This window comes from Narcine bancroftii, chromosome 4 (genome assembly GCF_036971445.1).
Source record: "Narcine bancroftii isolate sNarBan1 chromosome 4, sNarBan1.hap1, whole genome shotgun sequence".
Lineage (NCBI taxonomy): Eukaryota > Metazoa > Chordata > Chondrichthyes > Torpediniformes > Narcinidae > Narcine > Narcine bancroftii.
The window spans coordinates 2,931,960-3,053,855 of record NC_091472.1 but is presented as its reverse complement, the minus strand read 5'-3'; the positions used below and the strand labels follow the sequence as shown (position 1 = coordinate 3,053,855).

At 47.4% G+C, this 121,896-nt stretch overlaps 3 protein-coding genes across 8 annotated transcripts in view; 1 reads left to right on the top strand and 2 right to left on the bottom strand.

Annotated features, from left to right (window-relative positions):
• Nucleotides 1-2,772: 2,772 nt before the first annotated feature.
• LOC138760289 (sulfotransferase 1C4-like) lies at nt 2,773-36,081 on the bottom strand. Of its 2 annotated transcripts, XM_069930659.1 has the most exons (8): nt 35,994-36,081; nt 15,232-15,383; nt 9,818-9,946; nt 9,315-9,412; nt 5,815-5,941; nt 4,438-4,532; nt 3,834-4,014; nt 2,773-3,246 (listed from the first exon to the last, which is right to left on the bottom strand). In XM_069930659.1, the coding sequence occupies exons 2-8, from the start codon at nt 15,380-15,382 to the stop codon at nt 3,134-3,136; spliced, it is 894 nt and encodes a 297-aa protein (XP_069786760.1). In that variant the 5' UTR covers nt 15,383; nt 35,994-36,081; the 3' UTR covers nt 2,773-3,133. The 2 variants fall into 2 exon arrangements, with proteins under 2 accessions (XP_069786760.1, XP_069786761.1); XM_069930660.1 differs by lacking the exon at nt 15,232-15,383 and having other exon boundaries at nt 35,994-36,045.
• An 11,262-nt stretch (nt 36,082-47,343) lies between these two features.
• Nucleotides 47,344-81,111, top strand: LOC138759764 (uncharacterized). 3 transcript variants are annotated; one of them, XM_069930357.1, is made up of 6 exons: nt 47,344-47,410; nt 50,973-51,130; nt 52,728-52,797; nt 54,275-54,332; nt 68,695-69,182; nt 80,511-81,111. In XM_069930357.1, the coding sequence occupies exons 2-6, from the start codon at nt 50,994-50,996 to the stop codon at nt 80,694-80,696; spliced, it is 939 nt and encodes a 312-aa protein (XP_069786458.1). In that variant the 5' UTR covers nt 47,344-47,410; nt 50,973-50,993; the 3' UTR covers nt 80,697-81,111. The 3 variants fall into 3 exon arrangements, with proteins under 3 accessions (XP_069786458.1, XP_069786457.1, XP_069786459.1); XM_069930356.1 differs by lacking the exon at nt 47,344-47,410 and adding an exon at nt 47,421-47,636; XM_069930358.1 differs by lacking the exons at nt 47,344-47,410; nt 80,511-81,111 and adding exons at nt 47,421-47,636; nt 78,155-78,238.
• Nucleotides 81,112-87,914: 6,803 nt separating this feature from the next.
• The window catches only part of LOC138760287 (uncharacterized), a 104,319-nt gene continuing 70,337 nt past the window's right edge, over nt 87,915-121,896 (bottom strand). For 2 of the 3 annotated variants that reach the window (XM_069930658.1, XM_069930655.1), the window contains 4 exons: nt 111,565-111,709; nt 107,519-107,562; nt 100,440-100,483; nt 87,915-91,891 (listed from right to left, as the gene is read on the bottom strand). In XM_069930658.1, the coding sequence (XP_069786759.1) occupies nt 91,775-91,891; nt 100,440-100,483; nt 107,519-107,562; nt 111,565-111,709 (350 nt within the window). In that variant the 3' untranslated portion in view covers nt 87,915-91,774. Of the gene's footprint in view, nt 91,892-100,439; nt 100,484-107,518; nt 107,563-111,564; nt 111,710-114,692; nt 114,896-121,896 lie in introns of those variants that run through there. The other variant, XM_069930657.1, reaches the window with a different exon arrangement.

Below are 121,896 nucleotides of genomic sequence, written 5' to 3'. Positions count from 1 at the left end.
CTGGTATCTGAGACATCTAATCAATATCGCTCTCGGGGGTTGACCTAGAAAATGTTTCTTTCTTAAAGCACAATGTGCTCTATTCAGTTCCAAACCTTCCGGAAAATATTCAGTCCCCAATATATCTGGAATCCAATCTTGTAGGATTCGCTCCTTCAATGCCCTCTGGATAACCCATTTTAATATTATTCCGACGACTCTGATTCTCTCTAATGAATTTCCACTTGCCGTCCAATAATTGACTCTTCAATTCGATCAACTCTATCTTCGACATTCTCTCTCCCTTGAACCACATCAATGGCTGTCGGGCACTTATTAACATCCAGTTTCATTGAAGCAATTTCTCCTGACGTGTCAGATATTCTGACTTTAATATCAACAAACTGTTCATCAAAACTCTGTAAACTCCACCATGTAATCATTTTGTTTTGTTAATTCTTCAAACATTGTTACCACATTGGGGCCTGGCAAAGGACTCATTAAAATTGTAAGGTGAAGGTGCCTTTAATGTTCTGGGCCTACCTTGAATCACATTGACAGCAGCTATTAACAGTTCCTGATCTTCTTCATCCAAATAATCAACCTCTTCTTCTTCAAGTATCAATACCTCTTCTCTGGCTGCCTGGCTGTGGGTCTGGACTCCTCTTCACGCCGGGCCCACCTCATTAGGTGAATGGGCCCGTCCCGCAGCCCGAACCCGCTCCAGAACTTTTCACATGCGCATATTCGCTTGCTTGCCGACAGCGCCACCTGCACAGAAGCAGGCCTCTAAAGACAGTGTGTCATTGCGCACCAGCATGCCCAAGGATGCACTGATGCGCTTGGGCTCGCATCCCTCGGCCCCCCATGCTCAGCCACGCTACTGGCTGCGCATGTTACGGCCCCCCCCCCCCCCCCTTGGACGTCTTGGAGCGATGACAGCGAGGTTATGCTGGTGTCATCTTGCATCACTCCACGCACGGAGGATACTGATGCTCCTCCCATCCCTGCCAAAGAGATGCACTGTGACTTCGGATCCATCGAAAATTGATCTCGAGGCTTCAATTGTCCGGTAGCCCCAGATTCTTCCATTTTTTTCCAATGCTTTAAAATTCAGTTTTTTAGATGGTTGTACTTTTCCTTTTTTCGGCTCTTTCATCCTCAGAAGTTAAAAATTTTTTATCCAATTGTTCACTATGTTAATCAGTGAAATAATCTCTGGTTTTAAACAGTCCACTTAGGGAGAGGTGATTTCCCACGTCTTCGTCCTACACCATCTTGCCATGGCCCCCCCCCCCCTCTGCAGAGTTGTATTTCTTTGGAAAAAAATACATACAATCTGAGAAATTAATATTCTATGTTCTTAGCAAATTTGGCACCTGTACTCCCAAATAATGGGATTAAATCTGAAATGATATCCTTCCTATGCATCTAGACCTGTGAGATTCTCCTCCAAGTGGTTATGAAGAATCTGGAGTTTTGTGCCACACGACGCCTCCCTATGAATCCAAGAAATGTTTTCTTTCTTTCTTTTTATATACTTATGGAGTGATAGTATATTTTTGAGGAGAGGTTGGGTGGGAAGGGGTTTTGGGATGGAGGTGAAAACCATCATGTATGTCACGTTATTTTGGTTCTTTTGGAATTTGTATCATATTAATTATGATCACTATATGTATAGAAAATTTAAAATAAAATATTCAAAAAAAAGAATTCTCCGGTTTCTGCTAGCCCACTCTCTGATCTCCCTTCCTTCCCCACCTCCATTCACAGAACCATCCCCCTCCCCATTTGCTTCTGAGCTGTCCCTCTCTTCACCACCTATTACCCCCAGTCCGTGGGATGGTGCTGCTCCCCCTGCCCCTCTACGCCACCATTTTGTTCAAGCACCTGCCTACATTTTGCTCATGATGAAAGGTTCACTCAGAACATTGGTTCTGTATCTTTATATTTCTCTATAAAGGCCACTGTCTGACCTGCTAAGTTTCTCCAGAGTCGTGTTTTTGCTTCAATCATGGTGTCTGCAGACTTTCATGTTTTACTACTATAATCTTGTCGCCCTCTATCAAGTCTCCTCTCATCCTTCTACACTCCAAAGAGAAAAGCTCCAGCTCTACTGACCTTCAATGAGGTGACCAGGTGAAATATCCTCAGGAAAGGAGCATCTACTGCCCGTCAAGATGAATTCACAACCCTCAGTTAAGACAATTTAAGTGTCTCTCCATTCCTCTCTCTCTCAGGGGGATATCAGTTCTCTGACTGGGGTCTCTCCGTCCCCTTTTCTCTCAGGGGTATATCAGTCCACTGACCAGTGTCTCTCCATCCCTTCCTCCCTCGAAGGGGGGGGGGGGTGTATCTGTACACTGACCGGTGTCTCTCCATCCCTCTCTCTCAGGGGGTGTATCTGTCCACTGACCAGTGTCTCTCAGTCCCTCTCTCTTGGACGGATATACATTGCAGTGACAATTCCACACATTGGGTGTAAATATTCTTTATTTGTAAAGTTTTCTCCACTGTTCCCTCTAAGTTGTGCACGCTCACACGATTTGCAAGCCGTACATGAAGGAAATTAATGGGCGCACAAAACGTTAGTAGGAATTAATTCTTATTGAAAAGAATCTGTTCACTAACTGTTTCTGTTAACTAGTTTGTCGGTTTTTCAAACACCACATTTGCACATCACTAAAGTACGTCACCACCTTCCCTGTCCCGGTTTGTACAGTGGCTGCCCGGCTGCAGCCATATTTGGTGGACAGTGTCCATATCGGAAAGTTCACAAAGATCTGTTTCACATTCTGAAGGTAATTACTGATTCTTTATTGAAAAAAATATCGATTCACTTTGTCGAATTCCAAAGAGGTGAAGCGCAAAAGAACTGTTCGTTTGATGTTTGATTTAATGTAACAACAAGCTGAACCAAGTCGTTCGAACGAAACATGTAATTTGATAGAAGGCAATCATACTTATAATAAAACATGCCAGTTTGGTCAGCCATGAGAGATGGGCTGGGCCAAAATGATCTAGAAGCAATTTCATATTTGCATTTGCACCAATATTCAAGTGCACATAACTCTGTCACAGGGAAACAATTTGCACAATTTTGTGCAACAGTAAAAATTCAAGGGAACTTTAGTCTTGTTAATTTCTCTATGAATCACAGGACCTCGCGGAACCGAAGGTCAGTCCCTGATAGCTTTCTTGTGTTGAATTCATCAAAAGCTTCATTCTGTGCCACGGTGAATAGGTTCTTCCAGTCACCAACTTCACCTGTGGGGGTGGGGGGAGGGAGGGAGAAATGAGGATGGTGAGAAGGGGAGGGAGGGAGAAAGGTGGGGAGAAGTGGAAAGGTGAGGGAGAGGGGAAGGAGGGGAACCGAGAGGGAGAAATTCAGGTTTGGGGGAGAGGGAAATGCGTGAGAGGAGAGATGGTGAGGTAGGAGAGAGAGAGCAGGGGGGAGAGGAGAGAGGACGGAGAGAGTGAGGGTGGGGAGAGGGGTGTATGAGAGGAGAGGAGAGTTGGTGGAGGGAGGATGTGACAGAGGCCAGGAGGTAAGTGAGTGGAAGGAGAAGGGAGATGGAGCGAATGTAAGAAAAGCAGAGGGGAGTTGGCAGGAGGAGAGAGTTGGGAGTGAGCAGATGAAGGAAAGAGGAGAGTGCACGCAAAGGGGGAGGGAGGGGAGAGGTAGACAAGGTGTTAGCATGAGCTACAAGTCCAGGGTCTGGAGAGCAGATCCGCCACAAGTTGCTGATCAAGGATATGCTGAGCTGATCCCTCACGGGATGAGGTGGGGACCCTTTCCCCTGGCCACTGGAGTTGACCAGGTCAGCTGACACCCTGCCAACCCCTGACCCTACCTTTCCTCATGAACTTGGAGATGGCCTGGTTGAAAATGGTGGAGGGCAGTGTGGAGTAATTGGCCATGGGGTTGTCCTTCATCACAGCGAACTGGGAGTGATGTACCACCTTCTCCACAGCGATCTCATCCAGAACCTTGCCCAGGAAACTGGCCACCTTTAGGATCTCCCGCCGAGGGTCCTGGGGAACAGGGAAGAGGCAGGTCAAAGGCTGAGAGATGAGGGGTGTCCTGGGGAACAGAGGAGGGGAGGTCGGGGCAGGGATGAGAGCAGGAAGGATGGGGATGAGGATTATCTGGACCTCCACACCTCCCCCTCTCTTGCTACCCCTCTCTCTCCCTCTTCCCCTCTTTCTTTTCTCTCTCTCTCTCTTCTCCCCTCTTTCCTCCTCACCTCCTCACCTCCTCACTCTCCCCTCTCTCGCTCCCCTCTTTCACCCATTCTCCCCCTCTCTCTCCCCCTTCTCTCTCCTTTCTCTCCCCCTCTCTTCCCCTCCCTCTCCCTCTCTCTGCCCATCTCTCTAACCCCTCTTTCTCCCTCTTCTCACTTTCCCCCCCCTTTCTCTCTCAGTCTTTCTTCCTCCCTCTCCCCCCTCAGTTTCTACCTCCTTGATGTCCTCGTAGAAGATGAAGAGAATTTGATGGAGTTTCCTTGCCTCCCACCATCCCAGAGCATGTTCGTAAGAGCAGCCCCAACTCACTGAAAGAGAGCACAGTCAGAAGGCAGGCCTTCATACACCCGATCCCCCGGAATGTAGGAGGTGTGTATGCCAGGGTGATGAGGTGCAGGTGTGTAATGGGGACAGAGTGGGGTGGAATGTGTGTGGGGAGGTATGGGGAGTGGGGGGGGGAGGGACAGAGTGGGGTGGAATGTTTGGGGGGAATGGGGGTGGAGTGTGTGTGGAGAGGTATGGGGAGTGGGTGGAAAGCAGGGGGAGTGGGGGCAGTGTGGAAGAGTGCGTGAGGAGGTATGGAGAGTAAGGGGGGAATGGGTGGAGTGAGGGGAGGAGTGCGGAGGGGGTGTGGGGGGATTGTGGAGGAAGTGCAGGGGAGTGGGGGATCAGTGAGGGGGAGTGAGGGGTGGAGTGTGAGGGGTATTGCGGAGGGGGTGTTGGGGTATTGTGGAAGAGGTGAGGGGGAGTTCTGGGGAGAGTGAAGGGGTAGTGAGTGAGGAGTATGAGGGGGAATGCGAGGGGAAAGAGGGATCAGTGAGGGGGAGTGGTGTGGAGTGGGAGAGTGCGGGGAGGTGTGAGGGGGGAATGAGGGATGAGCGAGGGGAGGAGTGTGGAGGGTGCCGGGGGAGTGGCGGAGTGCGGGAGGAGTGGGGAGGTGTGAGGGGGGAGTGAGGGATGAGGGTGTGGGAGTGTGGGAGGAGTGAGGGTGAGTGAGGGGTGAGTGAGTGGGGAGTGGGGGAGTGCAGGGGGAGTGGGGAGGTGTGAAGGAGTGAGGGGTGAGTGAGTGGGGAGTGGGAGAGTGGGGAGGAGTGAGGGTGAGTGAGGGGGGAGTGATGGGTGAGTGAGTGGGGAGTGGGAGAGTGCAGGGGGAGTGGGGGAGTGCGGGGTAAGTGGGGAGTGGGGAGTGCAGGGGAGTGGGGAGGTGTGAGGAGGGAGTGAAGGGTGAATGAGTGGGGAGTGGGAGTGCGGGGGAGTGGGGAGGATTGAAGGTGGAGTGAGGGTGAGTGAGGGGTGAGTGAATGGGGAGTGGGGGAACTGGAGGGAGTGGGGAGGGGAGAGTGCGAGAGTGGATTGCGAGGGGGAGTATGGGGAAATGGATAGGGAATGGGGGAGTGAGGGTAGGTGTGTGAGGGGTAGTGTGGGGGGAGTAAGGGGGATGTGTGGGGGAGTAGTGAGGGGAGAGTGAGGGGGTATGGGGGAGTGAATGGAGAGTGGGGAGGTGGGGGTGTGTGAGTGGAGTTTGACAGGTGTTTGTGCGGGGGTGGTGTGGGACCACCCACCCCGGTGAGGGTTATGGACAGGTCAGACCTTGCCCGTTGACGAATGTCTGCAGGAACTGGTCCCAAGGTCCAGGTTCGGGCATCGCCTGGTTCATCCGGTGGAAGTGGAAGTAGGAAACGGCCACATCCTTAGGATTTCGAGCAACAACGATGGCCTGAGGAGAAGAACATGTCACTGAACCTCCACGTCACCTCTGACCCTCTACGTCACCTCTGACCCTCCACGTCCCATCAGACCCTCCATGTCCCTTTCAACCCCTTTAATTGGGGAAGAACGAATGATGAAGGGATAAGGCGAGAATATTTTGGAAACAGATGATGCCTACATTAGACATTCATAAATCAAGATTAAAGTGGGAAAAAGATTTAGGAATAATAACAGATTAAGATGATTGGAGAACTATTTGTAAGGATAGTATGTCTCAGATTGTGAATGGTAGATATAGGTTAGTCCATTATAATTGTTATAGATAGAGAATTTAGGTTAAAATGGCTTAAGTTAAAATGTGATGATTAATCATAAAAAGGGAAGCCAGAACGGACAGGGAGCTTACTAGCAGCCAAGGACAAAAGGTTCAGCTGGATATGTTTTTTTAAACCTATCTTTTCATGGTCATAGTGAGAGACATGCAGGAGACAAAAGATTGATAAGAAGGGTGAGAAACAGAATTTAGTGTATGTAGAGTTCGCAGCGTACGTAACGAACGTGATAATTAAAAATGCAGTTGTACTTAGAATGCTTTTGCAATACTAACCAATTAAAACAGTATTAATAAGTAGGGGAAGGGCAAACAAAAAGTGTATAAAAATCAATGCACTGTATGTATCGGGGCTTAACTGGTGAGAAGCCAGTTGAGTCCAACTCTGCAGACTTGTTAATAGGGTTAGGACTGGAGAACAGAAAATGTAGTTCCCCTTGTTTAAAAAAGGTAAAAGGGAGCATTCTGGGATCTAGAAACATTTGGAGAGGTCCAGTCTACTCAAGGATAGTCAGCAGGGCTAACCCTAACCCTAACCCTTAACCCTAACCCTTAACCCTAACCCTAACCCTTAACCCTAACCCTTAACCCTAACCCTAACCCTAACCTTAACCCTAACCCTAACCCTAACCCTTAACCCTAACCCTAACCCTAACCCTTAACCCTAACCCTAACCCTAACCCTAACCCTAACCCTTAACCCTTAACCCTAACCCTAACCTTAACCCTAACCCTAACCCTAACCCTTAACCCTTAACCCTAACCCTAACCCTTAACCCTAACCCTAACCCTTAACCCTAACCCTAACCCTAACCCTTAACCCTAACCCTAACCCTTAACCCTAACCCTAACCTTAACCCTAACCCTAACCCTAACCCTAACCCTAACCCTAACCCAGCAAGGGAAGGTCGTGCCTCACAAGCCTAATTGTGTTTTTTGATGAGGTAACAAAAGAAATTGATGAGGGTTGGGTGATAGATGTGGACTATGTTGAAGAGTCAGGATAATGTGAACTATTTTGTAACTGCATAAGAATACACCCTGCTCCTGTAGTAACTGTAATCCACCACTGTGGGGCATACTTTGATGTAGTTGTGAGTGTGGACAGTTTCCTGAGATGGTGGAAGGCATCAGTAAGTCAAATCTCTTCTGTTATTTGAATCTTGCATCTTTGAGTTATTTAAGAAGCCTCCCATGTAGCTCAAGATACATAACAGTCAATAGTAAGACATTTGACAAGGTCACCAATTAGAGACTCGTTTGGAAACTCATGAGGCTCAGAATCAGTGGAACCTTGATTGTGTGGATAAAAAATTAGGATGTAGGAAGAAAGCAGAGAGTAGTCATGGAAGGAAAGTTTTCTGCCTGGAGGTCGGTGACTAGTGGAGGGGCCACAGGGATCTGTTCTGGGACCCCTGCTCTTTGTGATATTTATAAATGACCTGGATGAAGAGGCGGAAGGATGGGTCAGTGAGTTTATAGATGACACAAAGGTTAGAGGAGTTGTGGATTGAACTGAAGGTTGTTGAAGGTTACAAGAGGATAGAGACAGGATGCAGAGTTGGGCAGATGGAGTTCATTCTGGATAAGTGGGAGGTGATGCATTTTGCAAGGATAAACCAGAAGGCTGAGTCCAGGGTTAATGGTCGGTTACTTAAGAGTGTGGATGAACAGAGGGACCTTGGGGTTCAAATCCATACATCCGTCAAGGTCACTGCAAAGGTTGATAGGATAGTTAAGAAGGCCTATGGGATGCTGGGATTCATTAATAGGGGGATTGAATTCAGGAGTTGAGAGGTCATGCTGCAATTCTACAAATCTCTGGTGAGACCACACTGAGAGTATTGTGTTCAGTTCTGGTCACCTCATTATAGGAAGGATGTGGAAGCTGTGGAGAGGGGGCAGAGGAGATTTACAAGATTGTTGCCTGGATTGGGAAACAAGTCTATGAGGCAAGGTTAACAGAGCTGGGACTTTTCTCTTCGGAGTGTAGAAGGATGAGAGGAGACTTGATAGAGGTTGACAAGATTCTGAAAGGCATAGATAGGGTGGACGGTCAGCACCTGTTTCCCAGGGCAGGATCAGCAAACACCAGAGGACGTGTGTACAAAGTGAGGCGAGGGACATTTAGGGGAAACATCAGGGGTAAGTGTTTTATGCAGAGAGTTGTGTGGACCTGGAATGCCTTGCCGGGGTGGTGGTGGAGGCTGGAACATTTAAGGGACTCTTAGACAGACACATAGATGAAGAAAAATAGATGGTTATGGATTAGGGAGTGTTTAGTATTATTTTTTAAGGAATACATGGGTTGGCACCACATTGAGATGGAAGGGCCTTTTCTCTGACCCTTCACTTCCACTCTAACCTTCCCTATTACCTCCAATGGTCCGGTCCCCTCAGACTTTTCCCTTCCACAATGACGCTCCGTTATCCACTTCGACCCCTTTACCACTGTGCCAGTAGTGAGGTTCTGCAGAGGCAAGATGCTTCGCTGCCCCCTACCCCATCCTATAAGTGTGAGGTGATGCATTTTGCAAGGACAAACCAGAAGGCTGAACCCCTTGCTCTCTTCACCTCTCCTCCTTCACTCTCCCTCTCTCCTCCTCTCCCTTTCACCACCCTCACCCCCTCTTTCTGCATTTCCCCCACTCTCCCCCCTCTCTCTGCCCCCTCTTTCCCTCACTCTCCCCCTCTCACCCCCTTTCTCTCCTCTATCTCTCTCTTCCCATCTCCCTTCCCTCTTTCTCTCTCCCCTCACTCTCCAACACTCCCTCACACCTCTCTCCTCCCCTCTCACCCTCCCCTCGCCCCCTCTCTCCAACACTCTCTCCCACCTCTCTCCAACACTCTCCCTCCCCTCACCCCCTCTCTCCCGCTCTCTCCAACACTCTCTCCCACCTCTCTCTCCTCCCCTCTCTCCCTCCCCTCACCCCGTCTCTTGTCTTCCCTCTGTGTTCCTCCTCATCCCTTCCTTCTCTCCCCTCCTGTTCTCTGCCCACCCTATCCCTCCTCTCTCCCCACCCACCCCCCACTCCCCCACATGGACAAACCTTGCAGTTTAGCTCCCAGAATGATTTGGGCATCAGTTGGAAGGGGAGGTGGGTTTTGATGATCCTGGGAGATTCCATCTTCATGATCGTTTCCACTCCTGGAGACAAACACAGGTCAGTCCCCACCAGCCTGCCATCTCTTGCCCCAGGGCTCTGACCTCCTCTCCTTCCTCCTCCTTTGCCCTCACACCCTCCCCCACCCCTGCCTAGCCCTCACACCCTCCCCCACCCCCTCCCCGGCCCTCACACCCTCCCCAAACCCTTCCTCATTTCCTCCCCTAACCATCACCCAGTCTCACCCTCTAACCATTTCCACACTCTCCAACTTGCTCCGCCTCCCCTTTTCCTTCCATTCTACTCTCCTCTCTCTCCCTTTTTCCCATTCCTCTACCCTCCTCTCTCTACTCCCTCTTCCCTTCCCATCTCTCTCTCCCCTCTATTTTTCCCATCTCTATCTCTCCTCTCTATCTCCCCTCCACTCCGTCTCTCCACTGGTCACTTACCACTGGGGATATCTCCGTGGGCGAACATTTCTAGGAAGGGAATCCTCAGATAAACAGGCGCTCGTTTACTCTTGTCTGCATCCCCATCCATCAGGATCAGGTCCACAATCTCCTGCATCCAGGTGGTTCCTGCAGGGAGAGGGAAGGGGACAAAGGGATAGACCGAAGGAGGTGTGAGGGAGGGAGAGAGTGAGAGAGGGAAGTGATGGAGGGTGTGTGAGAGAGGAGGGAGAGAAGTGGAGAGGAAGAGGGGAAGAAAGAGGAGGGAGAAAGAGAAGAGGAAAGAGATGGTGGAGATAGAGATGTGGAGTGTGAGCAGGGAGGAGGGAGAGACAGAGAGAGGGGAGAGAGGGGAAAGAGAAGAGGGAAGATGGAGGAGAGGGAGTGGGCATGAGGTGTTGAAGGAGAGGGGAGAAAGAATGTGGGGGAAAGAAGGGGAAGAAAATTGGTGTGGATTGGATACAGATTGAGGGCTGGGAGCATCTGCCAAATCTGTACAAAGGAACCGCCCCCCCCTGAAATGTCCCACCCCTTCACCCCCTTCCCCACACAGGATGTTTTGGATTCCAGAGCCCCTGACTTTGGTCCTGACCCAACCCATGGGCAAACCTTACCCTCGCACCCACAGGTGAGACCTAACCGTAGCACCTTCGAGTGGAATTTACTGTTGCATCCATGGGAGGTGTTAGAAATTAAAGTACCTTTAAAGAAATTGCTCGAGACAAAAATTGAGAACAAAGAACATTTATTACTACAACAATGCAAAGTTGGGTGCTTCCCCTTACCCTGGGAATACACACACACACTGGGGCTCACCCAACTTTTATACAGTTGATTTCAGTGTAGGAATACCCTCCCCCTTACATTCTTCTGCCTCCTGCTGGAGAGGTTTGGCATTAGGCAATCCTGCCTGCCTACGTGCAATTTCAGTATACTTGGAGAACCAGGGGGGGTATCCTGTCGGTGTCCCTTCATGTCATTGTCCTTATTCACACCTTCCTGATTCTCGGGGCTACAGTCTCTTGATATGCAGAGTTGACTCATTCTATCTAGGGTTGGCTAATTTCATATGTATAAATCTGTGTATGGTTAGCTAATTAGAAATGTATGACTTGGTACTTCTGTCCAGGGCTAGGAGACCCTTATCTGATCCAGACTACCTCAACTTCCTACATTCTATTGTACCTTACCATTCCTTATCTTAGTCCTATGGTCTTGTCACAAAGACTAGAAGATTCTTATGTTAATCGTGCTGACTCTGCTTTCCTGCATCCTAAGCCCCAAGCTTATCCTGTTTGAACTGGTTACAGCCATTTTACTGATGAACTTTAGTTTCTTCCATGTTCATAATTTTAGATCAATTTTCCCATCTCTCACAGAGGGACTTCCACCTGCAGGTGGGCCTCAAACCTTACACCCTCGGGCGTGCCATACTCAAGCACCCTTGGGCGGGCCTCTCCACTGAATCCTTGAGGGGGCCTCACTCCCTCCACAGATGGGTGGGCCTCAATCCCTCCACCCTTGAGTGGGCCTGTTATATAGAGGAAACTTGGGATTATTTTATGCTGGAGCATGAACACTGCAAGACTGTAAGAGCCACATCACATTGAGTGGTGAGCATGTTCAGTGCGACATTTTATTCATACCTGACCAGCAGCCTGAGATGTGAGTAAAGATTTGTGCTTCTAAACTTACAAGCTTCTCTGAGCGTTTATTAAAACCTCCGATGGTACAACCGAGGACATAACATGGTGGCAGCGGTGGGATTGACAGAAACCCACATCAGATAAAGGAAAAATCCCTATGAACTAAAATAAACACGAAGAGAAGGAACAAAGTAAAAAAGCAGCATTACCTGACGACCAGAGCTGGAGAAGAAGATGGCCACCACCGCCACATTACACCCAGTCATGGACAGGGAAGCTGACGACGTCATAGAGGCTTTTAAAAAGTTCAAGGGAATTACACCAGAGGAAAATGTTAGTTACATCCTTCTTTGGACGGGGGAGCGAGGACTAGATCTGTTTAATAGCTGGGAACTGGCTGAAGGGGAAGAAAATAACCCAGAAAGGATATTAGAAAAAATGTCCTCTCATCTGGAACAGAAATCCAACCATAGAATAAAGTGATGAGTTCCAGGGATTAAAACAAGAGCTAGATAATTTCCTCACAAGGCTAAAGAACATGGCAGCAAAATGCAAGTTCAAAGAAATCGAGGAGAGAACAGTCGACCAACTAATCTGAGGAAGGGCTCATCCTGAAGGGCAGAAAGCTTGAAACTAGCAGAGGCTGTAGACTCAGCTCGGGCCTTCAAGGCCACTAGGAGGCAACTGCAATCCCTCTCCATGCAGGCCAACATGCAGCACAGAGAGAGAAGGGTCGATGCCATAAAGCGCATGCAGAGAAAGACGCAGACATCCGAGAACTGCAGGAGGTGCGGCAGATGACTCCAAGTTCACGAGGAAAGGTAGGGTCAGGGGTTGGCAGGGTGTCAGCTGACCTAGTCAACTCCAGTGGCCAGGGGGAAGGGTCCCCACCTCATCCCGTGAGGGATCAGCTCAGCATATCCTTGGTCAGCAACTTGTGGCGGATCTGCTCTCCAGACCCTGGACTTGTAGCTCATGCTAACACCTTGTCTACCTCTCCCCTCCCTCCCCCTTCACCTGCACTCTCCTCTTTCCTTCATCTGCTCACTCCCAACTCTCTCCTCCTGCCAACTCCCCTTCGATGACTGCAAGAAATGCCCCGCATATAATTCGACGTGCAGGACCTGTGGGAAGGTCAGTCATTGGGAAAAGATGTGTAGGTCTGACATGAAAAGTAAAAGAAACCAAGAATACAGAAGGAAAATACACCACGTCGAGGGAAGTGACAGCAGTGACTCCGACTCACTGACGCTCGGCATCGAAACAATACTCCTTCATGAGAAGTCCAAGAAAGGGAAGGGAGAAAAAATGAATTGCACAGCACGATCCAAGTAAAAAGAAAGATCAGAAACAAACCAACAACATTCAACTTGAAAATAAAGTTGGATACTGGATCACAAAGCAACATCTTCCTGCTTAGACTGTACCGCCAAATAAAGAATGGGTACCCGGATGAAGGTACACTAGAAGCTGCAAATGTCATGCTCACAGCCTATGGTGGCCTGTGATTAAACAACTAGGAAAAGTTCAAATAAAAGGCAGGCACAAAGGAAAGAGCATTAGATGCACATTCTACAGACCAGCAATCCTAAGCCTGAATAATTATCAGGAACTATAGCTAATCTCTGTAAACAATGAGATCAGGGAAAATAAAATGTCCACCTTGCTTGAGCAACACCATCCGATCACAAACAAGGCCGAGCTCATGGACATGTACCCTGAATGCTTTGATGACACATTCGGGTACTTTGGGGACTTTGAATACCACATAGACCCAAAATACAAACCAATAACCCATGGTCCACGGAAGATGCCAATAGAGCTGAAACAAAACCTAAAGCAGGAACTAGAAGAAATGAAAGAAAAACGAGTAATAACAAAGGTAGTGGAGCCAACTGAGTGGGTAAATTCTATAAAAGAAAAACCGAATGGCCGCCTAAGAATATATCTGGACCCCAAAGACCTAAACCAAGCAATCAAAAGAGGGCACTATCCAATACCAATGCTGGAGGACATCATTTCTGAACTAGCGGGATCCAAAATCTAGATGCCAAGAATGGGTATTGGAATGTGAAGCTGGATGAAGAATCGACACTGCTTACAACTTTCAACACTCCATTCGGCCGGTACAAGTTCCTGAATCTACCTTTTGGCCTAAAGGTGAGCCAAGACGTCTTCCAGCAAAAGGTAGATGAGACCTACATGGGATGCAAGGGCGGTGTCGGCATCACAGATGACATCCAGATCTTTGGCAGATACAAGTAGACCCACGATCTCCACCAACATGAGGCCATGGAGAGAACAAGAGGGGCCGGCATCAAACTCAATGCAGACAAATGCATCATTAAGGTGGAGGAGTGCCAGTTCTTCGGAATGATGTACACACCTGAAGGGGTCAGGTCAAGTCCAGAGAAGGTAACCCATTGCTGAAGTGGAACACCCAAAGGACATAAAGGAACTAAGAAATTTCCTCGGCCTGGTCCAATATACGAGTTCCTTCACCCCACACATGTCAGACCACACAGCCAACCTCAGAGAGTTTCTGAAGGAGGATGTGGAGTTTCAGTGGTCACCATTGCATCAGCGAGATTTCGACAAGCTAAAGGAAGTGGTCTGCAGAAAAGTAGAACTGAGCTACTATGACAGAAAATAAACAGTCACATTAAAAGTAGACGCTTCCACCAGAGGCCTCGGGGCAGCATTGGTGCAGGAAGGAAAACCGATAGCCTTGGCTTCAAAACCCCTGACAACAGCAGAGACCCAATATGCCAATATTGAAAGGGAGCTGTTGGCAGTCGTATATGGACGTGAAAAATTCCACCAATTCCTCTATGGGAGACAGTTTATGGTCGAGAGTGATCATCGCCCGCTGGAACACATCCAGAAAAAGAATCTAAACAAGGCACCAGCCAGACTACAGAGGCTACTCCTCTGGCTCCGATGTTATGATTTTACCTTGAAGTAGAGGCCAGGGAAGGGAATGGTGCTTGCCGATCCTTTGTCACATCTTCCCCCAAATGAAAAATACGAAATGAAAGACGTGGAGATCAAGGTACATCACCTCGTCAGGGTAACTAATAACAAACTAAACCAGATTAAAGAAGAAACTGTAAAGGATGAAGAGCTACAGCTGCTTCTCCCAACAGGTGATACAGGGATGGCCAGAAAGGATAAAACAGGTACAGCCTACAATAGGTCAGTATTGGTCTATCAGGGACGACATATCCCTGGAGAATGGTGTACTGCTGGCAGGGTCTCGGCTGATAATACCAGAGACAATGAAAAAAGAAATTCTCCAGAAAATACATCAAGGACACATGGGAATGGAGAAATGCAAACTTAGAGCCAAGTCAGCAGTTTACTGGATAGGCATGTACAAGGACATCGAAAACATGGAGGCTACATGCCTGGCATGCCAGAAATACACTACAAAAAGAGATGGTACCTGTGGAAATACCCGCCAGGCCATGGCTCACAGTGGGAGCAGACCTGTTCACAGAAAACCAAGAATGGTATCTGTTTGTGTCCTGCTACTACTTGCATGAACCCTGCAAGAGCCACATCACACTTGAGTGGTGAGCATGCTCAGTGTGACGGTGTATTCATACCTGACCGGCAGCCTGACATGTGGAGTAAAAGTTTGTGCTGTAAACTTACCAGCTTCTCTGAGTGTTTATGACCTCCAATGGTACAACCGAGGACATAACAGGGCCTCACCTCCTGCACCCTAGGGCGGGGCTCTCCACCTGCCCGACCCCCTGTCCTCACCTGCTTTGGGATAGGTGGCGATGAGGACATCGTCAGGGTTTGCCTGAATATCCTGGATCTGCCCCCAGGTCTTCAGTATCCAATCCACCATCGACACCCCCTCCACTGACACCAAGCCTGGCCGGGACGCGGAACTTTCTGGAGTCTGCATCCTGCAACGGAGCAAGAGTCTTCGTTACTCCCCTAGTGGCACTGACCCCAGAGGATCTCCTCCCCAAACCTTCGCTTCTCCCTCCATAGAACCATAGAACATTACAGCACAGATACAGGCCCATTCGGCCTTTCTAGTCTGTGCTGAACCATTTTCATGCCTAGTCCCAGTGACCTGCACCCAGCCCATCGCCCTCCATCCCTCTCCCATCCATGTACCTGTCCAAATGTTAAAATTGAGCCCACATTCACCACCTCAGCTGGCAGCTCGTTCCACGCCCCCACCACTCTCTGTGTGAAGACGTTCCCTCTCATGTTCCCCTAAACCTTTCCCATTTCACCCTTAACCTGGTTTGTATCTCACCCACCCTCACTGGAACAAGCCGACCTACATTTACTCTGTCTGTCCCCCTCATAATTTTAAATACCTTGATCAAATCTCCCCTCATTTTTCAACACTCCAGGGAATAAAGACCATACCCGTTTAATTTTTCCCTGTAGCTCAGTTCCTGAAGTCTGGGCAACATCCTAGTAAATCTTCTCCGCCCTCTTTCTATCTTATTGATACCTTTCCTGGAGTTGGTGACCAAAACTGCACACAATTCTCCAAATTTGGCTTCACCAATGTCTAATACAACTTTACCATCACATCCCAACTCCTGGACTCAATACTTTGATTTATGAAGGCCAAGATGCCAAAAGCTCTCTTCACAACCCTGTCCACCCATGACACCACTTTCAGGGAATTCTGTATCTGAATTCCCAGATCCCTCTGTTCTACCCCACTCCTCAGTGCCCAAACATTTACTGTGTACATCCTTTCTTGGTTTGTCCTTCCAAAATGCAATACCTCCCACTTGTCTGCATTAAATTCCATCGCCCATTTTTCCAGCTGGTCCAGATCCCTCTGCAAGTTTTGAAAACCTTCCACACTATCCACAACGTCTCCGATCTTAGTGTCATCTGCAAACTTGCTGATCCAATTTACCACATTATCATCCCGATCATTGATATAGACAACAAACAACAATGGTCCCAACACCAATCCCTGTGGTCCACCACGAGTCACAGGTCTCCACTCTGAGAAGCATCATCCACCACTACTCTCTGGTGTCTCCCATCCAGCCATTGACAAATCCAATTCACTACTTCACCATGAAGACAGAGCGTCTGAACCTTCCTGACTAACCTCCCATGTGGGACCTTGTCCAAGGCCTTACTAAAGTCCATGTGGACAACATCCACTGGCTTTCCTTCATCAACTTTCCTGGTAACCTCCGAAAAGCTCAGATTGATTAAACACGACCTTCCACACATAAAACCATATTAATTCCGATTTCAGGTTGTCAGAGGCAGAATTACACAGCGTAAACATGTAAAGAAATAAAGAACTGTAAAAAGATAACAAATGTAAACAAACTGACTGCACAATACAGAGAGAATTTTAAAATCACGAGTACAAGTCCTTAAGTGAGTCCCTGGTTGAGTTTGTTGTTGAGGAGTCTGATGGTGGAGGGGTAGCAGCTGATCCTGAACCTGGTGGTCTGAGTCTTGTGGAACCAAAACCTCTTTCCTGATGGCAGCAGCGAGAACAGAATGTGTGCTGGGTGGTGTGGATCCTTGATGAGAGAGTGGGGAGAGAGAGAATGTAGTGGAGAAAGAGGGGGGGAGGGAGAGGGGGGGAGAGAGAGTTGGGGAGGAGAGGGGTGGGAGAAAGAGTGGGGAGAGAGAGAGGGTGAGAGAGAGAGGGGGAGAGAGAGGGGAGAGAGAGGGGTGGAAAGAGAGAGGGGGAGAGAGAGGAGAGAGAGTAGGGGAGAGGAGAGGGGGGTAGAGAGTGGGGGATAGAGTGGAGGAGAGAGAGTGGGGGAGGAGAGGGGGGAGAGAGAGTGGGGGATAGAGTGGAGGAGAGAGAGTGGGTGGGAGGAGAGGGGGGAGAGAGAGTGGGGGAGAGGAGAGTAGGGGAGAGAGAGAGGGGGAGAGAGGGGGATGAGAGAGGGGGATGAGAGAGTGGGGGAGGGAGAGGAGGAGAGAGAGTTGGGAAGAGAGAGGGGAGAGAGAGTAGGGGGAGAGAGAGGGGGAGGGAGAGTGGGGGAGAGAGAGAGAGGAGAGAGAGCGGGGAGAGAGAGTAGGGGAGAGGAGAGGGGGTAGAGAGAGGGGGAAAGTGGGGGGGGGAGAGAGAGTAGGGGGGAGAGAGAGCGGGGAGAGAGAGTAGGGGAGAGGAGAGGGGAGAGAGAGGTGGGGGAGAGAGAGTGGGGGAGAGAGAGTAGGGGAGAGAGAGGGGGGAGAGAGAGTGGTGGAGAGAGAGTAGGGGAGAGAGAGGGGAGAGAGAGAGAGGAGAGAGAGCGGGGAGAGAGAGTAGGGAGAGGAGAGGGGGTAGAGAGAGGGGGAGACAGAGTGGGGGAGGAGAGGGGGGAGAGAGTGTGGGGGAGGAGAGGGGGGAGATGAGAGTGGGGAGAGAGAGTAGGGGAGAGAGAGTGGGAGAGAGAGTAGGGAGAGAGGGGGAGAGAGAGTGAGAGGGAGGGAGAGAGAGGGGAAGAGAGAGTGGGGGAGAGAGAGTGGGGGAGAGAGAGAGGGGGAGAGAGAGTGGGGAGAGAGAGTAGGGGGAGAGAGAGTAGGGGGAGAGAGAGAGGGGGAGAGAGAGGGGGAGAGGGAGAGAGAGAGGGGGAGAGAGTGTGGGGGAGGAGATGGGGAGAGAGAGTGGGGGAGAGAGAGTGGGGGGGAGAGAGAGTAGGGGGAGAGAGAGGGGGGATGTGAGGGGGAATGGGAGAGAGAGAGGGGGAGAGAGAGTGGGGAGAGAGAGGGGGAGAGGGGGGAGAGAGGGGGAGAGAGAGTGGGGGAGAGAGAGTGGGGAAGAGAAAGGGGGAGAGTGGTGAGAGAGAGGGAAGAGAGAGGGGGAGAGAGATGGGGAGAGAGAGGGTGAAAGAGAGAGGGGGAGAGAGAGTGGGGGAGTGTAGGGGAGAGAGTGGGGAGGAGGAGAGGGGGAGAGAGAGTGGGGAGAGAGGGGGAGAGAGAGGGGGGAGAGAGAGTAGGGGGAGAGAGGGGTAGGGTGAGTGAGAGGGTGGAGAGAGAGGGGGAGAGAGGGGAGAGAGGGTGAGAGAGGGAGAGAGAGGGGGGAGAGGGAGGGGGAGAGAGGGGGAGAGGGGGAGAGAGGGGGGGAGAGGGGGAGAGAGGGGGAGAGAGAGGGGGGAGAGAGAGTGGGGGAGAGAGAGTGGGATGAGAAAGTAGGGGAGAGAAAGTGGGGGAGAGAGAGTGGGGGAGAGAGAGGGGGGAGCGAGAGTAGGGGGAGAGGGGGAGAGAGAGGGGGAAAGAGAGAGGGGGAGATAGAGTAAGGGGTAGAGAAAGTGGGGGGAGAGAGAGTGGGGGAGGAGAGGGGGGGAGAGAGAGTGGGGAGAAAGTGGGGGGAGAGAGAGTGGGGGAGAGAGAGCGGGAGAGAGAGGGGGGAGAGAGAGTGGGGAGAGAGAGTAGGGGAGAGAGAGAGGGGGAAAGAGAGAGGGGGAGAGAGAGAGGGGGAGAGAGCGTGGGGGAGAGTGGGGGAGAAAGTTTTGTAAGTTCCGATTGTAGTTTTGGAGGGTTTATGTACTTCTGTGTTGCTGGGCCTTGACTTGCTGTGTCACTTTAAAAGTGTGACCATGGATAACTCAGACCCACTCCTCCCCAATCACAGTGCAAAAACGGAAGATCTCAAAAGCCTGTTTCTACATGTTTCTCTCCCTCTCTGTGCTGAATATCGAACCACTCCTCCCCCTTGTTTCAGAACTCAACCCCCAAGGCTAAGCTAGTTGCCACAAAGAGCAGGCGATACAGTGGTGGGGACCGAGAATTTATTTGAGCCAAAACGCTGCAGCTGCTTGTGAGAGATACTAGAATATAGGAAGTAAAACTTTTCTTTTTTCTTTGGCTTGGCTTCGCGGACGAAGATTTATGGAGGGGGTAAAAAGTCCACGTCAGCTGCAGACTCGTTTGTGGCTGACAAGTCCGATGCGGGACAGGCAGACACGATTGCAGCGGTTTGCAGGGGAAAATTGGTTGGTTGGGGATGGGTGTTGGGTTTTTCCTCCTTTGCCTTTTGTCAGTGAGGTAGGCTCTGCGGTCTTCTTCAAAGGAGGCTGCTGCCCGCCAAACTGTGAGGCGCCAAGATGCACGGTTTGAGGCGTTATCAGCCACTGGCGGTGGTCAATGTGGCAGGCACCAAGAGATTTCTTTAGGCAGTCCTTGTACCTTTTCTTTGGTGCACCTCTGTCACGGTGGCCAGTGGAGAGCTCGCCATATAACACGATCTTGGGAAGGCGATGGTCCTCCATTCTGGAGACGTGACCCATCCAGCGCAGCTGGATCTTCAGCAGCGTGGACTCGATGCTGTCGACCTCTGCCATCTCGAGTACTTCGACGTTAGGGGTGTAAGCGCTCCAATGGATGTTGAGGATGGAGCGGAGACAACGCTGGTGGAAGCGTTCTAGGAGCCGTAGGTGGTGCGGTAGAGGACCCATGATTCGGAGCCGAACAGGAGTGTGGGTATGACAACGGCTCTGTATACGCTTATCTTTGTGAGGTTTTTCAGTTGGTTGTTTTTCCAGACTCTTTTGTGTAGTCTTCCAAAGGCGCTATTTGCCTTGGCGAGTCTGTTGTCTATCTCATTGTCGATCCTTGCATCTGATGAAATGGTGCAGCCGAGATAGGTAAACTGGTTGACCGTTTTGAGTTTTGTGTGCCCGATGGAGATGTGGGGGGGCTGGTAATCATGGTGGGGAGCTGGCTGATGGAGGACCTCAGTTTTCTTCAGGCTGACTTCCAGGCCAAACATTTGGCAGTTTCCGCAAAGCAGGACGTCAAGCGCTGAAGAGCTGGCTCTGAATGGGCAACTAAAGCGGCATCATCTGCAAAGAGTAGTTCACGGACAAGTTTCTCTTGTGTCTTGGTGTGAGCTTGCAGGCGCCTCAGATTGAAGAGACTGCCATCCGTGCGGTACCGGATGTAAACAGCGTCTTCATTGTTGGGGTCTTTCATGGCTTGGTTCAGCATCATGCTGAAGAAGATTGAAAAGAGGGTTGGTGCGAGAACACAGCCTTGCTTCACGCCATTGTTAATGGAGAAGGGTTCAGAGAGCTCATTGCTGTATCTGACCCGACCTTGTTGGTTTTCGTGCAGTTGGATAATCATGTTGAGGAACTTTGGGGGACATCCGATGCGCTCTAGTAAACTAGTGAATGAAATAAGGAATACTGGACTAGATTAGAGGAAGTTAAGTAAGTGCTGAGTAGGGATGAATTCCGATAAGAGTGTGAGGAAGGGTTACGCAAGTATAATAGAATAAGGGCTAATTAGCAAGTTCTGGTATAGAATTAGTAAGTCCTGGGGGTTGAGATGTGTGAATAAGGACAAAGGCAGATTCATGAATGAGGACAATGACACGATGGGACCCAGACAGGATACCCCATGGTCTAGTGGAGGAACCTACCAGGGGGAAGTCGATTCTGGACTGGGTGCTGTGCAGCGACGCAGACTTAATAAGTGACCTTGATGTAGGAGAGCCATTAGGGAATAGTGACCATGGTATGGTTACTTTTAAGCTGCAATTAGAAAGGGAAATGGAAAGGAAGTCGGAAGCATCTGTACTTTAGTTAAATAAAGGGAATTTTGCAGCTATGAGGGAGGAGCTAGCCAAAATAAAATGGAAAGATACACTAGCTGGGAGGACAACTGGGGAAAAAATGGCAGGTTTTTATGGACATTTTTCACAGGATTCAGGACAAATTTATTCCAAAGTGGAGGAAAGCTCTAGAGATGCAAATGGCAGCCGTGGCTAACTAAGGAAATCAAGTGCATTATCAAGTCGAAAGGGAGTAATTATAAGATAGCGAAGCGGAGTGGGAAGTTAGAGGATTGGGAAACCTTCAAAGAACATCAGAGGGTAACTAAGAAAGCCATAAGAGACGGGAAAAATGAAGTACGAGAGGAAAATAGCAGATAATATTGCGGAGGATAGCAAAAGCTTTTTTAATATGTGAAGAGGAAGAAATTGGTTCGGTCCAAAATTGGCCCTTTGAAAATGGGCAAGGGTGGAAATTATTACCGAAACAAGGAGATGGCAGAGGAATTTAACAAATACTTTGCAACTGTCTTCACCATGGAGGATATAGTTATGGTCAGTTAGGGGGTAGTGGTCATGCGGTACCAAGAGACTTGGGGAACTTTCCTGGGGAAGTAGGGGATCTAATGGATATCCGGATGCAGAGCAGGAGGTTGTGAGTAAATTGTTGGGACTGAGGGCTGATAAATACCAGGGCCTGATGGGCTGCATCCCAGGGTGCTTAAAGAGGTGGCTATGGAAATTGTGGAGGCACTGGTCGACATTTTCCAAAGTTCCATAGATTCGGGGGAGGTCCCTGAGGATTGGAGAATGGCTGATGTGGTGCCGATTTTTAAGAAGGGAGGGAGGGAGAAAACGGGAAATTATAGACCGGTCAGCCTGATGTCAGTGGTGGGGAAGATACTGGAATCTATCATCAAAGGAGTAATAGCAGAACACTTAGGCAGAAATAATAGTATATAGGGCTAGTCAGCATGGATTCCTTAAGGGTAAGTCATGCTTGACTCACCTTCTGGAATTTTTCGAGGATGTGACAAAGAGGGTGGACTTGGGAGAGCCAGTGGATGTGGTGTATTTGGACTTCCAGAAGGCCTTTGATAAGGTACCGCATGGGAGACTAGTGGGCAAGATCAGGGAGCATGGTATTGGAGGTAAGGTGCTGACATGGATAGGAAATTGGTTAAGAAATAGGAAACAAAGGGTTGGAGTGAATGGGTCTTTTTCAGAATGGCAGGATGTGACGAGTGGAGTGCCGCAGGGATCGGTATTGGGTCCTCAGTTGTTTGTAATTTATGTAAATGATTTGGATGAGGGGATTATTAATAACATGAGGAAATTTGCAGATGACACTAAACTGCGTGGCGGTGTGGGGTGTGAGGAGGATGTCAGGAAAATGCAGAGGGACTTGGACAGGTTGGGGGTGTGGGCTGCTGCATGGAAGATGACGTTCAATGTGAGCAAATGTGAGGTTATCCATTTTGGGGGCAATAATAGGAATGCTGAGTATTATTTAAATGGAGACAGGCTAGGGAGTGGGGAAGTGCAAATGGATCTGGGTGTACTTGTTCACCGGTCACTGAAGGCTAGCATGCAGGTTCAGAAAGCTGTGAAGAAGGCAAATGGCATGTTGGCTTTCATAAAGAGGGGATTGAGTATAGGAACAGAGACGCCCTTCTGCAGTTGTACAGGGCCCTGGTGAGACCCCACCTGGAGTATTGCATCCAGTACTGGTCTCCAATTTTGAGGAAGGACATACTAGCTATAGAGGGTGTGCAGCGCAGATTTACAAGGTTAGTTCCAGGGATGGCGGGGTTGACATATGCTGAAAGGCTAGAAAAACTGGACTTGTATGCGATGGAGTTTAGAAAAAGAAAGTAGGGGTGGTATGATGACCCGTTCACAGAGTACAAGATTACCGCCTCAATTGACACGAGAGGGAGGAGACTTTGATTATGAGGGTCATTTAGAACAGTGTGAGACCCTTTGGGAGGGAAGGCAAAACCCTTTGATTTGTCTCCGGAGGGCAGGAACCTAAACATCATAGAGGAGGGGATAAGCCAGAAATTAACTGGATGAGACCGTTACGAGAGGTTCCCTTGGGAGGGGATGTGGGGGGTCTCAGGTTCATAAATGTGCCTCTTACCAGTACGGAGGTGCGCAAATTTAAGAAGGAAATGACCTCGCTGATAGAAGACCCTCAGGGATGTGCAGAACAATTAGCTCAATTTTTGGTACCGAATATATGTACCTGGGATTAATTAATATCAATTTTTAAGGCTCTATTCGCTTTGGATGAGCGTGGAATGATTCGCCAGGCAGTGAAATCAACTATAAAAGTTGGGTGAGCCCCAGTGTATGTGTGTATTCCCAGGGTAAGGGGAAGCACCCAACTTTGCACTGTTGTACAATAAATGTTCTTTGTTCTCAATTTTTGTCTCGAGCGAAATCTGTGAAGGTACTTCTGTTTCTCACAGGCTTAAAGAGGAAATCATTGAACCGAGCAACTTCCCGTGGAGAGCCCAGGTTGTCGTCTTGAGAGGGGAAACAAGCCCAGGCTACTGATTGACTATTAATCGCTTCACCCTACTGGACGCATAATCCCCTCCCCCAAATCTCGCACATGTTTGTACAGACGATAACCACACCAGCAGTGCGAGTAGAAGACAGCTTTAATAAACTAATATGGACACTAAGAGGTCTTGTCTCTCTGCAAGACGAACCTGGAAGGCTAGACTGTAGCTCTGGACTGCTTTCTAGACAAGGTCACCTGAATGACCCCTGGTGACCTAGTGGTGTAATTACAGATCACCACAATGGTGAATAAAATTGCGCAGTACTGGGTCTATTTGACCATTGACCTGAAACCTGCATATCACCAGATACCTATTTGTTCCAAGGACCATTCCTACACCGCATTCAAGGCAGATGGATGGCTTTATCAGTTCCTAAGAGTCCCTTTTAGTATTATGAATGGGGTCTCAATCTTCAAGAGGCCGATGGATGAAATGGTAGACAAGTTCGTGCTAAGGGCCACCTTCCCTTATCTCAACAACGTCACCATTTGCGGCCACGACCTGGAGGACCATGACGCCAATCTGCATAAGTTTTTCCACACAGTCAAATCCCTGAATCTCATGGACAATGTAAATAAGTGCATGTTCCGGACTAAACGTCTAGCTATCCTGGGTAATGTGCTGGAGAATGGCATAATTGGCCCAGACCCCAAGCGTATGCGTCCCCTCTTAGACCTCCCAATCCTAAGGACCATGAGAGCTTTAAGGAGGTGCCTGGGTTTCTTCTCATACTGCACCCAGTGGATACCTTTGACAAGGTCCGTCCCCTCTTAAAATCCACTTCCTTCCCATTGTCGGCCGAAGCCCAGGCGGCTTTCAGCTTCGTTAGGAACTGTATCGCTAAGGCCACCATGCATGCGGTGGATGAAAATGCACCATTCGAGGTGGAGAGCAATGCCTCCGACATAGCTCTAGCCACGACCCTTAATCAGGTGGGCAGGCTGGTAGCTTTCTTTTTCCACACCCTTCAAGGCCACGAGCTCCGAAACCCTTCAGAGGAGAAAGAAGCTCAAGCTATTGTGGAGGCCATCAGGCACTGGAGGCACTACCTGGCTGGCAGAAAATTTACTCTGTTCACTGATCAGCGATCTGTAGCATTCATGTTCAATAATACGAACAGGGGTAAAATAAAGAATGACAAGATTGCAAGGTGGAGGATCGAACTCTCTACCTATAACTAGGAGATAGTGTCGAGCCCAGGTGCACTCAATGAGCCTCTCGATGCCCTGTCCCGAGGAAGTTGTACTGCTACAGACACCAGCCAGTTGCGGTCACTTCACGACGAGCTCTGCCACCCGGGCATCACCCGCATGGCCCACTTCGTCAAGGCATACAACCTGGCCTTCTCTATCGAGGATGTCAGGGAGATGACCAGGAACTTTCTTAATGTCATCAATAAGTACTCGCATTTTCCGTTCGCCATCTCCTGACCAGACACCTCCACCACCACAGTCATTAAAGCTCTTCACTCCATTTTCATCACGTTCAGTATCCCAGCTCCGTTCATAGTGATTTGGGCTCATCGTTTGTGAGCATAGAGTTACACTGATACCTGCTCGCAAGAGGCATCACCTGTGGTGACTTCCCCTTCTTAAAATTGTCCTGGGGGGGGGTGCGTGTTGATGCTGGGTGGTATTTACAAATTTAGATGGTCCAGCAGCCGTCACTGTCTCTGGGACTGTCGCAGGGTTGGCTCCTGGTCAAAGTTCGGCAAGGATGTGGTTGCTACCTGAGGGCTGGCTGGATCTGGCATGATTGGGGTGGGCGCTGGTGTGGGCAGCATGGTGTCTATCTGTACATCTGTCCACGGGGATGGTGGCCAGGTGGGTGTGGTCCACCAGGAGTGGGGCTCTCCGGAGGGGCAGAGGGAGGGGGTCGACCACCGGATCCTGGGTGGGCCAAGGATACACATGGTGGGGAGGTTGGGTTGGGTAGTCATGATGCTGGGGGGGGGGGGGGGGTGGGGCCCCTGCTGGTGCCAGATCCCTGGTCGAGACAGTGTCCTCACAGCTTCTGGGGTATCTTTTTTTTTTAATTTTTTATTTTTCACACCATAAATCACATTAGCCATGATACACACTTTTTCCTTTTCACACATATACAGTGAGATTTTCTCCCCCCCACCTCCCTCCGCCCAACCCACCCCCCCCTACCCCACCCCTCCCATCCATTTAAGGTATACAATCTAGGATACATTAAAACAGTCAGACAATGTTGTCACTCAACAAAAATGCACCAGAAATTCTACTGAGTCCATTCTTTTCCTTTTCCTTCCGTTAACTTAGGTAACGATTGTCCCCGGTAGGTTTTCGCTATTTTGTTTCATGCATGGCTCCCATATTTGTTCGAATATTTCAATATTATTTCTTAAACTATATGTTATTTTTTCTAATGGAATACATTTATTCATTTCTATATACCATTGTTGTATTTTCAAATTATCTTCCAATTTCCAGGTTGACATAATACATTTTTTTGCTACGGCTAGAGCTATCTTAACAAATCTTTTTTGTGCATCCTCCTAATCAATTCGAAATTCTTTATTTTTTATGTTACTTAGGAGGAAGATCTCTGGATTCTTTGGGATATTGTTTTCTGTTATTTTATTTAATATCTGGTTTAGATCTTCCCAAAATTTTTCTACTTTCTCACATGTCCAGATTGCATGAATTGTTGTTCCCATTTCTTTTTTACATTGAAAACATCTATCAGATACTGTTGGGTCCCATTTATTTAACTTTTGAGGTGTAATGTATAGCCTGTGTATCCAGTTATATTGTATCATACGTAACCTCGTATTTATTGTATTTCTCATCGTTCCTGAGCATAACTTCTCCCATGTTTCCATTTTTATCTTTATATTTAAATCTTGTTCCCATTTTTGTTTAGTTTTACCATTTGTTTCCTCATTCTCCTTTTCTTGCAGTTTAATATACATATTTGTTATAAATCTTTTGATTTTCATTGTATCTGTAATCACATATTCAAGGTTACTTGCCTCTGGCAAACTCAAACTGCTTCCTAATTTATCCTTCAAGTAGGATCTCAATTGGTAATATGCCAGCGCTGTATCTTGCAGACGATGCTGCTTTAGTTGCCCATTCAGAGCCAGCTCTTCAGCGCTTGACATCCTGCTTTGCGGAAACTGCCAAAATGTTTGGCCTGGAAGTCAGCCTGAAGAAAACTGAGGTCCTCCATCAGCCAGCTCCCCACCATGACTACCAGCCCCCCCACATCTCCATCGGGCACACAAAACTCAAAACGGTCAACCAGTTTACCTATCTCGGCTGCACCATTTCATCAGATGCAAGGATCGACAATGAGATAGACAACAGACTCGCCAAGGCAAATAGGGCCTTTGGAAGACTACACAAAAGAGTCTGGAAAAACAACCAACTGAAAAACCTCACAAAGATAAGCGTATACAGAGCCGTTGTCATACCCACACTCCTGTTCGGCTCCGAATCATGGGTCCTCTACCGGCATCACCTACGGCTCCTAGAACGCTTCCACCAGCGTTGTCTCCGCTCCATCCTCAACATCCATCGGAGCGCTTTCATCCCTAACGTCGAAGTACTCGAGATGGCAGAGGTCGACAGCATCGAGTCCACGCTGCTGAAGATCCAGCTGTGCTGGATGGGTCACGTCTCCAGAATGGAGGACCATCGCCTTCCCAAGATCGTGTTATATGGCGAGCTCTCCACTGGCCACCGTGACAGAGGTGCACCAAAGAAAAGGTACAAGGACTGCCTAAAGAAATCTCTTGGTGCCTGCCACATTGACCACCGCCAGTGGGCTGATATCGCCTCAAACCGTGCATCTTGGCGCCTCACAGTTTGGCGGGCAGCAACCTCCTTTGAAGAAGACCGCAGAGCCCACCTCACTGACAAAAGGCAAAGGAGGAAAAACCCAACACCCAACCCCAACCAACCAATTTTCCCCTGCAGCCGCTGCAACCGTGTCTGCCTGTCCCGCATCGGACTTGTCAGCCACAAACGAGCCTGCAGCTGACGTGGACTTTTACCCCCTCCATAAATCTTCGTCCGTGAAGCCAAGCCAAAGAAAGAATCTTGAGTTATATTGTACTTATCTTTCATTTGTTCAAAGGATAAGAATCTATTTCCTGAAAAACAATTTTCTATTCTTTTAATCCCTTTTTTTTCCCATTCTCTAAAGGAAAGGTTATCTATTGTAAAAGGGAGTAACTTGTTTTGCGTCAGTATTAGTTTTGGTAATTGATAATTTGTTTTATTTCTTTCTACATGAATCTTCTTCCAAATATTGAGGAGATGATGTAATACTGGAGTACTTCTATGTTGTACCAATTTTTCATCCCATTTATATAATATGTGTTCAGGTATCTTTTCCCCTATTTTATCTAATTCTAATCTCCTCCAGTCTGGTTTTTCCCTTGTTTGATAAAAATCTGAAAGGTATCTTAATTGTGCAGCTCTATAATAATTTTTAAAGTTTGGCAGTTGTAAGTCTCCTTGTTTATACCATTCTGTTAATTTATCTAGTGCTATCCTCGGTTTTCCCCCTCTCCATAAAAATGTCCTTATTATTTTCTTCAACTCCTTGAAGAATTTTTCTGTCAGTTGTATTGGCAATGCCTGAAATAAGTATAATATCCTTGGAAAAATTTTCATTTTAATACAGTTTATCCTTCCTATTAGTGTTAGTGGCAAATCTTTCCAATGCTCTAAATCGTCCTGTAATTTTTTCATTAGTGGATAATAATTGAGTTTATATAGTTGGCCGAGATTTTTGTTTATTTGTACACCTAGGTATCTTATTGCCTGCATTTGCCATCTAAATGGAGATTCCTTCTTAAATTTTGAGAAATCCGCATTATTCATAGGCATTGCTTCACTTTTATTTACGTTTATCTTGTAACCCGACACTTCTCCATATTCCTTCAATTTCTTATATAATTCTTTTATTGATAGTTCTGGTTCTGTTAAGTATACTATAACATCATCCGCAAATAGACTGATTTTATATTCCTTGTCTTTTATTTTTATTCCTTTTATATTATTATCTATTCTTATCAATTCTGCTAGTGTTTCTATAGCTAACGCAAACAATAAAGGTGATAGTGGGCATCCCTGCCGTGTTGACCTGCTTAAGTTAAATTGCTTTGATACATGTCCAGTTACTGTCACTTTCGCTAACGGTCCCTTATATAATGCTTTAATCCAATTAATATACTTCTCCGGTAAACTGAATTTTTGCAATGCTTTGAACAAATAATTCCATTCTACTCTGTCAAAGGCCTTCTCTGCGTCTAAAGCAACTGCTACTGTTGGCGCTCTACTTCCTTCTACTGCATGAATTAAGTTAATAAATTTACAAATATTGTCTGTTGTGCGTCTTTTTTTGATAAATCCAGTTTGGTCTAAATTTACCATTTTCGGTACCTGTTCTGCTAATCTGTTCGCTAATAGTTTAGCTATTATCTTATAATCTGTGTTAAGTAAAGATATTGGTCTATATGACGCTGGTGAGAGTGGATCTTTCCCTTGTTTTAGTATTACTGTAATTATTGCTGTTTTACATGAATCTGGTAAGCTTTGTGTCTCATCAATCTGGTTGATTACATCCAGGAGGGGCAGAATTAATAAGTCTTTAAATGTTTTGTAGAATTCTATTGGGTGTCCATCCTCTCCTGGTGTCTTATTATTTGGTAATTTTTTTATTATCTCTTGTATTTCTACTATTCCAAATGGTTCTGTTAATTTATTTTGTTCCTCTATTTGTAGTTTTGATAGTTGAATTTTAGTCAGAAATTCATCTATTTTCCCTTCTTTCCCTTCGTTTTCAGTTTGGTATAATTGTTCATAGAATTCTCTAAAGTTTTCCTTAATTTCTTTTGGATTATATGTGATTTGTTTGTCTTTTTTCCTTGATGCCAATACCATTTTCTTAGCTTGTTCTGTCTTAAGCTGCCATGCTAGGATTTTGTGCGTTTTTTCCCCTAGTTCATAATATTTCTGTTTTGTCTTCATTATGTTCTTCTCCACCTTATATGTTTGTAATGTTTCATATTTTATTTTTTTATCCGCCAATTCTCTTCTTTTGGTTGTATCTTCCTTTATTGCTAATTTTTTTTCTATGTTTATTATTTCCCTTTCCAACTGCTCTGTTTCCTGATTATAGTCCTTCTTCATCTTGGTTACATAACTTATTATTTGCCCTCTAATGAACGCTTTCATTGCATCCCATAGTATAAACTTATCTTTCACTGATTCCGTATTTATTTCAAAATACATTTTAATTTGTCTTTCAATAAATTCTCTAAAATCCTGCCTTTTAAGTAACATGGGGTTTAATCTCCATCTATACATTCTTGGAGGGATGTCCTCTAGCTTTACTGTCAATATTAAGGGTGAATGGTCCGATAGTATTCTAGCTTTATATTCTGTTTTTCTTACTCTATCTAGCATACGGGCTGATAACAAAAATAGGTCTATTCTTGAATATGTTTTATGTCTAGCCGAGTAATATGAATATTCCTTTTCCTTTGGGTGTTGTTTCCTCCATATATCCAAAAGTTGCATTTCTTCCATTGATTTAATTATAAATTTGGTTACTTTGTTCTTTCTGTTAATTTTTTTTCCCAGTTTTATCCATATTTGAATCCAAATTCAGGTTGAAATCCCCTCCTATTAATATGTTCCCTTGCGTATTTGCTACCTTCAAAAAGATATCTTGCATAAACTTTTGATCTTCTTCGTTAGGTGAATATACATTGAGTAGATTCCAAAACTCCGAATATATCTGACATTTTATCATTACATATCTCCCTGCTGGATCTATTATTTCCTCTTCTATTTTAAATGGCACATTTTTACTAATTAATATAGCCACTCCTCTTGCTTTTGAATTATACGATGCTGCTGTTACGTGTCCTACCCAATCTCTCTTTAATTTCTTGTGCTCCAATTCAGTTAAGTGTGTTTCTTGCACAAATGCTATATCAATTTTTTCTTTTTTCAGTAAATTTAGCAGTTTCTTCCTTTTAATTTGGTTATGTATTCCATTAATATTTAAAGTCATATAGTTCAACGTAGCCATTTTATACTTTGTTTATCTTCCCTTTCCGTTTCTCCATCATTACCTTTCCTTCTTATCCATTTCTGTTTTCTTGTTTTGAACCCTTTATAAGACAACATTCCTAAAACATCAAACATTTTCCTTATTCTCCTATTTAAAACTTCTTTAGCCCCAATCTCCCCTTCCCCTCCTAAGTTGTCCTTTATCCCATGTCGGACAACCACATCTCCCCTCTCCATTTGGATTTGCGAATTCACTCGCAAGCGTCAGCTGATTTTGCAGTGACCGTAACTCCTCCCCACCCAGCCCCCCCCAGAAAAGATTTCACTTTTCATATGTAACAAAGGTCACTCTTTTAGATCTCTCCTTATTCCCTCTATTCCATTTCCTTCCCGTTATTAATTCTTGTCTATACTATCTATATTTTCCTCTAAATACGGATACATTCACTTATGCACATTATACATCTACACACTTATACTTCTTTACCCACATACATATAAATCGTGATCATTTTTACTCTCATTACCCGTCTTCATCCCTCAGTCTATTTTGTAATTGTTCTGCAAATTTTCGTGCTTTTTCTGGATCCGAGAATAGTCTGTTTTGTTGTCCTGGAATAAATATTTTCAATACCTCTAGATGCTTTAGTATAAATTTATACCCTTTCTTCCATAAAATCGCCTTTGCTGTATTGAACTCCTTTCTCTTCTTTAGGAGTTCAAAACTTATATCTGGATAAATGAAGATTTTTTGCCCTTTATACTCCAGTGGCTTGTTGCCCTCTCTTACTTTTTCCATTGTCTTCTCCAGTACCTTTTCTCTTGTATTATATCTTAGGAATTTTACTACAATAGATCTTGGTTTTTGTTGTGGTTGTGGTTTAGAGGCCAATACTCTATGTGCCCTTTCTACTTCCATTTCTTGCTGTAGTTCTGGACATCCTAGGGTCTTAGGGATCCACTCTTTTATAAACTCCCTCATATTCTTGCCTTCTTCATCTTCCTTAAGGCCCACTATCTTTATGTTATTTCTTCTGTTATAATTTTCCATTATATCTATTTTCTGAGCTAACAGTTCTTGTGTCTCTATAACTTTTTTATTAGATTCCTCTAATTTCTTTTTTAAATCCTCTACCTCCATTTCTACTGCTACTTCCCGCTCTTCCATCTTGTCCATTCTCTTTCCCATTTCTGTTAAGGTCATATCTATTTTATTCATTTTCTCTTCTGTGTTGTTTATTCTTCTTCTTAAATCATTAAATTCTTGCGCTTGCCATTCTTTAAATGACTCCATGTATCCTTTAATAAGAGAAAGTATATCCTTTATCTTGCCTTTCTCTTCTTCTTCTATTTCACTGTCCTCTTCCTCTTCTTCTTCCTCTGGGTTGGCCATCTGTTGTTTCTTTGTTGCCCTTCTCTTCTCTTCTTTCTTGTTTCCGTTGTCTTCTGTGGTCTCTTCTTGCTGCAGGTGTTCTGCAGCTGTGGTTGCCGGCTGTGGAGATCGACTCCCCAGCTGGTCCCCCCTCCCGTCGGTGTGTTTTTTTGCATGCGCATCGCGCATGCGCGATTGCGCACTTTTACTCGGCTCAGCGAGCCATTTTTGTAGGCCACTTTCTACCGACCTGAGGGAGCGGGTTTCTCTCTCCACCGCGGGCCTCTTCGAACAGGTAAGGCCTTCTCCTTCTTCCTCCGTTGTCTTCTCTTCCTCTCTTCTTATCGTTGATTTCGATTTTTCTTTTTTTGTCGCCATCTTCTTTCCACCTTTATACTCACTTTTCTTTAACTTTTATTTCTGTGCCTTTGTGTTTTCCTTTCTTTTTTTTGACTTTTCTGGAGAGGGCTGGAGTTCACCGTCCGGCCACTACTCCATCACGTGACTCCCTCAGCTTCTGGGGTACCTGATGTAGACCTAGTTGTGGTTGGTGTAGAGGAGGACCATCTGCTCGACCAATGGGTCAGACTTGTGGGCCCGCATGTGTTTGTGTAGGAGCACCAGACCCAGAGATGTGAGCCAAGCTGGGAGAGAGGCTCCTGTCGCCGATTTCCTGGTGAATGAGAAAAGGCGCTAATGATGGGTCTGATTGGTAGCCATTTTTGCTTTGTGTTGATCACCTCAGCCTGAGGCGTCAGGAGGATCACCTCAATCACTTCCCTCCAGATCTCGAAGCATGTCTGGGCTTCTAGGTGTTGAGGGTCAATCGACAGGAACTTCTCCATGGTCGTTCTTTAAAATTTTGCTGGAATAAATTGGGGCGCGGGCGGAAGTGACGAGGTGAGTGATGGCATTGCCCAGTCCTCGCACATGGCAGCTCCCAGCTGGTCGCGGAGGGCCACAGCATTCCCAATGGGGCTGGAAAGGCACACCTTTGCGAAGTGGCCTTTCTTCCTGCTGGGCAGCCTTTGCGGGATTGCCAGTCTGATGCACACCAGGACCCACAGTACTTACAGGAGCGAGCAGCGCTGGCGGCTGTGATCATCTCCTCCACGTGGGGCTTTCGGCAACGGCAGTTATTTGCATCTGCCAGGGGTCGGGCATTGAAGACCTCTGCATGATGAGCTGGAGCTCCATGGAGTGGACCACCTCCATTGTCCTGGTAAGTGAGGCAATGTTTTCTTCTACCACTCTACCGGGTGCTCCTTGAGCACAACCCTCACACGCAGGTGTCCCGGATCAATCGCTCCACTTCCCCTTCGGTCACCCTGGTCGCAGCCAGGCACGGGGAGGCTAGCTCATGCAGGGCCCCAGATAGGCATCTGCCATCTCTGGTGTTCAGACGTTTACTGGAATAAACTGCGGTGCGCTGAGGGAGCAGCAAGCAAGCACAAAACTCGAAAGACTGTACAACAGGCTTTATTCCAGTAAACATCTGAACACCAGTTCATGCCTTGGTGGCCCCCCATGTGACTGGCTCAGGAGGGGCCGGCTCAGGTCTACATTCAGGTCGGCTAATTGACAGCCGGCCAGGTGGAGTCAACCCCTTAGGCGGTCTTCCTGCAGGTACAGAGGTCGCCGCTGCTGTCGGCCGGTGGTCGTATCACCACATCGCCTCAAGCAGGATGACCAGCTACAACCCCCTGGGGAATGGACAAGTTGAAAAAGAGAATGCAACTGTTTGGAAATCTGTGAAATTGGCCCTCCAGTCTAAAGGCGTTCCAGACTCATGCTGACAGGACGTTCTCCCCACCACCCTCCACTCCATAAAGTCGCTTCTCTGCAATGTGACTCCTCGCAAACTAATGTTTGCATTCCCGATGAAATCCATGTCGGAAATGCAAACATTCACTCTTCCAGCATGGCTAACGATACCAAGAGTGGTCCTGGTGAAAAAGCACGAGGCGAGGCGAAACAGACCTGCTGGTCGAGAAAGTACACCTACTGCATACAAATCCCATGTGTGCCTATACGGAATACCCAGATAGCAAGGAGGACACCGTCTCGATCAGAGACCTGGCACCTTCAGGAACTGAGGTCCCAACGGCTACAATAGGCCTGGAACCCACGCAGGGTTCTGGACAGCATGGTTCCAACCACAATACCATCCGATCCTGGACCCCCGAGTCCCCCTTTGAATCCCACTGTCCAAGACCCACAAGAGGCACAGGAAGTTCTGGAAGAGCAAAGTCCACCAGTACTAAGGCACTCGACCAGAATAACCAGGTTCCCCAGACAGACTCCACGTGTAAATAATTGCAAAAATCTCATGTTGCTGAACGTGGTTTCTGTAATCACCCACAGGTTCTCTTCTGAAGAAAGGGATGAATGAAGTGAACTCGAATTCACCGTCTGTGTGTATAGATTGAACGACCTGATCCTCTCTTGGCTCCGCTCCCATCGGTCCCGATATAAAACCTGTTTTCCCGTCTTACCTTCAATTTACCTGAAGACCATTATAGATACCGGCCATACATTGTAAGCTAATAAAAGTATATTTGTGCTCCACACAAATCTTCAAGTACCACATTACACAGCAGGAGAGATTGTGCAGGAGAGTGTTTGTTAGAGAGAGTTTGGGAAAATGTTAGAGAGAGAGAGAGTGGGTGAGAGAGAGTGGGGGAGAGAGAGAGTGGGGGAGAGAGAGAGAGTGTGGGAGAGAGAGAGAGTGGGGGAGAGTGTGTGGGAGAGTGTATGGGAGAGTGCTAGAGAGAGGGAGAGTTTGGGAGAGTGTTTGTTAGAGAGAGAGTTTGGGAAAGTGTTAGAGAGAGAGTTTGGGAGAGAAAGTGTGGGAGAGGCTGCGTGGGAGAGTGTTTGTTAGAGAGAGTTTGGGAGAGTGTTTGTTAGAGAGTTTGGGAAAGTGTTAGAGAGAGAGTTTGGGAAAGAGAGTGTGGGAGACTGTTAGAGAGAGGGAGAGTTTGGGAGAGTGTTTGTTAGAGAGAGAGTTTGGGAAAGTGTTAGAGAGAGAGTTTGGGAGAGAAAGTGTGGGAGAGGCTGCGTGGGAGAGTGTTTGTTAGAGAGAGTTTGGGAGAGTGTTTGTTAGAGAGTTTGGGAAAGTGTTAGAGAGAGAGTTTGGGAAAGAGAGTGTGGGAGACTGTTAGAGAGAGGGAGAGTTTGGGAGAGTGTTTGTTAGAGAGAGAGTTTGGGAAAGTGTTAGAGAGAGAGTTTTGGAGAGAGAGTGTGGGAGAGGCTGCGTGGGAGAGTGTTAGAGAGAGTTTGGGAGAGAGAGAGAGTTGGAGAGGCTGCGTGGGAGAGTGTTTGTTAGAGAGAGAGTTTGGGAGAGTGTTAGAGAGAGAGTTTGGGAGAGTGTTTGTTAGAGAGAGAGTTTGGAAAAGTGTTAGAGAGAGAGTTTTGGAGAGAGAGTGTGGGAGAGGCTGCGTGGGAGAGTGTTAGAGAGAGAGAGTTTGCGAGAGTGCTTGTTAGAGAGAGAGTTTGGGAAAGAGAGTGTGGGAGACTGTTAGAGAGAGGGAGAGTTTGGGAGAGAGAGTTTGGGAGAGTGTTAGAGAGAGAGTTTGGGAGTGTTAGAGAGAGAGTTTTGGAGAGAGAGTGTGGGAGAGGCTGCGTGGGAGAGTGTTAGAAAGAGGGAGAGTTTGGGAGAGTGTTTGTTAGAGAGAGAGTGGGGGAGAGAGAGTGTGGGAGAGTGTTTGTTAGAGAGAGAGTTTGGAAGAGAGAGTGTGGGAGATAGAGAGAGTGTGGGAGAGAGAGAGAGTGTGGGAGAGAGAGAGTGTGGGAGAGAGAGAGAGTATGGAAAAGTGTTTGTTAGAGAGAGAGAGAGTTTGGGAGAGAGATCCCTGCACTGTGCGGAAGTGTTTGTGGGAAAGAATGGACGGAGAGGGGAAGGAGAGGGAGTGAAGTTACTGAGAATCGAGAGAGGGGGAGGGAGAGGCAGAAAGAGGGAAAGGTTATTGGGGAGGCAGAGAGGGGGGAGGCGAAGTGAGAATGGGGATGGAGCGTCGAATTACCTTTTCTATCAAATCTCCTGTCTCTCTCAGCTTTGCCTGACCTTTGTATTCATGAATTCTTGAGAAATTCACGTGACTAAAGGGGCTGGAGAACAATTCTGGTCCAGCCCCTTTCAGTGGGGTAAACACACAGGGATCTTGTGAAGCAGGACAGGAGTGTGGGAATGGTGGGGGGAGAGAGGGCAGCTGAAGGCTTCCCCACTCAATCCCACTCCACAACTGGGGACTGCTCAACCCTGTCCTCCCCCCTACTTCTCTCCGGACTGTCCCCCTCTACCCCACTCCCCCCTTCCCCTCTCTACACTTCCCTCTCTCTCTCCAACCCTCTCTTCCCCCTCTCTTTCTCCCTCTCTTCCCCCTCTATCTTCCATTCTCTTCCCCCCTCGCTCCTTCTCCCTTCACCCCTTCTACCCCTTCCCCCTCTCCCCCTCTCTTCCCCATGTCTTCCCCTCTCTCTTCCGTCTTCCCCCTCTCCTTTTCTGCTCTCCCCCTCTCTCTCTTCCCTACTCCTTTTTCTCTCTCCCTCACTTCCCCTTTCTCTCTCCCTTCTCTTGTCCTCTCCTCTCCCCTCCCTCTTTCTTGCCCTCTCTCCCCTTTTTCTCTCTCCACCTCACTCCCTCCACCCTTCCCAATCCTGGCTGTGGTGATGCTGGACATCATCGAACATTACAGCAGAGAAACAGGCCATTTGGCCCTTCTAGTCTTAGCCGAACTATTTCTCTGGTACGCCCCACTGACCCGCACCCAGGACCATATCCTTCCATACCCCAAACTCGAATCCATCAGAAACAAAAAAATGCTGATAATGTTCAGGAAGAAAAGCTAACCTTTCAAGTTGCAGACCCTTCATCAGAACGGAGATGGGGGCAGGAGGCCTCTGACGAGGGTTGAGATGGCCATATCTCTGTTGATGATGTGTAAGACACAAACCAGAGGACATGGGTTAAGGGTGAAAGGGGGAACTTCTTCACACAGAGAAGGGTGAGGGTGGGGAACGAGCTGCCGGCTGAAATGGTGAGTGTGGGCTCGATTTTAACATTGCAGAAGAATTTGGACAGGTCCATGGATGGGAGAGGAATGGAGGGATAGGGACTGGGAGCAGGTCAGTGGGATGAGGCAGAAAAATGGTTCAGCACAGAGGGGCTGAAGGGGGCCTATGAGGTAAAACTGGGATGACCATGGGGATAAACTGGAAGGAAGTTACTTGGTCAGTGAGTGAATGGGTGCAGTTGGGGAGGGAGGACGGGAATTGGGGGGGATAAAGAATGTGGAGGTTGTGCTAGGAAGGTCCGCATGGACATTTAATTCACTCCTAGAGTTGAAGAGAGAAAAGGGAGATAAAAACCTGTGACGGGCCCAGACGACCCCAAAAACCAGCAGGAATAGAATTCACCAAGACAATGCTTACTTTAATAAAAGATGGTTTTAATGATCTTTAAATCTAGAAACGGGATCAAACTTTAACTGATTACTATTAACTTAACCCCTTTCTAATTCTAAGCGCACATGTTTGTAATGTGTATATGTTCAGGAACGTTCTTTTGTTCACTGTCCAATCATTCACTTTTCACCTCCAAGTTCACTGGTATCAGGCAATTCTTATACTGTGCACAGAATTAAACATTTATGAATCTTCACCAGGCTGTGGTGCTTACAGGTAAATGGTTACCACTCAGGAAGGTTCTCGTTGGTTTTCAGAGAGAGATTTGTTGCTCGTTGGACACCCACAAACTGATTTCCTCCATCAGCAACTTCAATGTCTTGCCAAAGAAACTTGCCCCATCATGGGTTTTCCAGACGATAACCTCTTCATCACTGAGTTCCTCTCGTTTCCCTTATTTCAGGAGAAACACTCTAGCCAGCCAGTTCCTCTTGTAAGGACTACAAGGGTTTTTCGATAAACTGAACTCAGGACCCTCAACCCATCTTCAAAATGGGGTTTTCAACAAGCTGCCAGCTTGCCATGTTGCACCCTCCAAAAGCTACTGCAGAACTCAGTTCTATCACTCTCTAAGAGAAGAATTCTGTTTCCTTTCCTCTCTCTCTCTGCTTGTAAAAACCAGAACCCCTCCCAAGACTCTAAATCCAATCCTTGAAAGATCTTTATCAGCTCTTGAGCCCGGACTTTTCCATTTTCACCTGCTTCTGAAGTTCCTTCCAAAGCAGTTCCATAGTCTCTGCAAAGTCACGGAGCCTAAATGCTTGGCTTCAGTGAAGCTCTTGAGAAGTGTAAGTATCTGTTTGTGAAATGACCCAAACGAAACCCTACAATCTATCCCTTTTAGAAACATATTGATATATATTATAAAATATAATATAATCCGTAACAAACCAAATAAAGCTTGTTCCTTAAGCTAATGTTGGTCCTCAATGATACAGAACAGGAGATAAGACCATAAGGCATAGGAAAGGAAATAGGCCATTCAGCCCATCGAGCCTACCCCACTATTTTAATCATGGGCCAATCCATTTTCCCACTCAGTCTCACTGCCTGCCCTTCTTCCCATAATCTTTGATACCCTGGTTAATCAAGAACCTGTCAATCTCTGCCTTAAATACTCCCAATGACCCAACCTCCACAACTGCCTGTGGTAACAAATTCCACAGATTCACCACCATCTAGCTGAAGAAATTCCTCTGCATCTCTGATCTAAATGGACGCCCTTCAATCTTGAAGTTGTTTCCTCTTGTCCTAGACTCTCCCACCGTGGGGAACAACCTTTCTACATCGACTCTGTCCATGCCTTTCAACATTCAGATTGTTACAATGAGATCCCCCCTCATTCTCCTAAATTCCAATGAATACTGGCTAAGAGCATCAAACGCTTCTTGTATGATAACCCTTTCATTCCCAGAACCATCCTCGTGAATCTCCTCTGATCCCTCTCCAGCATCCTTTTTTAAATGAGGAGCCCAAAACTGCTCACAATCTCTATGTGAGGCCTCACCAGGGCCTTATAAACCTCAACATCACATCCCTGCTCTTAGATTCTATTCCTCTTGAAATGAATTCCAACATTGTATTTGCCTTTTGTTTCATCCTGTGTTCGTGTGTGTGAGTTCTTAGACAAAACATGGAAGAAGGAAAAGGTTCTTTACTTTAAACTCGTTGTAAGCAGCCACCATGAGCCTTGTCGACCTCCACAACGGATCTCTCATACTGCAGTCTCTGCATCTGTGTGAGCTCCCCTGATGGCAGCCAAGTCTAATCCATTAGGAACTATGATCCTTAAGACATTGCTAGTTTCCATGCAAACATGATCACTACCATTACATCTCCCTTTCTTAAAATAAAAGTAGCTTACTTTTAACTGACATGTTTTCTTTGTACAACTCTGCAATTTTAACTTTAACATCAGGAACTTACATTTCCATAATTTTCAACATCGTTAACATTTTTTAAACTTGTTTTGTGTGTTCACATTTACATACACTAAAACTTGAAGAGTGAATAAGAGAGCACCACTTCATTCTGGAACAGGAGTCTTTAAATTTGCTCAATGAGGCTCTTAGGAGGATTCACATGTCTTGACGATCTCCTGGTTGATTGTCCTTGAATCTGAGTTGTTGCCTCAGACGATGTCTTCTCAGCTGTGTATTCAGGTTGTTCAACAGTATCTGTCTTTCCATCTACTATGTCTGGTCCCATTTAAAGGTCTCGCAGAACAACACCTTCATCTGTCTGAATGGTGTATGATCTTGGTTGGACTTCACTAAGGACAGTTCCCTTCTGAGTCCATAAGTTTGTTTTGTCTTTGAGCCTGACTTGGTCACCAGTGTGGAGTTCCAGTAGGATTTTTGTTCCTCTGTCAAAGTAATACTTCGGCTTTTCTTTCTGTTGTTCTTTGAACTTCCTCACTTTCTCCCCCTCTTTTGTCTTAGGAGGTTCTCCTGAATGGGTAGGTTTGATCTTAGCCAACGTTCCATAAGGAGTTGTGCTGGTGACCTACCACACTCGAGCGGCACTGAGCGGTACTCTAGCCTGCTCTGGTAGAAGTTTGTTCCACTGTATTTGGCCTTGTTCATCAGTCTTTTCACTGTCCGTACTGACTTTTCCACTAGACCACTGGACTGTGGAAAATGAAGACATGACGCGGTGTGTACAAGTCTCACTCTTTGGCAAACTGTCAGAACTTTGAATTGCAAAACTAGGGTCCATTGTCAGTCAAGACTTCGGTTGCCATGCTATGTCTGGAGAATATAGCTTTCCTACCTGTTATTACAGCATCTACAGGGGTGGTGTTCAGTCTTCACACCTCTGGATACAGGGAGTAATTGCCTGTGACTACAAGATAGTCCTTCCCTTGACATTTGAATAGGTCAGCACCTACCTTCTGGTACGGTCTGAATGGTGCTGGGTGTGGCTTTAATCATTCTGCAGGATGGCTTGCTTGATATTTCTGGCATATTGTACAGTTTGACACTTCATTTGTTATATCATTGTTGATTCTTGGCCAGCACATCACCTCTCGTGCTCTTTTCTTACACTTTTCGATTCGGAGATGTCCTCCATGGATCCTTTTAGCATCTCTTTTCTCTGACTCTTTGGGATAAGGATTTGGCTTCCTTTGTAGATGATGTTTTCAACCACTGATGGTTCCGTCGTGCAGTTCCAATACTCAGAAACGTCAGGTGACCAGTCCTGCTTCATGTTGGCCCATCCATCCAAGATGTTTTTTCTCAGTTATCTCAGTGTTTCATCTTTGTTTGTCTCTGATTTTATGAGCTTCATTTTTGCATCTGATATGGGCCGTGCACTTGTGATCAAGTCCACGAAAGCATTCACGTCTTCATCCATTTTTGTGTTTGCGGGACCTCTCGTGTCAACAGCTCTAGACAAAGTGTCTGCTGTGTACATGAGCTTACCCGGAGTCAACACCTCTTTCAGTGTATAGTGTTACAGCCTAATTGTCACTCTTTGTATTCGAAGTGGACATTCATTTAATGGCTTTTGGAACAATGCAATCGAGGGCTTATGGTCATTCTCTACAGCGATTGGTTGTCCTGACACAAACTGATGAAATCTTTCACGGGCGTATGTGACGCTGAGCAGCTCCTTCTCAATTTGAGCCAATCGTGTCTCCGCGTCTGTCATTGACCGTGATGCATAGGCAGTGGGTTGCCAGTCAGCATATTTTTTGCAGAAGAGCTGCACCGAGCCCACTATGTGATACATCTGATGATATCTTGATGGGTCTCACTGGATCGTAAAACCTCAGAACTGGTCCCTCCATGAGCAGTTTCTTTAGTTCCCTCCATGACTTTTCATGTTCATGATTCCCCTCCCATTCAATGTTCTTTTCTGTTCATCTTCTCGATGGAGCCATCTTTTCTGAGAGGTTGGATATGAATTTACCCCTATAGTTGACCATTCCATTAAACCTCTCTACGTTCTTTTTGCATTGTGGCCTTGGCATGTTCCCAATGGCCGACACCTTTCTGGGATCTGGTTTGATGCCCTCCCTGCCAATAATATCTCCTACAAATGTTAGTTCTGTCACCCCGAGCTGGCATTTCCCTCTATTCAGCTTCAGGTTTGCTTTCCTTGTTGCTTCCAACACTTTCCTTAGTCTCTCGTCGTGCTCCATTTTCATGGTTCCCCAGACTGTGATGTCATCCATTGAGGTGTCAACTCCGTCCAGGTGCTCATAGACCATGTGGATAGTTTTGTGATCCACTTCAGGGGCTGAGGCGATTCCGAATGGTCACCTGAAGAATCTGGATCTGCCAAATGGATTATTGAATGTACTACATTAATTGAGTGTAAATTGGTCAGGATAGACTTGTGGGCCAAAAGGGCCTATTACCGCCTATGTCTAAATGTTTAAAAATTATAAATTTAAATTTCTTAGTCGTACCTAGATAGTTAAATTCATTTTTAACAATTTTAAAAGAAACAGTGGAATCTAAGGAGAAGTTCAAAACGGGCATCTCACTTTTCCACAAATTTAATTTATAACCTGAAGATTGACCAAAGTGTTAAAGAAGGGATAAAACAAATGGAATTGATGGGTCAGGAATGTATATATTACAGCAAAAGAGCATCTAATGAAAGAGGCCCCTTACATACTTTTCCAACTCCAGTGATTCTGGAAAGGCCATCGTTGAAAGAAAAATTATAATCTGAAATGTAAACTTTTCTCCCTTCACATTGCACAGATGTCCTCTGCTGTTTGCTAGCCCACCCTGGCCTTCTACCTTATCTATGCCTCTCAGAATCTTGATGCCCTACAGAAAGATGAGACACTGCGTGGGTCAGGAACTGTTCCACCCAACACTGCAGGAAAACACAGAGAGGTGAACACAACTCAGCCCATCACACAGATCAGGCTCCTCTCCATTGACCCTGTCAACAGCTCCTGCAGGCTCGGGAGAGCTGCCGACATATTGAAGAACTCATCCTGCCCTGATCAAACATTCTTCTACTTTCCCCCGCCCCATCCCTTCTGTAGGGCAGAAGATGCACGTACAGTATAGAACGGGCTTCTCGGCCCAACTTGTCCCTGTCGACCAAGTTGGTGATCTGGGCTAGTCTGCATTTATCTATATTTGGTCTATATAGAACATAGAACCCTATAGCCCAGTACAGGACCTTCGGCCCTTGGTGTTGTGCCGATCAAATATTCCTTTACAAAAAGTACTAAACCCTCCCGACCCCGTAACCCTCTATTTTTCTTCCATCCATGTTACTGTCTAAGAATCTCTTAAATGCCCCCAATGTTCCAGCCTCCACGACCATCCCTGACAAGGCATTCCAGGCCCCCACAACTCTCTGTATAAAAACACTTTCCTCCCTTCACTTTGTACACACGTCCAACTTGCCAAGGTATTCCAGGCCCCCAAACACTCGGGGTAAAAATACTTCCCCCTGACGTTTCCCCTAAACCTCCCCCCCTTCACTTTGTACACATGTCCTCTGGTGTTTGCTGACTCCACCCTGGGAAACAGGTGCTGGATGTCCACCCTATCTCTGCCTCTCAGAATCTTGTTGACCTCAAAGTCTCCTCACATCCTTCTACATTCCAAAGAGAAAAGTCCCAGCTCTGCTAACCTTGCCTCATAAGACTTTTTTCCAATCCAGGCAACATCCTGGTGAATCTCCTCTGCCCCTCTCCATAGCTTCCACATCCTTCCTTAATGAGGTGACCAGAACTGAACACAATACTCTAATTGTGGGCTCACCAGAGATTTGAGGAGTTACCAATCTCTCTACCCTTGAATTCAATCCCCCTATTAATGAAGCCCAGCATCCCATAGGCTTTCTTAACTATCCTATCAACCTGTGCGGCGACCTTGAGGGATGTATGGATTTGGACCCCAAGGTCCCTCTGTTCATCCACACTCTTAAGTAAGATATCCTTCTAAGTGAAGGGAGGGAAATTTAGGGAGACACTGGGGTAAGTTTTTTTACACATCTAGTACCCCATAAATCTGACATCTGCCCCTTCCCTTTGGGCTTGACCACATGGAGCACTGGACATTTCCTTTCCTGTTATCGGTCTATGGACTGGATCTCACACTGGCAACATCTGATGTCCACAGTGCCAAAACTATGCTTTTCCCTATATCCTTCAGGATGATTTCTCCATTCCCTGCACTGCCTCACTCGAGTTACACCACCCACTACACTGCTGTGGAGGTCTGTATATAACTGCCAACAGTGCCTTTTAACCCTTGCCATTTCTTAACTCGACCTACAATGATTTTCTATCTTCTGATCCAATGTCACCTTGCTAACGATTCAATGTCGTTCCTCACCAACAGAGCCACTCCACCACCTCTGCATGGGTTTTCCCTGGGGGCTCCAATATCCTACCACCATTCGAAACGTACCAGGGGTTGTAGGTCAATTGGGCATCATGGACTCTTAGGTCGAAAGGGCCTGTTACCCTGCTGTATGTATGTCTAAACTTAATTTAAATTGAAACCTTTCTGTTCCACCTCCCCCAGTTTTGCAATACTGCAATGGTTGACCTCACCCACTGAGGAGTAGATGCAAATCTAGCTCCACACGTATCTTAATTTGCACTTCTGATACTGAACTCAGCAGAATCCCAGCAGAGCGTGGGCAGTGCTGACAAGAGTTCGTTTCCACCCTTTCTGCTCTGTCAACCAACCCTAGTCAGTGGGCAATCTTCCCAGTCCCGAGCTCAGAGAGTTTCACAGCACAGAAACAGGCCTTTCCACCTAACCACACTGCCAACCTGAGCCCTTGTGTTTCCCCCATCATCCTCTCAACCTTTCCAAGTGTCGTTTAAACAACATGTCAGCATGACTTGTGAGAGGAAGGTCATGCCTCACGAGTCTAATTAGGTTTTTTTAAGGAGGTAACAAAAAAAATTGATATAGATACATAATTCCCTGAACGTGGTGTCACAGGTGGACAAGGTTGTAAAGAGAGCTTTTGGCATCTTGGCCTTCATAAATCAAAGTACTGAGTACAGGAGTTGGGATGTTATGGTAAAATTGTGTAAGACATTGGTGAGGCCAAATTTGGAGAACTGCGTGCAGTTTTAGTCACCAAACTAGAGGAAAGATATCAATAAGATAGAAAGAGGGCAGAGAAGACATTGCCCAGACTTCAGGAACTGAGTTACAAGGAAATGTTGAACAGGTTAGGACTTTATTCCCTGGAGTGTAGAAGAATGAAGGGAGATTTGATCAAGGTATTTAAAATTATGAGGGGACAGACAGAGTAAATGTAAGTCAGCTTTTTCCACTGAGGGTGGGTGTGATACAAACCAGAGGACGTGGGTTAATGGTGAAAGGGGCAAGATGAAGGGGAACTTCTACACAGAGAGTGGTGGGGTTGTGGAACGAGCTGCCAGCTGAAGTGGTGAATGTGGGCTCAATTTTAACATTAAAGAGGAATTTGGTCAGGTACATGGATGGTCCTCCCACAGCCCAGGAACACCCCATTTGTCCTCTCACACCCCCATCCCCCCCATTGTCAAGGAGGGAGCTCAGCACAGCCTGATAACCCTGGGTGCACCAGGCCCTTCCCCGCCACTAATTCCTGTGGTGCTGTGTGAGGAATTTACTGGATGGACAGGGGAACAATTTAAAGCCTCCTTGGGGAAATGCATCCTCCCCCCTGCCTCCTGGCCACCTCTGACCCACAGCCAGGGACAGCATCAAGGATCCAATGGGACTCCACGAGGGAAGGTTCGGTCAAGATGGGGGGGGGGGTGGGGTGCACTCAGGGTTAGGGGAGCTCACAAATGACTCTCCATTCCCCTCTCCCACCACTTCCCCTGTCCATGGGGAGGTCCCACATCTGTCTCCTCCTCCCTCTGGGCCCTACAGGACCGGTGTGGAAGACACTCTTCCCAATGCTGAGGAATCCCCAGAGAAGATTGTCAGTTCTCAGGGAGTCTGTGGTGATGCACCTTCTCTCACCCCACCCCAGCACTTGCTCAAGACCAGGGCTGGCAAGAAGAATTCTGCCTGGAGGTCAATGACTAGTGGAGGGGCCGCAAGGATCTGTTCTGGGACCCCTGCTCTTTGTGATGTTTATAAATGATATGGATGAAGAGGCGGACGGATGTGTCAGTAAGTTTACAGATGATGCGAAGGTTGGAGGAGTTGTGGATGGAGCTGAAGATTATCGAAGGTTACAAGAGGATAGAGACAGGATGCAGAGTTGGGCGGAGAAGTGGCGGATGGATTTTAATCCGGATAAGTGTAAGGTGATGCATTTTGGAAGGACAAACCAGAAGGCTGAGTCCAGGGTTAATGGTCGGTTACTTAAGAGTGTGGATGAACAAAGGGACCTTGGGATCCAAATCCATACATCCCTCAATGTCACCACACAGATTGATAGGATAGTTAAGAAGACCTATGGGATGCTGGGTTTCATTATGGGGGAGGGGATACAGGAGTCAAGCGGTCATGTTGTAACCGTATGAATCTCTGGGAAGACCACACTGTTCAGTTCTGGTCACCTGATTATAGGAAGGATGTGGAAGCTGTGGAGAGGGGGCAGAGGGGATTTACCAGGATGTTGCCTGGATTGAAAAACAAGTCTTATGAGGCAAGGTTGGCAGAGCTGGGACTTTTCTCTTTGGAGCGAAGAAGGATGAGAGGAGACTTGATAGAGGTCAACAAGATTATGAGAGGCAGAGATAGGGTGGACAGACAGTGCCTGTTTCCCAGGGCAGGATCAGCAAACACCAGAGGACATGTGTACAAAGTGAAGGGAGGGAGGTTTAGGGGAAACGTCAGGGGTAAGTATTTTTACCCCGAGTGTTTGGGGGCCTCGAATACCTTGGCAAGTTGGTGGTGGAGGTTGGGGGCATTTAAGAGATTCTTAGACAAGGACAGGGATGGAAGGGAAATAGAGGGTTACGGGGTCAGGAGGGTTTAGTATATTTGTAAGGATTGTAGGGTTGAGATAACAATACGAGGATCGAAGGGCCTGTTCTGTGCTGTAGTTCTAAGTTGATATTCTTAAAATTTGAATCGATATGCTGAGATGGAAGGATGCTGTCCCTCCCTCTCACACCCAGTAGTTGGTGATGTGTTGCCATGTCTGTCTCTGGAAAAGACCAGGTGTTCCACCACTGCAACGGATCTTAACTTTCGTTCTTTTTGGGATCCCTTTGTCAATCATTTTCAAAACTTGTAGATTATTCATCTCTACTTTTCTTTCATGACCCCATAGTTATTATTATTTGTAGTGGACTCCTTAACTTGGCTGGGGCCCCTCATAAGGTACGGTTAGATTCTTAGTTTAGGATATATGTCGGGCTTCCATTTAACAACATGGGTTCATCCTTATTTGATACTTGTATATTGACATTAATTTACTTATTACAATATGTACCTATGTTAAAACCAACAAAAAGATTGAAAAAGAAATTTAAATTTATATTAAAAAAATTAAATTTACACATACAACATGGTAACAGGCCCTTTTGGCCCATGAGTCCCTGCCACCCAATTAACCCACAACCCACGCTACATTTATTTGAACGGTGGGAAGAAACCCACCGGGGGAAACCCACATAGACACGGGGAGAAGGTACAAACTCCTTACAGACAGTGCAGGATTTGAACCCCCACTCCGATCGCTGGCGCTGTAAAGGTGTTGCACTGACCGCCACACCAACCATTTCACTAACATGCAGGAGGTTATGCAGCATCCGCAGAGAGGGGATGATTCAGGTCAGCTCCGGGAGAGAGTGAAAACGGGAGGTTGGCTCGACTTCTCTCTCCACGGATGCTGTCCGACCAGCTGAGTGATTCCAGCTGGTATTTGGACAAGGGGAGAGTGGTGCTGAGCTCAGAGATCTTGGCTCTGAAAGAGTTAACACTGTCTGAGGGATGAGCTGTGGTGTGTCAGGGTCAGAGTGTCCTGCGTGGGCGGAGGACTCCGCTCCACAAGCATTCCTCTGTCTCGATGTGGGACTGCACAGGCAGGTTAACCTTTACACCAGGAGAGAGTGGGAGGGAGAGTCTCTGGTTTGCTGAAGGAAGGTTGTGTCGAGAAGTTGTAGCCGTGAGCAGCCGGTGCGAGGCTTGCCCACTTCACTGCAGGATGTGGCAATCCTGTCAGCTTCGCCCTCCCCTGCCTTCAAGCCTGGCTGCTTGCCCCTGAGGAGAGTGGGCTTGGAGGGTCATCAGCCTCTGGCGACAGTGTGTGTGAGTGCAGGCAGCATCAGGGCGGGGTGGTGTGTGTGGGTTGGGGAGGATGTGGGGAGAGGTTGGGAGGGGTCAGGGCCTGAAGGAGGCCGGTTTGAGTGGGACGGTTGAGCCTGTGGGAGAGGGAGGGGTGTGGTGGACACTTGGGATCCTTATCACTGCTCCAACAGGCCGCAGCGGACCCAGGAATAATTGGGCAGAGGCGGGTAGTGGTTGGAGAGCGGGGCCAGGCCCTGCTGACACTCTGCAGGAAGGTCTTTGGAGGGGTCAGGGGTCGTTGAGGTTCGGAGGGGTCGAGGGTCAGGACATTGAAGGTCAGAGGGGTGCTAGAGGTGGTCAGGGTATCGAAGGCTGAGTGACCAGAGAGTTCTTGGCAGTTCAAGGGACAGGGGGTTGAGGATTGGGAGGGGTCGAGGGTCAGAGTGTTAGAAGTTAGAGGTGGCTGGAGGGGCAAGGAGTCGAGGGTCGGATGTCGAATCAGGAAGTTGAGGCCTTCGGGTCTTGATGGGGGTGGGGGTGTTGAGGGCTGGGGCTGGTCAGGAGTCGGGGGTTGAGGGTCGGGGTTTGAGGGTCGGGGGTTGAGGGTTGGGGTGAGTGAGGTTCAGGGATCATGGGCCAGGAGTGGTTGAGGGACTACCTTTCTGTCCTGTACCCCCTGCACCCCTCCACCTGGTCAGTCAGTTCCCATTTCCTCATTCACCCCATTGTGTCATCCTATCCCCACTGATTCCCCCTACCCTGAGTTCCATCAATTCCCCCCAGATTCTACCGTGCCCTGCACTCGAAGACAGTCATCCACCTGACCCTGGAACCTGGATCCTCCAGAGGACTCCCCCGTGGTCACAGGGAGAACATGCAAGGGGGCAGTGGCAGTGATCGGGATCAAACTGGATCCCTTGGAGCTGCCAGCAGCTCTTCCCATTGCTCCTCTGGGCCCTGGCTACCTGCCGTCCGTGAAGGTGGAGAGGCAGAGGCATGACTAGACCTTCCCAGGCCCCCCCACTCTCCCCTCTAACCCCGTGGTTGACTTTTCCTGACATCGCGGGTATTGGTCAGAGACAGCCCTACCAATCCCAGCCCCAATCCTGGTCCATGTCCATTAGACACCTTCCCACTGTCTTACATCACCCCTGCCCTCAAGTTCCAAATCAAGCCACCCCCCTCCCTGTGGATCCCACCCTCTGAGACTGCACTCCTGGTCCAGGTGGCAAGGACCTCCCAGAGTGTCCCACTCACTGTCTGCACCCATTAAAATAGCGTGAAGACATCCCAGATTATCTCACTCACCGTCCGACCAGAATCGGTGTCTCGCTGCCTTCCAAGACAATGGTGCTCCCATAAGAACATCAGGCCATCAGGCCATTCAGCCCATTGAGTTTTCCCCACAATTTAATTATGAGATGATCCATTTCCTCTCTCAGCCCCACTGTCTGCCCTTCTCCCCATAACCTTTGCTGCCCTGGCTAATCAAGAACCTGTCAATCTCTGCCTTAAATACACACAATGACCCGGCCTCCACAACCGCCTGTGGCAACAAATTCCACAGATTCACCTCCATCTGGCTGAAGAAATTCCTCAGCATCTCTATTCTTAGTGGACGTCCTTCAATCCTGAAGTTGTGCCCCCGTCCTAGACTCTCCACCGTGAAAAACAACCTTTCTACACCTACTCTATCCACTCCTTTCAACATTCAAAATGTTTCAATGAGATCCTCCCCTCCTTCATTATCCAAATTCCAACGAGTCCAGGCCAAGAGCATCAAACACTCCTCATATGATAACCCTTTCATTCCCGGAATCATCCTTGTGAACCTCCTCTGAACCCTCTCCAACGTCAGCACATCTTTTCTTAAATGAGGAGCCCAAAACTGCTCACAATTTCCACGTGAGGCCTCACCAGGGCCTGATAAAACCCCAACATCACAAACCTGCTCTTAGATTCTATTCCTCTTGGATTTGTCCCACTCATCGCCTGTTCTCATTAGCACAAAGTGAGGACCCATCCCACAGGGCCCCACTCACCCTCTTTCCAGACCAAGTTCTCCCCTGCACTGTGGCCCTCCAGGGTTTTAATCCTGAGCTTGGCATCTTTGATATAGAAAATTTGAACCATAGAACATTAAACACTGAAACAGGCCCTTCTAGTCTGTGCTGAACCATTTTTCTGCCTAGTCCCACTGACCTGCACCCAGTTTGTACCCTCCATACCCTCCCATCCATGTACTTGTCCAAATTCTCCTTAAATGTTAAAATTGAGCCCGCATTCACCACTTCAGCTGGCAGCTCATCCAAACCCCCACCACCCTCTGTGTGAAGAAGTTCCCTCTCATGCTTCCCCTAAACTTTTCCCCTTTCACCCTTAACCCAAGTCCTCTGGTTTGTATCTCACCCACCCTCAGTGGAAAAAGCCGACCTACATTTATTATGTCTGTCCCCCTCATAATTTTAAATACCTCGATCAAGCCAACATGGCCTGTTTCCGCTCCGTAAATGGTTATATGGTTATGGTTATGGTTAAATCTCCCCTCATTCTTCTACGCTCCAGGGAATAAAGTCCTAACCTGATTAACCTTTCCCTGTATCTCATTTCCTGGTCCGGGCAACATCCAGGTTGGGTCAGTGGTGAAGAAGGCAAATCCAGTGTTGGGGTCATATCCAGAGGGATAGGGGACAAGAGCAGGGCTTTATAAGTCCCTGATGAGGCCTCAAGTGGAGGACCGGGGACAGATTTGGGCTCCTTATTTGAGAAAAGATGTATTAACATTAGAGAAGGTTCAGAGAAGATTGACTAGAATGATATCAGTACATGAGGAACGATTGTCAGCTCTTGGACTGGATGGGGTACAGGAGGATGAGGGGGAACCTCACAGAGACATTTCGAATGCTGAAAGGCCAGGACAGAGTCGATGTGGCGAGGATGTTTCCCATGGTCGTGGAATGTAGGACACGAGGGCATAAAAGGGCGTCAAAGATGTCTTTAGACAGAGGGGGGTGAGTCTATGGAATTTGTTGCCACGGGCGTCTGTGGAAGGGAGAACATTGGGTGGTTTAAGGCAGAGATTGACAGGTATTTGATTAGTCAGGGCATCAAGGGTTACGGGGAGTGGGGCTGAGTGGGAGGATCAGCTCATGATTAAAAAGCAGAGCAGACTTGACGGGCCGATTGGCCTACTCCTGCTCTTATATCTTGTGATCCTAGTAAATCTTCTCTGCACTCTTCCTGTCTTATTGACACGTTCCTGTAGTTCGGTGACCAAAACTGTACACAGTGCTCCAAATTTGGTCTCAACTGTACAATAACTCCGTGAAGTCAGTGCTCCTTGGCCTTGTCTTCCAGATGCATTAACACCAGCTCCTGATGGCCCCATGCCTGAGTGCAGGCACACACCTCTGGTCTGTGGACAGTGGGGACCCGCTCGTGCACCTGGAGCTGTTCTACACCCTGAGCCTCCTCCTCCTTGTCCTGTTGCTCATCTCCTGTGGGACCTGCATAAGGTAGACGCTGCCTGGCCCGCTACCTTTCTCCTGCACGCATGTGTCTGGTACTCAAACCCAGCCTCTGCAGGCTGTCATGTTTTAAGATGGGAAATCACTTACTGGGGTAAATCTCCCCCCTCCCCCCGCCCCCTCCAGCATCACGGAGGGTGTTCCTTCCACAGCGGTTCAAGGAGGCACTGTCCCTTCATCTGGGTGGGGATGGACACTGCGGAGAGTAGGGGAAGGTTCAAAGGTTCTTTTTATGGCCTTGCAATACAAGTTGTACCTCTTTAATCTGGCGACATTGGTTCCTGGCCATCGCCAGACCACAGAAAATGCCGGAAAACAGAAACGGACCCTAAAGGAACCCTCCTATGTAGACATATCAAAATAATGCTGTGGGGTGGCATAGTGGTTAGTGCAACGCCTTTACAGAGCCAGCGATCGGGTCCAGGATCTGAATCCCGAGCTTGTACTAACGATGGCTGATTCAAAACATGCTAGACCGTGGGAGTTTCCGTATCATAGAGCGCTGGGTAACAGGAATGCAACCTGTGTCCATTAAAAATGTGATACACATGATCTACTTCCACTTCTGCCCGTCATTAGGCAGGCAAGGAGTCGCCGTGACCATTGCCCGGTGCTCCCAACAATAGGAGAATGAGACGGAAAGGAGAGGCCCTTCAGGGACACCAAGTGCCCGCGGATATGCTTCCCGCGGCCTCCGCAGCCGCACAGACTCCTGTTCGATCCATCATCAACCCAAGCTCCAGATCCAAACCTCTGACACGGTCGGGGAGCCTCCAGTGCCCGAGGCCCCTATGGGAGCCCATCTTCCCTCAGCCCCTTCTCGAACCTTGACTCTGATGCCTGGCTCACACGAGACACGTTGCCTCTGGCAGCCCACAGCCCGTTTGTGGGTCCTTTGACCGCAGGTGGCCTGAGCCTGTCTGAGTTACACGGCCAGCAGCAGCCAAGGGCAGTCTGTGTGGGGTCCTTGGCCACTGAGCCCCTCGCTAGTCCTCTGTTGTGATCACCGTCCTATAGGATGGCCTCCTCTGCTTCTCCTTCTCAATGTGTGGGGTGGGGGGGGAGGGTGGAGAGAAGGGGGTGAGGCATTGACCCCGTTTCTGGTGACCTGCGCCGGCCTGCTGACCCCCTGGGGTCTGCAACTCCTCGTGGTTCGCTGCCCAGCACAGGCCCTACCATCTTGGGTGTAGACCTCCACTGTTGCAGGAGTTTAACAGACCAGTTATAGCCTGTTTGGAGCCGTTGGCACCACGACCGGGCAGTAGAACCCTTTGGAGCCACTCTCCCAGCTCCGGATCAGTGGCAGCTCTGCTGTGACAGCGGCTCTGGAAGCGCCACCATTATTATTTGATGAAGGCTCTGCGGCTGCAGGACCCACGAAGGGTGCCGTACTTGAAAGAGCCAAGGATCCCCTTCCGCTCCAGGTGACGGCCGCTGGGCGGTAATCCTGCAGGCAATTCCGCTTGGACGCCATGTGACTGCCCCTAAGCTGACTGGATGGCCGTGTGAGTCCGAATGTGGGATGTGGGGGGGGAGCCACAGGCGTGGGACGTCAACAATGACCACCCACTCCTCCTTCCTGCAGGGAGTCGGCTGAGTTCTCGACGGATGGCAACTGCACGGAACATCAAGCCTGCTCTCAGCTTCTCCACATGGTAGGGGGAGGGGGAAGGGAGGGGAGGGTGGGAGAAAAGGGAGGGGATGGATAGGGGAGGGGAGAGGGGAGGGGAAGGGGAGGGAGAGGGGATAGAGAGGGGAGTGGGAAGGGGAGGGGAGGGGTGTGAGAGTAGAGAGGTTGAGGGGAGTGAGAGAGGAAGGGGAGGGGAAGGCAAGGGGAGGGGAAGGAAGGGAAGGGGAGGGGAGGAGAAGGGGAGTGAAGGAGAAGGGGAGTGAGAGGGGAGGGTATGGGGAGGGGGGTGGAGGGGAAGGGGAGGGAGGGGAAGTGGAGGGAAAGGAGGGGGAGGGGAAAGGAAGGTTTAAAGGAGTGAGAGGGAGAGTAAGCGAGCGGGAGGGGAAAGGGAAGGAGGGGGTGGGAAAGGGAAGGGGGCGAAGGAGAGGGGATAGAGGGGGAGAGTAGGGGGAAAGGGGAGGGCGGATGGAGAGGGGAGGGGAAGGGGATGGGATGGAGTGGAAGGGTGATGGGAGGGGTAGGGGTAGGGAGAGGAGTTAGAGAGGAGGGGGAGGGAGAGGTGAGGGATGGGGAGGGGGAATGGGAAGGGGAGGGGAAGGGGACAAGGGAGAGGGGATAGAGAGGGGGGGTATGGAGAGGGGAAGGGAGATGGGAGGAATGGGGTTGAGGGAGAGGGGGGCAGAGGGAGGGCGAATGGGGAGGGGTAGGAGGAGGGGACGGAGAGTGGAGGGGGAGGGGGAGGAGAGGGAGGGGAAGGTGAGGGAAAGGAGGAGGGGGAGGTGATGGAGAGGGAAGGGGAAGGGGAGAGGAAGGTTTAGGGGAGTGAGAAGGGGAGGGGAGAGTAAGGGAGGGGGAAGGGGAAATGGAGGGAGGGGAAGGGAGGGAGAGGAGAGTAAGGGGGGAGGGGAAAGGGAAAGGGGTGGGGAGGGGATGGAGAAGGGAGGGGTTGGGGAAGGAAGGGGAGGGGATGGAGAGGGGAGGGGAGGTGGAGGGGAGGGGAGTGAGAGGGGAGTGGTTGAGGGGAGTGAGAGGGGAGGGGAAGGGGAGGGAGGGGAAGTGGAGGGAAAGGAGGAGGGGAGGGGATGCAGAGGGGAGGGGAAAGGGAGAGAAAGGTTTAGGGGAGTGAGAAGGAGAGGGGAGAGTAAGGGAGGGGGAAGGGGAAATGGAAGGAGGGGAAGGGAAGGGAGGAAGAGGAGAGTAAGGGGGAGGGGAAAGGGGGAGAGGAAAGTTGACGGGAGTGAGAGTGGGAGGGGATGGAAGGGGAGGGAGAGTGAAAGTTAGGGGAGAGTGATGGGGATGGATGGGGAACTGGGGAAGGGGCAGGATGAGGGGGGATGCCGCATGGGTGTAGGAAGGGAGGTTCAGCAGAAGAGTCTGAAGATGGGGGCCATTGGAAGCTGAGGTGTGTCCCATGCAGGGGGCGGAGTGAGGAGGGGGTGTGCAGGGTGAATGTGATTAGTGACACAGTTGGGCCTTATAGAGATTTCCCATTTTGTCTGCAGACACTGCTGGATGATGGCCAATACCGACAGAACATCTGCATGTCAACGTCTAAAGAAGGTACGAGATCCATTCCCAGATGTGGGCAGATGTGGGTGTTCCTGGTGAAGTCAGGGTTGACACCCTCCCTCATCACCTGGGGCAGCTGGTACTGAGCTACCTTCTTCACCCACTGCAGTGCCGGTAGCGAGGGTGAGTGGGGGGAGATATTTCCGAGACAGGGCAGAGTGTTTGACTGCGCCCCTTTCCTTGGCCCTTCAGTGGGGCAGCTGCTGGGTCTGGGAGGTTCCAGCTGAGTACATAGAACATAGAACACTACAGCACAGTACAGGCCCTTCAGCCCTCGATGTTGTGCCAACACATATATTCCTGAAAAAAAAGTACTAAACCCTCTTGATTCCGTAACCCTTGATTTTCCTTCCATCCTTGTGCTTGCCTAAGAGTCTCTTAAATGCCCCCAATGCTCCAGCCTCCACCACCACCCCTGGCATCGCATTCCAGGCCCCTACAACTCTCTGTAAAAAAACATATCCCTGACGTCTCCCCTATACTTCCCTTCCTTCACTTTGTACACTCATCCTCTGGTGTTTGCTGACCCTGCCCTGGGAAACAGGAGCTGGCTGTCCCCTTATCTCTGCCTCTCAGAATCTTGTCGACCTCTATTAAGTCTCCTCTCTTCCTTCTACGCTCCGAAGAGAAAAGTCCCAGCAATGCTAACCTTTCCTCATGATACTTGTTTCCCAATCCAGGCAACATCCTGGTAAATCTCCTCTGCCCCCTCTCCACAGCATCCACATCCTTCCTGTAATGAGGTGACCAGAACGGAACACAATACTCTAAGTCTGGGCTCTCCAGAGATTTGTAGAGTTGTAACATAACCTCTCTACTTCTGAACTCAATCCCCCTATTAATGAATCCCAGCTTCACACAGTCCTGTGCAGTGACCATGAGGGATGTATGGATTTGGACCCCAAGGTCCCTCTGTTCACCCACACTCTTAAGTAACCGACCATTAACCCTGGACTCAACCTCTGGTTTGTCTTTCCAAAATGCATCACCTCACACTTATCCCGATTCAAATCCATCTGCCTCTTTCCTGGCCCAACTCTGCATCCTGTCTATATCCTCTCGTAACTTTCGACAACCTTCAGCTCCATCCACATCTCCTCCAACCTTCGTATCATCCACAAACTTACTGACCCATCCGTCCACCTCTTCATCCAGGTCATTAATAAAAATCACAAAGAGCAGGGGTCCCAGAACAGATTCCTGCGGCCCCTCCACTAGTTTTATGGTTGGTGTAGTCTGTGCTGATGGTGAAGGGAGGGAGTGTTTGGTGGGTGAGGCATGGCTGCGTTGTCTTAGATGGTGCAGAGCTTCAAGAGAGTAGTGGGAGTCCTCAGTCAGACACCCTTACGTGCTGGGCCTTGTCCAAGGTGTCAGGAGCTGTTGATTCCGGAGAAGACCACCCCCTGACATATTGGTCCCATGATTTCTGGTGGATGGTGGACTCCTCCCAGGAGGTCAATGGTGGTGCTTTGGCGAAGGCAATTTCACTGGACATTAAGGCAGGCGGTCGGACATTTTCATGTTGCGGTGCTGACCCTTTACCGGACGTCCTGGGGCTGGGAGTGTGGACCATGGCCAGAGTTGTGTGAGTAGATGGTGAGAGGGTCATAGTCCGAGTCCAGCCCTTGGTTTAACCTCTGGAGTGTGGAGGGAACAGATGTAGTCTCCGTGAGTATGTGTATGTGGGGGGATGGGTGTAGGTGTAGTTTCCACGTGAGATGTCAAGGCTAAGTTTTTTACACAGAGAGTTGTAGTGGCCTGGAATGCAATGCCAGGGGTGATGGTGGAGGTTGGAACATTGGGGCATTTAAGAAACTCTTAGGCAAGCACAAGGAGGGTTACGGAGTCAAGAGGGGGGAAGGGGAACTCCACTGTATCATCCAGGGCTTTGGTACTGTCAGCACCACTGCTCACAGCTCTGTGTGTGTGTGTGTGTGTGTGTGTGTGTGTGTGTGTGTGTGTGTGTGTGTGTGTGTGTGTGTGTGTGTGTGTGTGTGTGTGTGTGTGTGTGTGTAGGTGTATGGATGTGTGGGTGTGTGAGAATGTGTGTGTGTGTGAATGTGTGTTGGGGGTGTGTGGGGGGGTGTGGGAGTGTGTGAGTGTGTGTGTGTAGGTGTGGGGATGTGTGGGTGTGTGTGTGTGAGAGGGGGGAAGGGGAACAGACAGATAGAGGTAAGAGAGAGGGAGGAGGAGAGAGAGGGAGAAGGAGTAGGAGTAAAGCTGGCAAGAGATGGGGAGAGAAGGGAGAGAGGGGAAGATTGAGGAAGGGAGGGGTAAGGGAGAGGGATGGGAGGCAGGGGTGAAGAGAGAGTCAGAGGGGGAGAGGGAGCAAAGAAGGGAGAGAGGGGAATGGTAAAGAAAGAGGCAATGGAGAGAAAAATGAGGAAGGGGTACTGTGTATTAAGGTGTCTCTGTGCAGGTGTGTGCATCATTGAGACTTGCCACCCTGCACAGAGAGAGGCCCTTCAGCCCATCAACTGTCCATTTCTACAATCCCAGCAGCTGGGCCTACTCTCCCTGCGTGGGTCAGGTGTTCATCAACATGTTTTATCTGTTGGGAAAGTCTCTCCCTCCACTACCCTCCCCCCGTCTCACTTTACCCCCCCCCCTCAGTCCCACATTCCCCCTCCGCCACCCCCCCCTCCCGTCCCTGATTCTGCCCTCCCCCCCCAGCCTCCTGTGTTCCTGTGAGAATATCCCCAGGTGATCCAATTTCTCTTTCAAAATCCAGCTTCCCATTCCAGGCAACATCCTGATAAGTCTCTTCTGCACCCTTGACTTTGTTACCACATCACTCCTGAACTGAACTGCATGCTCGAAATGTGATCTAATCAACTAAAATGAGTTTATTGTCATGGACATTATACACTGCTCACGGAAATTCCCACTTGCTACACCCAAGCAGGTAATTGTAAAAGATCATAAACTTAGAACCATAGAACATTACAGCACAGAAACAGGCCCCTTTGGCCCTTTTAGTCCATGCTGAACTATTAATCTGCCCAGTCCCTCTGACCTGCACCCAGTCTGTACCCTCCAAACCCCTCCCATTCATGTACCTGTCCAAATCCTTCTTAAATGTTAAAATTGAGCCCACATTCACCACTTCAGCTGGCAGCTCGTTCCCCACCCCCACCACTCTCTGTGTAGAGGTTCCCCTTCATGTTGCCCCTTTCACCCTTAACCCATGTTCTCTGGTTTGTATCTCACCCACCCTCAGTGGAAAAAGCTGACCAACATTTACTCTGTCTGTCCCCCTCATAATTTTAAATACCTCGATCAAATCTCCCCTCATTCTTCTCCGCTCCAGGGAATAAAATCCTAATCTGTTTAACCTTTCTCTCTAACTCGGTTCCTGAAGTCCAGGCAACATCCTAGTAAATCTTCTCCGCCCTCTTTCTATCTTATTGATCTCTTTCCTGTAGTTCGGTGACTAAAACTGCTCACAATTCTCCATATTTGGCCTCACCAATGTCTTATACAATTTTAAACATAACATCCCAGATCCTGTACTCAATACTTTGATTTATGAAGGCCAAGATGCCAAAAGCTCTCTTTACAACCCCGTCCACCTGTGACGCCACTTTCCGGGAATTGTGTATCTGTATTCCTAGATCCCTCTGTTCTACCGCACCCCTCAGTGCCCGACCATTTACCGTATACGTCCTTTCTTGGTTTGTCCTTCCAAAATGCAACACCTCCCACTTGTCTGCATTAAACTCCATCTGCCATTTCTCAGCCCATTTTTCCAGCTGGTCCAGATCCCTCTGCAAACTTTGAAAACTTTTCTCACTGTCCACAACGTCTCCAATCTTAGTGTCATCTGCAAACTTGCTGATCCAATTTACCACAATATCATCCAGTTCATTGACAAACAACAACTTAATCGAATAAAATACATAAGAGAGATAATAAATGTTCACAGTAATCCTGGTGTCAAAAAAATGACTAACAATAGGGGCAGACTGTCCTTCTGCACAGTTGGACCAGTCCCTGATCAATGTAACAAGGGGAAGTTCAAGAGCCTGATAACTGTTGGAAAGAAACTGTTCTTGAACCTCAAGTTGCTGGTCTTCAGGTTTCTGGACATTCTGTCTGAAGGGAGCAGTGAGAAGAGGTTGTGATCAGGGGATGGGGGTCCTTTACAATGTTGCCTGCCTTCTAGAAGAAGCACCTCACATAGATGTCTGCCATGTATAGAAGGTCGGAGCCTGTGATGGACCTGGCTGTGTTCTACAGCCTCTGTGTTCCTGGACACTTGAATTCCCTGTGAGAGTACACTTTTTACAGGGCACTTGTAAAAGTTTGACAACTTGTCAAATCTCCTCCCACTCCTTCGACCATAGAGGTGATGGTGTGCCCTCTTCACAGTTGCCTCGATGTGCCGGCTCCAGGAGAACTCTTCTGGGGCGTGGGCTCTCAGGAAGGTGAAGGTTCTGACCCTCTCCACCTCCATCCCATCTGCGAGGTCCCGCAGCCTCTCCTCCCCAACATCCACCACCAGCTCCTCAGTCGTGGTGAAGTTGAGAACCAGATTGTTGTTCTGGCTCCATCCAGATGGTTTCTCCATCTCCTTCCTCTATTCTGACTCATCATTATCAGTCAAACCACAGTGGTTTCGACAGCCAATCTGGCGGCTGTGTTGGAGTTAAACTTGGTTCTGCTGTCATGGGTGGACAGGAAATAGAGCGGGGATTGAGTTCACAGCTTGTGATGGTGGGAGGAAGTCGGAGTACCTGAAGGGACCCCACGCTGACACGAGGAGAGCGTACAATCTCCTTACAGACAGTGACGTGTTGCTAACCCACACTGATTGGGATCTGCCGATGAGGAAGGCAAAGATCCAGTTGCAGAGGGACAGACAGAGACCTTAACTTAGTCACAACAGTCACTGACTGGTGTGACGGTGTTGAACACTGAGCTGTAGCCAAATGAACAACAGGCTGATGTAGGTGTTCCTGTAGTCTAGGGATCTAATGCAGAGGTACTAACTCATTCTGGGTCAAGGGCATTTTGGGGTATATCCCCACCTTCCATCCAATAGATTATTTTGTTCTGTTCCATGTCTGGAGTACATGCTTCAGGGTGGGGTTATCCATTTTCTTTGAGAGCAACAAATTCTTTGGCTCTCTCTTTGCCTACCAAGTATAGTCTATTTTGTGCCTAGGCGGGGTGGGGGGGAGGGGGCTTCCTCAAAGGGTAAGACGACAAACCTCGCCTGAGATGCCCAGTAATACTTTTTAAAATCGGGTAATTTTAAACCCATGTTGACTTCTCCATGGAGGTTATAGCACTTTCCCGTTCCATAGAAAATTCCTGCATAGTTGTTGAGCGCTTTAAAAAAAAAACCCAAGGCAATGAAATGGGCAATGACAAGATATTGGAGCCTTGGCATCACCTTCATTTTAATGCAGTTGACCCGCCCATCAACGTATGGTCAAAGTCCTCCACCTCCACCTCCTCGGTGTTCTGGAGCAAAGGAACAGAGTTAAGTTTGTATATGTTATGTCAATCTTTATTGACTTTAATCGCCAGATATTTAATGCCTTCTTGTGGCCATTTGATTTGACTTCCTTGTCAGTACTGCCCATAATCCCTGGTCATCAAAGGCACTTTTATCAAAATTGACTTTATACCCTGTAATTCTCCAGTGCAGCCCTTGGTCTGGCTGATGAACCCACTTCTCCCCCCACCCCGGGTCCATCAAAAAGGTTGATTTGTCAGCAAACAGATTGATTTTGTGTTCCTCCTGGCCCACCTTTATGTCTGGATCCCCTGAATGGCTTCCACCAGTAGTTCAATGGCCAATATGGAGCAATGCTGGGGACAATTGGCAGCCCTGCCTACTTGATCTGCTCAGTGGAAATACTGGAGACATTTGCCTATTTGTTATAATTTTCACTTCGGGATTGTGATAAAGTGTCTTGACCCAATTAATAAATGTTTGTCCCAATCCAAATTTCTCCAGTACCTTGAACAGGAAGTCCCGCTCCAATCTGTTGAAGGCCTTTGCTGTGTCCAAAGCTACGGCCACTGATGGTGCTAGCCGATTGACTCTTTTCTACCAAACCCACTTGATCCAGGTTCATTAATCTTGGCAAATATTGGCCAGAGCTTTTGCAATAATTTTGTAGTCTGTGTTCAATACTGAGATGGACCTATATGAGGCAGGTTTCAAAGTATCCCTGCCTTTTTTAGGTTTCACCGTGATAATCACTGTTGAGAAAGACTCCGGGAGGTTCTGTGTCTCTACTGCCCGATAAGAAGGGGGCAACAAGAGGTCTTTGAACTCCTTGTAAAATTTGGTGGGGAAACCATCTTCCCCTGGGGACTTGCCCACCTGCACAGAGCTCGGAGCCCATTCCATTTCATCCTTAATAAAAGGGATACTCAGCCCCTCTCGCTACTCCTGCCCCAAATTTGGAAAGTCCAATGGATCAAGAAATCATCTATTATAAATAGGGTCTCCCCGACTCTGATTTATACAATTCTTTATAGAATCCTCTAAATGTGTCGTTTATTTCCATTGGTTCACATGAGACCTTGCCTTTCCCTGTCTGGATCGCATTAATTGTTCTTGAGGCCTTCATCAGAAGGGGCACTGAGTCAAAGTTGGGAAGTCATTTTGCAGCTGGATAAAACTTTATTTAGGCTACTTTTACTCCAATTGTGTGGAGTTCTTGCCACCACGGTACAGGAAGGACGTGGGAGCTTTGGAAAGGGTGCACTGAAGTTTTACCAGGATGTTGGGGCCTGAATTATAGGAAGAGGTTGGACACATTTGGGTTGTTTTCTCTGGAGTGCCAGAAGCTGAGGGGTGACCTGATACAGGTGAGTAAAATAACAAAAAGCATTTAATTTAGGCTTTAAAAAAATTTAGACATCTAGGCCCTTCTGGCCCACAAGCCCCTTGCCACCCAATTACACCCAATTAACCTACAACCCCGGGTACTTTTCGAACGGTGGGAGGAAACCGGAGCCTCCGGGGAAAACCCACGCAGGCACGGGGTGAACGTACAAACTCCTCACTGACAGCATGGGCTTCGAACCCAAGTCCTGGTCGCTGGCACTGTAACAGGGTTTTGTTTTGTGTATTTTAAATATATTTTTATTGAGCTTAACATAATAAATGGGCAATTACATCATGAATCAATTGTATACAAGCAAATACATTTTTGAATATTTTGTTTTTGATTTTCAAAGAGTCATAAAACTCCGAAGTTTTTCCCCTAACAATAGTATATAACATACAGAGTCTATTTTATCCCCTCCCTCCCGTCCCTAATACAACAATATCGGTAAAGTGACTTTACCAAATATTAAGTGATTTTACAAAATAGTGGTAAAGTCCTAAACCCTTCAGGGAACATGAGACGGACCCAGGGAAACCTGAACTAAAAGGATAAGGAACAAATTACAAGAGTCCGCTGCCTGCACCACGACCCACTTTGCTGATCCCTGGGGTTCCACTACTGGCACAGTTTATCCAGAGGGATATAACTACGTCATATTTCCTCCTTAAATCCATCGTGTGTTATTTAGTTGGGAGTCGGACGTCCATGTGGCCGCTGTACATTTCCTGGCTACTGCCAAGGCGACCTTCACAAACTGAACTTGGTATCTGGACAGTTTAAAACCCACGTCCATAATTTTCCCCAATTCCGGATCTGGTGGAAAACCCACCTTTGTAATTTTTGCCAGGTTCTCCCAAAAGGATCTCACCTTTGTACCCAGCTAGGTTGAATGGATAACGGTTCCAATCTCCACATCGCACCCAAAACACATTTCTGAGATGTCTGGTTTAGATTTATGTAATTTTGTGGTCTGGGATGCAGTTGTTGCAGAAGATTGGCTCTGTAATTGTGTTTTGTTAACCATGCTGCAGAAGATCCCCCTCAGCTTCCTCCACTCCAGAGAAACTTCACCCAGCAACTCCCATCTCTCCGCATAACTGAACTGTTGCATCACGCCAGCTTTTGGCTGAGTTCCCTCCACACTTCTTCAGTGCAGTCACATCCTTCCTGCAGTGTAGTTTACCAGAACTGAACACACTGCACCAGATGTGGATTATGCTCAGTGTTTTATATCATTATGTCATCACCTCACTGTTCTGGTATCCTTCCTCCTGGCCACTCTAGTCCTGCGTTGCCACATTCGGGGGAAGGGCTCAGGCCACGGAGGCTGCGTCACCTGCTGAGTTCCTCCCAGCACCTGGTGTACTGTGCCTGCACACCAAGTTCTCGCCATTCATCCGTGCCCTCGAGGGCCCCAGCATTCATTGGAAACATCTCAGCACAAAAACTCCTTCCTCAGTGCATTACCTCATGTTTCAGGACTGAAGGGTGTCCACTCAGAACAGGGATATGGAGGAATATTTGCAGCCAGAGGAGTGAACCTGTGGAAATTGTTTCCACGTGGCCGGGCTTTTCTGCCTTAAGGCAGAGATTGATAGGTTCTTGATTAGCCAGGGCATCAAAGGTTATGGGGAGAAGGCCGGGCAGTGGTGCTGAGTGGGGAAATGGATCAGCTCAAGATTAAATGGTGGGGCAAACTCGATGGGCTGAATGGCCTATTTCTGCTCCTACGTCTCCTGGTTTAAATTTCATCCTTCCAATAAATCTACCTCTGCTCCCTATACTATTCATACCCCCAATCTTGGATCATCGACCAACTTACTAATCATAGCTCAGTCAGATGTGCATCTACCATTCCAGAACTGACCTCATGGTCACAGGCTTTCAAATACAAAGACCATAAGACAGAAGTCAAACACAGAATTCTGCGGACACTGTGGTTGGAGTAAAAACACAAAACGCTGGAGAAACTCGGCAGGTCAAACCGTGTCCTTTATGTAGCAAAGGCAGAGATACAGAACCGATGTTTCAGGCTTGAGCCCTTCATCAACGTATGAGAAAATGCCGTGAGCATCCGAATAGAAGAGCATGAGGTGGGAAGGGTGGGCAGGGCAGGAGATGATAGGTGGAGAAGGGAGGGAGGGGACAGCAGAACTGGGGGAGGGGGGATGGGTGGAAGAACTGGAAGTCAAGAAGTGGGGGAGGGGGAAGAAAAGGCAGCAGGTTTAATGGGAAGCAGTGAAGTTAATATTCATGCCATGTGGCTGGAGGAGGCCCAGACAGAAAATAAGGGGTTGTTCCTCCAATCTGCAGGTGGTTAGAGAGGGACAGTACACAAGGCTGTGGACAGACATGTAAGCACGGGAGAGTGACCCAGAACTGGGAGGTCGTTGTTGTTGCGGACAAAGAGGAGGTGCTGAGCGAAGCGATCTCCCAGTCTACGGCCAGTCTCTCCAATGTAGAGAAGTCCACAAAGGGAGTACTGGATGCAGTAAATCAGTCCTCTGGATGTACGGGTGAAGTGTTGCTTCATGAGAGAGGCCTGTTTGGGGCCCCGGACCAGGGTGAGGGAAGAGGTTGGGCGCAAGTGTGGCTTCTCCTGCGGGCCCAGGGGAAGGTGCTGGAGATGTGACGGTTGGGGAGGGATGAGTGCCCGAGGGAACCGTGGAGGGATCGATCCCTGTTGAAGGCCGAGAGGGGAGGAGAGGGGAAGATGTATCTGGTGGGGGGATCCTGTAGTAAGTACCGGAAATTCTGGTGAATGATATGTTGGATGTGGAGGCTGGTTGGAGTGGTAGGGGAGGACGAGGGGGATTCTGTGTTGGTTGCATCAGGGGGAAGAGGGGGCCAGGGCAAATGAGTGGGAAATGGAGGAGATGTGGATGAGGGCTGAGTTGATGGTGGTGGAAGGGAAGCCACGTTTGTGGAAGAAGGCAGACATTTCAGAAGATCTGACTGGAAAACCTCATCTTGGGAACAGATGCGGCGGAGACAGAGAAATGATGGAACCCTTGCAGGGGGCAAGGTGTGAGGACGTGTAGTCCAGGTCGTTGTGGGAGTTGGAGGGTTTGTAATATATGTTAGTAGAAAGCTGGTCTCCTGAGATTGAGACTGAGAGATCAGGAAGGGGAAAGTGTTATTGGAGATGGACCAGGTGAGTTTGAGGTCAGGGTGGAAGTTGGCTGCAAAGTAGATGAAGTTGACAAGCTCATCACAGGTGGATGAGGCAGCCCCGATGTAGGCATCAATATTCCGGAGGAAGGGTTGAGGGGGGACTTGCCTGTGTAGGTTTTCAGCGTGGATCGCTCCACAAAGCCCACAAACAGTCAAGTGTAGCTGGGACCCATGCGGGTACCCATGGCGACTTGTTTAATTTGATGGAAGGAGGGTGAGTTGAAGGAGAAGTTATTTAGAGTGAGGACAAGTTCTCCCAGGTGGAGGAGGATGGTGGGAGAGGGTGACTGGTCAGGTCTCTGGTCCAGGAAGAAGTGAAGTGCTTTCAGACCTGTGTGAGGGGTGGAGGTATAAAGGAATTGGACATCCATCATGAAGATGAAGGGGTCTTGTCGGGGAATCTGAAGTCATTGAGGAGATGGAGGGATGTGAGGTGCTGCGGATGTAGGAGGGGAGGGATTGGACCAGGGAGAGAAGATAGAGTCAAGGTAAAGATGAAACTGGTTCAGCGGGGCCAGAGAAAATGAGGGGTCAGTCTGGATGGTTCGGTTTGTGTACCTTGGGTAGAAGGAAAAAGTGAGCAATGCATGGGTGGGAGAGAATGAAGATGGTGGCTGTGGAGGGGAGGTGACCAAAGGTGATGAGGTAGGTGATAGTGGCTTGATGTGCAGCGGTGGGGTCCTGTGGGAGGGATCGATAGGAGGACGTGTCTGAGAGCTGTCGACTGGCCACAGCAGAGGTCAGTGCTCCAGGCCACAACTGCCCCACTCTTGTTGGTGGGTTTGAGGGTGAGGTTGGGATTGTTGCAGAGAGTGGAGGGCAGAACATTCAGAGGAGATGGGGTTGGGATACGAGAGGGGGGCGGTGAAGTTGAGACTTGGTGGCAGGTGGTAATAAAAAGGTCCAGGCAGCTGACCAGGACAAGGTGTCCAGGAGGAGGAAGAAGGCTTGAATCGGGAGAAAGAAGCCTGGGAGGGGGGTGGAGAGTTGCCAGATCATGACTTCAGAGCAGAAGCAGACCATTTAGCCCATTGAGTCCACCGTGCCATTCCATCATGAGCTGATCCGTTCTCCCACTCAGCCCGTCCCTGGCTCTCTCCACTTAACCTTTGATCCCCTGACTATTCAGATACCTACCAATCTCTGCCTTAACTCCACCCAACGACCTGGCCTGTGCAGCCACCCGTGGCAGCAAATTCCAGAGATTCACTTCCCTCTGGCTGAAGAAATCCCTCCACATCTCTGTTTGAAATGGGCGCCCTTCCATCCTGAAGTTGTGCCCTCTTGTCCTCGACTCCCCTACTATGGGAACAACTTTGCCACATATACTCTGTCCAGGCCTTTCAATATGCAAAATCCTTCTATGAGGTTCCCCCCCCCCACCCCACCACCCCCCCATTCTTCTGAACTTCAAGGAGTCCAGTCCAAGGGCTGACAAATATTTCTCATATACTAACCCCTTCATTCCAAGAATCATTCTCTGAATCCTCTCCAATACTGGAACTTTCTTAAATAAGGAGCCCAAAACTTCCACCCTCCCACTCTCATCCTCTGTGTTCAATTACCAAACACTCCAACTTGCTCCAGATTCCACAGACAACCATCTACATCAGCCACAGAACATTTTGGTAGGGATTCACATGCAAAACTGTGAGCATTTTTGGTTGCCCCATTACAGGAAGGTTGTGGAAGGTTTGGAAAAGGACCAAGAGGTTTACTGGGACATTCAAAGGTTTTTTTGATTTTCACATAATAATACATTAAAGATGGCTACCATAAGAGTCGCCGTGAGCATTGCCCTGCACCCCTGAGAGACAGGGAAGCTAAGGAGGTCTCTTCAGATAGATTGAGTGTCCGTGGATTTGCTTCCAGCACTCCAGCGACCTCACAGACTCCAGTTCCATCCGTCGGCCGCCCGAGTCCAGATCCAAATCCCCGACACGATCAGGAAGCCTTCAGCGCCTGAGGCCCCTTCGGGAGCCCTTCTTGCCCTCAGCCCCCCCTCAAATCCCAGCTCCAATATCTGGTTCCCATGAACAGGTCTCCAGTGGCCCATGGCCCGTGCGGGTCCTGGTTTGGAGGGGAGAGGTTGGAGAAACTTGGGATGTTTTCTCTGGAGTGGCTGAGGGGAGACCTGATTGAGGTGTCTAAAATAATGAGAGACAGTGTTGGGGTGGACAGTCGGGATTAAAGTGTCATGAACCGAAGGGCGTGTGTTTAGGGAGGAGGAGATGTTTAAGGGAGATGTTTAGAGAGTGGTGGGTGCCTGGAACAGACTGTCGGGAAGCAGGTGCAGAAGTGGCATTAAAAGAGGCTTTTGGATAGACACATTTATATAAAGTGGATGGAGGGAAATCTGTCAGGGGAAAGCAACGGAGTTTCGGATTGATTTGGGGACCGTAGTCAGCACAGACACTTGGGCCGAAGGGTCTGCTCCCGTGCTGGCTTGGTCTGTGCATCTCACACTATTAACACTTCCAAAAAAATTTTATCAAATCCCATAAACATCTCTGCTGCCCATTCTTCGGATTAATCTCCAAGAGTAGATCATATCACAGTTTGGAATCTTCCCACACACGTGCCTGGTATTATCAGCAGGCCTACCATCGCTCCCTTCCAATCGCCTGACTCACGCCTATAACTCGTGAAGGGTTAAATCCCTCTGCCAGGGCCCTACCAACCTCCAACCTGACCACACATCACGGCGGAGGGGTCAGTCTCGGGGTCGGCTGAACATTGGTGGTGCTGTGGTCAGGCCCTGGGATTCATCCAACATCAGGCTCACTGGCATTTCATAGCATCCTACAGCCCAAGTGTGCGTGTATGCACATGGGTGTGTGTGTGAGTGAGAGAGTAAGTGTACATGTGTGTAAGTGTGAGTGTTTGTCACTGTGCGGGTGCCACTGTGTATGTGTTTTTGTGTGTGTGGTGTATATGCATACAAACACAGAACACACACATGTACGCTCACACCACACACACACATTCTCACATGCACGCACTCTCACACACACACACACACACACACACACACACACACACACACTCACACACACACACACACACTCACACACACACACACTCACACACACACACACTCACACACACACACTCACACACACACACACACTCACACACACACACACTCATACACACACACACATACACACTCACACACACACACACTCACACACACACACTCACACACACTCACACACACTCTCACACACACACACACACACACACTCACACACACACACTCACACACACACACTCACACACACACACTCTCACACACACACACACACACACTTACACACACATACACTCACACACACACACACACACACACACACACACTCACACACACACTCACACACACACACACACTCACACACACACACACACACACACACACACACACACACACTCACACACACACACACACACGAAGGATTTAGTTAGTTTGCCCTGGGACTGGGCAATGTGCTGAAGAAATTGAAACACTGCATGGCTCAGGTGGGATGGGTGGGATGGGTGGGATGGGTGGGATGGGTGGGGGGATGACTTCTGTCAGGATCACATACAGTCTCCAACGATCCAGGGAATAAAGACCCAACCAATCCAACCTCCCCACCTAATTCAGCCCTCCAGCCCTGATGTCATTTTGGTGAATCTCTCCACCCTTCCATCTTCATGACCTCCCCCGAGTGCGGTCACACCAGCCCACACACAGCCGTGAGCTAACCCCTGGCATTCACCAGTTATGGTGAAAGGTTTCTGACCTAAAATACCAAATCGATTACTCTGGGTACAGGGGCTGACCGACGGTATTCGCCTTCTTCCTGGTGAGGTGTCCAGCGCCCTAACTTTGCAGTGTGGTCAGGGGCTGACCGACCAGCCGGGTATTCGCCTTCTTCCTGGTGAGGTGTACAATGCCCTAGCTCTGCAGCAGTTCCTGTTGTTGGCTGTTGCTGGGGTTTGTGGTTCACTTAGCGGAGACCAGAGCCTAGACAGAATTGTGTTTTTATATTAAATTTCGACATACAGCACGGTAACAGGCCATTTCGGCCCACGGGCCCAAGCCAACCAGTTACAGCCTGTTAACCTACAACCCCGGTATATTTCAAACGGTGGGAGGAAACTGGAGCCCCCGGGGAAAACCCACGCAGACATGGGGAGAACGTACAAAATCCTTACAGACAGCGCAGAATTCAAACCCCAGTCCCAATCGCTGGTGCTGGAAAGCTGCTGCACCACCCGCTATGCCAACTGTGGCGCCCCATTCTTCTATCACCCTTCCCTGTTCCTTTGACTCCCACCAGGTTCCCCACATTCGCGTAAGGTCAGCTGGCAGAATGAAGGCCCCTCTTCCCACGAATCCGCCATGACACAGCCCGCCAGGGCCCTGCCGGAGATCCCCGGAAGCGCTGCCTGCGGCGAAGACTTGGAGGGGAAGGCTGACCCTGTTTTCAGCAAGCTGGCTGAGCTGTGCCAGCTGCAGGATGAAGAGGAAGACAGAGAGCAGCCTTATGCCACCTCGCGCCAACTCGGCCTGGAGACGGCCAGGGCAGAGGTCGGCGCCAGGGATGAGGCTGGAGGGGAGGAGAGCGGAAAGCCTGGCCCAGACACGCAGAAGGTGATGGTTGTGTATGCCCGGGTCAGCAAGAAGCAGAAGAGCATGTCGGGCCTGGTGCTTCTGGATCTTACCTCACCTCCCAAGGGTGAAGAGTTGCAGGAGGAACCTCCACCCATCCCGGAGAAGCGGTTTGCTGATGGGGATCTTGTGGCTACTGAGATGCCAGGACAGCAGGTGAGAATGGAGCTGGTTCAGCAGACATGGGATCAGACCCATGGGGCAGGATAGGGTGATGATTCCTCCTGCCGGGTTTGAGAACCAGGGGTCAAAGCAATATTTAAAATGTCCTCAGCCACAGGGGATGACAGTAAGCTAGGAGGGGTTGTGTGCACGGAAGAGTGGGTCAGGAAGCTCCAGTGTGATTTGGATAAATTGAGGGACTGGGCAGATACATGGCAAATGCACTACAATGTGGATAAATGTGAGGTTATCCACTTTGGTAATACAAACCGGAGGGCAGATTACTATTTGAATGGCAATAGATTAAGAGATGGGGAAGTGCAGAGAGACCTAGGGGTACTTGTACACCAGTCTCTGAAGGCGAGCATGCAGGTACAGCAGGCGGTTAAAAAGGCAAATGGTATGTTGGCCTTCATATCAAGAGGGTTTGAGTCTAGGAACAAGGATACCTAACTGCAGCTATACAGGGCCTTGGTGAGACCCCACCTGGAGTATTGTGTGCAGTTTTGGTCACCTTATCTAAGGAAGGATGTTCTTGCAATGGAGGGAGTGCAGAGGCGATTCACCAGGCTGAGACCTGGAATGGCAGGAATGACTTATGAGGAAAGATCGCGCAAATTGGGATTGTACTCGCTGGAGTTTAGAAGATTGAGAGGGGATCTCATAGAGACCTATAAAATTCTGGCAGGACTGGACAAAATGGATGCGGAAGGGATGTTTCCGATGGTGGGAGAGTCCAGAACCCGGGACCATGATTCGAGGATGATAGGCAAACCATTTAGAACCGAGATGAGGAGGAATTTGTTTACCCAGAGGGTGGTGAATCTGTGGAATTCATTGCCACAGAGGGCAGTCGAGGCAGGTTCATTAAATCTATTTAAGTGGGAATTCGATCTTTTTCTTCAGTATAAGGGTATTAAAGGTTACGGAGAGAAGGCGGGGACGGGGTACTGAACTTTAAGATCAGCCATGATCTCGTTGAATGGCGGAGCAGGCTCGAAGGGCCGAATGACCTACTCCTGCTCCTATCTTCTATGTTTCTATGGAGTGCTGGAGGGTTTCTCACGTTGTTCTGTTGTTTAAAACAGGCTCCAAAAGTATCCCTGGAGATTACAGGCCGGTGAGCCTGACGCCAGTAGTAGGTAAATTATTGGAAGATGTTCTAAGAGATCAGCTATATAATTATTTGGATAGCCAGGGACTGATTAAGTATAGTCAACATGGCTTTGTGGGTGTGTACGGATATGTTTTTCTCCACTGGTATGTAGTTCCTACCAGCTACTGTACATCAGAGGCTGGCCCGCCCACTAATGACTCATCCCCTCTTTTTCCTCCTCTTTTGTCCTGGCCATAAAGGTCGAGCTACCTCTCCCTTTCCAGCATTCCTGTACCTGGATCTGGGCCAGCCTAAGTCTTGTGTGTATTAAAGCCTATCGTTCCCTCAGTTCTCGACTCTACGGTTATTGATAGAGCCTATCAGCGTGGTAGGATGTGATTAACTAATCTTATAGTTTTTCGAGGTGGTTACCAGGAAAGTTGATGAAGGAAAGGCTGTGGATGTTGTCTATATGGACTTTAGTAAGGCCTTTGACAAGGTCCCACATGGAAGGTTAGTCAGGAAGGTTCAGACGGTCAGTATTCATGGTGAAGTAGTGAACTGGATTCGACGATGGCTGGACGGGAGAAGCCAGAGAATAATGGTGGATGATGCTTCTCAGACTGGAGGCCTCAGGGATCAGTGCTGGGACCATTGTTGTTTTTCATCTATATCAATGATCTGGATGATCATGTGGTCAATTGGATCAGCAAATTTGCAGATGACACTAAGATTGGAGACGTTGTGGACAGTGAGGAAGGTTTTCAAAACTTGCTGAGGAATCTGGACCAGCTAGAATAATGGGCTGAAAAATGGGATATGGAGTTTAATGCAGACAAGTGGGAGGTGTTGCATTTTGGAACCAAGAAAGGACATACACAGTGAGTGGTCGGGCACTGAGGAGTGGGGTAGAGCAGAGGGATCTGGGAATAAAGATACATAATTCCCTGAAAGTGGTGTCACAGGTGGACAGGGTTGTGAAGAGAGCTTTTGGCATCTTGGCCTTCATAAATCAAAGTATTGAGTACAGGAGTTGGGATGTCATGTTAACATTGTACAAGACATTGGTGAGGCTAAATTTGGAGGATTGTGTGCAGTTCTGGTCACCTAACGACCAATAAAATAGAAAGAGTGCAGAGAAGATTTACTAGGATGTTGCCCAGACTTCAGGAAGTGAGTTACAGGGAGAGGTTAAACAGGTACGGATCTTATTCCCTGGAGCGGAGAAGAATGAGGAGAGATATGATGGAGGTATTTAACATTATGAGGGGAAAAGACAGAGTAAATAGAACCGTAGAAATGCTGCAGGGCAGAAAACAGGCCATTCAGCCCTTTTAGTCCATGTCGAAAACAACATACCATGTCCCAATGACCTGCTCTCATTCCATATCCCTCCAGTCCTCTCCCATCCATGTATCTGTCCAATTTATTCTTAAAATTTAAGAATGAACCCCCATTCACCAAGTCAAATGGCAGCTCGTTCTACACTCCCACCACTCTCTGAGTAGAGAACTTTCGCCTAATGGTCCCACTAAACCTTTTCCTTTTCATGCTAAAGCCATGTCCTCTCATATTTATCTCCCCCAATCTAAGTGGAAAAAGCCTACTTGCATCTTCTCTGTCTATACCCCTCATAATCTTGTAAGCCTCCATCAAATCTCTCCTCATTCCTCTTCACTCCAAGGAACAAAGCCTTAAGCTATTTAATCTTTCCCTGTAACTCAACTCCTGAAGACCTGGAAATATCCTAGTAAATCTTCTCCGCACTCTTTCAATCTTATTGATATCTTTCCTGCTGCTGTGTGACTAGACTGCACACAATATTTTAAGTGTGGCCTCACCAATGTCTTATATAACTTCAAAATAACATCCCAACTCTTATATTCAATACTTTGATTTATGAAGGCCAAGATGCCAAAAGCTCTCTTTACAGCCCTGTCTTCCTGTGGCACCACTTTCAGGGAACAATGTACCTGTATCTCCAGGTCTCTCAGCTCCTCCACACTCCTTAGTGATCCCAGCACCAATCCCCGAGGCACATCACTCGTCACAGGCCTCCAGTCTGAGAAGCATCATCCACCATTGCTCACCACACAGCCAATTTCAAATCTAGTTTATAACCTCTCTATGGATTCCTAGTGTCTTAACCTTCTGAACTAACCTCCCATGTGGGACCTTGTCGAAGGCCTCACTAAAGTCCATGTAGACAACATCCACAGGCTTTCCTTCATCTACCTTCTTGGTAACTTCCTCCAAAAACTCTACAAGATTCATTAAACATGACCTACCGCACACAAAGCCACACTGACTGTCCTTAATCAGCCCAAATACCTAGATATCCTATCTCTCAAAACTCCTTCCAATAATTTACCTACTACTGACGTCCGGCTCTCTGGCCTTTGGTTACCTGGTTTACTCTTGAAACTTTTTTTAAACAATGGGATCTCTCCCATGACTAAGGACATTTTGAATATATCTGCTAGGGCCCCTGCAATTTCAACACTCGTCTCCCTCAAGGTCCGAGGGAATATCATGTCAGGCCCGGGGCATTTGTCTCCCTTTATTTGCTGTAAGGCAGCATCACCTCCTCCTCAATCTCCATCTGATCCATGATCCTTCTACTTGTTTCCCTTCCTTTTACACGATGCCAGTTTCCTGAGTAAATACTGATGCAAAAAAACCATTAAAGATCTCCCCCATCTCATGAAGCTCCACACAGAGACGACCAACTGATCCTCTAGGGGACCCATTTTGTCCCTTACTATCCTTTTACTCTTCACATACTTGTAAAAGCCCTTTGCGTTTACCTTCATATTATTTGCCAAAGCCCCTTCATTACTTCATTCTACCTTCCTGATTTCCTCCTTGAGTATTTTCTTGCATTTTCTGTACTCTTCTGGTACCTCATTAGCTCCGTGCTGCCTCTACCTATTCTACACCTCTCTCTTCTTAACTTAACATATATATAACATAACATAACAATTACAGCACGGAAGCAGGCCATTAGGCCCTTCTAGTCCGTACCGAACCAAACACTCCTCTCTAGTCCCAATATCTCCAATATCCCTTGATAACCAAGGTTCCCTCTGCCTGTTAACCTTGACTTTAATCCTGACAGGAACATACAAACTCTGTACTCTCAACATTTCACCTTTGAAGGTCGTCCACTGACCTCACACGTCCTTGTCTGAAAACAACTTCTCCCAATCCACGCATTCTAGATCCTTTCTCATTTCCTCAAAATTGACCTTTCTCCAATTTAGAATCTCGGACCCTGGCACCAGGGAGGCAACAGACCATCCAGGATTCTTGATCTCTCCCACAGAACCTCCTGTCTGTCCCCCTAACTATGGAATCTCCTCTTTTCCCTCCTTCCTTTCTGATCTGAGGGCCCAGTCTTGGTGCTTGAGACACAACCACTAGAACTTGCTCCTGGTTCCCATTCAACCCCCCCCAACAGTATCCAAAGCAGTATTCCTATTGTTGATGGGAATGGTCAGAGGGCTGCTCTGCTCCTTCTCCCTCTTCCCCTTCCCTCTCCTGGATAGTCACCGAGATACCTGGTCTCCTGACTTTTAGGGGTGACTGGCCTCCCTGAAACTTCTATCACTACCTCTGCTTCCCTTAAGATCCAGAGTTCATCCAGCTCCAGCTCCAGGTCCCTAACTCATAGAAACATAGAAACATAGGAGCAGGAGTAGGTTATTCAGCCCTTCGAGCCTGCTCCGCCATTCAACGAGATCATGGCCCCGTCCCCGCCTTCTCTCCGTAACCTTTAATACCCTTATACTGAATAAATAGATCTAATTCCCTCTTAAATATATTTAATGAACCTGCTCTACTGCCCTCTGTGGCAATGAATTCCACAGATTCACCACCCTCTGGGTCAAGAAATTCCTCCTCATCTTGGTCCTAAATGGTTTGCCTATTATCCTCAAACCATGGCCCCGGGTTCTGGATTTTCCCATCCTTGGAAACATCCCATCTGCATCCATTCTGTCCAGTCCTGCCAGAATTTTATATCTCTCTATGAGATCCCCTCTCAATCTTCTAAACTCCAGCGAGTACAATCCCAATTTGCGCAATCTTTCCTCCTAAGTCATTCCTGCCATTCCAGGTATAAGCCTGGTGAATCGCCTCTGCACTCCCTCCATTGCAAGAACATCCTTCCTGAGATAAGGTGACCAAAACTGCACACAATACTCCAGGTGGGGTCTCACCAAGGCCCTGTACAGCTGCAGTAAGGTATCCTTGTTCCTAGACTCAAACCCTCTTGATATGAAGGCCAACATACCATTTGCCTTTTTAACCGCCTGCTGTACCTGCATGCTCGCCTTCAGAGACTGGTGTACAAGTACCCCTTGGTCTCTCTGCACTTCCCCATCTCTTAATCTATTGGCATTCAAATAGTAATCTGCCCTCCGGTTTGTATTACCAAAGTGGATAACTTCACATTTATACACATTGTAGTGCATTTGCCATGGATCTGCCCAGTCCCTCAATTTATCCAAATCACACTGGAGCTTCCTGACCCCCTCTTCTGTGCACACAACCCCTCCTAGCTTAGTGTCATCTGTAAATTTGGAAATATTACATCCAATCCCCTCATCCAGACCATTAATGTAAATTGTGAACAGCTGGGGTCCCAGTACAGATCCCTGTGGCCCCCCCACTGGTCACCGCCTGCCACTCAGAAAACGAGCCGTTTATCCCAACTCTCTGTCTTCTACCTGCCAGCCAGTTCTCAATCCACATCAATACTTTGCCCCCAATCCCATGAGCCTTGATTTTGGAAGCCAGTCGTTTATGCGGGACCTTATGGAAGGGCTTTTGGAAGTCCAGGTACACCACATCCACTGGCTCTCCCCCATCTATTTTACCTGTCACCATCTCAAAGAATTCCAATAGATTTGTCAAGCACGATTTACCTTTTGTAAATCCATGTTGACTCCGTCCGATCCCTTCTCTGCTAGACATATGCTCCGCTATTACATCCTTAATAATGGATTCCATCATTTTGCCCACTATTGATGTAAGGCTCACCGGCCGATAATTCCCCGCTTTTTCTCTACCCCCCTTTTTAAATAGTGGGGTAACATTAGCTACCCTCCAATCCACGGGTACTGATCCTGAGTCTATCGAGTTCTGGAAAATAATTCTTAAAGCATCTGCTATCTGAATGTCCACTTCCTTAAGTACCCTAGGATGTAGATTATCAGGCCCTTGGGATTTATCTGCCTTCAATCCCATCAATTTCCCCAAGACCATGTCCTTAGAGATACTGATTTCTTTCAGTTCCTCCCTTGCATTAGTCTCTATGTTTGTCAGGAGCTACAGCTGGATGCACCTTTTGCAGTTGTCGTCATTGGGAACAAACATGCTGTCCCCTGACCTCCCAAATCCTACAACCGGAGCACTGGTCGGCCCTAACTACTGGCTCCATTACCTGCACCAAAGTTAATTAAATGACCTAACCTCACGGGGAGCAAACTCTTCCTCAGTCTCTGCTCGCCAAAGCCTCCCGAGCCAAAGACTCAAAGCTCCTCTCTTTCACTGCCACTCACCCACTCACCGCTCCTCTTCAGCTACCCCTCCTTTTATTTGTGACTACCCCTTATCAAAACATAGGTAGACGTTTTCCACTGAGGGTGGGCGAGATACAAACGAGAAGACGTGGGTTAAGGGTGAAAGGGGAACAGTTCAAGGGGAACTTCTTCACCCAGAGAGTGGAATGAGCTGCCAGCTGAAGTGGTGAATGTGGGCTTAATTTTAAGACTGAAGAAGAATTTGGGCAGAGACATGGATGGGAGGGGGTATGGAGGGGTATGGACTGCATGAAGGCCAGTGGGACTGGGCAGAATAATAGTTAATCACAGATTAGAAGGACTGAAGGGCCTGTTTCTGTGCTCTTGTTCTCAGCGTGAGATTAGAACAAACCTCTTCACTCTGTCAGAAACAGAAGCACCTTCACAGAAATTGCTCGAGACAAAAATTGAGAACAAAGAACATTTATTATACAACAATGCAAAGTTGGGTGCTTCCCATTACCCTGGGAATACACACGTACACTGGGGCTCACCCAACTTTTATACAGTTGATTTCAGTATAGAAGTACCCTCCCCCTTACATTCTTCTGCCTCCTGGATGAGTTTGGCATTAGGCAATCATGTCTGCCTACCTGCTGTTTCTGTGAACTTGGAGGACCAGGGGGTATCCTGTCGGGGTCCCATCATGTCATTGACCTTATTCACACCTTCCCGACTCTCAGGGCTGACTAACTTCTTACATGCAGAACTTGCTAATTCTATCTAGGGCTAGAAGACCCTTATCTTATTCAGACGAACTCTTCTACATTCTAATATCTATTCTTATCCTATTCATACTGGCTTTATTCAATATATAAGAGATCAGTTAACACTGATCTAAAAGAAAAGTGAGGATTGTGAGAGATGAGTACAACTGATATAAAAATATGAAGATGGGGAAACTAATATAGATACATGGGTAAATGAATAAAGCCAGTATGAACAGGATAAGAAATGGATATTAGAATGTAGGAAGCAGTCCGTCTGAGTAAGATAAGAATCTTCTAGCCTTGAGTTCACCGGATGAATGAGATAAGGACAGGAAATAGATAATAGAATGTAGGAAGTAGAGTTAGTCTGAATGAGATAAGGGTCTTCTAGCCCTAGATAGAATTAGCAGGTTTTGCATATGTAATTAGTAAGCCCTAGACAGTACAAGTTCTACATATGAAGAGGTTGTAGCCCTGAGAGTTGGGAAGGTGTAAATTAGAACAAAGACAGGTTTGTGAATAAGAACAATGAGGATAATGACATGATGGGACCCCCGACAGGATACCCCCTGGTCCTCCAAGTTCACAGAAACAGCATGTCGGCAGACAGGATTGCCTAATGCCAAACTCATCCAGGAGGCAGAAGAATGTAAGGGGGAGGGTATTTCTATACTGAAATCAACTGTATAAAAGTTGGGTGAGCCCCAGTGTATGTGTGTATTCCCAGGGTAAGGGGAAGCACCCAACTTTGCATTGTTGTATAATAAACGTTCTTTGTTCTCAATTTTTGTCTCGAGCGAAATCTGAGAAGGAACTTCTGTTTGTAACAATTACAAATATATCTATACTAGTTTCCTCATCTTTATATTTTTATATCAGTTTTACTCATCTCTCACAACTCAGTTGGAGGTGAAACCTTAGCAGGACTCCTCAACAGGCTGTAGAAGTGGTGTGTATGTCTGGGAGGTTATTGTCTCACACACACACACACACACACACACACACACACACACACACACACACACACACACACACACACACACACACACACACACACACACACACACACACACACACACACACACACACACACAGATTCACTCAAATTCCTGCTTACTGTGGCCACACAGGAACTAAAGGAACCCCACCTACAAAATTAACCATTAAATTACCACAGTATGCCCAGAGAGTAAAATGGATATTAAATGTAAGATAGATAAATATTCAAGGCTGCAGTCAGTGCAAGATATATCAGTAAAGTTTCAGTCATGCAAGGTCAAGTTTATTAGCGTTAATGTACAACCCGACGAAGGCTATGGTGAGGTCAACAAAGGTGATGTAGAGTCCTTTGTTTTGTTCTCTGCACTTTTCTTGGAGCTGTCTGAGGGCAAAGACCATGTCAGTAGTTCCTCTGTTTGCGCGAAAGCCGCACAGTGATTCTGGGAGAATATTCTCGGCGACACTAGGTATTATTCTATTTAGTAGAATCCTAGCGAAGATTTTGCCTGCAATGGAGAGCAACGTGATTCCCCTGTAGTTTGAGCAGTCTGATTTCTCGCCTTTGTTTTTGTACAGGGTGATGATGGTGGCATCACGAAGATCCTGAGGCAGTTTACCTCACCAAAGCCTTCGACACCGTGAGCAGGAAAGGGCTTTGGCAAATACTAGAACGCATCGGATGTCCCCCAAAGTTCCTCAACATGATTATCCAACTGCACGAAAACCAACAAGGTCGGGTCAGATACAGCAATGAGCTCTCTGAACCCTTCTCCATTAACAATGGCGTGAAGCAAGGCTGTGTTCTCGCACCAACCCTCTTTTCAATCTTCTTCAGCATGATGCTGAACCAAGCCATGAAAGACCCCAACAATGAAGACACTGTTTACATCCGGTACCGCACGGATGGCAGTCTCTTCAATCTGAGGCGCCTGCAAGCTCACACCAAGACACAAGAGAAACTTGTCCGTGAACTACTCTTTGCAGACGATGCCGCTTTAGTTGCCCATTCAGAGCCAGCTCTTCAGCGCTTGACGTCCTGCTTTGCGGAAACTGCCAAAATGTTTGGCCTGGAAGTCAGCCTGAAGAAAACTGAGGTCCTCCATCAGCCAGCTCCCCACCATGACTACCAGCCCCCCCACATCTCCATCGGGCACACAAAACTCAAAACGGTCCACCAGTTTACCTATCTCGGCTGCACCATTTCATCAGATGCAAGGATCGACAATGAGATAGACAACAGACTCGCCAAGGCAAATAGCACCTTTGGAAGACTACACAAAAGAGTCTGGAAAAACAACCAACTGAAAAACCTCACAAAGATAAGCGTATACAGAGCCGTTGTCATACTCACACTCCTGTTCGGCTCTGAATCATGGGTCCTCTACCGGCACCACCTACGGCTCTTAGAACGCTTCCACCAGCGTTGTCTCTGCTCCATCCTCAACATCCATTGGAGCGCTTACATCCCTAACGTCGAAGTACTCGAGATGGCAGAGGTCGACAGCATTGAGTCCACGCTGCTGAAGATCCAGCTGCGCTAGATGGGTCACGTCTCCAGAATGGAGGACCATCGCCTTCCCAAGATCGTGTTATATGGCGAGCTCTCCACTGGCCACCGTGACAGAGGTGCACCAAAGAAAAGGTACAAGGACTGCCTAAAGAAATCTCTTGGTGCCTGCCACATTGACCACCGCCAGTGGGCTGATAACGCCTCAAACCGTGCATCTTGGCGCCTCACAGTTTGGCGGGCAAAAACCTCCTTTGAAGAAGACCGCAGAGCCCACCTCACTGACAAAAGGCAAAGGAGGAAAAACCCAACACCCAACCCCAACCAACCAATTTTCCCCTGCAACCGCTGCAATCGTGTCTGCCTGTCCCGCATCGGACTTGTCAGCCACAAACGAGCCTGCAGCTGATGTGGACTTTTTACCCCCTCCATAAATCTTCGTCCGCGAAGCCAAGCCAAAGAAGAAGAAGAAAGAAAGAAAGAAGACAACCCGACGAAACAGTGATCGCTGGTCCTTGGTGCAAAACTCGCAGACACACACTCATTTTCCGGAGTTAGGGTTAGGGTAGAAAGGGGAGGTTTAAGAGTCTGAACTCTTCAATATAGAGGGGCCTGAAGGGAGCAGTGAGAAGAGGTTGTGACCACAGTGACGGGGCTCCTTGATGATGTCGACTGCCTTCTTGAGGCAGCGCCTCACATAGATGTCTGCAGTGGGTGGAAGGTCGGAGCCTGTGATGGACCTGGCTGTGTTTGTAACCTTCTGCATTCCTGGCCATTCAAATTCTCAAACCAGGCTGTGATGCAACCAGTCAGAGTACGGGGTAGAACAAATTAATGCAGGTGAGGTCCTCACTGGATTGGTCAGGCTGGCCCACCTCCAACCTGATAACTCCTCCCCATAGTTTCCCAATAAATATTGAGCGCCCTAGTCTCCTCCCTCAATTTTCCAACCTTGCAGTTATGTGCTGAAGGATTTAGAATATTAAAGCCTTTAATCACTTGCTGTGTGTCTGCTTGTAATTATTGATCGCGCAAGAGTGTACCTTCCACAGGACACCTGTAGAGGTTTGATAGAGTAACTGACAACATGCCGAATTTCCTCAGACTTTTCAAGACAGTAATATGTTAATATGCCAGTGAGATGCGATGGTATAGAGGGGGCTTCACTCTGTGTCTGTCCCCGAGAGTGTGTGATGGGACAGTGCGAGGGAGCTTCACTATGTGTCTGACCCCGGGAGTGTGTGATGGGACGGTGCGAGGAAGCTTCACTCTGTGCCTGACCCCGGGACTGTGTGATGGGACGGTGTAGAGGGAGCTTCATTTAATGCCTGACCGCATGGTGAGGGACAGGACGCTACTGGGCATCTGTGGCTGGAGTTCCCCAGTGTGAGGCTCTGCTACTCATTATATCCCTTTTGTTTCCAGAGCTTGGAGCAGACTGATGACCCCTCACCATGTGCTGAGGCTGTGGTGCGTGCAAAGCCTGAGTTGAATGGAACCAGTGGTAAATACAGGGTGCAGCCTGGTGGAGGAACATCACACCGAACTGAATCTGTGTGGGGTGAAATGAATTGTCAAAGTTTTGGGGTTGAGACTCTGCACCAAGACTGAGGGGAGAGACCCTTGTGGAGCTGGTTTTTTGCCAGGACCCTGCTCGGATCATGGAGCAGAGCGCAAGGAGTGGATGGTCCACTGTCATCTCCTGTTAGCCAATGCAGGCAGCACCCAGGGGTTCCAGTGCCACCGAGCTCCCATCCAGCCCCAACCTGAGCACTTGTCTCCCTGACACCTTGTCTCCCTGACACCCAGCAGGAGGGCAAGGTTCCTGCCAACAGAATCTTCCCACCGTTCCTGATCATTGCCAGTCCACAGTCGATGGGCAGAATGGATTGGACGTTCAGTGGCTCCGCACATGCTGTTATCCCCATGCTAGAGAGGTCAACAGCCCAGCACCCAAGTGTGACCCCAAGGAGCAGCACCTACTGCTGGGGTGAACAGGTGGAGGGTGCTGAGGAGTGAGGTGGAGTGGGGAGGGAGAGGGAGGATTATGGGAGGGAAGGGTGAGGGACGGAGTGGGTGTTGGGGAGAGAGAGGAAGGGTGATGAGGAGTGGTGAGGGAGGGGGGAGGGAATGGTGAAGGTATCCCCCATTCCTTCCCATCCCGACCCATGATCTCCTCCTGTCATCTACCCTTGTCATAATTCCCAGCCCCCTGGGGATCTCCATCACCATTCCACAATTGACAGCCGGGGCGGATGTGGGTGAGGTGGGCAGATGTGGGTGGGGTGGGCGGATGTGGGTGGGGTGGGCGGATGTGGGTGGGGTGGGCGGATGTGGGTGGGGTGGGCGGATGTGGGTTGGGTGGGCGGATGTAGGTGGGGTGGGCGGATGTGGGTGCGGTGGGCGGATATGGATGGGGTGGGCGGATGTGGGTGTGGTGGGCAGATGTGGGTGGGGTGGGTGGATGTGGGTGGGGTGGGCGGATGTGGGTGGGGTGGGCGGATGTGGGTGGGGTGGGCAGATGTGGGTGGGGTGGATGGATGTGGGTGGGGTGGGCGGATGTGGGTGGGGTGGGCGGATGTGGGTGCGGTGGGCAGTGGTGGGTGGGGTGGGCAGTGGTGGGTGTGGTGGGCAGATGTGGGTGGGGTGGGTGGATGTGGGTGGGGTGGGCGGATGTGGGTGGGGTGGGCGGATGTGGGTGGGGTGGGCAGATGTGGGTGGGGTGGATGGATGTGGGTGGGGTGGGCGGATGTGGGTGGGGTGGGCGGATGTGGGTGCGGTGGGCAGTGGTGGGTGGGGTGGGCAGTGGTGGGTGGGGTGGGCGGATGTGGGTGGGGTGGGTGGATGTGGGTGCGGTGGGCAGTGGTGGGTGGGGTGGGCGGATGTGGGTGGGGTGGGCAGATGTGGGTGGGGAGGGCGGATGTGGGTGGGGTGGGCGGATGTGGGTGGGGTGGGCGGATGTGGGTGGGGAGGGCGGATGTGGGTGGGGAGGGCGGATGTGGGTGGGGTGGGCGGATGTGGGTGGGGTGGGTGGATGTGGGTGCGGTGGGCAGTGGTGGGTGGGGTGGGCGGATGTGGGTGGGGTGGGCAGATGTGGGTGGGGAGGGCGGATGTGGGTGGGGTGGGCGGATGTGGGTGGGGTGGGCGGATGTGGGTGGGGAGGGCGGATGTGGGTGGGGAGGGCGGATGTGGGTGGGGTGGGTGGATGTGGGTGGGGAGGGCGGATGTGGGTGGGGTGGGTGGATGTGGGTGGGGTGGGTGGATGTGGATCTCTCCCTAATTGGATAAGCTGTCCTGCAGGTGAGGTGTGAGGGGGAGGGGGTGGAGTGAGGGGGAGGGGGTTGTGTGAGGAGGAGGGGGAGGTGTGAGGGGGGGGTTGGAGTGAGGGGGAGGGGGTTGTGTGAGGGGGAGGGGGTGGAGTGAGGGGGAGGGGGTTGTGTGAGGAGGAGGGGGAGGTGTGATGGGGAGGGGAGGAGTGGAGGGTTGGCGGGGTTGACTTGAACCTGGCGGTTGATTTTGTCCGTGGCTATAAATAAATGTATATATATTTGAACATGGAAAGTGTTTGATTCTGAAAAGTTAGAAATAAAATAGAAAAAACCCAGTGGGGTCATCAGAGATTATGATTTTTAAAAAATTTAGATATACAACGTGGTTACAGGTCATCTCGGCCCACGAGCTTATGACACCCTACACCCCTAGTAAATTTTTGAACGGTGGGAGGAAACTGCAACCCCTGAGGAAAACTTCTTACAGACAGCGCAGGATTTGAACCATGTCCCGATCGCTACACCAACCGTGCGGTAATGGGGAGAAGGCAGGGGAGTGGGTCTGAGCGGGAGAGTGGATCAACTCAGGATGGAACGAACTGATGGGCTGAATGGTTCACTTCTGCTCCTGCATCTCATGGTCTTATGGTCACCACTTTCATTGAGTGAACGGGGCTCTTTTCTCCTGGGAGTGACCGGGGGTGAGGGGGTGACCTGAGAGTGGTTGTACAAGATGGTGGGACGCATTGATTGTGTGCCCAGAGGCTGTTCCCTGGGGCATAAATGGCCAACATAAGGTGGTTGGAAGAAAGTAAAGGGGGGATGGAAGAGGCAGGTTTTACACACAGAGAGTGGTGGGTGCATGAAATGTGCTGCCAGCAATGGCAGGAGAGGCAGGGACAATAGGGACCGAGGGGATTTTCAGACAGGGTCATGGAACTGAGAAAAATGGGGGGTCATGCAGGAGGGAACTTCTTAGCACTTGTTCGAGTAGGTTATTGGGTCAACACAGCACTATGGGCAGAAGGGCCTGTACTGTGATGAAATATGGACGTGTTCAGTGAATGGAGAGCATTGCACAATCTGGTCTTCCCTCAACACCAAGACTCGTTAACTAACAAATGATGTACAAATCCTTGATATTTTATTATTCAAACACAGATTTTGTTGTCAAAATCAATTCTTTGCATTTTACAGTTAGGGAGAAAGTTTGCTGTATTAAAACCTCCTACATAGCACTTTGAGGACATCTCAGTCCTTGAAGTAGGGTCTAGACCAGCCTCTCAACCTTATTTATCAGCTATGGCCTCCCCAAGGGTTCTGCTGAAGAAAGTCGATGCGCTTCCCATCCCTGTGAAACAGTCAAGTTCTGCTTCCTCCTGACCGACTCCATCCAAAATATTGATGTTAGGAGAGGTGAAAAGAAATCCAGATGTTGCCTTCTGTGTGCTGGGGCTCTCTGGAGGACTGCAGTGGCCCCGTTGAGAGAGGCTGGTCTAGATCTCCTGAGTCACTTATTCTCTCTCAATCATCTCCAGGGATGCAGGGCTAATCTTTTAGGTGCAGGAGCTCACCAAATCGGCGACAAGGAGGTGCCTGGAGGAGCCCCCTGAGGTGCCAGAGAGGCGTTCCTGTGAGCTCCTGCAATGCTGAACCCCTGACCGTCTCTGACAGACGTTGATTTTCATCCCGAGCAAGAAGTGTTTGTTCTCCCCTCACGTTCTGGCAACAATATTTGGGTGAAGAATCCGACTGGAGTTCATCAATCCACAATTTCGCACCAGATCATCTCAGCGTTCCCTGAATTGATAACCACGGTCTCCAAATACATCCCAGCTGCTGATCTTCTGAGACAAATGAGTTTCTCACATCAGAACTTTTCCAACTTGACCTTCTCTTGAGGCATCTTGAAGTACCTGGATTTATTTTCCTTTCTTGATAATGTGGGAGATTATAGATATGTTTTTGGGAGATAAATTGGGGCAGGTTTTTAGTGCAGGTCATATACAAACACTTTAAAACAGATCTTAATTAAAATACTGGAGCTCTGCTCATGCTAGACAGGCTGGCGCCGTGAGCCTTTACTAAAGCTTTGGAGAGTGTCCAAGAGACTTCACTAATGGATTGTTGTTTACAAAAAGGCAACAGACGAAAGAACTTGTCAGAGCCGCAGGCTGTCTGGAGGGGAACTTGCTGTTCTCAGAAGGTCAAGTGGTTTTGAAGACAGAGAGAGAAAGACAGACTTTTTCTCTGAAAGAGAGAGTGAGAGAAAGAGAGAGGGAATTCAGATCTGCAGTTTTACAGCCAGCAGCAGCAGCTGGGACTGGAACAGGACAAGCTGACAAGCTTGTGGACAAGCCCCATTTGGAAGACGGGTTGTGAGTGGTTAGTTCAGCCTGGTCAAAACCCTTGCAGTTCACCTGGAATAAGGGAAACAAAAAGGAACTCTGTAATGACCTGTAAGAAAGAGGTTATCATCTGGAGAACCTGATGGGGCAAGTTTCTTTGGCAAGACACTGAAGTGGCTGATTAGAAGGATCATTTTGTGTCCTGGAACAAAAAATTTCTCTCTGAAAACCGACAAGAACCTCCCTGAGTGGTAACCATTTACCTTTCAAGCACCAAAACCTGGTGAACTTTATAAATATTAAATTCTGTGCACAGTCTAAGAATGGCCTGCAACCAGTGAACTTGGAAGAATGAGAAGTGAGATTGGACTGTGAACCAAATAACTTTTCTAAACTTACACACATTACACACACATGCGCTTAGAATTAGAACGGGGTGAAGTTAGGTTAGTTAAGTTAATAGTGCCTACGTGGGTTTTCCCCAGGGACTCCGGTTTCCTCCCACTCTTCAAAGTGTACCTGGGTGAAGGTTAATTGGATGTAAAACTTTATGTTCCTGTTAGGTTAAAAGGAGGGGCAAAAGGTTGGAGAGAGCCATGGTTTTCAAGGAATATTGGAAACTTGGTTCGAAGAAAAAGGGAGGCGTACATTAGATATAAGAAGCATGGAGTTAAGGAGATGTTTGAAACATACATTGAATGTAAGAGGAATCTTAAGAGAGGAATTAGGAAAGCTAAAAGAAGGTACGAGAAAACTATGGCAAGCAGGGTGAAAACTAATCCAAAAGAGTTCTACAAATATGTTAATGATAAGAGGAAAGCTAGAGACAAAATTGGTCCCTTAGAAAATCAGAGTGGAAAACTGTGTGTGGAGCCTAGAGAAATGGGGGAGATATTGAACAGTTTCTTTTCTTCGGTATTCACTAAGGAGAAGGATATTGGGAGATGTGGGATAAAAAAAGCAAATTGGGTAAATATGGGGAATATAGAGATTACAAAAGGTGTAGTTTTAAGGCTTTTGAAGAATATAAAGGTGGATAAGTCTCCGGGACCAGACGGGATCTTCCCCAGGACATTGAGAGAAGTGAAGGAGGAAATAGCAGAGGCTCTGGCGGTAATTTTTCAAATGTCATTAGATATGGGGATAGTGCCGGAGGATTGGCGCATTGCGCATGTGGTTCCGTTATTTAAAAAGGGTTCAAGGAGGAAGCCTGGCAAGTATCGGCCTGTAAGTTTGACGTCTGTGGTAGGTAAATTAATGGAGAAAATTCTTAGAGATAGTACTTATAAACATCTGGATAGACAGGGTCTGATCAGGAGCACTCAACATGGATTTGTGGGAGGAAGGTCATGTTTGACCAATCTGATTGAATTTTTTGAAGAGGTGACTAGGAATGTGGATGAGGGTAGCGCAGTGGATGTTGTCTATATGGACTTCAGTAAGGCCTTCGATAAGGTACCACATGGAAGGTTAGTTAGGAAGGTGCAGTCTTTAGGTATAAATTTTGAGATAGTCAAATGGATTGAACATTGGCTGAAAGGGAGAGGCCAGAGAGTGGTAGTGGATAATTGTCTGTCAGGTTGGAGGCCGGTGACCAGTGGTGTGCCTCAAGGATCTGTATTGGGCCCATTGTTGTTCGTTATATACATTAATGATCTAGATGATGGGGTGGTGAATTGGATTAGTAAATATGCAGACGATACTAAGATAGGTGGAATAGTGGATAATGAAGAAGGTTTTCTAGGATTGCAGAGGGATTTGGGCTGCTTAGAAAAGTGGGCTGAAAAATGGCAGATGGAATTTAATGCTGATAAGTGTGAGGTGCTTCATTTTGGTAAGAAGAATCAGAATAGGACATACGTGGTAAATGGGAGAGCATTGAGGAATACAGAAGAGCAGAAAGATTTAGGAGTGACGGTACATCGTTCCCTGAAGGTAGAAACTCATGTGAATAGGGTGGTGAAGAAGGCTTTTAGTATGCTGGCCTTTATCAATCATTGCATGGAATATAGGAGTTGGGAGGTGATGTTGAGATTGTATAAGACGTTGGTGCGGCCTAATTTGGAGTTCTGTGTGCAGTTCTGGTCGCCTAATTATAGGAAGGATATAAACAGAGTGGAGAGAGTGCAGAGAAGGTTTACCAGAATGTTGCCTGGGTTTAAGCATCTGGAGTATGGGGAGAGATTGGACAGATTGGGTCTTTATTCTTTGGAGTGTAGAAGGTTGAGAGGGGATTTGATAGAAGTATTTAGGATTATGAAAGGGATAGACAGAATGGATGTGGATAGACTATTTCCGTTAAGAGGAGGAAAGATTAAAACAAGAGGACATGAGTTAAGAATTAAGGGGCAGAGGTTTAGAGGTAACATGAGGGGGAACTTCTTTACTCAGAGAGTGGTAGCTGTGTGGAATGATCTTCCAGGAGAAATAGTGGCGGCGGAGTCAATTGTATTATTTAAGAAAAGGTTGGACAGGTATATGGATGAGAAGAAGATGGAGGGTTATGGGCATTGTGCAGGGAGGTGGGACTAGAAAGGGGTGTTTGGTTCGGTGCAGACTAGAAGGGCCTAATGGCCTGTTTCCGTGCTGTAATTGTTTTGTTATGTTATGTTAAATTGGGCTCATGGGCTGGAAGGGCCTGTTACTGTGCTGTACATCTATAAACTAAAAAGTAGAGTGGATATTGGGGACCCAATGGATGGAACCGATTGGGATTTTCATGGATGATCCTTTCTTCTATAAAGGTCGCTCCTCAAGCTGACACCTCATGGTTTTGGAGGTAATGGATCAGCATAGAGAGAGATCTAATTCACAGGTAATCGAGCTGGGGATAAAGCTGGTGGGGGGCACAGGGTATGACTGTTCCCCCGATCACATTTTTCAAAAGTGGTGCTTTATCCTCCCCCCACACCCACCGCTGAAAAATCAGTGGGGCCTCAGCATTCAACTACTGGCTCATCATCTTCTACGCTCTCCCCAACATTAGAACCTGACTATGCCCCTGTGATAAAGGGGTCATTTTGAATGGCCACCAGGCCCAGGGGTTTGTGGGAGTTGCAAGGGGAGATGAGTGAGTCCCCACTACCACGGGAAACATACTGGTGTGGGTGGAGCATTGGCTGATTGGCAGGAAGCAGAGAGTCAGAATCATATTCTGGTTAACATTTTCCGAACTAAATCAGCAACAATATAATTTACCACAGAAAATGGTATTTTCAAAACCAACAATGTTTATTATTAATTATTAATTACATAAAATGTCTCACTAAACTCTAATTTCACCACACTATGTGCAAATGCGTGTGCGCGTGGCTGGAAACACTCAAATCATTGCAGTTCAAGCTTAATTCTGAAGAGATCATTTGAAAGTTCAGTCTCAGAAAGCTTTTGTGTGGAAGCTTAAACATTTTTTCCTGCTGTTTAAAAGCAAACACAGAGTAAATGTGAGGCATCAGATTTATTTCAATTGTTGATCAAAAGCAATTGGTGAAATATTTGAAGCATCTCTTTAAATCTCAGAAATTTCTTGTAGAGTGGTGTTTGGAACAATGTTTCTTCATACGAATGATTTTACCTTTATTGCATGGAGGTTTTAGAATCTCTATTCCACACGATGTATCTGTCCTCTTTTCAAAGAGACAGTGAAGTGGCTATTTTCTTCCCCAGTGATTTCACAAGTCCAGGCAAGGTCCGACAGAGTCAAGGTGGTTACATTTCAGATGCAAGATTACTTTTTCTTTCTTAATCAAAAATGATCATTTCCATGGACATAACAAGGCTGCACTTTAAGGGAAAGATCAGTAATGATCTTCCTCCTTCAATAGCCACTTATTCTGTGTTCTCCTCTGACCAGGAATATCATGTAACAGTACCTGTTCTTGCTACTGTATCTTCAATTCTGTCTTCCCCACAGGATGGTCAACTTCTCTGGTTTCAAAATGCCTCTCGGTCAGTAATATGTTTCTCTGAAATGTCTCATCCCATGAAACATGGCATCATTTCTGTGATTGAAGTTCATAATGTCTTCTTTAAAAATATGAATCCTGATTAATCAATAAAGGGATTAATCAAGAGAGCAAAAATAAATTACGAAAGTAAGCTTGCGGCAAATATAAAAACCGACTGCAAAAGCTTTTATAGATATGTCAAGAGGAAAAGATTGGTGAAATCCAGAGTAGGTCCCTTGCAGTCGGAATCAGGGGAATATATAATGGGGAATAAGGAAATGGCAGAGCAATTAAATTCTTACTTTAGTTCTGTTTTACAAGAGAGGATACAAATAACCTCCCAAGGATCTTGGGAAACATAGAGACTAATGCAAGGGAGGAACTGAAAGAAATCAGTATCTCTAAGGACATGGTGTTGGGGAAATTGATGGGATTGAAGGCCGATAAATCCCAAGGGCCTGATAATCTACATCCTAGGGTACTCAAGGAAGTGGCCATTCAGATAGCAGATGCTTTAAGAATTATTTTCCAGAACTCGATAGACTCAGGATCAGTACCCATGGATTGGAGGGTAGCTAATGTTACCCCACTATTTAAAAAGGGGGGTAGAGAAAAAGCGGGGAATTATCGGCCGGTGAGCCTTACATCAGTAGTGGGCAAAATGATGCAATCCATTATTAAGGATGTAATAGCGGAGCATATGACTAGCAGAGAAGGGATTGGACAGAGTCAACATGGATTTACAAAAGGTAAATCGTGCTTGACAAATCTATTGGAATTCTTTGAGATGGTGACGGGTTAAATAGATGGGGGAGAGCCAGTGGATGTGGTGTACCTGGACTTCCAAAAGGCCTTCGATAAGGTCCCGCATAAACGACTGGCTTCCAAAATCAAGGCTCATGGGATTGGGGGAAAGTATTGACGTGGATTGAGAACTGGCTGGCAGGTAGAAGACAGAGAGTTGGGATAAATGGCTCGTTTTCTGAGTGGCTAGCGGTGACCAGTGGGGTACCACAGGGATCTGTACTGGGACCCAAGCTGTTCACAATTTACATTAATGATCTGGATGAGGGGATTGGATGTAATATCTCCAAATTTGCAGATGACACTAAGCTAGGAGGGGTTGTGTGCATGGAAGAGGGGGTCAGGAAGCTCCAGTGTGATTTGGATAAATTGAGGGACTGGGCAGATACATGGCAAATGCACTACAATGTGGATCAATGTGAAGTTATCCACTTTGGTAATACAAACTGGAGGGCAGATTACTATTTGAAAGGCAATAGATTGGGAGATGGGGAAGTGCAGAAAGACCTAGTGGTACTTTTACATCAGTCTCTGAAGGCGAGCCTGCAGGTACAGCAGGCGATTAAAAAGGCAAATTGTATGTTGGCCTTCATATCAAGAGGGTTTGAGTCTAGGAACAAGGATAACTTACTGCAGCTGTACAGGGCCTTGGTGAGACCCCACCTGGAGTATTGTGTGCAGTTTTGATCGCCTTATCTGAGGAAGAATGTTCTTGCAATGGAGGGAGTGCAGAGGCGATTTACCAGGCTGATACCTGGAATGGCAGGAATGACTTAGGAGGAAAGATTGCGCAAATTGGGATTGTACTCGCTGGAGTTTAGAAGATTGAGAGGGGATCTCATAGAGACCTATAAAATTCTGGCAGGACTGGACAGAATGGATGCAGATGGGACGTTTCCAAGGATCGGAAAATCCAGAACCCGGGTCCATGGTTTGAGGATAATAGGCAAACCATTTAGGACCGAGATGAGGAGGAATTTCTTGACCCAGAGGGTGGTGAATCTGTGGAATTCATTGCCACAGAGGGCAGTGGAGGCAGGTTCATTAAATATATTTAAGAGGGAATTAGATCTATTTCTTCAGTATAAGGGTATTAAAGGTTACGGAGAGAAGGCGGGGACGGGGTACTGAACTTTAAGATCAGCCATGATCTCGTTGAATGGCGGAGCAGGCTCGAAGGGTCGAATGACGCACTCCTGCTTCTATCTTCTATTTTTCTATGTTTCTATGAGCCATCGGACTCCAGCCTGTCTGTAACTCTAACCAGCAGAATGGCTGTACCTGTACACAGCTACTCCTGATCAACCCCCCATGACAGTTCTGAATGGAGAACTGGCATCAGATTTTTATGAATGTTTACAGCTTTTAATTATCAGTCACCGAGTCTTTTTAAGCAAACAAGCTTCTAGCAGAACAATAGCTTCATAGGCATTTCGACTTTCAAAATGGATTCTGTATGTAAATGTGCCTCTGTCCATCCAAAAGCCTTTTTATATATAATAACTAAATATTAATATTAACACAAATCCATCACAGCCGCCAGTTGTTGGTGGTGTTCCATACTAGTCAGTGTTGTAAAATATCTTTTTATGTGGTATAGCAGTTATGGAATGAATGGCTTTGTGGGCAATTTGCAGGAGACCCTTCTTCAGTGTAATAGAGGCCGGCGTCTCTGGTAAAAAGGCTGGGGGAAAGGGAAGAATGGGCAGGGGGAGGAGTTCAGACCAACAGACTAGAGGAGTTTATTGACTACGACAAGGAGAGAGGAAAGGTGAGAATTGACTGGGGGAGGAGGTGAGAGGGTTTGAAGGGAGACAGAGGGACAAGGGAGTTGAGGGAAATGGGGAAGATGGCGGTAGGTGGAAGGGGCTAATGGAAACTGGGGTAGTCAACATTAATGCCATCTGATTGGAGGTTCCACAACGGAATACGAGGTGGTGTTCCTCCAATTTGCAGATGGTCTCGGTCTGGCAGTGCTTGACACCATGGACAGACTTGTCAGCGACGGAATGGAAATGGGCGGCCACTGGGAGATCGACGCTTTTGCAGAAGACAGAGCCCAATGAAACGATCTCTCAGTCGACACCCACAGTTGTGTCTGGTTGTCTGGGAAACTCCATGAAAAGGACGTTGTGACCAGACCATTCGGATCTCCAGCTTCAGGGAATCTGGTCACTTTCCATGAGGAGCAATAAATCATATGAAACAAATGCCCATGATCCAGATTGAATATCTGTGAGATGCTGGAGTCCTGAGTGTGGGGAGGTCCCAGCTGATGCATCTCTCTTCATCAGTCGTGGCCGAGGGATTCTTTTTCGTCACTAGGCCCGTTGGATGACAGCGTATTCGGTTGTTTCCTCGCTGATTCTTACTGTTGAATCTTTGGCGGTCCGTCGGTGGAACTGAACATCAGCGTAATGTATCTCTGATTTCTCTGACTGCAAAATAAAAGCAGAGTTTACAAGTTGATCACCTTATGGCGTAGTTCTGAGATCTGCAGGCAATCTCCTCAACACATTGCCGAGTTCAACAAGAGAGTTTGCAGATGCTGGGATCGAGCTCAGGGCACAAACGTGCTGGAGAAACTCAGCAGGTCTTTAGACATACATACATACTGTACAGCATGGAATTGAGCCCTTTTGTCCTACAAGCCCATCCTACCCCATTACACCCAATTGACCTTCAACTCCCTGTATGTGTCGAACTGGAGCCCCCGAGGAAAACCCACAGAAACACGGGGAGAATGTTCCAAATCCTTACGGATGCTAACTGAATAAAGTCCTAACTTATTTCACCTTTCCTTGTAACTCAGTTCCTGAAGTCCGAGCAACATCCTAATAAATCTTCTCTGTACTCTTTCGATCTTATTCATATCCTTCCTGTAGTTTGGTGACAAAAACTGCTCACAATTCTCCAAATATGGCCTCACCAATGTCTTACGGAACTTTACCGTACCATCCCAACTCCTGTACTCAGTACTTTGATTTATGAAGGCCAATATGCCAAAAGATCTCTTTATAATCCTGTCCACCTGTGACGCCACTTTCAGGGAATTGTGTATTCGTATTCCCAGATCCCTCTGTTCTACCGCACTCCTCAGTGCACGACCATTCATCGTGTCTGTCCTTTCTTGGTTTGAGAAAAAAGCTGAGGTGATGAGGGAGGGGGCATCTTTCTGATGGAAGAGTGTAGGGGTGGGAGCTGGTGGAAAGGAGACAGGGGGATGGGAAGAGAAAGAGACTTGGGGGAAGTGGTTAGCAGAAATTGGAGAAGTCGATGTTAAAGCCATCCAGTTGGAGGGGGCCCAGACGGAATGTAAGGTGTCGTTCCTCCAATTTTCAGGAAGTCTCAGTTTGGCAATGCATGAAAAAACACAGGGAAATGCGGGTGGAGCTCAGCAGGTTCGTTCGGCTGGGATCCCCATGTGGAAGGTGAGTAGGTGATGGGAAGGGAAGATGCTTCTAGAAGGGTTGGTCTCGCTTCTTCCAGACTTGTCTGCTTGTTTAGTGATGGGGTTGGGCATTTTTGTTGCAGTGTGAAATTTAATTCAATCCCAAATCAAGTCATGGACTGCACAGTCTACCTTTTCCCTGTCATCTTTCACACAGACCATATAACCATATATCTCAGCCCTTCTAGTCCGCACCGAACCAACTCCTCTCCTCTAGTCCCACCTACCTGCACCTTGCTCATAATCCTCCATTCCCCTCCCATCCATATACCTATCCAATTTTTCTTTAAATGACAAATTGGACCAAGCTGCCATTACTTCTCCTGGAAGTTCATTCCACATGGCCACCACTCTCTGAGTGAAGAAGTTCTCCCTCATGTTACTTCTAAACTTGTTTCAATCTCTCCGACCCTCAAGGGAAAAACCTATCCACATCAACTCTATCTATCCCTCTTGAATACCTCTATCAAATCCCCCCTCAACCTTCTACACTCCAAGGAATAAAGACCTAATCTGCTCATATAACCATATAACCATTTACAGTGTGGAAACAGGCTATGTCGGCCCATCGTGTCTGCACCGGTTCACATGAACAACTCCACTAGCTCATCCCTCCCGCTCTCTGCCCATAACCCTCCAACCCCCTCACTTCCATGTACACATCCAACCTTCTCTTAAATGACAGAAGGGACCCTGCCAAAATTATCTCTTTTGGAAGATCATTCCATCCTGCCACCACTCGCTGAGTGAAAGAGCATCCTCTAATATTTCTCCTAAAGTTTTGCTCCCTTACCCTTAACTCATGTCCTCTTGTTCCAACCTCACCTGCCCTCAGGGGAAAGAGTCTGTTTATGTCTAGCCTATTTATTCCTTTCGTAATTTTAAAAACCTCTATCGAATCCCTCTCAACCTTCTACGTTCCAATGAATAAAGTCCGAGACTCCTTAATCTTTCTCTGTACTCTAGATGCTGTAAGCCAGGCAACATCCTTGTAAATCTCTGCACCCTCTCCACCTTATCTATATCCTTTCTATAATTTGAAGACCAGAACTGAGCACAATTCTCCAAACCTGGCCTCACCAATGCCTTAAACAGCCACAGCATCACTTCCCAGCTCCTATACTCTAGACTATGATTTATGAAGGCTAACATACCATATGCCTTTGTAACCACCTTGTCTACATGGGAGTCCACCTTCAATGAACTCTGTACCATAACTCCCAGGTCCCTTTGCTCCTTTGCATACCTCAATGCCTTCTCCTTAACCGTATATATCCTATTTTGGTTATTCTTTCCAAAATGCAACACCTCACACTTGTGTACATTAAATTCCATCTGCCATCTTTCAGCCCACTCTTCCAAACAAACCAAATCCTTCTGTAATCCACGAAAACCTTCCTCACAATCCATCACTCCCCCTATTTTCATATCATCCACATATTTGTTTACCCAGTTAACCACCCCCTCCTCTAAATCATTCATATAAATGATAAACAACAAGGGACCCAGCACCGATCCCTGAGGCACCCTGCTTTTCACAGGCTTCCAACCTGACCTACAGTTGTCCACCATGACTCTCTGCTGTCTATCTCCCAGCCACCTCTGAACCCATCTCACTATCTCTCTACTAATCCCTAGTGACTGAACCTTCCTTATTAACCTTCCATGGGGAACCTTATCAAAAGCCTTACTAAAATCCAAATAGATCACATCAACCGCTCTACCTTCATCCACCTTTTTTGTCACCTCCTCAAAAAACTCAACAAGGTTCATCAAACATGATTTTCCATTTACATACCCATGCTGGGTGCCCCTAATCAATCCCTGCCTATCCAGATACGCGTATATACTACCTCGAAGAATATCCTCCATAACCTTCCCCACCACCGAAGTCAAACTTACTGGCCAATAATTACTTGGCCTACACCTAATGCCTTTTTTAAATAACGGAACTACATTCGCAACCCTCCAATCGGGTGGTACCACCCCCTCCTCCAGTGATCTTTGAAAAATCACTGTCAGTACCCCCGCTATTTGCTCCCTGACCTCCCTTAAAGTCCTGGGAAAAATCCCATCAGCACCAGGACACTTATCCACCTTTATTGACCCTGGAAGCTCCAAAGCCCTCGCTTTACTAATCCTTATCCTCTCCATAACTAAGCCCTTTGCCTCTATTATCTCGTATAGCCCAACGCTCCTTTCCTTCGTGAATACAGATGAGAAAATATTGTTCCATATTTCTCCCATCTCATAAGATTCCTTACATAGTTCACCATTCCCATCATCCAGTGGACCTACTCTATCCTTAACCCTCCTTTTACTGTTCACGTATCTGTAAAAACCCTTAGGATTCACCTTCACCTTATTAGCTATGGACTCCTCATACCTTCTTTTTGCCTTTCGAATTTCCCTCTTCGAATTTTCCTCTTCCTGCAATCTTAGTAATGATCATACATCTCCTCAATCCCCTTTTTTAAATATTTCGCACAGGCCTCCTTCTTGTCCTGAACCAATTTCTTAATTTTTCCAGAAAACCACAGCTCCCTTGAACCTTTGGTTTTGCCTTTTGGTCGGACTGGAACAAAAAGATCCTGTACTCTCAAAATCTCACCCTTAAATACACTCCAAATTTCCTCGACATCCTTTCCGGCAAAAAGGTCAGCCCACACAACTCTCTGCAAATCCCTTCTCATTTCTCCAAACCTGGCCTTCCATCACTCAAAGACCTTCAAGCTCAGACTTGACCTATCTCTTTCCATCATTAAGTTAAATCCAATGGACCCATGATCACCGGATCCAAAGTTCTCCCCAATGCTCACCTCCATCACCTTCCCTATTTCATTCCCAAACAACAGATCTAACACTGCTCCCCCTCTAGTTGGCCTCTCAACATATTGCTGCAAAAATCAGTCCTGAACACATTGCATAAATACTAAGCCATGCTGCCCTTTTACTGACTGCATTTCCCAATCTGTTTGGAAAATTGAAATCCACAACCAACACCACCCTATTTCTCCTGCACATCTCACCTATTTCCTTGCACATTTGCTCTTCCAATTCCCTCTCCCCATTTGGAGGCCTATAATATACCCCATAATAGTAACCCCACCCTTCTTATTTTTTTGTTCTACCCACACTGCTCCCCCTCGATGAGCCCTCCAGTCTATCTTGCCTCAGCACCGCTGTAATATCTTCCCTGACAAGTAATGCCACACCTCCCCCTCTTCCTCCACCACTTCTGTCACATCTGAAGCAGTGAAATCCTGGAATATTTTACTGCCAGTCACAACATTCCTTCAACCACTTCTCGCTAATGACCACACCATCATAATGCCACATGTCATCCACACCCTTAGCTCATCCAACTTCCTTACTTACTCGCATTGAAATAAATACATCTCAGGGATCTCTTACATCCTACCTTCTGCCCATCCTCCTCTCTTCCATTCTCACCATTATCACTACAACATCTTTTTACTACTTCCTGCTGTTCCTCGCGCAAATTATTTAAATATGCCTCTTTCCTTAGCCTACAAACCCTCTCCCTGCTGTCCTGTCTAACTTGAAACCCTGTCCCCAACCATACTAGTTTAAATCCACCCCCCTCCCCCCCACCCCCCGACAGCCCTAGCAAATGCCCCCGCCAGGAGACTGGTCCCTCTGGGATTTAGATGTAATGCATCATTATGGTATTTGTCCCATTTACCCCAAAAAGGTCCTAGTGGTCCAAGAACTTGAAACCCTGTCTGTTACTCTACCCCTTTAGCCATGAGTTTAACCTCCACCTAATTCTATTCCTGCCCTCACTGTCACGTGGCACAGGAAGCAGTCCTGAGATTACCCCCTTAGTGGTCCTTCTTCTAAGCTCCCTACCCAACAATTTATACTCATTCTGCAGGACCACTTCCTCCTTCCTTCCAACATCATTGGTAATAACATGTACCTTGTGATCTAGATTCTGAAACCCAAGTAAATTCCCACCTCGTCCCCTGATCACATCCAGTAAACCCCTTGTGAGGGTCTGGATTCCTCCCCCAGCCACACTGTCTCTATTCTGAGATTTCCTGCTTCTGGCTCATTCTGCTTCTTCCCTGAAGATGAGCTCAGGCCTGACACGTCGGCAACATATCTTTGTCTCGTATGGACGCTGAAAAGACCAGCTGAGTTCCTCCAGCATTTGGCTGTGTTTTTTTCTACATCACAGCGTGTGCAGACGTTCATATTTCACTCCCTTTGACAGTGTGTGAGCCTATGGATGTAATAATTGTATCTGACTCGACCACTTCCAGTCGCGAGTTGCACAGATCAACCACCTTCAAGTATAGAATGAAAAATATCTTCAGGTTCCCTCTGCAACTCCTTCTTAATTTAAGTATATGCCCGTGTAGCGGTGCTATGGCGGCACCACAACTCCATCGTGTCCACTGTGATTCTAGTGGCCACACCCTCTTGTTTTGGAAACCCTCAGCGTGGGCGATATTTCGGTGATCAGTTGGAATATAAATAAATACTGAACACCAGCACCAATTCCTACAGTTTACCCTTGGTGAGAGACTTCCAATAAGGAAAGCATCTTTCCACCCTTATCCTCTGCCCCCTGTCACTGAGCCAGATTTGGATGTTAATCAGGTAGCTTGCTGGATTCCATGCATCTGAACCAGTCAACCATGCAGGACCTTGTCAAATGCCTCACTGAAGTCCATGTAATGATGTCTCCTGTCCCATCGTCATCAGTCTGAGTTACCGTACTCTCTCACTGTCCATGTCCTTTCCGATTCCCTTCCTTGGGTCCCTTCTTGCTATGTCAGTATCTTCCAGTGATTCAATGTCCAATATCTATGTCACAAGAGTCAGCTCTGGGGCCACTTCTTTTTATTAATGATTTGAATTCTGGAATGAATGGGTTTGTGGCCATGTTTGTGGATGATATGAAGGGAGGTGGAGGAGCAGGTCGTGTAGGGTGAACAGGGAGGCTGCAGAAGGACTTGGACAGATGAGGAGAACGGGCAGAGAAGGGGCAAATGAAATATAATGTGGGAAAGTGGATGGTGACGCATTTTGGTAGAAAAAATAAACGGCCAGAATATTTCTAAATGGGAATAAAATTGAAAATCCCCAGATGTGAAAGGGCCTGGGATTCCTCGTGCAGGAGCCTGAAGATAAACTTGTAGGTTGAGTCGGGGGTGAAGAAGGCAAAGACAATGTTGGCGTTTGTTTCAAGAGGAATAGAATCTAAGAGCAGGGATGTGATGTCGGGGCTTTATAAGGCCCTGGTGAGGCCTCACGTGGAGATTGTGAGCAGTTTTGGGTTCCTCATTTAAGAAAGGATGTGTTGAAGTTGGGGAGGGTTTGGAGGAGGTTCACAAGGATGATTCTGGGAATGAAAGGGTGTGAACAGAGAAGCTGAGGAATTTATTCAGCCAGAGAGTGGTGAATTGGTAGAATTTGTTGCCACAGGTGGTTGTGGAGGCCGGGCCATTGGGTGTATTTAAGGCAGAGATTGATAGGGTCTTGATTAGCCAGGGTATCTGACATAGCGATTAGCACAGGACCCTTACAGCGTCAACGTTCTGTACCGGGGTGAGGTGTGCTATAACCTTTCTGTTGGCTGCAGGTCAGGATCTGTAAGGATCTGTTCCGGCACCCCTGCTCTTTGTGATTTTTATAAATGAACTGGGTGAAGAGGCGGAAGGATGGGTCACTGAGTTTGCAGATGATACTAAGGTTGGAGGAGTTGTGAATGGAGCCCATGGTTGTCGTAGGTTATAAGAGGATATTACCAGATGCAGAGTTGGTTGGAAAAGTGGCAGATGGAGTTCAATCTGAGGTGATGTATTATGGAAGGTCAAACCAGAAGGCTGAAGACAGGGTTAATGGCCAGATACTTAACAGTGTGGATGAATAGAGGGTTATTGGGGTCCAAATCCATACATCCCTCAAAGTTGCTGCAAAGGTTGATAGAAGAGTTGAGAAGGTCTTTGGGATTCTGGGCTTCACTAATATGGGGATTGAGTTCAAGCGTAGAGAGGTCATGTTACAATTCCACAAATCTCCGGTGAGAACACACTTGATGTATTGTATTCCGTTCTCGTCACCTCATTATAGGAAGGATGTGGAAGCTGTTGAGAGGGCGTAGAGGAGATTTACCAGGATGTTGCCTGGATTGGAAAATAAGCTTTATGAGGCAAGGTTATCAGAGCTGGGACTTTTCTCTTTAGAACATAGAAATATGAGAGGAACCTTAATACAACTGTACAAGATTATAAGAGATAGGGTGGCCAGCCAGAACCTTTTCCCAGGGCAAGTATAGCAAAGACCAGAGGTCATGTGTACAAAGTGAAGGGAGGGACATTTAGGGGAGACAGTAGGGGTAAGATTTTTTTGTACACTGAGAGTTGTGGGTGAATGTCTTGCCAGGGAGAGTGATGGAGGCCAGAGCATCCAGCCAAAACCCTTGCAAGACACGGGAAGAATGTACAAACTCCTTACCCACATTTGAGGATGTAACCAAGAACATTGATGAAGGTAGAGCGGTGGATGTCGTGTACATGGATATCTCCCGTCTCCCTGTTTCCTCAACACTACCTGCTCCTCCACTTACCTTCGAGTCATCACCAAATTTGGCCACAAAGCCATTCATTTCACAATCTTTTCCACTAAATCAAATAAATCAGTAATATACAACATAAAAAGAAGTGGCCCCAACCCCGACCCCTGTGGACACCACCAGCAACTGGCAGCCAATCTGTATATGGTCCCTGTATTCCGACTCTCTGCTTCCTGCCAATTGGCCAATGCTCTCCCCACACTAGCCTGTTTCCTGTTACACCGTGGGCTCTTATCTTGTCAAATAGCCTCATGTGTGGCTCCTTGTCAGAGGCCTTCTGGAAACCCCAACACACAATATGCACTCCATCTCCTTTATCCAGCCAGTGTGTCACTTCCTTAAAGAATCACAGCAGGCTGATCAAGAAGGATTTTATCTTTAGGAGACCATGCTGGCTTTGGCCTATCTTGTCATGTGTCTCCAAATTCTCCGTTACATCATCCTTGACCATTGATTACACATCTCCCCAACCGCTGACGTCAGGCTAATCGGCCTATGATTTCCTTTCAGCTACCTTCCTCCCTTCTTCAATAGTGGGGTAACATTTGTAATTTTCCAGTCCTCTGCGACCATGCCAGAATCTATAGATTCCTGAAAAATCATCCCCAATGCCTCAACAATCTCTACCACTACTTCTTTCAGGGCTCAAGGGTGTGATACATTTGGTCTGGGAGACTTATCCACCGAGATCATTCAGCTTTCTGAGCTCCTTCACCCTTGAAACAGTAACTGCACTCACATCCCTTCCCCGATACCCTTCAGAATCTGGCCCATGGCTCATGTCTTCCACAGTGACATATAGGGGTGTCTGTAAGTCAGGTGTTTGTTACTTGGGTACCGTCAGTATGGGGCTAAAGAGGAAGGGTTAGTGTTCATTTAAAAGCATCTTATATTGATGAATTGATGAAACCGGTGATTTGACCCTTACCTCAGACACGTCCGTGGCTGCATCTTTATTTTCTTTGGGATCAACTGAAATAAAATGAGAATCGTTGAACTGCCTCACGAATGATAAACACAGTGAAACATGGTGGTGAAAACATCCTGTGGCCTCTCATTCAGTCCATCCTGAAAGCAGCAGCAAACTGCGGAACGCATACAACCATAGAACACTACAACACAGAACCAGGCCCCTTCGGCCCTTCTGGTTTGTGCCGAACCATTTCCTAGCCTAGTCCTCATGATCTTCACCCAGTCCATAGCCCTCCATCCCCCTCCCATCTATGAACCTGTCCAAATTCTTCTTAAATGTGGCTCCGAAGGGTTAGGAAAGGAAGAGGAGGGCAGTCGTCGTAGGGGATTCGATAGTTAGGAGGACAGATAGGGGATTCTGTGGATGTAGTAAGGAGAATAGGATGGTGTTTTGCCTCCCTGGTGCCAGGGTCCGGGACGTTATTGCTCATGCCAAAACATAGAAACATAGAGACTAATGCAAGGGAGGAACTGAAAGAAATCAGTATCTCTAAGGACATGGTCTTGGGGAAATTGAAGGGATTGTAGGCTGATAAATCCCAAGGGCCTGATAATCTACATCCTAGGGTACTCAAGGAAGTGGCCATTCAGATAGCAGATGCTTTAAGAATTATTTTCCTGAATTTGATAGACTCAGGATCAGTACCCATGGATTGGAGGCTAGCTAATGTTACCCCACTCTTTAAAAAGGGGAGTAGAGAAAAAGCGGGGAATTATAGGCCGGTGAGCCTTACATCAGTAGTGGGCTAAATGATGGAATCCATTATTAAGGATGTAATAGCGGAGCATATGACTACATTCCAAATCTATTGGAATTCTTTGAGATGGTGACAGGTAAAATAGATGGGGGAGAGCCAGTGGATGTGGTCTACCTGGACTTCCAAAAGTCCTTCGATAAGGTCCCGAATAAATGACAGGCTTGCAAAATCAAGGCTCATGGGATTGGTGGCAAAGTATTGATGTGGATTGAGAACTGACTGGCAGGTAGAACACAGAGAGATGGGATAAATGGCTCGTTTTCTGAGTGGCAGGCGGTGACCAGTGGTGTGCCACAGGGATCTGTACTGGGACCCCAGCTGTTCACAATTTACATTAATGATCTGGATGAGGGGATTGGATGTAATATCTCCAAATTTGCAGATGACACTAAGCTAGGAGGGGTTGTGTGCATGGAAGAGGGGGTCAGGAAGCTCCAGTGGGATTTGGATAAATTGAGGGACTGGGCAGATACATGGCAAATGCACTACAATGTGGATAAATGTGAGGTGATCCACTTTGGTAATACAAACCGGAGGGCAGATTACTATTTGTTGGCCTTCATATCAAGAGGGTTTGAGTATAGGAACAAGGATACCTCACTGCAGCTGTACAGGGCCTTGGTGAGACCCCACCTGGAGTATTGTGTGCAGTTTTGGTCACCTTATCTAAGGAAGGATGTTCTTGCAATGGAGGGAGTGCAGAGGCGATTCACCAGGCTGATACCTGGAATGGCAGAAATGACTTAGGAGGAAAGATCACCCAAATTGGGATTGTACTCGCTGGAGTTTAGAAGATTGAGAGGGGATCTCATAGAGACATATAAAATTCTGGCAGGACTGGACAGAATGGATGCGGAAGGGATGTTTCCAATGGTGGGGGAGTCCAGAACCCGGGGCCATGGTTTGAGGATAATAGGCAAACCATTTAGAACTGAGATGAGGAGGAATTTCTTGACCCAGAGGGTGGTGAATCTGTGGAATTCATTGCCATAGAGGGCAGTAGAGGCAGGTTCATTGAATGTATTTCAGAGGGAATTAGATCTATTTCTTCAGTATAAGGATATTAAAGGTTAAGGAGAGAAGGTGGGGACGGGGTACTGAACTTTAAGATCAGCCATGGTCTCATTGAATGGCGGAGCAGGCACGAATGACCGAATTACCTACTCCTGCTCCTATCTTCTATATTTCTATATCCTAAAGTGGGAGGGAAATGAGCCAGAGGTCATTGTTCATGTAGGTACGAATGACGTAGGGAGGAAGAGTGAGAGGGCCCTGAAAAGTGAATACAGTGAGTTAGGTCAGGAGCTGAAAAGAAGGACTGCGAAGGGACTAATCTCGGAATTACTGCTTGTGCCTCGTGACAGTAGAAGCAGGAACAGAATGAGGTGGAAGATGAATGCTTGGCTGAAGCGATGGAGCAAGGGGCAGGGATTCAAGCTTCTGGATCATGGGGACCTTTTTTGGGGGAGGTGGGACCTGTACAGAATGGATGGGATGTACTTGAATCCCAGGGGCACAAGGATGTACTTGAATCCCAGGGACATTTGCTAAGGCTACTCAGGAGACTTTAAACTAGAAAGGTTGGTTGGTAGGGAACCAAGCGACAGAGAACAGCAAGGAGAAGGTTAGATTGCAAACAGAAAAAGCTTGTTGACATAATTTGGGGGTAGAAAGGCTGGTGATTGAGAAGGAAGATGCTCTGTACGAAGATGGAGGGGAGATGATAGAAAAGGAACAGAATAGAGTTATTTGTAAGGAGAGGGGAAAACAAAGAATAAGTAGCGGGAAATCTCTGAAATGCCTTTACTTTATTGCTGGGAGTATTGTAAGGAGGGTGGATGAGCTGAGGGTGTAGAAAGACACTTTGCAGGATGATGTAGTAGCGATTAGTGAAACATGGTTTCAGGATGGATGTGACTGGCAGTTAAATAGTCCAGGATTTTGTTGCTTTAGATGCGATAGAATTGGAGGGGTAAGACGGGGTGGGGTAGCATTGCTTGTCAGGGAAAGTTTTACCGCAGTGCTGAGGCAAGATAGATTGGAGAGCTCATCCAGGGAGGCTGTATGGGTGGAAGTGAGGGATGTGAAAGGGGTATTCACATTTATAGTGGTGCATTATAGACCACCTAATGGGGAGCGAGAACTAGAGGAGCAAATTTGGAGGGAGATAGCAGTTATTTGTCATAAGCACAGGAGTGTGATAGTGGGAGATTTCAATTTCCCAAATATTGATTGGGAAACCCATTCTGTGAAAGAGCTGGATGGATAGGAGTTTGTAAAATGTGTGCAGGATAGGTTTTTAGAGCAATGCGTAGAGATAGCGAATGGAGAAGGGACAGTGTCGGATCTACTGTTGGGGAATGAGATCGGGCAGGTGACGGAGTTGTATGTTGGGGAGCACTTTGTGTCCAGTGATCATGGAGCTATTAGCTTCAACGTAATTATGGAAAGGGATGGATCAGGGCCTAGGTTACAGGTTTTTGAGCGGGGAAAAGTGAGATTTGAGGAGATGAGAAAGGATTTACGAGGAGTGGATTGGGACAATTTGTTTTATGGGAAGGATGGAGTAGAGAAATGGAGGTCTTTTAAAGATGAGATTTTGAGATTAAATATTTATGTTCCTATTAGGTTCAGGGTGAAAAGTTTGAGAGAGCCGTGGTTTTCAAGGGATATTGGAAACTTGGTTTGTAAAAAGAGGGAGACCTACAATAAATATAAGCAACAAGGAATAAAGAAGAGGTTCGGACAATACATTGAATGTAAAAAGAATCTTCAGAAAGAAATTAGAAAAGTTAAAAGAAGGTACGAGGTGGCTATAGCAAACAGGGTGAAAATAAATCCAAAGGGTTTCTACAAATATGTTAATAGCAAAAGGAGAGTGAGAGATAATATCAGTCCCGTAGAGAATCAAAACGGACAACTGTGTGTGGAGCCAAATGACATGGGGGAGATCTTGAACACGTTCTTTTCTTCGGTATTCACTAAGGAGAAGGATATTGAACTGTGCAGGTAAAGGAAGCAAAGGGGGTAATTATGGAAACTGTAGGGATTAAGAAAGAGGAAGTACTGGAACTTCTGAAGCATATAAAGGTGGATAAGTCTCCAGGTCCCGACGGGATTTTCCCCAGGACCTTGATAGAAGTTAGTGAGCAAATAGCAGAGGCTCTGACAGTGATTTTCCAAATATCATTCGAGACGGGTATCGTGCCGGAGGATTGGCGTATCACACACGTGGTTCCTTTGCTAGGAAAGGGTCTGAGGAGCAAGCCTAGCAATAATCGGCCTGTAGGTTTGACGACTGTGGCAGGTAAATTGATGGAAAGTGTTCTTAGAGATAAAATATATAAGTATCTGGAGGGACAGGGTCTGATCAAGGACACTCAACATGGAGTTGTGCGTGGAAGGTCATGGTTAAAGGTCACCTTATTAGCTATGGACACATAGAAGATAGGAGCAGGAGTAGGTCATTCGGCCCTTCGAGCCTGCTCCGCCATTCAACGAGATCATGGCTGATCTTAAAGTTCAGTACCCCGTCCCCGCCTTCTCTCCGTAACCTTTAATACCCTTATACTGAAGAAATAGATCTAATTCCCTCTTAAATATATTTAATGAACCTGCCTCTACTGCCCTCTGTGGCAAGGAATTCCACAGATTCACCACCCTCTGGGTCAAGAAATTCCTCCTCATCTCGGTTCTAAATGGTTTGCGTATTATCCTCAAACCATGGCCCCGGGTTCTGGATTTTCCCATCCTTGGAAACTCCCATCTGCATCCATTCTGTCCAGTCCTGCCAGAATTTTATATGTCTCTATGAGATCCCCTCTCAATCTTCTAAACTCCAGCGAGTACAATCCCAATTTGCGCAATCTTTCCTCCTAAGTCATTCCTGCCATTCCAGGTATCAGCCTGGTGAATCGCCTCTGCACTCCCTCCATTGCAAGAACATCCCTCCTTAGATAAGGTGACCAAAACTGCACACAATACTCCAGGTGGGGTCTCACCAAGGCCCTGTACAGCTGCAGTAAGGTATCCTTGTTCCTAGACTCAAACCCTCTTGATATGAAGGCCAACATACCATTTGCCTTTTTAACCGCCTGCTGTACCTGCATGCTCGCCTTCAGAGACTGGTGTACAAGTACCCCTAGGTCTCTCTGCACTTCCCCATCTCCCAATCTATTGCCATTCAAATAGTAATCTGCCCTCCAGTTTGTATTACCAAAGTGGATAACCTCACATTGATCCACATTGTAGTGCATTTGCCATGGATCTGCCCAGTCCCTCAATTTATCCAAATCACACTGGAGCTTCCTGACCCCCTCTTCCGTGCACACAACCCCTCCTAGCTTAGTGTCGTCTGCAAATTTGGATATATTACATCCAATCCCTTCATCCAGATCATTAATGTAAATTGTGAACAGCTGGGGTCCCAGTACAGATCCCTGTGATACCCCACTGGTCACCGCCTGCCACTCAGAAAATGAGCCGTTTATCCCAACTCTCTGTCTTCTACCTGCCAGCCAGTTCTCAATCCACATCAATACTTTGTCCCCAATCCCATGAGCCTTGATTTTGGAAGCCAGTCATTTATGCGGGACCTTATCGAAGGCCTTTTGGAAGTCCAGGTACACCACATCCACTGGCTCTCCCCCATCTATTTTACCTGTCACCATCTCAAACTTCTTTTTGACTTTCTAATTTCCCTCTTAAGATTCTTTCTGCAATCTATGTAATGATCATACATCTCCTCAATCTTGTTTCTTATATTTAGCATAAGCCTCCCTCTTATCCCGAACCAACTTCCTAATTTTTCTCGAAAACTATGGCTCCCTTGAACTTTTGGTCTTCCCTTTCAGATGGACTGGAACATAAAGATCCTGTACTCTCAAACTCTCACCCCTAAATGCCCTTCAAATTTCCTCTGCATCCTTTCGGGAAAATAGATCAGCCCACCCAACTCTCTGAAAATCCCTTCTCATTTCTCCAAATCTGGCCTTCCCCCACTTGAAGACTTTCGATTTCGTACCCGACCTATCCCTTTCCATCATTAAGCTAAAGCTAATGGACCCATGATCTCTGGATCCGAAGTTCTCTCCAATGCTCACCTCCGTCACCTGCCCTATTTCATTCCCAAATACATATGTATATAAGCTATGCCGATAAGTTCTGTGTAGATGTATCATCGGTCTGTATGTGTGTTATATCTGATGTGTGTCTGCATGTTTTTGAATCAAGGACCAGAGAAAACTGTCTCATCAGCTTGTTCTTGTCCAATGGGATGATAAATAAAGTTAAATTTTCTTCACTGAGGGTTGTAAATTCATGTTGTAGGGCAGTGGATGCTCCTTTCCTGAGGATATTTCACCTGGTCACCTCACAGGAAGGATGTGGAAGCTATGGAGAGGAGACAGAGGAGATTCACCAGGATGTTGCCTGGAATGGGAAACAAGTCTTATGAGGCTAGATTAGCAGAGCAGGGACTTTCCTCTTTGGAGCGTAGAAGGATGAGAGGAGACTTGATAGAGGTCTACAAAATTCTGAGAGGCATAGAATGGGTGGACAGCCAACGCCTGTTTCTCAGGGAAGGAATCGTAAATACCAGTGGACGTGTGTACCAAGTGAAGGGTGGAAAGTTTAGGGGAGACACCAGGGTTAAGTTTTTGTTTTACACAGAGAGTTTTGGGGGCCTAAATGCCTTCCCAGGGATGATGGTGGAGAGTGAAACATCGGGGGCATTTAAGAGAATCTTGAACAGACACATGGTTGGAAGGAAAATAGAGGGTTACGGGGTAGGGAGGGTTTCATATTATTTTTTAAGGAATATATGGGTCAGTACAACATCGAAGGCTGAAGGGTCTGTACTGTGATGTAGTGTTCTCTCTTCTATGAATTGGAAAGATTGGAATTGGAATTAGGGTGAAACAATGAAAGGTAAAGTTAAAGGTTCCATTATCGTCACGTTACACGACATTTTGAATGTAGCAGACCTGAAATTCTTTGACTTTTGTCAACCATAAGGCAGACAGAGAGTCACCACTTTGTCCAGTGCCCCTCATAGAAGCCAACAGCACCTGGTGTCCCAGGTGGTCTCCCCTCCAAGTTCTGATCAGTCCTGAGCTGCTTCCATTCCAAGATCAGAGGATCCAGGCACATTCAGGCCATTGGGCTCCTCTAAGCTGCTCCTTGTCAGTTTCTAATGCTGTTGTATTCGAGATCATTGTTGGATGTCACCATTACTTGGAGAATTCACCAAGATGAGAAGTGCCATGATGTATTTTACCTGCAATTGTTGCTGAGATTGTCTTCAAATCTTCAGTAGAACTCCTGGGGAAATGACAGAGAAGATAGAGACAGTTAATACTTCACATTGTATATATCCACGTATCTCAGGAGCAAAGAGGCAAGTACCTTCTCAAACGATCTTTTCCCATGATAACATGGCCTTGGAGAAGTTGCCCATTCGATGTTTGGTTTATTATCCTGACTGAATGAGGTAATGTTCAGCTTCCTCACATTACACAGTGGAGCTGCCGGGATTCAGGGAAGAAAGGACAAGATTTCTGTTCCCTGCTCTACTAGCTATAAGACCACAAGACCTAGGAGCAGAAATAAGCCTTTCAGCCTATTGAGTCTGCCCTCCATTTACTCATGAGCTGGTCCATTACCCTACTCAGCCCCACTGCCCAGCCTTAACCCTTTAAATTTTAAATTTAAACATACAGCATGGTAATAGAGGCCATTTCAACCCACGAATCTGTGCCGCCCAATTAACATGCAATCCTTGGTACGTTTTAAACAGTGGGCAGTAACCAGAGACCTGGGGAAAACCCACACAGACACGGGGAGAATGTACAAACTCCTTATAGACAGTGTGGGATTCACACCCCGGAATAGAATGCTGGCACTGTAAAGGTGCTGTGCTAATTGCTACGCCAAATGTCCTGGCTAATCAAGACCCTGTCCATCTCTGCCTTAAATGCACCCAAAGACCTGGCCTCCACAACCACCTGTGGCAACAAATTCCATAGAATCTCTACCTTTTGGCTGAAGAAATTCCTCCTCATCTCTGTTCTAAGTGGATGACCTTCTGTCCTGAAGTTGCGCCCTCTTGTCCTAGACTCTCCCACCGTGGGGAACAACCTTTCTACATCTACTCTATTCACTCCTTTCAACATTCAAAATGTTTCAATGAGATCCTCCCCCCCTTCATTCTCCTAAATTCCAACGAGTCCAGGCCAAGAGCATCAAATGCTCCTCATATGACAACCCTTTCATTCCTGGAGTCATATTTGTGAACCTTCTCTGAACCCTCTCCAATGTCAGCACATCCTTTCTTAAATGAGAAGCCCCAAACTGCTCACAATCTCCACGTGAGGCCTCACCAGGGCCTTATAAACCCCAACATCACATCCCTGCTCTTAGATTCTATTCCTCTTGAAACAAACCCAACATTAGGAACATAGGAACATAGGAAGTAGTAACAGGAGTCGGCCAAAAATGGCCCATCGAGCCTGCTCCGCCATTCAATACGATCATGGCTTATCTAATTTATGACCTAACTCCACCTACCTGCCTTCTCCCCATATCCCCTAATTCCTCTATCATGTAAATATTTATCTAACCGAATTTTAAATATGTTTAATGAGGCAGCCTCAACCACTTCCCTGGTTAGAGAATTCCAAACATTCACTACTCTCTGGGAAAAACTATTTTTCCTCATCTCTGTCCTAAATCTACTCCCCCGAATCTTGAGACTGTGTCCTCTCGTTTTAGTTTCCCCGGCCAGCTCAAAAAACCTTCCTACATCTATCCTATCCATACCCTTCATAATCCTCTATGTTTCTATAAGATCTCCTCTCATTCTTCTGAACTCAAGCGAATACAATCCTAGACGATTTAATCTTTCATCATAAGTCAACCCCTTCATCCCAGGGATCAACCTAGTGAACCTCCTCTGGACCGTCTCCAAAGCCAGTATACCCTCCCTCAAATATGGAGACCAGAACTGGACTCAGTACTCCAGGTGCGGTCTCACCAGTACCTTGTACAGTTGCAACATGACCTCCCTACTCCTGAATTCAATTCCTCTAGTGATGAAGGCCAACATTCCATTTGCCTTCTTAATAACCTGTTGCACCTGCAACCTAACCTTTTGCGAATCATGCACAAGCCCCCCCAAGTCCCTCTGCACAACAGCATGCTGTAGTGTTTCACCCTTTAAGGACCCTCTTTGCTTCCTTAATTGCCTTTTCCTTCTTCACCCCCAACTCAACCTGCAAGTTTATCTTCAGGCTCCTGCACGAGGGTCCCAGGCCCCTTCACATCTGGGGATTTTCAACCTTCTCCTCATTTAGAAATAGTCTGGCCATTTATTTTTTCTACCAAACTGCGTGACCGTCCACTTTCCGACATTATATTTCATTTGTCCCTTCTCTGCCCGTTCTCCTCATCTGTCTAAGTCCTTCTGCAGCCTCCCTGTTCCCCCTACACAACCTGCTCCCCCATCTCCCTTCATATCATCTGCAAACCCGTTCATTCCAGAATCCAAATCATTAATATACCACGTAAAAAGCAGCGTCTCCAACCCCGACCCCTGTGGTCACCACCAGCAACTGGCAGGTGACCAGAATATGGTCCTTGATTTTCGAATCTCTGCTCCCTGGAAATACATGGGAAAATATCGAAGATGCGACACACAGGCTGGGGCCACATATAGTTGTGAACTGACCTTCATTAGAAGGAACACATTAAGTGGGAATACATTCATTTATTTCATTTTTCATTAGATGTACAGCACAGTAACAGGCCCTTCCAGGCCACGAGCCCATGCCTCTCATTTACTACCAATTGGCCTCCAACCCCAGTATGTTTTGAAAGGTGGGAGGAAACCAGAGCCCCCCCGCCCAGGGAAAACCCACACAAACACAGGGAAAACGTACAAACTCCTTACGGACAGTGCGGGATTCGAATCCTGGTCGCTGGGGCTAACTATGCCGTCCCCAAGGCCAGTCAGCCTATTTAACACGGGTGATGTTAACAATGTGTATTGTGTATGCTGGAATGGAATGGTGGACCAGTCTATATGGGCCAAAGGCCTACATCTGCTCCTGTATGTTATAGTCTATTGGAGCCAATCACACAGCAGGGAGCCCCACCCAGACTATCCCAACCAACAAGTACCCCTCTATACTAATCCCATGACCAGCCCCTGTTGAATAGTCCCTCAGCCTTTCCATTTCAGGCATTTCCAGATGTTTTTTAATGTTCTGGGGGTCTCTGCCCCAACCTCCAGCTTATGCCGTGAATTTCAAACTCCCATCCACCATCTGGGGGAAAATTTCCTTCCCTACGCCTTCTAAACACATCCTGCCTTTGCCCTCTGGTTGTAGGTAGTGGTCAGATGACCAGAAATCGAAGCAATAGCTACAGAAAGGATATCAATAGGATAGAAAGAGTACAGAGAAGATTTACTAGGATGTTGCCTGGACTTCAGGAACTAAGTAACAGGGAAAGGTTAAACAGTTAGGACTTTACTCCCTGGACCGTAGAAGAATGAGGGGAGATTTGATTGAGGTATTTAAAATTATGAGGGGGACAGACAGAGTAAATGTAGGTCGGCTTTTTTCCATTGAGGGTGGATGAGATACAAACCAGAGGACATGGGTTAAGGATGAAAGGGGAAAAGTTTAGGGGGAATATGAGGGGGAACCTCTTCACGCAGAGAGTGGCGGGAGTGTGGAAAGAGCTGCCAGCTGCAGGCTAAATTTTAACATTTAAGAAGAATTTGGACAGGTGTATGGATGGGAGAGGGATGGAGGGTTATGGACTGGGTGCAGGTCAGTGGGACGAGGAAAAAAAATGATTTGGGCCTGACTAGAAGGGTTGAATGGGCCTGTTTCTGTGCTGTAATGTTCTATGGTTCAATGAGGTTGGATAGATTTCTACATGGTAGGGGAATTATGGGAGACGGGGAAAAGGCAGGTCGATGGACATGTGCCTGTCATCAGATCAGCTGTGATCACATTGAGTAGGCTCGATGGGCTGGATGGCCGACTCCTGCTTCTATTATTTATGATCTTATGACCAGGATTCCAATCCGGTGCTGTCTGTAATCAGCTTGCACGTTCTCCCATGTCTGCGTGGGTTTCCTCTGGAATCTCCGGCTTCCTCCCACCCTTCAAAAACATTAATTCAGGGTTTAGACGGCACCTGCTCAAGGGCCCAAAGGGGATGTTACCGAGTTGTATGTCAAATTTAAAATCTAAAATAAAAATTAATTAAATTTAAAAACTAAACATATTCTGATTAAAATTAAATTTTATTTACCCGTCCGGTTTGAATCTGTGTTGAAAACACGCACATTTCTTCATGTAGCAAACTGCTGTTGCCAAGATGCAGAACAAGAGACCCAAAACCAGGAGACAGGCTGTAATAATTCCAACCATGCTCGAGGGCCTTTTATCATCCAATCCTGTAAAATATCAAAGGTTATTGTGTAGTTTAACATTTGCCTAAGCTGTCTTTCAGCCTGCCAGGTTTAGTCAGTGAACATTTGAGGGTGACAACATTTCCTTGAGGTTTCATTACGATCGATCAGTTCAGGAGTACAGTCCTTGAGGTCGCATTACAGTTGGTAGGTTCAGGAGTACAGTCCTTGAGGTCCCATTCCCGTTGGCTAGTTCGTAAGTACAGTCATTGAGGTCCCATTACTGTCGGTAGGTTCAGGAGTACAGTCCTTGAGGTCCCATTCCGTCGGCCAGTTCGTGAGTACAGTCCTTGAGGTTCCATTCCAGTTGGCCAGTTCATGAGTACAGTCCTTGAGGTCCCATTCCGTCGGCCAGTTCATGAGTACAGTCCTTGAGGTCCCATTACTGTCGGTAGGTTCAGGAGTACAGTCCTTGAGGTCCCATTCCAGTCGGCCAGTTCAGGGGTACAGTCCTTGAGGTCCCATTCCGTCGGCCAGTTCGTGAGTACAGTCCTTGAGGTCCCATTTCCATTGGCCAGTTCATGAGTACAGTCCTTGAGGTCGCATTACCGTCAGCCAGTTCGTGAGTACAGTCCTTGAGGTCCCATTCCCGTTGGCCAGTTCATGAGTACAGTCCTTGATGTCCCATTACCATCAGCCAGTTCAGGAGTACAGTCCTTGTGGTCCCATTACCGTCGGCCAGTTCATGAGAACAGTCCTTGAGGTCCCATTCCCGTTGGCCAGTTCATGAGTACAGTCCTTGAGGTCGCATTACCGTCGGCCAGTTCATGAGTACAGTCCTTGAGGTCCCATTCCCGTCGGCCAGTTGAGGAGTACAGTCCTTGAGGTCCCATTCCAGTTGGCCAGTTCATGAGTACAGTCCTTGAGGTCCCATTACCATCGGCTAGTTAATGAGTACAATCCTTGAGGTCCCATTCACATTGGCCAGTACATGAGTACAGTCCTTGAGGTCGCATTACCGTCAGCCAGTTCAGGAGGACAGTCCTTGAGGTCCCATTCCAGTTGGCCAGTTCATGAGTACAGTCCTTGCGGTTCCATTACCATCGGCCAGTTCAGGAGTACAGTCCTTGAGGTCGCATTACCGTCGGCCAGTTCTGGAGTACAGTCCTTGAGGTCCCATTACCGTCGGCCAGTTCATGAGAACAGTCCTTGAGGTCCCATTCCCGTTGGCCAGTTCATGAGTACAGTCCTTGAAGTCGCATTACCGTCAGCCAGTTCAGGACGACAGTCCTTGCGGTCCCATTACCGTCGGCCAGTTCAGGAGGACAGTCCTTGAGGTCCCATTACCGTTGGCCAGTTCTGGAGTACAGCACGATGCTGAAGGCTGAACTATAACCAAAGCCTGCACCACATTAGCTATTCCCTGCACAAAAAGACTCAACAGCTGCATAATTTCTGTATATGGCAGCAGCCTCAAGGGGTTACAGACTCCAGGGGTGCAGAGGACCAGCGCAGAGCTCCAGAAAACGGGTCGAGTACCGTTTGAGAAGGGGCAGCAGAGGAGATGACCCATGGGACAGTGACCAAGCCGGCACACCAACGAAAGGCTCTGCGGCTGAAGAACACACAGGAGGCAGGGACTGCTGGTGCCCCGAGGAGAGGAACCCACCCAGGATGCGGGCTGTTGGTGACTGTGGTTAATAGACTCACACCAGGCTGCCCACTGCTGGAGACTGGCTCATACCTGGCTGAAGGGGCACCAGGTATCAGAACCGGGATGCGAAGTGGGGCCGAGGGGACTGTCGGCATCCTGATCGTTTTGGAGGTTCGGATCTGGAGTTCAGGTTTGCCGATGATTTGGACTCTCTGTGGCTGTGGGGGCTGCGGAAGAGCTGGAGGCGAGTCCAGGGACACTCAGTCACTCTGTGGGGAACCTCTCTTGCTTCTTTTTCTCTGACCTAAATGGGATCTAAAGGACTGTACTCCCGAACTGGCCGATTTCTGCTCTTTGTTCTTTTCTAAATATTTTTTAATGAGTTTAATATAACAAAGATCTGGTCATGTCAGATGCGTATCACATATTAAAATATCATGTAAATCGAAAACCTGCCCATCATTGTTTATTTGTCTTGATTCTTTTAGAAATCAAATTCTATAAAGTTGGTATTTAACAGTTTATCCCTTTCTCATAATACATCTAGAATAATTCTGGATAGAAAATAGATCAGACTAAATTCAACAATCTCTTTATATAAACGCAGGGGTTTCAATTAATGACATGAACCATGATAAACCATATTTAACTAATTCATATAAAAAAGAAAAGATAAAAATAAAAAACAAACGAAAACAAAAATCCTCGGACTAGTCAAACCCCTCCCTCTAACCAAGGTCGAATTGCAAAGATCTGGATTGAATAGCGACCTTCAGACACCAGACGGAGAGTCACCTGAGCATCCAGACTTCTTAAATCTTCCAAATATGATTCTGATCTATGAACAGACCTCACATCTTGTCAAACAGAAATTTTCCATCTTTAATGTTGGATCTAACTTTCTTCAAAAGGACATAACTTCATGTATCCACTGGGCATGAGTAGGTGGAGAGTTATCTTTCCATTTCTTTACAATTGCTCGTCTAGCTATCAACGAGGTAAAAGCTGAAGTCCCCTTGGATTGAAGGACTATGTCCTCTTCTCGAGAAAAACCAAACAAAGCAATGAGAGGGCCTGGATTTAATTCGATCTTTAGAATGACTGATAAGGTTTGAAAATGATCTTTCTAATTTTTTTTAAAATTGGGGCTCTGCCAGAAGATATGAATCAATGAAGCTTCAAAGATTTTACACTTATCACACAGGGAATCTGTGTGATATATGGTTATATGGAATCGACATCCGCTTAAAAATGCGATCATTTGACTTTGGACAAGTATCCTTTGCACCACCTTAAACTGTAAAAATGTCACAATTTCTGCCGATGGCAAACATTTGTCTGCCTTAAGGCAAAATAAATTCCATTTTGTGTAAAATTCCATTTGCTTTATTAGATGACAATAAAGGAACCTTGAATCTCAAACTTCACCCTATTACAGACATTTCCTTTGTTGAGCTCCTCTTGCAGAAGGAACGAACACTCAGGATTCAAATTGAACCCCATGTTTGTAGCAGTTTCTATAATGGCTCCATGTTCAGCGTTAATGATTTCTCTTACTGTGAGGAACAGCACAGACTCTGAAATGGCAAGGACAGTTGGTTACTCAACCATTAAAATTCCTGGTGTGTTCCCATACCAACCGATCCAGTGGAGAGAGAAGCCGATAATGTCTCAGAATGGGGAAAGAGAAACCAAGCTTGTCCAAGTCATTGTGACCGGGGGAACAAAGGAAATGTCGGTAATACGGTGAAATGCAAGATTCATAACATAACATAACATAACAATTACAGCACGGAAACAGGCCATTAGGCCCTTCTAGTCCGCACTGAACCAAACACCCCTTTCTAATCCCACCTCCCTGCACAATGCCCATAACCCTCCATCTTCCTCTTATCCATATACCTGTCCAACCATTTCTTAAATAATACAATTGACTCTGCCGCCACTATTTCTCCCGGAAGATCATTCCACACAGCTACCACTCTCTGAGTAAAGAAGTTCCCCCTCATGTTACCTCTAAACCTCTGCCCCTTAATTCTTAACTCATGTCCTCTTGTTTTAATCTTTCCTCCTCTTAACGGAAATAGTCTATCCACATCCACTCTGTCTATCCCTTTCATAATCTTAAATACTTCTATCAAATCCCCTCTCAACCTTCTACGCTCCAAAGAATAAAGACCCAATCTGTCCAATCTCTCCCCATACTCCAGATGCTTAAACCCAGGCAACATTCTGGTAAACCTTCTCTGCACTCTCTCCACTCTGTTTATATCCTTCCTATAATTAGGCGACCAGAACTGCACACAGAACTCCAAATTAGGCCGCACCAACGTCTTATACAATCTCAACATCACCTCCCAACTCCTATATTCCATGCAATGATTGATAAAGGCCAGCATACTAAAAGCCTTCTTCACCACCCTATTCACGTGAGTTTCTACCTTCAGGGAACGATGTACCGTTACTCCTAAATCTTTCTGCTCTTCTGTATTCCTCAATGCTCTCCCATTTACCACGTATGTCCTGTTCTGATTCTTCTTACCAAAATGAAGCACCTCACACTTATCAGCATTAAATTTCATCTGCCATTTTTCAGCCCACTTTTCTAAGCAGCCCAAATCCCTCTGCAATCCTTGAAAACCTTCTTCATTATCCACTATTCCACCTATCTTAGTATCGTCTGCATATTTACTCATCCAATTCACCACCCCATCATCTAGATCATTAATGTATATAACGAACAACAATGGGCCCAATACAGATCCTTGAGGCACACCACTGGTCACCGGCCTCCAACCTGACAGACAATTATCCACTACCACTCTCTGGCCTCTCCCTTTCAGCCAATGTTCAATCCATTTGACTATCTCAAAATTTATACCTAAAGACTGCACCTTCCTAACTAACCTTCCATGTGGTACCTTATCGAAGGCCTTACTTAAGTCCATATAGACAACATCCACTGCGCTACCCTCATCCACATTCCTAGTCACCTCTTCAAAAATTCAATCAGATTGGTCAAACATGACCTTCCTCCCACAAATCCATGTTGAGTGCTCCTGATCAGACCCTGTCTATCCAGATGTTTATAAGTACTATCTCTAAGAATTTTCTCCATTAATTTACCTACCACAGACGTCAAACTTACAGGCCGATAGTTGCCAGGCTTCCTCCTTGAACCCTTTTTAAATAACGGAACCACATGCGCAATGCGCCAATCCTCCGGCACTATCCCCATATCTAATGACATTTGAAAAATTACCGCCAGAGCCTCTGCTATTTCCTCCTTCACTTCTCTCAATGTCCTGGGGAAGATCCCGTCAGGTCCCGGAGACTTATCCATCTTTATATTCTTCAAAAGCCTTAAAACTACACCTTTTGTAATCTCTATATTCCCCATATTTACCCAATTTGCTTTTTTTATCCCACATCTCCCAATATCCTTCTCCTTAGTGAATACCGAAGAAAAGAAACTGTTCAATATCTCCCCCATTTCTCTAGGTTCCACACACAGTTTTCCACTCTGATTTTCTAAGGGACCAATTTTGTCTCTAGCTTTCCTCTTACCATTAACATATTTGTAGAACTCTTTTGGATTAGTTTTCACCCTGCTTGCCATAGTTTTCTCGTACCTTCTTTTAGCTTTCCTAATTCCTCTCTTAAGATTCCTCTTACATTCAATGTATCTTTCAAACATCTCCTTAACTCCATGCTTCTTATATCTAATGTACGCCTCCCTTTTTCTTCGAACCAAGTTTCCAATATTCCTTGAAAACCACGGCTCTCTCAAACCTTTTGCCCCTCCTTTTAACCTAACAGGAACATAAAGCTTTTGCACTCTCAAAATCTGATCTTTAAAAGACTTCCATCTCTCTACTACATCCTGCCCATAAAACAAATTGTCCCAATGCACACCCTGCAAGTCCTTTCGCATCTCCTCAAATCTAGCTTTTCCCCAATCAAAAACCTCAATCCTTGGCCCTGATTTCTCTCTTTCCATAATGACATTGAAGCTGATGGCATTATGATCACTGGACCCGAAGTGCTCGCCAACACTAACCTCCGTCACTTGACCCATCCCATTTGCCAACAGTAGATCTAACACTGCTCCTTCTCTGGTCGGCACCTCTACATATTGTTGTAAAAAACTATCTTGCACACATTTCACAAACTCTAACCCATCCATTCCTTTCACAGAATGTGTTTCCCAATCTATATGTGGAAAATTAAAATCTCCCATAATTACAACCCTGTGCTTATCACAAATATCTACTATCTCCCTACAGATTTGCTCCTCTAGGTCTCGGTCCCCTCCGGGTGGTCTATAATACACCCCTACAAGTGTAACCTCTCCTTTCCTACTCCTCAGTTCCACCCAAATAGCCTCCGTGGATGTGCCCTCTAATCTATCCTTCCTAGGCTCCGCTGTAATATTTTCCCTGACAAGCAATGCAACCCCACCTCCTCTTGCCCCTCCGACTCTATCACACCTAAAACAACGAAACCCAGGGATATTCAGTTGCCAATCACATCCCTCCTGCAACCATGTCTCACTAATCGCTACCACATCATACTTCCAAGTATCAATCCACACCTTCAGCTCATCCACCTTTTTTACAATACTCCTGGCATTAAAATATATGAATTTCAGGGATTTCCCATTTTTTAATCCCTGTTTTCCCTCATCTTTAAGAACAACATTATTTACTTTTCCTGACAATTGCCCTTCATCTTCTTCCAGAGCATTTCCCTTCTCTATCACCTGCCCATCCATATTCAAATACTTACTACAAACTTTCATTGTTTTCATTCTAACCTTCTCCTTACTGCTCTGTACTATTTTGTTCCCTCCCCCCAACCATTCTAGTTTAAAGGATCCTGAGTAGCCCTAGCAAATACCTCTGCCAGGATTCTGGTCCCCCTGGGATTTAAGTGTAACCCGTCCTTACTGTACAGGTCACATCTCCCCCAAAAAAGGTCCCAGTTATCCAGAAACTTAAAACCCTGCCCCTTACTCCACCCCTTCAGCCACGTGTTAATCCTCCACCTCATCCTATTTCTATTCACACTGTCACGTGGCACAGGGAGTAATCCAGAGATTACCCCCTTTGCGGTCCTTCTTTTGAACTCCCTACCTAACTGCCTGTACTCACTTTTTAGGACTTTTTAGGACCTCTTCTCTAATTCAAGATTCCTTTATTGTTACGTCGAGTAGCTGATCTATGGTGAACTTGAGACTGGAAGGAGACCTCAAGGTTGTCCATGCAAGCACCATAAAGACACTGTGAGAGAAACCTTGCGCTTCTGTGACATCCAGCCAAGAGAACTAGAAACTAGATCCCATTGGTGATCCCTGTGCTATGAAGCCTCCACCAGTTTTGAAGACAGGCGCTTCCAAAAATTGATGGAAAACAGTGAACAGCTTTGAACCTTAATTGAACCAGCTGGAAAAATGGGCTGAAAAATGACAGATGGAATTTAATGCCGACTAGTGTTAGGTGTTGCATTTTGGAAGGTCAAACCAAGAAAGAAGGTTTACTGAGGATTGCAGTAGAACAAAGGGATCTGGGAATATAGAAACATAATTCCCTGAAAGTGGTGTCACAGGTGGACAGGGTTGTGAAGAGAGCTTTTGGCATCTTGGCCTTCATAAATCAAAGTATTGAGTACAGGAGTTGGGATGCTATGGTAAAGTTGTATAAGACATTAGTAAGGCCAAATTTGGAGAACTGTGTGCAGTTTTGGTCACCAAACTACAGGAAAGAGATCAATAGATAGAAAGAGAGCGGAGAAGATTTACTAGGATGTTGCCCGGACTTCAGGGACTGAGTTAAGGGAAAGGTTAAACAGGTTAGGACTTTAATCCCTGGAGCATAGAAGAATGAGGGGAGATTTGATCGAGGTATTTAAAATTATGAGGGGGACAGACAGAGTAAATGTAGATCGGCTTTTTCTACTGAGGGTGGGTGAGATACAAACCAGAGGTCATGGGTTAAGGGTGAAAGGGGAAAGTTTAGAGGGAACATGAGAGAAAATTTCTTCACACAGAGAATGGAGGGAGTGTGGAATGAGCTGCCAACTGAAATGGTGAATGTGGATTCAATTTTAACATTTACAATTAATTTGGACAGTTACATGGATGGGAGAGGGATGGGGGGATATGGACTGGGTGCACGTCAGTGAGACTGGGCAGAATAATGGTTCAGGACAGACTGGAAGGACCAAAGGGCCTGTTTCTGTAACATTCTATTGATCTACGGTATGATTTAGTTAAGTGGTTAGCACAATACTTTTACAGGACGAGCGACCCAGGTTCAAATCCCACACTGTCTGTAAGGACTTTATATGTTCTGCACATTTCTGCAATTTCCTCGGTGAGAACAAGTGATCTTGAGCAGCTGGAAATAACAGAGTAGTTGTTCACCATTTCTGTCTGTAAAGGTGGGAGCAGGGACTCTGAACAGGAAGTGGTTGCTTCTGCTAGGTTATAATGTGCTTGGTTGAAAGGCGAGTGTGGTGGTCCACCACCGGCCCACTACAGGGGGCAACCTCTGTACCTGCAGGAGTGTAAGGGGACAGGACAACACCTGGCCAGCTGCCAATCAGTCGCCCTGAACGGATCAAGCCCCACCCGGTCGGGTGTCAATCACCCTCCGGGCTATAAGCCTGTGCCGGCCTCCCGAGACCTCACATTGAGTTGCTGCAGTCACAGCCAGCCTGGCTCTGTGGAGGTTTTTGTGGATTAAAGCCTGTTGTACAGTCTTTACCTTGTGTGTGTCTGATCCTGTCTAACAGCGCACCACAGAGAGGTCCTGTTCCATGAACTTCCTCCACTCCAACCAAGGTCACGTCAATGACCAAGGTTGGGAGTGTCCGAGTTCGATGTAAAGATGAGAAAAAGAATGTCTGCAAGGTTGGAGCTTGGTCCCTGGACTAGAAAGGGATGTTCCATAAATGAGTCATCAGATTTTGTTTGGTTCCCCAATGTAGTGGGATCTGCAGAATTTTTTGGGGCCCAGTTAGTGGTTAAATTTAAATAAAAAAATTGATGTGAAAGAATCTGTTGAACGAATATGCTTAACAAAGGCTTCATGAGTTGGGTGAGAACGTGACTGCCTTCTAACTTCTCCTTCCCTGTGCTGTAGTGGGAGAATGACTAACAACATAAAGATCGAGAGAACAAGGAGGTCACCCTCAAAAAGGATCTTCCACATGATGAATTGCTCTCTCACTTCCCATCTCTGATGTTTGGACCACCCAGAGTAGGTTGAGTTACCAGGAAGGGTTAAACAGGTTAGGACTATACTCCTTGGAATGAAGAGTAATGAAGGGAGACTTGTTGGAGGCTTATAAGATGATGGGGTATAGACAGAGTAGATGTGAGTCGGATTTTCCACTTAGATTGGGGGGGATAAATACGAGAGGTCATAGCTTTAGGCTGAAAGGGAGAGGGTTAAGGGGAACATTGGGGGAAGGTTTTCACTCAGAGAGTGGTGGGAGTGTGGAATGAGCTGTCATCTGGTGTGGTGAATGCAGATTCAATCTTGAGTTTTAAAAATAAATTGGATCAATATGAGGATGGGAGAGGTCTGGAGAGGTATGGAATGAGAGCAAGTCAGTTGGACTAGCTCGTTTTATTGGTTGGCACAGACCAGAAGGGTTGAATGGCCTCTTTTTCTGTCTTGTAATGTCCTATGGCAGCTGGTCTGGATGGCATACCTGGTCGTGGGCTTAGAGACTGTGCAGAACAGTTGGCTGGGGTCTTCACGGACATTTTGTTCAATCTGTCCCTGGCTCAGGCAATTGTTATAAACTTCAAGTTTGCCGCCATCGGGCAAGTGGTGAAATGTCCCACCGCCACAAGTCGGAACAACTTCCTTCCAGCTACACTCACCCCCACCATTGCAAAGAGTTTTGGTCACATTTGAAATCCTGTTTGCCCATCGCACCAATAGGTTGACTGATTATTTCATTTCTGCAGTACTTCACTCTGCCCTGACCCACTTGGACTCCTCCAACTCTTCTGTCAGAATGATGTTCATTGACTTTAGTTCCACATTCAATGCAGTGGTTCCCTTCAAGCTGATCGGCAAACTTCACCAGCTTGCTATCAGCTCATCCCTCTGGAAATGGACCTTGGACTTTCTGGTAAACAGACCCCAATCTGTTAAGTTAGACAATCTCTTCTCTTCCCTTCCCACCTTGCCCCAGGGCCGTGGGCTGAGCCCTCTCCTGTATTCCCGTTCACCTATAACAGCATTCCTGTACATGTTTCTAATTCCATAATCAAGTTCACAGATAGTAGACCTGACCGGAGGGGATGATGAGATGGCCTATAGGGACAAGGTCCAGCACCTGGCTGCAGGGTAGGTCAACAACAATTTGGCACTTAACACTCAGAAGACCAAGGGGCTCATTGTGGACTTCAGGGGAGCTGGAAGCCACACGTGCCCCTATTTACATGAATAGAGTTGTAACCATATGACAATGACGGTGCGGAAACAGGCCATCTCGGCCCCTCTAGTCTGGACCGATCTAAGTTGTGGTGGAACGAGTATCAAGTTTCAAATTTCTTGGG

What these genes read in the sequence shown, in the direction of transcription:
- LOC138760289 (XM_069930659.1), bottom strand. Translation starts at nt 15,382, where the DNA reads ATGCAGACTCCAGAAAGTTCCGCGTCCCGGCCAGGCTTGGTGTCAGTG. An exon ending in CCACGGAGATATCCCCAGTG is followed by an intron (nt 9,413 to 9,817) that starts GTAAGTGACCAG and finishes GTTTGTCTCCAG; the next exon opens with GAGTGGAAACGATCATGAAG. An exon ending in CTCCAAGTTCATGAGGAAAG is followed by an intron (nt 3,247 to 3,833) that starts GTAGGGTCAGGG and finishes CCACCCCCACAG; the next exon opens with GTGAAGTTGGTGACTGGAAG.
- LOC138759764 (XM_069930357.1), top strand. Translation starts at nt 50,994, where the DNA reads ATGGCCCCATGCCTGAGTGCAGGCACACACCTCTGGTCTGTGGACAGT. An exon ending in TCCTGTGGGACCTGCATAAG is followed by an intron (nt 51,131 to 52,727) that starts GTAGACGCTGCC and finishes TCCTTCCTGCAG; the next exon opens with GGAGTCGGCTGAGTTCTCGA. An exon ending in CATGTCAACGTCTAAAGAAG is followed by an intron (nt 54,333 to 68,694) that starts GTACGAGATCCA and finishes GACTCCCACCAG; the next exon opens with GTTCCCCACATTCGCGTAAG.